Raw genomic sequence first — 134510 nt, 5'->3', positions numbered from 1 at the left:
TGCTGCAGCCAATACCCCAGAACAGGGAGAAGACAAAATGGGAGGTCTTAATGACTTCAGTGCACCAGAAGAAAAGGTTTCAGATAATATTTCCACTGCCTCAGAAGCCTCAGAGTCCACCAGCAGCAGTAAGCATCTCATTTCCTTGGAGGTTTGATGTAGAACAGCTTTTGGGAAAACTGCACACTGCATGGACCCCTCCAGCCAGAGACACAGCACAGCTTGGATTGCAGGGGGTTTAGGATTCATTTTAGGATTTTTAAGGAATTTTTAGGATTTTTTTATCTGTGCTGGCTAAACATAAAGTCTTGTTTAACAGCAGTTCATCTGTTATGCTGGGATTCATTTCCAGAATTATTTTCAATTATTTTTGTCCTATGGTTTATTTTCTAAGTGGATTTTTTTCCCTACTTTCACATTAATTTGTTTTAAGCTGGCTGATCCTATACTCTGCCATGCAATGATAGTAAAAAGGAAAAAAACAGCAAAAAACCATGAGGAAAAGCACAATTGTACTTTTACAGGGCATGTGATTTAAGTTTGAATGAGTTTGTGCAGATCCTAGAGCCATCATTGTGAAAAAGAGATTTTAGTCCTGATTTTCAAGGAGTTCTTGTGAGAATTGGAGATTTTGTTTCTTGTAAGGCAGCTGAAGGTTGCATCTGATATTTTAAAATCATAACTTCAGTTGAAATTAGGTGAACTACTGTGATATTTTTGGGTTGTGGGAAACAAAGAGTAGAGAGACAAAGGTTGGTTCTTTTTTTTTTTTTAAATTGAAATTTCCATTTAGTTCTGCATGACCAAAGCAGCTTCTCTAAGAATAAAATCATTTGCCTTTTCAAGGAAAAATAAACTAAAACATTATTTGATTTATCTTCAGTTCTGCATGTGAGTTTTTAAGGAGTTTGATATTCAAACATCCAGATAACAAAACACTCACCACATTTGCTCGTGCAAAGCTGGTTAGGTACTTTCAGAGCTGTGTTTGTGTAATCATGATGTAAAATAAATAAAATATAATATAAAATCATAAATCTCTTTCTGAGAGATAGCAGATTTATCCCTCTGGAGGTGAAGAGTTGCATGTTTCACTGCAGGAGGAAGGGCAGCAAACCTGATGCTTTCTAAAACAAGGATACCAGAGTGGAACTCACTCCTTGGTGGCTCATGGGCTCAGAAGTGAATGATTTGTGTTTTGTCTCCTGCTTTGTGCTCAGATACTCTGTACCCTGGCACGCCAGGCTCTGAGGTGAGCTTTGCAAGGCAGCACAACACTTCAGACAATAACAACCAGTGTTTCCTCGGGTCCAACGGGAGTGCTCTGCTGCAGCTGAACCCCCAGAAGCCAGGAGCCATTGACAACCAGCCCCTGGTGACCCAGGAGCCAGTCAAGGTAAAGCCATGGCCACAGAGCAAAAGCATATTTTAGCTCTCTTTTATCACAGCTTTTTTATATTGGTTATTTCAGAATTCTGAATATTAATTCTGAATCAATGCTGCTCTGTCATACAGCAAGATTGAGGTTTCTTGCTCTTGTTCTAAGAGAGGAAAATTGTGTTCTGCTTCTACAGCTACTCTTGTGTTTTGTGAGAAAAGAAACATTCAAAATATTCTTACAATTGGGAAGGTAGTTATGAAAAGACAGCTTGCAGCATGAAATGTAAAATACTTTGATAATCAAACACTTCAGCATTTCCATCTAAATATGAATTGACTGCTGCATAAGGAGACAGTAAAACCAAACTGATAGTTTTTGCAGTGTGAGTGCAAATAGAACATGAAACACAGAGCAGCAGCACAGTGCTGAGCAGAGGTGGATTTTTCTATTCAGAGTTATTTTTTGGACTAGGTAACACAAGACCAAAACACATGAATTTTATACTGCACAAGCTTTTGGAGAACCAGTAAATAATGAGACTTGAACGTTAATTACTGTTGGATTTAACCACCATCTCTCAGTGTGAAAAGCAGCTGCTAATTGTTACTTAGAAGTATTTTAATAATTAAAGAGTGTTCAGTGCTCATGAACCAAAATCATTGTGGCCATGTACTCATTTCTCCACTTGAGATGTGACAAAACCCCTTTTTTTTTGGAAGGCTGCATCATTAACCATGGAGGGTGGAAGGCTGAAGAGATCCCCACAGCTGGTGGAAGGCAAGGACTATGTCATGGTGCCAGAACCAGTCTGGAGAGCACTTTACCACTGGTATGGAGCAAACCTGTCCCTGCCCAGGCCGGTGAGTTTGATTTTAGACCCTTTCTAGCAGCCACATTTGTCCAGAGGTAACCTCCTACGGTCATCTCCCACTTCATCCTGTGTCTGGAAGAAGAAATTGGGGGAAAGCAGCCTCCAGGCTGGCCCTGGATGGAAAGTGTGGATGTTTAGAGGAGCTTTGCAGCACAATCCAGGGGCTCTGGCAGCAGGGCTTGCTAAAACACACAAACCTGAGGTCAGATGAAAAGGCTTGGCATCAAAACTCTCATCTTTAAGACTGAGATACAGTTAAAAAGCCATCAAATGAAAAGTGGGACACCTGCAGCTCTGAAAAGCTGTTCCTTCTCTCTGACAATTTTGTGAAGTGGGGGGAAGGCAGGAATTGCTCCTTTAGGTTCAGCATCACGAGCACAATGTGCAGGGTTTGGGGAAGAGCTCAAAAGCAGCGGGCAGGAGGTGAGGCCAGGACTCTCCTCTGTCAGGATGGCTGCTCAGGAGCCCCTGGAGCTGGAGCTGCAGGAGTCTGCTCACTTGGAAATGTTGGGAACTTTTTCTTCAATTTCTCTTGAGTGTATTTATTCCTCAGAGTGGTTGGTTTGTTCTGTGTCAGGTAGTCCCTTGTAGGAGATGCACTTAAAAAAAGGACATGAGGGGGTTTTTGTGCTGGTAGCAATAGATTTTTGGTGGTTGATGTCACAAACATTCAGTGTCACAGATGGGAGAGGATTATCTCTATATTTTTGACAATTTGGTCTGTTGGCTCTAGTGCAGACAATTATTTTACAGGGAAAAATCACTGGCTTCTTACCTCCTCCCACACATTCTCCATGGAAACAAACACCTTTCATGATCCAGAAAAGGCCACATCACTTTATACACAAAGTAATGTGCTTTTTTTCCCCTCAGAAAATGTCATCACCATTGTTTTTGTTGTAGCTGAAGTTGAATGCTGTGGCACTTCAGTGTGGTACGTTCCTTCTCACAGCTTGAGCCGTTTTCTTCTGCTTCACGTGGTCACAAAAAGACTGAACATTCCTTCCATTTCTGCTTGTATATTTGGACAGATCTAAGTGGCAAAATTCTTTGTAGAAAAAAAGCTGCAAAATATATTTTGGGGTAGTTTCAGCTTTTCCTGTCAACGCAGCAAAATGCAACAAAAGTAGGTTGCAGCCTGTTTGCACAATATGAAGGCTTTAAGTCAATCCTGTGGTTCACAAAGTTCAAATCAAATGTCTTCTCATGCATTTGTCAGTTCTTTCAACAGCTGTGAAACTTTTATGTGGAAGTATTATACAGCGAGTGGAATTAATGAGGTTCATTGTGGATTCACATATATTCCAGAAATTACAAAAATATTCTTTCTGTGGTGTGGTGCAGAGAGTGATGCTGCACTATATAAGGTGTTTGCTTTTGACAACCTGCAGCTAATAAGCTCCAAAAAGTGCTTAGGAATCAGGAAATTGTCATTCCTGGGGATATTTGCCTAAAACCCCACGAGAAGTTTGGATTTTTTTTGTCTCCTCATTAAAGAGTTTGGCTTTTTAATAATTTAATCACTTTTTTTAATGCTCGACTCACTCCAGCTCCTATTGCTATTCCCTCCACACTTGCGAGGTGAGTCTCTACAATGTTCCTCACGTGTTCTGCAGGTGATCAAGAACAGCAAGACCAACGTGCCAGAGCTGGAGCTGTTCCCTCGCTACCTGCTGTTCCTGCGGCAGCAGCCGGCCACGCGCACCCAGCAGTCCAACGTCTGGGTCAATATGGGTATGATGAGCCTCAGAATGTTCCCTCAGCATTTGCCCAGAGGTAACTTAAGAATGCAGCAAGAACCACCATCCCCTGTGCAGTTTCTAGGCCAGCCCAGGCTGGGGGAGCTTCCTGTGCTGTGCTGGTGCTCCAGCTCGATCGCCCTGCGGCACGACCGGCGCTCGGGAGCAGCCAGGGCTGCCTGCCCTCTGCTCCAGGGAAAGGCAGCAGGGAGCACTGGCAGGGCTGCCTGCCCTCTGCTCCAGGGAAAGGCAGCAGGGAGCACTGGCAGGGCTGCCTGCCCTCTGCTCCAGGAAAGGCAGCAGGGAGCACTGGCAGGGCTGCCTGCCCTCTGCTCCAGGAAAGGCAGCAGGGAGCACTGGCAGGGCTGCCTGCCCTCTGCTCCAGGGAAAGGCAGCAGGGAGCAGCCAGGGCTGCCTGCCCTCTGCTCCAGGGAAAGGCAGCAGGGAGCAGCCAGGGCTGCCTGCCCTCTGCTCCAGGGAAAGGCAGCAGGGAGCAGCCAGGGCTGCCTGCCCTCTGCTCCAGGAAAGGCAGCAGGGAGCCCTGGCAGGGCTGCCTGCCCTCTGCTCCAGGAAAGGCAGCAGGGAGTACTGACAGGGCTCCCCTGCCCTCTGCTCCAGGAAAGGCAGCAGGGAGTACTGACAGGGCTGCCTGCCCTCTGCTCCAGGAAAGGCAGCAGGGAGTACTGACAGGGCTCCCCTGCCCTCTGCTCCAGGAAAGGCAGCAGGGAGTACTGACAGGGCTCCCCTGCCCTCTGCTCCAGGAAAGGCAGCAGGGAGCACTGGCAGGGCTGCCTGCCCTCTGCTCCAGGGAAAGGCAGCAGGGAGCAGCCAGGGCTGCCTGCCCTCTGCTCCAGGGAAAGGCAGCAGGGAGCAGCCAGGGCTGCCTGCCCTCTGCTCCAGGAAAGGCAGCAGGGAGCAGCCAGGGCTGCCTGCCCTCTGCTCCAGGGAAAGACAGCAGGGAGCAGCCAGGGCTGCCTGCCCTCTGCTCCAGGGAAAGGCAGCAGGGAGCACTGACAGGGCTCCTCTGCTCCAGGGAAAGGCAGCAGGGAGCACTGACAGGGCTCCCCTGCCCTCTGCTCCAGGGAAAGGCAGCAGGGAGCAGCCAGGGCTGCCTGCCCTCTGCTCCAGGGAAAGGCAGCAGGGAGCACTGACAGGGCTCCTCTGCTCCAGGGAAAGGCAGCAGGGAGCACTGGCAGGGAAATCAGTTGATTCCCATGTTTATGGGTGAGTTGAGGGTGGGAAACGAGCACTGCAGAAGCTGAACTGATCAGGAGAGCCAGAGCTGGGCATTCCCATTTTGGGAGTGATTGCTGTAGCCATGGAATAGGTGCCCCTGTGCCTCTCTGATAGTTCAGTGGCACAATAAATTCAATTAATGCTCAGCCAACTGCTTCTGAGTTACTTGGGCAGCTGGGCTTTGATGCCCAAAATTATTTAATGCTCTTTAGAGAGCGATGAAAGGAATGGAATATGAAGACTATTATTTGATGTAGTTCAAAAAGACAATTAAATACAAAGTCTAAACACCCAGCTAAAATCTATTTGTCATAATTGTGGTGGTAATGCTCACCAAAAGATTGTCCAAGAGTAATCTTTAGGTTGTGGCTTCACATTTCAGCTGAAGTGCAGGATTTGCCTCACAGAGGCTGGAAGGAAGCCCTGCATTCACATTTGGACACTCATTTGCATGCACAGTAACAATGGGCTCACCTGATGCTGAAAACTCAGTCCTTCAGCCTTGCCAGTGTCAGGGTGTGGGGAAAACCCTGGTGCAGGTGCTCAGGTGTTCCAGCTTTGGTAGGATCTCCTCCCTCTGTGTAGTCAGCAGCTGCCAGTGCCATCGAGCTGTGCTGCACAAATGCCTCTGCCCAAATTCAGCTTTCCTGCCTGACCTAATCCAATGGAAACTGCTTTGTTGGACATCCTAAAATGCCCAAATTCCAATCAACAGAATCTTCTCACGTGCCAAATTTCATCTTGATTTGGAATTACTTTGCACTGCACTAATTTGATTGTCCAATCTGTTATTAATCTTGTGGAGTTCTCAAATGTGCTTTCTTGCTGTAATCTTACAACTAATCCTCTGATCCCTAATCTCAGAAAATGTTTTCTTTTTAAAAAACTGAGTACCTTGCTTGGTACACTGAAGGCAGATTGATGCTTTGCTGATTTATAAGGTATCATTTACTCTCTTGTCAAATTGCATGTGATAATGTAATACTGCACCTTTTCATGTTGTACTGTTTATTTTATTGTAAGCTTTTAACAGTGAAAATAGAATTGTGTCACTCCTCAGGCTACTTAAGTATTGCAGCTGCCCACTTTGGGTTGGGCTGGATAATAAAATATTTGTAAGCAGTGGGGAACTTCTGAATTTTAAACAAAAAAAAATCAAAAAGAAACCCCCTTTTTTAAAGTTGCCCTCACCTCTAGTGCAAATCTTTTATTTAAAGATGAGCTCCCATTAGAAAGAGCAACAATCTTGACCAATTAATCTGTTGTTGCAAGTGTGGGCTTGTTGAGAAATTTTGGTGGACTTCCCAGGTGTCTTCACAGAATGTTTTGAGGAATTTAGTTTTTAAGCAATTTAATTATTAAGAGTACTTCTGTTTTGAGCTGCCAGGCTGATTTCATGTGCCCAGATCAGCATTCATCCCACAGAAGAGCTGAGGCAAAGCCATGCCACTCCCAAAAATAGTCACAGTGGGTTTTGTACCTTATATTTTAATTACAACATTCCCTCAAAAAGGAAATCCTAACGAAGTTTTGAAGTCCTTTATTTTGATAATTCCCTTTGCCTCTCATACTGTCTTTGAGAGACAAAAAGAATTGTGAAAACTTGTAAAACTCCATTCAAGTTTTTTATTTTCTATGAAAAATACAGAGAAGCAATTTTCTAACAGGTTTTGCTAAGAAGGGAGGTATTTTATCTGCTTTGTGACAGCAAATTTGCTGTCCCAAAGGGTCAGTAACAACTGATTTCCACTAACTCCTAAACACAAGCACAAGAGTGCAACACTTTTTGCAGAGAATCTGTTCAGTGTATAATGATTGCTCTGACCCCTGGGTAAGTGCAGCCTCCTCTCCCGTTGTGTCCCTGTGAATGCAGGCAATGTCCCTTCCCCAAATGCTCCTCTGAAGAGGGTGCTGGCCTACACTGGCTGCTTCAGTCGCATGCAAACCATCAAGGAGATCCACGAGTACCTGTCGCAGCGGCTGCGCATAAAGGAGGAGGACATGCGCCTCTGGCTCTACAACAGCGAGGTAGCCCTGCTCCTTCTCCTGCCTTTTTTACTTGTTTTTTATATTCTGTGTGTCTGTTCCTCTCCAGAATCTATTCACTGCACATATCAGAGTGCTCAGAAAGATCCTTTACAGTTAAAGGCTCTTGCTGTTGGTTTTTCCGAGGTTTTTGTGCTTTAATTCCCCTTTGCGGTGAAAGGATCCTCAGAGTGTTGTACATGTAGAACTCTAATTCTGTGATTTATTTTCTTCTCTTTCATAAAGATTCTTTACAGTTAAAGGCTCTTGCTGTTGGTTTTTCAGAGGTTTTTGTGCTTTAATTCCCCCTTGAGGTGAAAGGATCCTGAGAGTGCAGAGGATCCTTTCAGTACATGAAGAGGATCCTCAGAACATGTAGAACTCCAATTCTGTGATTTGTTTTCTTCTTCTGCATAAAGATCCTTTACAGTTAAAGGCTCTTGCTGTTGGTTTTTCAGAGGTTTTTGTGCTTTAATTCCCCTTTGAGGTGAGAGGATCCTGAGAGTGCAGAGGATCCTTTCAGTACATGCAGAGGATCCTCAGTACATGTGCAGCTCTAATTCTCTGATGTGTTTTCTTCTTCTACATAAAGATCCTTTACAGTTAAAGATTCTTGCTGTTGGTTTTTCAGAGTTTTTGTGCTTTAATTCCCCTTTGAGGTGAAAGGATCCTGAGAGTGCAGAGGATCCTTTCAGTACATGTACAGCTCTAATTCTGTGATGTGTTTTCTTCTCCTGCAGAACTATCTCACTTTGCTGGATGATGAAGATCACAGACTGGAATACCTTAAAATCCAAGATGAGCAGCATTTAGTAATAGAAGGTATAAAAAGTATAATTGACTATTCTTCTAAAAATAGAGGTTTGCAGAGGGAACCTGTGGGGAGGTGGTGGCAAAGCTGATTTAGGAAAGTTTGTACTTTGCTCCTGTTTTGATGTCCAGGGGCATCTTTTGGATTTTGGATCTTTTGTTGGTTTGCAACAATACAAAATAATAGTGGTGGCTCATGAATTGATTTGTTCAGAGCTGGTGGGCCTTTATTGAGAATTAGAATAAGCACTGAAAAATTTGCTATTCAACAGCAAAAGCAATCCCAAGGCTGCTTCCTAAAGATGTTACTGGTGTGGTTGGAGGGGTGCCAGTGCTAGAATGAGTTCCAATAATGATTAGAAACATTGAAATGAAAACTAGCAAAAATAATAGCTAGAAGTAAGCACATTTCTAATCCCAAATATTAGAAAATTTTAATTAAACCTCTTCAGCTGTGTAAGCTCTCTGGAGTAAGTAACAACTTTTAAAAGCCCATTTTTGTGTCCTTTTCTAGTTCGAAACAAAGACATGAGCTGGCCAGAAGAGATGTCTTTTATAGCAAACAGCAGTAAAATAGACAGACACAAAGGTGAGTCTTTCACAGAGTCACTGCATTAGGATGAGAAGAAAAATCAAAAAAAAACAGTTGAAATGTTGAAACAATCCATTTAAACACAAGTCTGTTAACATTGGGTGGGGTCTTTTGTGCTGCTTTGCTTGGTTTTTGTAGTAACTTAAATGCTGGAAATGTGGGATTTTTTGTTTACTACCTTGGATTTTGTTAAAGCAAAGAAAAATTAAGATTTTAACAAACAAGCCCAGAATTTTCAGTACCATAATTACCTGTAAATATTCTGTATGGATTGCACTGCTGTCTGTGGTGGATCAGATCAAGAAAATACCTCAATTTCTGTGAGGCAGAGTTGAGAGAGCAGAAATTCCAAACATCTGCTGCATCCGTGTAGTTCATAATTGGGAGCAGGTTCCATTAAATTGGTCACTGTGAGAAGATGCTGCTACAACATTCTGAACTCTCTCATCTGCACAACTGCTACAATGATGTTTTTTTGCTCAGTTCCTACTGAGAAGGGTGCCACAGGCCTGAGCAACCTGGGCAACACGTGCTTCATGAACTCCAGCATCCAGTGTGTCAGCAACACACAGCCCCTGACCCGTTACTTCATCTCAGGGAGGCATCTCTACGAGCTGAACAGGTAATTCCTGGGGGAGAACAGTGCCATTTTGGGTGCTGGAACATTTATTCAGGGCTGTCTGCTGCTGAAATTCAGTGGGAAGGGATGATTTAAATTCAGTGTTACCAGCTCTGCAGCAGATACTACATTAGAGACATGAAATACAACCTCTTGTTGCTGGGAGCAGGAAGCTTTTCTGCTTCCTTCTTCATCTGCAGCCTTGAGCTGTGGTTGCATTTGAGTCTGGTGTTAATTCCTTTGTGATTTCTAGGACAAATCCCATAGGAATGAAAGGACACATGGCCAAGTGCTATGGGGATTTGGTGCAGGAGCTGTGGAGTGGCACCCAGAAGAACATAGCTCCCTTAAAGCTGAGGGTGAGTTATTCTGGGATGGAAAACAAGGAAAAAGCAGAAATTCTGTGCACCTTTTCCTGGTGTTACCTGTGTTGTAGCAGTTTGGAGACTCAGAGTTTTCCCTAGAAGGAGGCAGTGTTCATCAGACCTGGTGGGATTTGTGGTTGTAGGGCCAGAGGAGTTATGTGGTATGACACAAGCTGTGCCACCAGAAGTGGCTTTTGTGGCCCTTTTTAGGTACAAAAGGGGATGCATTTACCTGTAAATGAGCTTTTGTTCTGAAAGCAAAGGGGCTTGGCAATTGAATTTGTGTTCATTGACAGCACCTGTCTCATCTACAGTATTTTGATTTATTTTTACATTTTTTACATGATATTCAATAAGTTCCTGCTGTTTTTTTTTTTTAATAGTGGACAATAGCAAAATATGCTCCAAGATTTAATGGCTTTCAGCAGCAAGACTCACAGGAGCTGCTGGCTTTTCTCCTGGATGGGCTCCATGAGGACCTGAACAGGGTTCATGACAAGCCATACGTGGAGCTGAAGGACAGTGACGGCCGGCCAGACTGGGAGGTGGCAGCAGAGGTGGGCCTCACATCTTTGTGTGGTTTCTCTTTTCCCTACAGTACTGAGCTCAGAAATTATTAATGAGGCTGCCTTTGGCAACATTTTGGGATTCTGGCACATTTTGGATCGTGTCAGAGCTGTGATTTACAGAGATAATTTCACCTTTGAGCTGAAAATTAATTTTAATTGTTGGAATAAAATGATGATGATGATACTTGACAACAATTTTGAACAACTCAAAATTAGGGAGTATCAAAATATTTCAGCATGCCTGATGATCCCCTCAGAAATTTTAAATTGTGTCATACCTTGATTATTGTGTTGAGAACTTGTGCTGTGACTAAATAGTTCCTATGTATTAGAAAGTAGGAAATAACTTTTGTGGAAATACTTTGACTCCCATAGGCCAATGAAACTTTGGAGACCAGTTAAGTAGTTTCCAATTTCTAACTTGGTATTACATTTTTTGTGCTTCATTTCAGGCCTGGGAAAACCATCTGAGAAGAAACAGATCCATTGTTGTAGATTTATTTCATGGGCAGCTGAAGTCACAAGTGAAATGTAAAACTTGTGGGCATATAAGTGTTAGGTTTGACCCTTTTAATTTTTTATCCTTACCTTTGCCAATGGACAGCTACATGCACCTAGAAATTACAGGTGAGTGGTGTAAATGTGCCATTCCTCAAATAAAATCTGTGTAAGTGGAACAGCTGTAAACCATCAAATTTTATTTGTGTTATTTAGAATAATACAGTCATTTTAATATAAGAGTGCAAGAATTTTCATTGGAACACAGTTAAACCAAGATAAAAATTTTAGGAACAGGAAAGGATGGCCCATTTTTAGTCTTGTTTGAAGGATTTAATACAAAAACCTTTGAAAATGGAGATTTTGAGAACTTTCCTTCTGTTCCTTCTCTTGTGGAGGTTCTCCTAAATCTGCCCAGAGGAAAAACAGGGACTGGGGGGAAAATACACTGTGGGTCATTAACTGTGCTCTGAAGGAGCTGTGGATTGCAGGAAAAGGGGCAAAAGGAAAGATGGTAAAAAAGTGAAATAAATTTTGAAGCCATTTTCTACTGCCTATGCAGCCAGAGATTTCCTGACATTGTGACATCGCCTGCAGACCTTCAAAACTGACTGGGAAAATGAAATAAATCATCTGTTCAAGATGGGGAAAAAATATTTTCCAAGAAGTGGGGAGCTGTAATGTATTCTTGTCATTAAAGCCTGCCTGGGCTGCTGACCAGGGATTCTTTTCTCCTTTAAAGTCATTAAATTAGATGGTACCACTCCTGTTCGATATGGGCTGAGACTGAACATGGATGAGAAGTACACAGGCTTGAAAAAACAGCTGAGTGAGCTCTGTGGCCTCAAACCAGAGCAGATTCTGCTTGCAGAGGTGCACAGCTCCAATATAAAGGTAAAAAGAAAAAAAAAAGATTAATTATTGGTGCAACATGCTTTGGGTGGTTTTGTTGCTTCTTTGTTATTTTTAACATTTAAACTTTGCTTGCAAGAGCTGTGAAATAATTTAGCTAAAAGTATGGTAAAAAATCAGCTTAGTTATGGCTCTGTATGAACTTTTATTTCATTTTTAAACAGTATTATGGCTTGCTGTAAATAGATTTAAATTGATTGCTAATGATATTTTTAGGGAAAAAATCATCCTCAGGTAATAAATCTCAAATTAAGGTGCTGTGATGAGTCTAAACACTGTCAAGACATCAGGACCATAAGTAATGGCTGGCTTACAGTGTGTGTGGATATCTCCAGGGGGATTTTTTTGCTGTAGATTAAAAATTGTTGAAATGAGATGCTCTGGGTGTGATGGAGACCACTGATAACTCCTGCAGAGGCCTTGGGTCCTTTATTCCTCTGGAAAGGTGTGAGGAGGCAGGGGGTGGGAGGGAGGAGCTGATAACTGCAGCTTGCAGAAGAACAGAGCACATTTGGTGCCAGAGGAAGGTGTCCCAGTGCTGCTCTCCCTCCCTCCTGCAGAACTTCCCCCAGGACAACCAGAAGGTGCGGCTGTCCGTGAGCGGCTTCCTGTGCGCGTTTGAGATCCCCATCCCCGGCTCCCCCACGTCAGCATCCAGCCCCGTGCAGACAGGTGAGAGAAATCTGCTTTTCCTGCTCCTTTCCACTGCACCCTGCTGAGCCCAGGACTCAAGTTTGTCACTGAGTGAGGGTTACAGCAGGGACACGTGCGGGTTGTGCTCGGTGTCCGCACGGGATGGAAAGGACAAAAATCCTGATCAGCCGTGGGTGATTGATCATTTATTTGTCTGCCTGCAGAGACATCCACTGGGCCACCAGCCAACGGAGCCCCCACCATCCTGATGAACGGGGACGTGGCCAAGCCAAGCCTCATTCCCAACGGGATGCCAAACACGGTGGTGCCGTGTGGGACGGAGCGCAGCGCGCCCAGCTGGGCCCTCAACGGCCACGTGCCCTCGCTGTGTGACAGCCCCTGCACAGGCTACATCATTGCAGTGCACAGGAAGATGGTCAGTGGCCTTGCACACTTGGGGAGAAATGTGAAAAAAGCAGATTTTTTTTTAATGTCCGCATGGTAATTGTACAGGTTTATGTGTGATGTGGTCAGATAACCTCGCCATCATGTCATAAAATAGCAAAGTGTTTCAAGTCAGTGATCAAAATTGACAGTATTTAATATTGGAGTTAGTCATTTTAACACAATTATTGATTAATTTTAATTGTCGAGGTCTGAAATAAGTCACAAGGCCAGCAATTCAGGGGATTATTGCACTGTGAGTTAATGCACCTTCACATCTCCTCCTCTTTCTTCCACAGATGAGGACAGAGCTGTACTTCCTCTCATCTCAGAAGAATCGGCCCAGCCTCTTTGGGATGCCCTTGATTGTCCCCTGCACGGTTCACACACGGAAAAGGGACCTCTATGATGCTGTGTGGATCCAGGTCTCCAGGCTGGCCAGCCCCCTCCCTCCTCAGGAAGCCAGTAACCATGCCCAGGACTGGTGAGTGGGGCACCTCAGCCTTGCATCTGAGTTACAGTCCAGTGCCTTACACTTGTTTGCAAGATTTAAAATTGTGTTCATTTGGTTTCTCACAATAATGGCAGTAATTGAAATTAAATTCTTTTTGGTACAGTTAAATGTAGCTGCACTTAAATGTTGGCTTTGTTCTTATCCAGTGATTGATAATTATTTATATCTGATGAATTCAAGCCACGGAAAGGCAGCTTTTAATAGTAAATTGTAACCAAAATTATCATTTTGAGGGTTTTCTCTAAGTAATCATAACAAGCCCAGTGAAGGGAGGTAATTGCTGAGAGTGCTGCTGTTTGATGTTGTGTTCTCCTCTGTTTCAGTGATGACAGCATGGGGTACCAGTACCCCTTCACCCTCAGGGTAGTTCAGAAGGATGGAAATTCTTGTGCTTGGTGTCCATGGTACAGGTAAATTGTCCTTTTTTCCATTTACAGCAGGGAATCACTCCAGCAGAAAGGTAATTTATGGTAATGGGTCTGTGGTACATTTCAGACTTCAGAGGCAATATCAAACAAGAAGAATCTGGAATGTCATTTCACCAGAACTCTCTCCAGGCAGACTTGCACTGCAGCACCACTTTTATGACTTGCAGAGCTGAAAGTTCTGCTGCCACAGAAACTTGAAATTAGGAGACAGAAAAGAGATTATCCAAAACCTGTTAACCCCTTACAATATTCTGTGTCTGTGTGCAGCCTTGGATGTCCAAGGACTTGCATGGTTTGGGGGGATTCACACAAACCCAAATTTTTAGATGTAATTCATGTACCCCTGTGAGTTCCTTGCCATTTGAAGGGTAAGATCTAAAATGGGCAATGAGAAACTCACCCTCAAGAGTGCTTGGAATTTCCCATAAAGAGAGACTTGCTAATGAAAATTCCAGACCCTTGCTGGGAGGTATTCAGGCCACAAACTAATTTTTTTAAGTGTTTTATAGCTCTTAGAATTAGTTATCATGGTGAAAAGAACTTGTGGAGACAGAGCAGTGGAGTTTTTGGGGTCGTAGCTGGGTTTGATCAGCACTGGATCATAACAGAATGGAAGGGATTTCAAAGACCATGCCAACCTCCTTCCATGGGACACCTTCCAGTGGATCATGTGCAGGCAGATGGTGGAGCTCACCCAGCTGCTCCCCCTTCTCACTCTGGTAAAGTTTTGCATTAAAAACACAAATAACCTGGAGCATTGCTGCATAAAAATGTCTCACACTGGAGGCAAGACCTGCAGCTTGGAGGGTGCAAGGAGCCAAAACAAGGAGCAGAACTGAATGAATGTAGAAAAGATTGAACCCTGCACTGACCAAACCCAATCTTTGTGATTCAGGTTCTGCCGTGGCTGCAAGATTGAGTGCACAGAGGACAGGGCCTGCGTGGGCAGTGCCTGCATTGCTGTGGACTGGGACCCCACGGCGCTGCACCTGCGCTACCAGACCTCGCAGGAGCGGGTAAAACGCCAGCAGGAGCCCTGGGTGGCACCTCTGAACCACCCCCACTGCTGCCTCTTCAGTTGTGTGCTGCTGCTTTTGTCCCTTTTCTGTCAAACCAAAGGCAGCACTCGTGGGGCAGTGTGTTCTGATGAATCGATGTCTTGATGTTAGGCCTCTTATGTGGTCTGATGGAACCACAGCAGTGCATTTGCTGTCTGTTGTGAATTGCTTTTAAGCTAGTCCAAGATATATAATACATAATACATTACAAAATAATCTTAATTTGATAAATTTTCTGTATCTATAAACAGTTATGCATGTGAGTAAACCTATTTCCTCATTAAGCCAACAAAACACATCTCAAGGTGAGCCTGTAGATGGGTGAATCTGGAATAACTGTTCCAATTTGTGAGTTTTATCTATAAAGTTGTGCTTTATGGATAATTTATAAGCAGAGCCCAAGTTAAGAACAGTGAATTATTTTTATCTGCCTCTTCATAACTCAAATGAAATTCCTGCTCAAACTTACCACACCTCATTTTTATCTCTTAATTCTGAGCAACCCAGTGAAGTTATTTGTGATGCTGTGAGGAGAGCCCTCCTCTGAGCAGTGTGTGTTACATTTCCAAGTCAGAGACATTTCCTCTCCTCTTCAGATCGTGGAAGAACACGAAAGTGTTGAGCAAAGCCGCCGAGCCCAGGCAGAGCCCATCAACCTGGACAGCTGCCTGAGAGCCTTCACCAGCGAGGAGGAGCTGGGGGAGGACGAGATGTACTACTGCTCCAAGTGCAAGACCCACTGTCTGGCCACCAAAAAACTGGATCTTTGGAGACTTCCCCCTATTTTGGTAGGATCTTGTGTCATTTTTTCCCTCAGCACGTTGTTCCCAAATCTGCCAAGTCGCCGTGCTCTGAATAAGATGATTTTTGCTTTGTTCACACTCTGAGGTGGGGCACTGACTGAGTTTGCAGGCAAATAAAGCAAACCTCAACTCCTTTAGAGTGTTTTTAGCTGCTGCCTTGCAGGAAATGGTGGTGGTTTGTGCTCAGTGTCAGCTGCTCTGACACAGCCCATGCTCAGATGGTGACAAGATCTCTCTGGTTGTGGAACATCTGCAGTTCTTATTTTTCACATTTGGTAGCTTATTCAAAACAGACAGTGCTGATCACTGAATTGAAGCAACCTTGCCATCTTTCCACATGAAAATATTAGTTTCATGTTTTACCAGTTCGATCCCAAAATCTAAACTCAGAGCATTATTTTACTAGCATAGAATAAAATGTGTATGTTTTGGGAAAAACTCTCTTTGAGCAGTGAAATTACTCACTGGGATGTCATTGCCCCCCCTTTAATTATTTTCTCTACCATGTTTCTCCTTAGATCATTCACCTGAAAAGATTTCAGTTTGTTAACGGCCGCTGGATAAAATCTCAGAAAATTGTTAAATTTCCCAGAGAAAACTTTGACCCAAGTGCCTTTTTGGTACAAAGGGATCCGAGTCATTTCCAAAGGAAGCAGCTGACCCTGCAGGTTGAGAGCCTTCCTGAGGCACGGGCTGGCCAGGGGGACACCAGGAGAGCAGAAGTGCAGATCACTGGCACAGCAGGAGAAGGGGACACACTGAACAGGAGTCCATCCTCCCTAAACACTGCTGTCCTCAATAATGTCAAAGGTAGGGAGTGACTGGGGAAAATTCCACTCTCTGCTGGTGTTTGGAGGGGGAAAATGTTACGTACAAAATTTTAATGTTTGAGGGGTTTTTTTGCCAAAGCACTACACTTGGAAACATTCCTTATTGAAGCTTTAGTATAAAAATGAAAGAAAATTTAAGAAATTGCTCAGTAACAACAATTTAAGAAATTGCTGGTACTTGTGTAAGTGGGCTGGAATTAGTGAGGGATGTGCTTCTGCATAAAAGAATTAAATTTCAGTTTTTAGGTGTTGGATGTGTGTGCATAAAGGTGGAGTCTTCTTTCTATATATTACTCATGAGCTGCACTGAAACAGTGGGGTTTAATGTTTGGTTATTCAAAAAAATAATTTCAAAAAGAAAACTAGACTGTGTTTGTACTCATTTCAGTAATCTCTGTGCTTCCTGTCCTAGCATCTCCATCCTTGGGGAGGAAAAGTGGAACCAGCTGCCCCTCAAGTAAAAACAGCAGCCCCAACAGCAGCCCAAGGACTTTGGGGAGAGGCAAAGGGCGCCTGCGGCTGCCCCAGCTGGGGAAAAACAAACTGTCCAGCAGCAAGGAAAACCTGGCTGCCAGCAGGGAGAACGGTGCTGAGCACGAGCAGGGGGACGCTCTGACTAAAGGACAGGCTTTGGGGGGCAGCCAGAGCGAGCTGTACCCCGGGCAGGACAGCGAGGGGGCTCTGGCCAACGGGTTCCTGTGGGAGCAGAGCTCACTCAGCAACGGGCAGGGCGACAACCACAGCGAGGACGACACCGCCGACGACCAAAGAGACAGAGACGACGTCTGGGTCAACCCCATCTACAACCTATATGCAATCTCGGTAGGTGCTGCTCCTCCTTGGCACTCTGCTTTAACCAAATGCCTTCGCTGGGTTTGTGCCAGCACAGGGATCTGTAGGGAAGGAGGGCAAAGTCAGCACCATAAATTCGCTGTAAAACCGGGGATGAATTATGTGTCTGCTGATCTGCTCTGCTTGTGTGTGTAAAGCTAGCTCCAGCTGTCTAGATTGTTGTGATGACTCACTCACAGATAATGAACTTGGGAATCATTTATTGCATGTTTGATCCAGGATTTGTTTTCTTCTTCGTTTTCCTCAGTGCCATTCAGGAATTATGGGAGGGGGTCATTACGTCACTTATGCCAAAAACCCGAACAACAAGTGGTACTGCTACAATGACAGCAGCTGCAAGGTAAAGCACTTCTTTTCATCATTATTTCACATCATTATTCTAATTATAATTGCCTTGGTTGTCCAGAGCTAAAGAAATTTAGAGTCAGAAATTCTAGCTAAAGAAATTTCAGAATCACAGAATGGTTTGGGTTGGAAGGAACCTTAAAGTTCATCCCATTCCACTCCTCTGCCATGGGCAGGGACACCTTCCACTAACTCAAACATTTGTGGAGAGCTGCTGTTTGAAATCAGAAGCATCTCCAAAGCTGCACCAGATAAATATTAAAATTATTAGCTGAAATTGTACGTGAGGTTTTTTCCAAGGTAACATCTGTGCATCAGCTGCTCCCACAGTTAAGGGAAGATGCTTATTTTGTACAAAGATGGAAAAATGACTAAGAATGGAAAGCCAGGAATACATTTCCATGATGGCAGCAGTTTGTATTCAATTGGTGAATAACTCAGCTCTGACACTTCTAAGTATTTGCATTCATCACTATAAAATTGTCAGAGTTCCCAAGTAATCCATGGAGCGAGATAAGACAGAAAACAGGATTCCTTATGTTGCACCCAGTTAAAAATACACATTTTGGGGCAGCACTGTGTGTTTGTTTGAAGCACAGCAGTTATCCCATGGGGTTTTTCTGGCTGTTTCCCTGTGTCAGGAGTTGCACCCGGACGAGATCGACACGGACTCTGCCTACATTCTGTTCTACGAGCAGCAGGGGGTGGACTATGCCCAGTTCCTGCCCAAGATCGATGGCAAGAAGATGGCAGACACGAGCAGCATGGACGAGGACTTCGAGTCCGACTACAAGAAGTACTGCGTGCTGCAGTGACCTGAGGGAGAAACCCTGAGGGAGAAAGCCTGGCGTGTGCCCTGGGCAGGCCCTGCCTGAGGCAGAGAACAGCTCGTGGTTGTCGTTGTCCCCTGTGAGCTGAAAGCACAAAAAGAGCCCCTGGTTAAGCAGTTAATATCCAGTAGTATTGTTTTGTTCTGTTTTCTCACTACATGCTCGAAACGTTTCTGATGTTGGACATCTGAGACTGCCACTGGCCTTTAAATCCAATGGTTTGAGAAAAGCCAACTAGGACCAAATAAGAGCTAAATTAAACATCCAAATAAGAGCTAAACAGAGTAGTGTAGAGTTTACCAACTGTTCTAACACCCCCTGAGGCTCTCGTTAGGTTTAAGGTAACGGGGAAAAACAATTTATAATGTTGTCTTTGGACAACATGATATTGCTACCTCCTTTTTCCTGCAGTTTTATTGCATTTTATTGGCAAAACGGGGAAGGCAAGAGAAGGAAAAGTGCATAAATGGAAACAAATTATTGTCATGGGGAAGAGAAGTTTCCAGTTTTGCCACCACTAGTGTGTGTCAGTTGCTTTCTTTCTGTATGTTGGGAGCACAACCAAATCATCATTTGAGAAGAGATTAATTTCTACACTTGAATGGTTTATTATACTTGTGTTTTCTCCACGTGTTGGCTGTGCAGATCAACATGTTTCAGGAATGGCTTTTCTGCCTGAAGAGTGCTGGCTCAAACTTTTTTGAGCTGCCTCAAGAAGAAACTTCAGGTTGGAGAGAGTAGTTGTGATTACACTCACGGTGTCTTAAAATGTGCACATTGCACAGAAAGTTCCCAGCTTTTGGAAGGAGAGAGATGCTTGAGCTTATGTTTCATGACTGGTGTTGCTTTTGAAATTTGCACTTTTGAAAATGCATCTGATTCAGTTGAAACCCACTGTTTGTTTGGTTTTGTTGTTGTTGTTGTTGTAAGGGCTCTGGAGTGAATGGCTGAGTATCCACTGTGCATTTCCAAGGAAGAAGCTGTGGCTGTCAGGTAGCTGTGTAGCATTCATGGATGGAGGTTGTTTTTTTGAATTGGTTTCCTAGCTCAATTTCTTGTTTTCAAAGTTTGGTTGCCTTTTCAAATGATCTTCTTTTTGTTTGTTTCTTACACCAGGTTATGCAAATACTTGCAATTAAACCAGACTTGCTTTCCATGCCCTTGCAACATGCTCTGTAATTCAAGGGGCTTCTTGCATGAAGGGAAGTGTGACTGAGTCTTAGCAGAGACTGGAAAAAAAAAGAGTTGTTTTTGTTTTGAGCAGGCATTTCTTTAAACATTTTCAGTGTTAAATTGTTTGCATATCTGAATGAAGATAAAAATTTTCACTCTTTTGGCCTTTTGTTCTTCAGCTGAGCTTAAGCAGCTGATTAATTTTGTCACATCATCTTCCCAGTTCTCTAGATTTTTGTACCTTCACTAACAAAACTGTTACTCACGTGGTTCTCTGCGATTAATGTTTGGATTCATTTTGGGGTGTTTGACAAGAATGCCAAACCTTCAGCAGTTTCTCACTTCCAGGAGGATCTGGGGTTTGTCTGTTGAAGAAGTGATATCAGCTGCTCTGGCTGTCTGCTCAGGCAGAGCCCTCCCAGCCTTTGGAGGTTGTGCCTCTTTGGGGACAGCAGATCTGCTCCAGAATGAGTCTTGTCTTACCTGTCAGGTGTTGCTCCTTATCCTCTGTGGTCTTTTATCTTTAAAGTGGTCTGAACATTGAGCCTAAAGAAAAGCAAACATGACTAGTGAATTTCTAGGTTAGAAGCTTTTTCAACACCCACTTGTCTACTCCTCCCTCTGCAAACTCCATGAAAAGTGAAAAATTTTCAACTGATTTACTTTAAAATGTTTTATTTAAGCAGGTAGCACAATCTACTAATGTTATTTGATCTTCTGTGTTTGTTACATTGGTTGTAATTAATTTTTTAAATTAAATTAATTCAAGAATTAGTCGTAAATTTATTAAGTTAACTATTAACTACATTCACTTTGTAAATTATTGTATAAAACTTATTGACAATGCACTGACTTTAGAAAGATGTTAATGTACATAAATGCCTTGTAAATAAAATAGTGTTGATGTACTGGAATATGAGCTGTATTAAAACAAAGGTATTGGTAATTGTATATGGAGTGAACCTGTTTATCTGTAACTATATTATTCAAACAAATTAAATACTGTGGATGCAGATGAAGTGTCACTTCTTGTCAGATAATTTTTAATAACTGTTTTCCTGCTTTGAAGTGTCTGTGCTGCTTCTATGAAGCTCAAATGTCTTTGTCAATCCAAAAGCTGAAGCATGGGCGTGCATCCAGCAATTCTTTGCAGCTTCTTCATTGTTTACAAAAGGTAAGTTGGGTATTTTGTTGCTGATAATAACACCTATTACCTGAAACCAATCCGTGTCAGCAGTGAAGTGATCCCTCAGGTACGGGAAGGCTTTGCTCTGGTGTCTTGGACAGGAGCTGCAGGTACCTGATGTGCAGTCCTGCTGCCTGAGGTGTCCCTGCTGCAGCCAGGGCTGGAACTGGGGCTGCAGCCAGGGCTGGACACTTCCCCTGGGCAGACAGGGCTGGGAGAGCCCTGCTGCACTCCCAGCCCTGCTTTTCTCCAAGCAGGAAGTGGATCTGGTTGAGTTGGCAACCAGAGCAAAGTCTGCACAGAGCTGATGTCAGGAGCACTCATCACCTGGCTTCTTTAGCTGGAAATGAACCATTGTTCTTTTTTACAGCCCTTGAAGATGCTCGGTGGGTATTTAACCAAGGATTAGCACGCACCAGCATCCCCAGGGTGTCTCTGGAAGTGAAGCCATCTGTGGCTGGGATGGGGGTGTTGGTGCAGCACTGGGTGGTGACACTTTCCTGGTGATCAACTCTCAGAGCATTGGTCATTCGTGCTGGGTGTGCTCACCCCACGGCCTCACTGGGGTCACTTGGGCATTTTCAAGGTTGAAAATTTCATTTTAATATAAAGAATATGGGCTACAGTAGTGTCTGTCATGAATTTCCCGCTGTTACTTTGAGGTATTGGAAGGGGAATTTAAAAGGATGAAAAGCTCTAATTACTGAGGATGTTCATACATGCTGCTGTCAGTGGTAAAGCTTTTATTGATTCCATGCAGCAGGGGACACTGAAGAGATGAAGGTGTCACATCCCTGCCCACGGGCTGCTGCTGAATCCCTTTGGCTTCCCACATCAGAGCTGTGCAGGTCTCACAGGAGGGCTCAGAACTGAGCAGAGCCCCTTTGTGAGGTGGCAGCAGTGGCAAAGGGGCTCTGCTGGGCTGTCCCTGCTCCCTCTGTGTGTGTGCAGTGCAGGAAGCACCACTCCTGCTTCTGGGGTGGCTCAGGCAGACTTCTGCAAACCTGGCGTGGCTTTTGGTGCCTCTCCTGGGACGGGGGGAAGGACCCAGCAGGGACAGCACCTCTTGTGCCAAACCCTCTTATTCCCCCCAGGGAGAGGGGAGGGATGGATGCACCAGCCCTGCAGGGCCCTGCTGCCCGCAGGAGCGACCTCTGTCCCCTCCCTTCCCTGAATCCCAAACCCAAAGGCATTTTCCATCCTGATCCAAGTGCTGGATCTGTTCTGGAGCTGCTGTTCCAGCCGTGCCCCCTGTCCTCCCCTGGGCTGGCACAGGAGGCTCTATCCCTGCTTTTCCCTCTATCTAAATATCAAAATATCCCAGATTTATCTGTGATCATGTCCTGAGAACGTGCTGGGCTCCAGGCGCAGCCCCTGGCCCGGGGCCCGGAGCATCCACGTAGATATTAATTACATTAATTATACCTTTTGTTACCCTTTTTCCCTCAGGTCCAGTAAATTGAAGCAAGAAGTGAGTAAAATGCAGTCATCCATGCTTGCTGATTTATCGTTTCAGGAAAATAAAAAGCTGTCAGGAGCTGGGGAGATTGTGCCTTTTGTTTGGGACAAGCCTCTGGCTTCCTCGATCGTGTGTAAAAGATTTCCTGTTTGTGAAAATGAAAAGCAATGTTTGATAAGGTCCCTTCAGCAAAATCAGTCACAAAGGAGAAAACAGATTAAGGATGCTTCTAGGTTTGATAGAAATTAAATTTCTCTGGGAGTTATGAGCACAGAAAACCAATGAGGAAATCTTGTGGCAAAATACAGGTTTTATTTATATTTAGGGTCATCTCAGACACACCTGATGACTGAACCTCACCCCACTTTTACCAGTGCATTTAAAACTCGTGGTGAGGGCACAGAGATGTCCCCAGGTGGGTCACGAGCTGCTTTGGGTGGTCAAAGTTCATGCAATTCCCTCCCCTGCAAAAAAAAAGAAACAGCAGCAGATGCTTCAGAGCCTTTGTCAGAGTGTTTGTGAGAGCTGGCAATGCAGCACTCTCTGTACTCTGGTATTTTTTTATCTCAGCACTGCTGAAATTTTTTTCACCGTTAGGTTTTTATTGGGTGCAAAGTCCAAATGAAGTGGCTGAGAGAGCTGTGCTGTGTGATGACTTCTTTTGGATTTTGGAGATTCTGTCTGTAAACAGCTGTGAACATTCCCAGTGTTGTTTCTCAGCTCTGTGTGAGGTTCAGATCCTGTGGTTTTCCCTGATCCTGAACAGGGGAAGCACAGGGAGCTCCTGGGGCCCTTACCAAGGTATTATTTTGCATGGAACTATTGAATCCCAAGTATTTTCTGACTCTTCTCCAGCTTCTTATTGACTCAAACTACCTTGCAAATTACATTATATTTACACCATGAATTTGAGAGGTTTTGGTCAAACTGAGGTTGAAGAAAGGAACTAAACCAACAAATAAATGGGAAAGGTGTGGATTACATGTTATATTTGGAGTCGATGAAAAGGTTTGGGGCAACAGGTTTGGCTCAGTCTTTACATCCCACAGAAGTTTGGGATGTAAAGGAATTGCTGCATCTCAGGGTAATGTGGTTTAAAGTTTGCTGAAATGTGATGTAGAAAGCAGATTTTTAGGTTAAATCTCCTGAATGTTTAGCATGCAATGAAGTTGTGCCTTCACCTAACACAGCATTTTGTTGGGGACAATATTTGTGTCTTAAAAATAAACCTTGGCCTCCCGAGGAGAAGCTGCAGGAAAGCTGGAGTGTGGGTGTTGGTTGGGAGCTGGAGAACAACAAAGGGAAGCTGCTGCTGCTGCTGCTGCAGGGCCAGAAAAAGGATCCAACAGCAGCACTGGCAAATCAAAACCCTTACAAATGGTGTTTGTGCTGTGATGTTTGGAGTAGGGAGACAATGCAAGGAACAGGGTGATTACAGAGCTCAGCCCGGACATTGTGAGGCAGATCCCTCCTCCAGGGCTGGGGTGACAGGGTGACAGCTGTCCCCTGGTGCCTGGGAGGGCAGAGGGCCTGGGGCTTGTCCAGAGCAGCTGTGGGTCTCTGAAAGTGCCCAAGGCCAGGCTGGATGGGCTTGGAGCACCCTGGGGTGGTGGAAGGTGTCCCTGCCATGGGTGGGATGAGGATGTTTCATGCCCCTTCCAACCCAAACCATCCTGGGGTTCCAGGAGAGGGAGGAAAGGCTCAGCAATGGGGCAGGATGAACATACCCCAGTGCGATGCAGCCTCAGATATTTAGGAATTCTTGGCCATTAAATGTGGGCTGTGGTGATGTCCCTCAGCTCAGCATGTCAGGACACAGCTGGGGCACACCCCCAGCTCAGAGCAGCCCGGGGATCTGCAGAGATCAGGGCTGAATGGCTGCAGTTGGAGCTCTGGCATGATTTCAACCATGGCTCAGTGCTGGAGGTTTGTGTTGAGAGCCCTCAGCAAGCACGACAGAAAGGTGGATTTTTGTTCCGTGGTGTTTTCCTTCTGATATGGAATAAAACCCCTTTAAGTCAAAGGCACTCCTGTTGTACCCAAACTCTCCTTGAAGACCATTCCACACAGGAAGGCCGTGGTGCTGCACACTGGCTGTGAGCACACACTCATCCTTGGGACCTTGCTCAGGAGCTAACATGTTGGAAATGTTTGCTTGCCATGTGGCCGTGCCTTTTTATCTGCAGGTTTGATTATATAAATGTTCCTGTTTAAGAGACACACGCCAGGGAATAAATCTCTGGGCCCACAGACTCTTTGAGCACTGGCAGCCCCAGCATTTAACTGGTAACAAAGAGAGTTGGAGTGGAAGCTTTTTGATAAAGAGTTGGCAGCATATCAGAGGAGCAGCTTGGCCAAGAGATGTGAGCAAGGATGTCACACTGGGTGTTTAAAATTCTTACCTTTCCTTCCAATTCCTTTCTATTTTTTTTTTTCTCTAAATGATTATGAATGAATTATAAGAGAGGTGGTGATTGTTTTCAGGGTGTATGTGCTCAGATAGTGGCTCAGTTAAAAAAGACACTAATTTTGGATTTGAACATAATCCAGAGATCTGGCTGCTCTAACTGCAGTTTAAGTAGGGAGAACTAAGAGTGACCTGAAGAATGATCAGCTTTTAGCATGAAATCTCCTGTTTAACTGATTTAACTGGGCCCAAACCTCTGGCTATAATTTGAGTTTTTTTTAACATGAGAGTGGCAAGTGCTGCCACACAGCAAAAGCCAAGCTGAGTGTGAGGAAGGGTAGAGTTCAAATTAAAAAAATACACTAAGGGATGACTAAAGGGATAGAACACAGATGTGAATTTCCCTTCTGAATATCTTCCCCTGCCTTTGGCTGCTGGGCTTTGATGTTGCAGAGCACAAAGAGGCTCCTCCTGTACCTGAGCTCTGTGTTCCAGGCAGAGCCCAGCCAGGTTATAAATCTGTAACGTTGCACTTCACCTTTTGTGTCTTGCTTAATGACCTTTTAAAAATAAATGCAGGATGGCTGAGGGGAACAGGAGCAGTGGTGGAAAAGCTGACACGTCCGCAACCTGAGCTCTGATCCCTCTGATTGCTCCAACCCGTTAAACAAAACTTCTTTTGCTTTGTGCTTTAAAGAAAAAAAAGAAAAAAGAGGGAAAATGGGGACAGGGAAGGGTTTTCTTAGCTGGGTTCTCTGTCTTAAAATGCAGCTGGAATGTGCTTTACTGGGGGAAATGCTGCATGGAGTTACCTGCCTAAAGAACAAGGGTGCAGTCACCCAAATACCAAAATAGATTCTATCTGCTATTTCATTTTCATGGAAAGCTGCTGTTTTAAGGGGCTTTTGCCCCTTTGGAAGTGTCATCCTTCATTTCTCTTGCATGAAAATGACCATTTAAGATCCTCATCAGGCTCTTGTTCTGTTTCACACAGTACTAAATTTAATATGCACAGCCATAATATGAATAAATGTCTGATAACTCTTATTCAAATCCATGAAAATGTAAGTTATCCCTGAGGAATGTCTTTCCATAAAATGTCCTCCACTTGAATGAAAGGAAAACTGCAGTTTCCCACCATTTCAGACCGGGACAATAATTTATTTTGGTGATGATTATAGTGGATATTTTTGATTCATGTGTACAATAGTAAAACTGACACTATTTTCTTTTGTTTGTGTATTTTGCTTAAAATAAAAGATTACTCCAAAGGAAGGCATTTGAGGAAGACTGCTTGCAGAGAGGGGCCAGATTTATTTTGGCTGGCTGTGCTGTCCTGTCAGCTGGACAACAACCTGCACCATTCCCAGTCCTTCAACCCCTCTCAGCTGCCTTTGCCACAGTAATTTCCCTGCAGAATCCCTGCTGGAGCTCAGCTGGCTGATGATGACCAAAGCTGTACCAAAAACTTTCCAGCAATTTTACTGCTTAGGATTCCCTAAATCCTTTTAGAACACCAAAATCCCAGTGTGTTTTAGGCAGGTCACTCCTATTATCTTTAATTTCTGCAGTTGTGCTGTGCCTTGTGTCAGATTTTATTTCTTTTGTAGGGCCCTAATTGATTTTTTTCTTTCAGAATATTGCTGTTTTCACCTAATCGTTGCAGTTTTTCCCTGGCTGTGCATTCCAGCCTGTGCTGCATCCCTGGTTTGCTCCTACCAGCAGCTGATAAAGCTGAATTTTGCAGTCATTGGTGGGGATTCTTTTTTAAACAAAAGGGAAAAAAGGAGCAAGGGATGGGAGGAGAGGAAATTAATTTCGTTTTATATATCTTGCTGTTTTTCTGCAGTAAATGAACTGAGCTCTGAGGGGGTGCTGGATCCCTGTGTCCATGAGGGAACTCCTGTGTTTTCACCTCTGTCCCGAGGCCGAATCCTTGCTGAGCTCACTTAGGAGCACACGGGCAGGATTTTGGTGTTGGATAAACTTTACCTGAGGCATTTGCAAACTTTACCTCAGGCATTTGTAAACTTAACCTGCGGCATTTGGAGATCGCGGCCTGTGCACTGCCCGCGGTCCCGCCGGGCCCTCACGGCCACAGCCCCAAACAGCCCCGCGGCCGCAACGGGAATTGCACGGATTTTAAAGGGCGATCGGAACGTTTGTTCTTTAAGAGCTTTAATGCCCTTTTTTTTTTTTTTAGAATAAATCCATCGGGTTCCGTCACATGTGCGCTCCTATCTGTGGGATCATAAACCCCAACGTCCCGTTTATGGCCTGGCACTGCCACACGAACAAAGGGACAGCAGGAACCCGGCCCAGGGGGGTGAGGTGACACCAGAGCCCTTTTTGCAGTGCCCGATAAGGCACCGTGTTCCTGCCAATCAAAAAAAAAATTGTTTAAAAAAAGGGTTATAAAACTCTTGGAGGAAATGGAGCATTGGCAATTTTTCTGCTCCTAGCCTGCTCTGTGGGCTGAGCTCTCTCCATGCTCCTGGGACTGTCCCAGCTCCCAGTCCCCAAAATGTCTGAGAAATGCCAAGGATTTGGAGCCCTGGGATTCCCTGAGGAGGTGGGAATGAGAGCTGAATCCTCCTCTCCTCAGATGTGTTTGGCAGGAAGGGAATGTGGGGCATCGTCAGTCATGGAGGGTCTCAGCTTCACAGAGAAGCTTCAGCACCTCCACAGTTGATTTTTTGTCCTTATCATGCTTTTTTAAGACTTAAACTCCTTTTTTTTTCCTCAGGGAGGTGGCTGCTCTTTACCAGGATCATTCTTGTGTGTCCCAGTGGCTGCTGGGCTCCAGAACATGAGCCATTATGTTTTACTGCCTGTAAGAGAAGTATTTTGTGTAAAGCTGAGAGCTTTGTGTACCACAAACCCCAGTGGCTGGAGGCTTACAAAGATACTGCACTCTTGATAGGGATTGTCTATGATTTATTTGGAGTTTAATCTCGACATCAGCACAATCAGCAAAATGTTAAACTTCTCTGCCTTTCTTTCTCTCTCATAAATTCTTCATAACCACCCTCAATCTGAAAACTCATCCATCAAGATCTCTCAGTGCTGGGAACAAGGAGCAGCCCTGGTGGGGAGGGGAAGGGTGGTGGCGTTCTAAAGGTGATTCCACTTGATGGAAACCAATGTATTTTTGTGAAGCAATAAAAAAGGAAGGGCAGGGAAAAGTTTGAGTGGTTTGGAGTGGACTGTGGGGAAACAAAACTCATTAAAACAGTGTCATCTGTTTGGGTTTTCTTTTACATCAAACTGTGTTTGAGTGCTGGATGTCTGAATCACTTCAGAAGATATTAATAGGTAAAAGGTAATAAAATAACCCAAATTGATTACCATCTTATACCCTTTATGATATAACTTGAAATGCAAATTGCATTCAACTGCAAGAAGGGAAATAATGTGCCAAAGGCATTTCAATTAATTGCTGTAGTTAATTACACTCATAATTTTACTTGTGTGACTAATTATAATCAGCTTTTAATGGTGTATATGGATTTATTTCTGATACTAAAAGCCCCAAACAGCAGGTTATTTTTAGGAAATGCATTTAAACCTTGTGAATGAAAACTGCATGCTCCCATTCTCAGCAGTTGTCTTGGAGGAGCTGTGTCTGTTCAGGAGGAGTTTGGAGAAGATCAGGAGGGAAAAGTGTCCTGGTTGAGGCCACCGTGGCCCTGCTGTGCCTCCAGCTGGGGTTTCATTGCCTTTTCCACAGGTACACATAATTTCCCAGTAAATCCTACATTTCCTTTCTTTAAAAATCCAATTTACATATGAATTTCTCCCACACAAAGCATTTTCCACAGCCACCTCAGTTCCCAGGTAATTGTTTTTCTGTCATTGCACAGTTTTTAAATCCCATCTCATTTCAGTGCTTTGTGGAAGAAAATCACCAAGTCCACTTTAAACTCTATCAAAAAGAGCCTCCCATCTCCAAGAGTAATGATTTTTCATGGAATCATTTATAGAATAATAGAACCATTTAGGTTGGAAGAGATCTTTGAGATCCTTGAGTCCAGCTGGGATTTTTGGGGTGTTTCTCCTGTGCAATGGGATCATTGTTCCTGGAGCAGAGGGGCTTGATGTTACACCAGGTATTTATTAATTTATTAATCTCCACATTTATTAAACTCTAAAACCAGCCTGGGAAGTTTGATAGATCTCTCTGTAACCTTTTTTTTTCTTTTTGACCACAGGTGGATGAATGGATTTTTTACGTGGATTTGCTGTGTGACATCTTTTTAATGGGGATGGTGCTGGCGAGTGTTGTTTTCCCTGTGGAATCCACATCTGGCTGGACAAGGAAGGAAAGGACTGAGGAAAAACCTTTGTCCTTCTCTCCCAGCAGTCACAGAAAACTAATTTTGTCCAGGCAAGTTCATTTTGAGCTGGTGTTTTGTCACAGGAGGAGCTGATTGTAAGTGGAGTTGCCAAATTCGTCAGAATTCTTTGTGGATAATGTAAATACATTTCTAGTGAGTAATGATTTGGTTTCCTTGTCTCTCTGTGCTTCCTGAGAAAGATGTTTTGCTGAAAGCACATTGTATTAGGATTTTTTTTGTGCCTGCCCCTGCTGTCACCCCCTGCCCCTCTGATGACTGGGAAGGAGCAGTGCCTTCACCTCTCACACCTCTGAGCTGCTCTCAAACCAAGGTGCAGCCCAAAGGATTGCTTGTGGATGGGTTGTACAACCCCCTGTTTGTTTTATTTGTTTTAACTCCAATTTTAATTGCCAGCGTTGTTTCATTTTCCCCGGGACTGCAGCTTTCAGCCCCACAGCCATCAGCTCTGGCTCCAACATATGTGAAATGTATCAGTGCAGTTCTGTGCTAACCCCAATGGACATGGGAAAATAATGTTCTTGCTGGATCCTTCCAAAGGCTTCTGTTCCTCCCCCCACCCTTTCCTGTATCATGCCTTGGCTATTTGTCCTTCAGGGCTGACTGTCATTTCCTGGTGTCTTCACAATAAAAGAATTTCATGCCAAATGTGGCCAAGACAAAATTCCTGAAAACCAGCACCTCAGGTTACCTGTGGAACAGCAAATTGCTTTTCCATAACCATCCTCACAAAGCAAATCAGATATCCCACTCAAAACATTCTTGTCTTTTCCTAGGAAAAGGTTTTTTGGGGGGTTTTTGTTTGTTCCCTGCATTATCGCTGGTCCTGTCCTTGTCACCTCCTGCCCCAGAGCAGAACCTGGGTGCCAAGAGGGGCCCTGGGCAGAGCACAGCCTGGTCTCCATCCCTGTGACAGGAGCAGAGGGAGCATTTCCCTTTCCCTTACTGAGCACTGAGCCACTCAGTAAAAACACTGATCCTTGTCCAGGGAGATTTTATTCTCACTGGGCTTGGTGCTGAAGAGCTCTTACAGAAGACTCACCCTCTTTTCAGCAGAATTTCTTCTTCCTTGTAGTTCAGTTTTAATCTGTTTCATTGAGGCTGTGCCCTGTGATTTATCATTTATTATTAGCAGTAAATGACAGCTGAGCCAGATCCTGCAGGGTTTATTCCAACCAGCCCTTAGAGAGCTGCCTGTGAAATGAGAATTGAGGAAATAACCTGAAGGAGAGGGATGGTGCCTTTTGCACGCCTTGATGAGTGCAAAAGGCATTTCTCAGGTATCCCAAGGAGTGTTCCCATCACTGCTTCTAAAGCAGGAGTTCCCTGTCCTGGGAGCTGGGTGGGGTTGGGCACCAGCTCACCTGGGCAAGGTGCCAGGCTGCAGGAATCTGCTGAGTGCAGAGATCTCCCTGCGGAACAGAGCCCCCAACTCTGCTGACAGTGGAAACATCCCCAGGCACTGCACATCCCTGGCCCAAAAATGCAAACCCAGCCCTAACCCCAACCCTAAATATTGTGAAGAAAACAGGGGGGGAAAGTCACGTTCCTCTTCTGAGAGTTTATGGATTCCCCTTCAGCAAGGACGAAAGAAATAAAAACTCAGAACAATTCATATATAGGTCTGTTGTTCACCTTTAATATTTCATTTCAGTTGCATAAAAACACAGTTAAAGTATTAATCTTTCCTTTAAACTTAAATAGGTTCATTTGCTTTCCCATGTGGGTTTTTTTTTTTAAAGCTTTATTGATTGATTAATATGAAAATAATTTCCCTGCTTTTGGTGAGCTGTGATTGATCTCACTGCCAGGATTTTCCTGAAAATATATAAAGTCATCTCTGCAAACATTGCCCTTAAAGGAAAAAAAATACAAATCTGCTAATATGAAATCCTATTTTGCTGTGGCCAAAATCTAAAATCCTAAAAGAAGCTGTAACATGTTATATGGCACTAGCCAAAGAGAAATGTTATGTCCCTCTTCAGAGGGAGAACTAGAATAATACAAGGAAACCCCATTTCCCAATGTATTTTCTATAAGTAATTGGGTAAGATCTGAAGGAATTGGTTCAAACCACAGTCTTGGCAAAAACTATGACTCTTGACCACGTGTGACTATTGCAGGTATGCTACTATAAAAAATTATATATATAAAAGAAATATATATATATATATATGTAAGAAAGAGCCATTTCTTGAGCTGTCCTATTTTATAAGGCAAATAACAACTAGAAAGGATGATCAGAGTCTCCTGCTTCAGAAGCAGCCCTCCAAAGAGAGGGAATTTCCACAGATGTGCCTCTGGTCCGTGGGGATGAGCCTCCCTGCTGCTCCCAGCACATCACATCACACGGCATCCCAGAGAGGGATGAATAAATAACAGAGGAACCTGATAGCCCCAGCAGGAGACGGGGTGGAAGGAATCCAGTGTCCTTATCTGAAATTAGCTGAGATATTCTGAAGGAAGGAGGAGGATTTATGTGCTGGGTGAGTGCCCTTCCCTGGAGGGGATGAGCAGGTGCTGCTCCTGTGTGTGAGCATTTGATCTTTGCTCTGTGCTGTACCTTCAGGTAGGACAGAGTGGGGTTGTAGGAATTACTCCACATTTCAGTGCCACATTTGCAGAGCTGAATGTAAACGTGCTCCAAACCAACCCCTTCACAGGCACTTAAGAACAGATTCCTCTCCGAGGTTCTCTGTGCAGCTCCTTCCAGTGCTGCCTTAAAACTACAGCATAATCCAGACTAACGCTTTCTCTGAGTGTATTGGCTTTTAAAATGGAATTTTCATTGCTTTATCTCCCAGTTCCTTTGCGTTCTGGTGGTTTGGGTTTCACCAGAGCAGCACAGAAGCCCTTGGTTAATATCTGGAGGAGGACAAAGCTATTCTGCACTGGGACACAATTCATGAGAGGCTGAGACAAGGAACAGCAAAAATAACAAGAAATGAAGGCCCAGGACGCTGAGTGAGGCGGGGAAGGCTCAGTGGGACAGAGAGCTGAGGGTGCAGGTGAGGGCCAGGGCCAGCAGCAGCAGCTGCGCCGTGGGCAGGGCGGTGCCAGCCCCTGACCAGAGCACCGTGCGCGAGTTCAGGGGCTGCACCGGCCGGAAATTCTCCATCATGGGAGTGGAGTTCTTCCCATCAAAGTGCAGTGCTGCGAACTGGGACAGCTGCAAAACACAACAGCTTGTTAAATCTGCTTCCACAACTCTGGGAGCTGTCCTGTTGCCAAGGTCGGGTTTTGAACCTGAGGGTTTAATGGGTGCCTGAAACCTCGCAGGAAAGGCCCTGGCAGAGGCCACTGGACAGGTCACCGAGTGATGGCTCCTTCCAGCCCTGGCAATCACGGGCACTTCCTCTGAGTGGGGCCAAAAGCTCTGTGCAGCCCCAGGACTGGCTCCCCCAGAGCCCCTGACGCACGCGGCACCAGCCCCGGCCACCACCTCAGGGTGACACAGGCAGGAACAGCAGGAATTCTGTCCTTGGGCAGGCTCCTGGCTGCCCTGTGTGACCCTGGGCTGTGCTGGGACACTGACAGTGCTCAGGGCAGGAATTCTGTCCTTGGGCAGGCTCCTGGCTGCTCTGTGTGACCCTGGGCAGTGCTGGGGCACTGTGGCAGTGCTCAGGGCAGGAACAGCAGGAATTCTGTCCTTCTGTCCTTGGGCAGGCTCCTGGCTGCCCTGTGTGACCCTGGCTGTGCTGGGGCACTGTGACAGCACTCAGGGCAGGAATTCTGTCCTTGGGCAGGCTCCTGGCTGCCCTGTGTGACCCTGGGCTGTGCTGGGACACTGACAGTGCTCAGGGCAGGAATTCTGCCCTTGGGCAGGATCCTGGCTGCCCTGTGTGACCCTGGGCTCTGCTGGGGCACTGACAGCACTCAGGGCATGCTGTGAGTGAGGAGCTGAACTGGCTCTGGGCCAGGCTGTGTGATCTCTGCACAACCTGTGTTTCCCAAGCATTCTTAATTCCATCTCCTCTTCCTGCCTGCAGGTTGAAACTGGGCTGCTTGATGCTGGTGGGCCCAAGGTTTGGGGTTGGAATTATTGTCCTGACAATGGGGGAAAAGCCATGGAGCTGAGGAGGGACCACGTGGCAGCAGTGGAAGTGCTGCTGACGAAGCCCTGAGCTTGGGGGGGTTTCTTGGCTCTCTCCTCACGCCGTCATTTCCCCTTCCTGCCCCTTTCCTGCCATTTTCTGAGGGGTGATTTAACAGGGTCAGTCAGCTGGCAGCACGTTGAGGCTGCTGCCCAGTGAGGGTGTGTGGGGAGCCAGGCACTGAGGAGTCACCCTGCAGCCCAGGGACACCACAGAGCCTCCAGGCCGTGCCTCTGCCACTCACCTGGTGCTGGCTGAGCTCCACTGGCGTCTCAAAGACGGTCCAGATGACGTCCTGGTAGCAGTCAGGGGTGGTGAGGGACCCCTGGTAGCGATAGTACCTCCCAAGGTCTTCCTCAGCTGGGAGGAGAGAGCTCAGTGGCACAGGATCCACCGTTGCTGATTGCCCTGGAAAAACCACGGGGGGAAATCCCTTGTAATGCTTGTGGCTGCAGGTTTTGCCCACATTTTTCCTCATCCCACACAGCTTGTGGAACCCCTTACCTTTGTATTTAATATTCTTTAATTCATTCAGTAGAGTTTCGTAGTTTTCATTTTTTTTGTCAGCCTGAAAGGGAAATATTTTCATTCCACATCGTGTATTTCTCTACAAGTGGTTGCTTTTAATCAGTGAATAAAACAGAATAAAACAGAAAAGGGCCACAAGAAGAAATAACAGCAAGGAGGATGTAGAAAAAGGGAGAGGAACTCAGTGCTGGCAGAATGCCTGCAGAAGATAGGCAGGTTAAATCTTGGGCTACTGTAATGTTGACATAAACGTAAAATAGTGACATAAACACAAAATAGTGACATAAACAATCCCTCAGCCAAACTGCTGGCTGAGATTTGGGAGGGGCAGTTGAAAATTTCCCTGCCTACCTTTACAAAGAAGGCCAACACAGCCAAACCATCTTTAGTTTTCTTGGCTTCTGTCACATCTGAAACATCTTCTCTGATGTGGACGATGTGAAACTGGAACACAACAGCCAAGGACAATTATTTCCACCTCAGACCTCCCATGGGGAACTAGCCAAGAGATTTGTGAGCAGGATCTCAGAGTTGCAGAGTTCTGGAGTGAAAGCCATGCTCCCCTCAGCCCCACCTACCTCCATGGGGTATTTCTCTCCATCTATGCTGTGCTCGGAGCCAGGGATGTTTTGTTGCCCTCCCAGGACTCCCCAGTGAAAATGGAATTCTACTGCCTTGTATTTTCTCTCCAGGCCTCCTCCTCCGATTTTAGGGGATGCGTCTAGTGCCACTTTAACTGGGGAAAAAAAGCATAAATTGTTTTAAAGGAGAAGAGCAGGTCCTACATTAACAGTATGTGAGAGCAGAGATGTTCTTGAGATTCAAATTCATCTTCACGTTCTCACTTGGCTTTTCAGGCTGAGTGTTCCAGAAATTCTGCTCTGTAGAAACTGAACTTCTACAAAATCATGGCTGAGTTTTATTTGAGGTTAATTCTAACCATTATGACCTCTGGAGTCAGAGCTTCTTATACCTCTCAGAAGACCTTATATTCCTTCTTTTTTTTTCCTAAAACCAAACCTCTATCAAAGTAAATTTGATCCCAGTTTATTTGGGTTTTAACCATCATTTTAATCTCCTGTTTTCTGCACTCTAACATTTCCTTGGGCCAGGGTTTAAAGATATTCTGTTTTAGAGTAGTGCTGCAATTTAAGGCTAAATCATACATATTTGAGATATACTTTAAAATGTTGCTTTTTGTGACCCCCACATTATGCACAGCACTTCTCCTTGCATAGGAAAATTCTGGATTGCAGCCCCAGAGGAAAATTCTGGATTGCAGCCCCAGAGATTTCATTTCTGTTCTGAATTCCAAATGAACTTGGAGAGTGCATGAGTCATTTAGTTCCTTTGCTTTTTAATCCGTAAATGGATGAGTCAGATGTCTTTGTGGGCTCTGTTTATTTAGCTTAAGACCTTTGAGACAGCGACCTTTGCTATGTGCCCATCACGGGACATAATGAGGGTCTAATCTCACCTGCAGCCTCTAATTGCAGCTGTAATTTAAGCAATAACGTCCTCATTTAGTACGGGAATTGGCTGCCTTCAGAAGGAAGAGATTTTAAAAGCCCAGATTAAACCCTAATCCTTATGCATGGCTGGGGAAGATGAGGAGCAGTCCTTATAAATATTAATTTTGATGTAAAAGGGACTGTAATTGGACATTCCGGAATATCACCCTCTAATGGGAAAGTCATTAATCCATATATTAATGAGAAGTCAAAACATTCCTTTTTCTTGTGGTCTGCCACAATTTCTGGCTGTTAAAATCTCCCCAGCTGCCTTCCCACCTGTCCCTTTTAAATCAGGAAATATTTGCCACTTGCTCTTTCTGCTTTGAGGATTTGGCAGTTTAAACAACCCATCCAAGACTTTTAAAACACCTACAGGTAACTTTAAAAAAAAATTAGATTACAGGCTTATTTTTAAAGTCGAAATAATTGACCATAATTTTTTTGGAGCAGCATCCTCAGTATTGTGAAGGAAGGTGGAGGAAGAGGAACAGCTCTAAATTACTGTTAATTGATTCAAGGTTTACTGATTCACTAAGTAGCTGATCAACATCAGATAACTTCTGTGTGCAGAGAAAACAGGTCTGAATCTGAGAAGAATATAGCTCATTATTTAAAGAACTAATAACACCCAGCTCTGAGAATGACTTTCCCACAGCAGGTTTTCTCCAGCAGGATTCTTTGTGCAGAGGCAAGAGTTGGACAGGAGCAGCCCAGGAATGAAGTGGTTTCAGCAGAAAATGATCAAATTCTGCCCAAATTCTTGTCCTGCCCCCAGCTCTGGACTCTGCTTGGGTTAGGGGGGTTTTATTTAGAGCTTCTGTGACACCTCCAGCTCCGTTCCTGCTGGGGCGTTCAAGAACCACGTCCAACCCCAAAACTTCATCATTCCCACAAACTTCCCAAGAAAATTTTGACGCCAAAATCTTTCTGGGGGCTTCACTTCTGCAGCAGAGGGCTGGGATCCCATCTGTGCTCCTGGGGCCTGGAAGGAAATCCCAAATGCAGGCCAGGAGAGCTGGGCAGCACTTGCCTGTGTGGCCGTTGTTCTGCAGGTCCCACCTGGCAGAGCCCCTCACGCCGTACCCCTCAAAGCTCAGGGGCTGCAGGCTCCTGTCCAACCGCACATTTCGGGTGATGATGTTGACAGGGGACTGCCTCTCCCCTCTGCACGCCTCGTGCAGCTGGTGCCACTGGGCAGGACCTGCTCGGGAGGGAGAAAATGGGTTGGTTTTTTACCCTGTAGACAGCAAATCCTCGAGGAAACCAAAGCGCCCAACCAAAACGGGGCATTCGGGACATCACCCCAGCTTCTGGGGTGAGTTTTACTTTTGTGTATTTGATTTTTACATTTGTGTATTTGATTTTTACATTTCTGTATTTGATTTTTACATTTGCGCATTTACATTTTTACATTTGTGCATTTACATTTTACATTTATTTGTACATTTCTACATTATCCTTGGTCGACACAAAATGAGCAGTTACCACAAGCACCCAGGGCTTCAAAATTCCCTGTTTAGCACTGAAATGGTCACAAATATGTGACCACGAGGCACTAAAGGCCGAGTGCTGTGGATTTTTTGCATTATTTCTCTCAGCAGCCCTTTGCAGAGCAGGAGAATCACCAATGTGATTGGGAAAATAAATGGCTTGCAGTACCTTTACACTGGGGCAGCTCACACTTCTGGGACCGGTAGCACCAGTGGCCCACTAAAAAACAGGAAATAAAACAGGTGAATGAAAATCTGTACAAATAATGCCCCCCAAAAGCAGCAGGGCAATGGGTTGGCAGCTCTGCCCCCTCCAGATCCCCTCCTGATCTCTCATAAACCACTTTATAGCCATTAATGGCCCCCCAAGAACCTGTGCTGGCAGGAATCTTTAGATTCAGAATTCTGAATGGGCTGCAGTCCTAAAGAATTTGATTTTCAAACCTTGGCTTCCTCAGCTTTCTTGAGGCAGAAGTTCCACATTTGAATATATGCAGTGTTACAGCAAATTTCCTTTTATCAGCTCTGCACTTGCCAGCCTCTCACAGACCTGTAAATTCACTTATCTCAGCCTGTTCCAGGAACTCCTTTGAAGTTTACCTGGGGAAGAATTCTGGGAAATGAAGGATCTCACTTCCTGCAGCACCTGGGGATCTTTGCTCTAACTCAGCCGTGCTCCCCACAGGGATGGATGCAAAATTCTGCAGCAGAACATCTGAATTTTACTTTTTCATTGTCAAAAGAAACACAAAATTCAGAGGACAAGAGCTGATTTAATTTTATGTGTTTGTCTAGTTAGGACAGTAGGATTGTTTTGTTTATCCCAAGTTGCTTCAGTGTTTCTTTATTTATTCTAAACTTTAAATTGACTTTGACAGGGGTAGTTCTCTTTGGCTATTTAACTTCAGTCCATAACAATTCAAACCCTCTTATAATGATGATTGATACCACACCTTCTGTTTGCTTGTGATTAGTAAATTATAGGCATTTTAATAAATGGCTAATCAATTTTTAGGATAATTACGGAGGAGCCCTGTCACTTGACTGGTAATTACCTTAATTGGTAATTTATAACACACCTGCTGGAAGGCTTTTAACACCTTTATCTTGATATCAGTGGCATAACAATGCACCCATCCATTAAGGGTTTAGAAGTTATAAATAGAGAATTGTTGCAGAACCTGAGCAGCTGTGACACAGAGGGAGACCTCGTGGCAATTAATATAACCTTAAAAAATGACAGTTTCTGGTTTTCTTTCACAAAAACGAAATTTCTGCTGAAAACTACAAACAATGTTTCCTCACTTTGTAGCTTAGCAAGACTGGGAAGAAAAACAAACTTTGCTTTTTTTGTGTGGTAAGAACTGCAGGGATTTCTATGTTGTTACCCAAAAACTGGGTTTGACGAGGTTTTATCCTTTTGGCAGATTTTTAACACGCACAAAACTTCACTTTCCAGCACTGATTGTTGCTGTTTTCATCTTTCCAGGACTGTGGCACCGAGCTCTTCCTCATCCCCACAGGAAAGTTTCCAGCACAGGATGTCACAGTGCCTTAATCAATATTGTAATCAATGAATTAAAATGATTAATTTCCATTTGTTGCAGAATGGCAGCTGAGCTGATCTCCACGTGTGTTTTCACACGGATCAAAGGCTCCAGGTGTGGTTCTGGCAGCTGCTCTGGGGTCGGTGTGAACTTTTAACAATCCCAGCAGCCTGGGACTGGGAGTTTCTTGGCAATTTACACACGAAGGAACCTTCAGGTGTGAAAAAAACCCAGCAGGAATAACCTGGAAGGATTTGCTGCCAAATCTTTGGGATGGAAAGCAGAGGGGGAAGGTGAGAGCTCCAGGCTGGGAGTTCCAGGAGGTTTCACAGTGGAGTGGGAGCATGGCCTGGACATCAAAGCATTTCTGCAAATCCGATTTTCCAGGTGTGAGCCACAGCTGGGAGCCAGGACAGCAGCGTGGAGGCTGTGGGGATTTTAAACCTCTATGTGGAGATTTTAAACCTCTACCCTGGAACCACCAAATTCAAAGAGAGCCACAGGGGGAAGGGGAATTATCCCCAGATTGTGCTGGTCCTGAGCCAGGGGAATGGAAATGGGTTCTGTCCCACCCTTCCCAAACACAGAAATCTCAGAGTTTTTACCCCCTGAGTTTTTACCCCCTGAGTTTTTACCCCCTGAGGTGTCTGGCAAGTTGTGCCAAATAAACCTCTCAATATTCACCTCTCAATAAACTGACACTTGAGAACACCACAGATCCTCCAGCCTGGGCGTCAAAATGATGGGGAGAAAAAGTTGAATAAAATAAAATTTAATTTTGAAAACCCAGCCCTCAGTGGCTACAGCTGCCTCACATCCAGCACTCAGGAGTGTTTCATAATCATTATCTGATTTTTGCATCTTTCCACCAAATTCCCAATGTCTCTGAACAAGGTAAGAATTGTGTTTGCTACCAAGTGCTTACCACACTTGTGGGTGGATGATATCAGTGAAGTAGAAGAGCACATAAATCCAGCATTTCATAAGAGAAATGTCCTTGAAGCTGTTAAACCTTGAAGAACGAGCTAATTAAACATTACAGAATGCCTGAGCAAACAGTGGATTCATGTTTAGTGTGAATTAGGGCTGGTTTTTTTGGTTTGGTTTTTTTTTTTTTGATTGGCAGCAATGGAACATTGGGGAACAGGAGCCTTTGTGTGGCTGCTGCTCAGGCCCTGAGGAGGAAAATTTACATTTGGATTTGATGGGAGTGGGATGTGAGCCTCCCTCCCTGTAGGAACCTTGCATGACAATGGCTCTTTCTTCCCCTGAGCTTTGGGGAAGCTCCTTGTCACATCCAGGCAGCTCTCCCTGGTTTTAGGCAGGATTATGGCCTCAGGCACGTTGTCCAGGCCACTTGGAATTGTCCAGAGGCTCCTGCCACTTCCCTTGGAAGAGTTTTGCACAGTGCATTAGGCCACGCTGTCAGGAAATGTTTCCTATTTAATAGCTTACATTTTCCACTTCCTTATCTGCATCCCATCACTCCTAGAAATATCACCGAACCACCCTAAACAATTCTTTTCCCTCCCTGGTGTTTACAGCCTCCAAACAGTTCCCTCTTCATCTGCAGTTCCTGTCCTGGCTTCATTCATCTTTTGTCCCCTCTGACAGCGCTGCCTTCACCCTCCCACTGCCCCCTCTTCCAAATCTGCCTCTGAGCCCCATTTTTTATGGGGTCTGGGAGCCCTCAGGTCCCACCCTGCTCTGCTCTTCCCATCCAACCTCAGCTCCCACTCTCTCTTCCCTGCAGCTCATTTTATTGCTGGAAGAACACAGGTTTTCAGTGGTTTAGGGAGGGATTTTTTGTTTGTTTTTATGGTTGAGGTGCTGAAATCATTGCTGTGACATACATACCCTGCTCTGCTCTTCCCATCCAACCTCAGCTCCCACTCTCTCTTCCCTGCAGCTCATTTTATTGCTGGAAGAACACAGCAGAAAGTGAGGTTTTCAGTGGTTTAGGGAGGGATTTTTTGTTTGTTTTTATGGCTGAGGTGCTGAAATCATTGCTGTGACATACATACCCTGCTCTGCTCTTCCCATCCAACCTCAGCTCCCACTCTCTCTTCCCTGCAGCTCATTTTATTGCTGGAAGAACACAGGTTTTCAGTGGTTTAGGGAGGGATTTTTTGTTTGTTTTTATGGTTGAGGTGCTGAAATCATTGCTGTGACATACAGATATAAAAATATATAGACACAGATAAAGATGAAGATATAGATGAAGATATAGATATGCACACCTGGACTCACTGTATGATCAATTCCATCTCTCTCTTACATTTTATTATGGATTTATCCTTGATTTCAGTGGTTCTGCCCCATCCCACAGGTGTCACCTTGACTTTATTTGGTTTAGCTTAGGGTAGGGCTGGACAGGGCTGCCTCTTCCTCCACAGAGTTCAGCACAGTTAAATTTAGGGAGTCTCTCTTGGCACGTGAGCAGTCCCACTTATCTCTGGAATTTACAACTGGTTCCTGCCCAAGCTGCTTCTTGGCACGGGGGAGGCCGAAAAAACAATACAAATTACGTATTGTTTTCATTTCACTGCAAACATTTTCAATTGTTTTAGCTATCAAGCCTCGTTTGGAAGCTCGGGACAAAAAAATAAATTAAATCTTGGTGCAGTTGAGACCTCCCTGTCCTGCCCGGGGGGGTGGGAGGTGCTGCTGGCCGGGGGCCAGGCTGGAGCAGCCCTGCCAAGGTGCTGTTGTGAGATCTAGGAAAAGACCCTTTGGCTCTTTGGACCACGCTCAGATTGTCTGAATTCCATCAAAATTCCCAAATCTGCTCTGTCCCACTGTGCGCTGCTTGCTGCCCTACTTGGAGCTGCTGGGCTGAAAATGCCATTTAACCTGTGAGCCACTGAAACAGCCTGAACTGCCTCAACTCCTGCTTCTGAGACAGGGGCTGTGCTTCATTCACCTTCTGTTTTGCCCTTTTTATTATTATTATTATTATTATTATTATTATTATTATTATTATTATTATTGCATTTTTATTATTATTTTTGCAGGTTTTATTGTTATTTTTGTGGGTTTTATTATTATTTTTGCGGGTTTTATTATTATTTTTGCTTGTTTTATTATTATTTTTGCTTGTTTTATTAACAATATTGAGCCTCTGGGAGTGTCAATGACCTTTTTGCCCGGGACAACAGGAATGTCCTGTGTTGGTTTTTGATTCAAATCCCTCCTGTCTTTCACCTGAGTCCTCTGTTTGTCCCTTTGGCCTCCTGTCCCCCTTCCAGCCACCCTGCCTGGCCATTCCCTGCTCTCCTGGTGGTCCCAGTGCCCATCCCAGAGCCAGGGATGCCCCCAGAGCTCTCCCTGCTCTGCTGTCCTGGCTCCTCAAATCCATCCCCAAAATCTGCTCTCACCTCTGCATCCTTTTCTAGCAAAATGGCAAAAGCTGGGTTTGCATGGGATTTATTTTTAGGTTTGGCATGTGTTGGGCCCATCCTATTTTTAGCTGGCTTTGTGAAACTTTCTATTTTTAGTGCAAAAGACAAAACAAAAGCAATTGTTACTTAAGCCTGTCTTTCTAATTAATGGGATTGCTGAGCATATAGGCATGAGAATATTTCTGCCTCCTGAAGCATGACACATCCTCAGGAAGCCCCAGTCACCCCTCTGACAGACAAAACCAGTTCCAAAAGTTCACCTCGAGGTTTGAGAGCCTCTGCAAGCCCATTCACTGCTCCTCACTTTGAACCTGAATTTGATTTTCCCTGGGGACACACACACACCTTCATGCAGGCACAGTGCAGGGGGTGATGGGGAGCTGGCCCTGCAAATCAGCTTTATTGTGGAGGTGAAGCCTGGCGAGGCTGCACGTCTGATGTTTGTCATTGCACACATAAATCAAAGCTGCATGAGGCCTCTGGAACAGACACAAACTGCAGGGAAAATCCAAAGGGGCTCCGGGATTCTGGATATGAACAATTTAACATCTGCAAACGACTTCCTCTGTGTCAGAGAGCAGGGGAAGGTTTTCAGCTGGGACCTGTGATCCCCTGCTGCAGATAATGTGCCCTCAGAAATGTCCTGTGTCAAAGGCAGGAGCTGTAACAAAAAATGAGCATCCAGGGCTAAGGTGATTTCCTCCTGTGAGGGGTTTTGCTTTGCTTTCTGTCATAAAAATGCAACTCAGATTTGTTTATTTTGAAGTACTTTTAAAATTTAATTCAAACAAATCACTCGGTAGCTTTGCTGGCCTCTTGCAGCCTTTTATGCTGAGCTTTTGATGGCTGATCCTGTGGCTAAAAATATGACTAAAAATCTAATCACAGGCCATTGGATAGATGCTGGAACACAACAAAGCATCTCCTGCAATGCCACAGGCAGGGAAAGAGCCTGCACTGAGACAGACCCTGCACTTGGCAGCTTCTCTACGAGACCTCAAGGTTTCTGCTGTTTTTTTTCCAAAGTGCCAAAGGCTTTTCTGCTTCCAACATCCCAGTGGAAGAGCCAGGAGGATCCGTGGGGAAATCATGGATAAAACTGAGCGGGATCATCCTCATCCCTGGGGAAGGGGCAGCAGGGATGGAGACTCCAGAGGTGACCCAAACCCCTCACAAGGGTAATTCCATAATTCCTGTGGCTCCCTGCCTTTTCTCTCTGTTCCAGGTCTTACATTGCATTTATTATCCTTGCTTTAATCAGCTGAAAATGCAACTTTTCACCCCAGAGTGTGTCCAAGTTCACCAGCATCCCAACTTTGCCAGCTCTAAAATGGCTTTGGAGCCCAACCATAAAACTGTGTGCAGTTCCACTAGAACTGGAAAGGGAAGAAGTCACAGCATCTTTTTATTTCTTTTTTTTTTTTTTTTTTTTTTTACAATGCTGATGGAGCTCTCAGGGGTATTTTGTATATTTTGTACCTGAAAGGCCCTGAGGAAACCCCAGAGTGAGAATTGATGCCAATGTCCGCATGGTTATGTAAATTTAATGTTTGTGACGGGTAAAAGCATGTGAGCAGAAATATAGAAAATTAGAGGGATCTAATCTCATCTAAATGAGAGGAATGTCCTATCAGGCAGCAATCTTTTGGAGCAGCAGAGCATGGACTGTGGGAGATTTGTCTCCTCATGGCTGAGTCCTGCTCTGTGATAAAGCAAAAGGTTAAAACGTGCTGGGGTTCATTCCATTCCCCCTGAAGAAAATTAATTTTCAGTGACTTTGCTGTAACCCCCAGCCCAGAGCTGCTGGAGGGATGGACAGGGATGGATGGATGGATGGAGGGATGGATGGATGGATGGATGGATGGAGGGATGGATGGATGGATGGATGGATGGATGGATGGATGGATGGATGGATGATGGATGGATGATGGATGGATGGATGGATGGATGATGGATGGATGGATGGATGGATGGATGGATGGATGGATGGATGGATGGATGGATGATGGATGGATGGAGGGATGGAGGGATGGATGGATGGGTGGATGGATGATGGATGGATGGATGGATGGATGGTGGATGGATGGATGGATGGATGGATGGATGGATGGATGGATGGATGGAGGGATGGATGGATGGATGGATGATGGATGGATGGATGGATGGATGGATGATGGATGGAGGGAGGGATGGATGGATGGATGATGGATGGATGGATGATGGATGGATGGATGGATGGATGGATGGATGGATGGATGATGGAGGGATGGAGGGATGGATGATGGATGGATGATGGATGGATGGATGGATGATGGAGGGATGGAGGGATGGATGATGGATGGATGGATGGATGGATGGATGGATGGATGGATGGATGGATGGATGGATGGATGGATGGAGGGATGGATGGATGGACAGATGGAGGGATATCCCTCACTCTCACGAGGTTTGGAGCATTCCTGCTGGAAATTGCAGACACTTTGTCTCTCTTTTCCCCCAAAACAGAACCAGAGGGTCCCTGAGCTCTCAAAGGAACCAGACAAGAAACCCGAGGGGGATCAGAGCAGCTGTAAATGGAACACACTGAGACCTGGGTGAGGATGAGGTTTCACCCCTGGGCAGGTGCCTGCACCAGCCTGCCTCAGTTTCCCTCTCCTACAACAGGGATAATGCCCCTCCCTTCCTTAGGAAGCCCTCTAAGGCCTGTGAATGGTGATTTAGAGCCCCAGGTGCTCTGCTGTTCAGACAAGGCTGGCAGCAATTCCAGATTAGCAATCAGTCATTTCACTGTTTCAGTGAGGTGAGTTATCAGCTGCCCAGGTGGAGCTGGGCTCAACGAGCTGATCAGACCCAGGCTGGTTCTGACAAGTGGCAAGTCAGGAAGGAAAGGTTTATTCTTAAAAAAAAAAATATAGATAACAACAAGAAAGAATACAAGGAGGAATTTCAGCTGATTCTCAACAGTGGAGTTTCTGGAAATGTTAGCCTTTAACTTCATAGATTGTATCCTGTGGAGCTGCTGCCAGAGGAAAGTTTGGAGAAGAAGGTGCAGAGAGCAAATTTCTTGTGTATTAATGACTGTGTAATTTGGTCCACACTCAAGGAAAAACGTGCAAATAATCAGGGGGGCAAAAACTGCCAAATTATCATCTAAGCATTCCCCGTGTTACTTCCTTCTGATAGAGAGGTAAACCCTAATTATTAACACCAATCTAATCAAGTTACAAGGGTCTTCTAGATAGTCTTTAGGTTTGCCCAATAAAGCCCCTAATGGGGCAGTAAATTTGGCAAATAGTTGATAGCCAGGGGTCGATCAGAAGCCAACACGAGGGGCAGACTTTGGAAAAGAAAAGCTTTTTTTAGTGTTTGTGCTCACCTGGCCCAGGTGGGGCAGCCCCTGCAGGGAGAGCAGCCCTGCAGCAGAGGGAAAGGCTTGGAATTCCAGCTAAGAATGGGGGAAAGCCAAGCTGCTGAGGGACAGGGAATTCATTAGGAGCAGAGAAATAAACACAGGGAAGCCCTTGAGGACTTTTGGAGCAGCTCTGAACCTTGATCTGCTTTAACAGCATCTGCCTTGAGCAGATCTCAGGGCAGCACTTCCCCCTGCTCCTGCCGGGTCCCTTTTCTCCTGGCTGCACTCTGCTCTATTTTAGTGCAAACAATGGACCCTTGGTCACTTTGAAGAGCTGCAGTGTTTCATTTCGAGCCTCTGTGCTGGTATTTGCATAGGAAAAGGGATTTATTCAGGGCTGCTGATTGAACAGAAGCAGGGGGAAAAATACCTCCTGCATTTTTCAATACCAATTATAGATCACTATTTAATTGAGCCATCCTAAGTGCACAGTGTACTCATAGTGTCCAGGGAGCAAAAATAGATGGGGCTGCTGGGCTGATGCAGCAAAGACATATTGTTCTGTCTCCCTCAGCAGAATTTCATCTTGGATCATACACAGCAAAGCAAAGGGAGTAGAAATGTCAAACAAGAGATTTCTTTCAAGTTTCAAGGGATTTTAAAGATAAAGAAATTAAGTTTTGGTATTTTAAATACACATACATAATAAAATACAGAGATCAAGTCAAAGCTCATTGATTTTTCTTGGAGGAGGAAGGCAGATAGAATCTCTAAAGGTGAAAAGAAACCCCCAAAGCACTCATTCATTCACGAGAAAAGCATGTCCTTGATATTTTAACACAAAAAATAAAAGGCAGAGAAATAAATCAATCAATCATCCTTCATTTACCAGAGAGAAGAATCAGAGAGCCTGCACTGCATGTCCTGATAGTCAGAAACAACTCAGAAATAAGAGAAACCTTAAGGTGGGGTTAGAAAGAGCAGGGAAGGACTTACCTACTGCCTCTGTCTTGAGAATGTGCAGGCAGAGCACAGCAAGGAGCAGCAATTCCATTCTCCAGATTAAATAGGCTCCGTGTTGAAACCAGAATTGATTGGACTCCTCAGGATGTGATCACATTTCTGCTCTCAGTTTTATACTGGAGTAAGTAGTCCAGGACAGACCTGAAAGCCATAGCAGGAAGGTGAACTCCTCCCCTTTGTAATTTCTCCAGATTTGCCCTGCTCCTGATTTGCCTGAATTTATTCATTCTCCAAAGTGGATGGCAAAAGGAGTGAGGCTTTCTGGCACTGAGCAAGGAGCCTCAGTGAATGTCTGAGGTTTTGTAACCTGCACAGCTTCAGCAGCCAGAGTGAAATGCCACATTTTAATTTACTGGGAGTTTTTCCCCTGGCAGCCTCGTGACATTCAATTAATACGTGTGTTAATGTTTCCTTTAAAAAAAAACCCAGGGAGACAAATAAAACCCCAACTCCCCCTCACTTCTACCCCCCAGCTCTCCAAACAGGATTGGAGTTGATTTGTGGGACTGGAAAATGGGAATTCCATGTGCAGCAACAGGAAATGTTAATTAGGTGACATACAACACCTTACGTATGTAATTAAACAGCAACACATTTTTTTAATAATCCTTTTTCTCAGCTCTCTGCTTCTGCTTCTGTAGAATGATAAATTCACAGATTTTTCATTTTGGTCCCCTTTGTTTTCCCATCTAAATTATTTTTTAATTAAACACGATTCAGGGGCAACTCAGACTTTACATTCAGCAGAGAAAAGCAACACAGCTTTACTCCAGACACAGCATCACCTCTGGGATTTCTGGGGGTGGATTTTGATCCAGCTGAGGAATACAAATGAGGCAAACTCCTTCCCCAAAAGTCCGTGGGGGTGCAAGCCCAGAGCTGGGCTGGGAGGAAGAGCAGGATGGGCAGAGGGAAGGGATGTTCCCCAGCTGAGCTGAGCTTGCAGAGTCATCCAGCAGAGCTGAATTCCATGAAAAAGGAGCTGAGGAATCTCTCCCTGCCCTGCTGCTCTCCCAGAGGGGTGGCAGAGCTCAGGAGCAGCTCCTTTATTGATAAAAAAGGGGCTGTAAGAGCATTCCCACCGTGCAGATCTGCCGGGGAGGGTTTCCCCACCCCGCAAGTGGTGATGAGGTAAAGAATTCCTGCAGGGGAGAACAATGAGGGGCTGGTGGCTTTGTCCCTCCAGTCCCTGCGGGGCCAGGTGGATGCTGAGCACGCAGAGCAGCTCTGCAGCTCCAAGGGCATCCAAGAGACAATTCCCCTGGGCTCTGCTCCTTCCCTGGGCTGCTCCTCACCGGGGAGCTCAACCAACATCTCTGTGTGTTTTTCCTGCTCCATTTCCTTGAAGTCCTCTGTTCAGGACTGAAAAGCTGAGGGCTAGAAGTTTTGGTCTTGAAAATCAGGATTCTTGCTTTATTTATTTGTTTATTTTGTTTTGTTCTTTTGGGGTTTTTTTTCCCCTCTTCTTTTTGTTTCTAAACCTTCCAGCCTGTCATTATCAAAGTGGTAATAAACTGCACTGCAGTCAGGTTAATTAAACCTTCATTTGAGTTCAAAAGTGAAGGCACGCTCAGGCAAAGGCATTCCCTTTCCTTCTAAAGCCTGTCATCTAAATAAGCAGGGCTGGCATCATTTGATCTCCGTATTTTTATACTTTTTTCCTAAGGAAACTCCCCTGGCAGGTGCTTGGATATCAGTTCTTGATGGCATCGTTGCACTTCAGGGTAGCTCTGATTCCTTTTCAAAACCAAAACTGAGATGCCAGGATGCCATCAAGAACTGGGTGCATTTTACCCAAAGATTTTTGGACACTGAACCTGAAGATGTGAGAGCATCTTGGAGGAGGTGACACAAAGTTAAGCAGCTCTCTGAATTCCACGCTGGGTTTTGCTGACAGCTACACCGTAGGGAAGGACAGCTGGGAATATCAAATCCAGTAAAAACTGCATTTATTTTGTGGCCTGGAGAGCCACGGCAGCAAGGGCTGAGAGGGGGAGACTGGCTGGAGTCCAAACCCTGGTCAGAGAGGAGCTGACCCAGCAGGGATTGCCCTGCAGGGGACAGGGAAGCACTTCTGAGGGACTGGAAACCCAGATGGGTTTTTGGTGGGTGATTGGGAATCCCACCCTGCAGGGTGAGAAAACAGAGTGCTCCTCATTCAGCTGTGTGCTGTCATTTTATTCCTGAGAGCTCCCACGCCCCTGAAGAGGAAATCTGGAATTTCAGAGCTCTGGGTGAAGCAGAAACATTGCAGCTTCATCCTCCACGTGCAGAGTGGGCTGGCTCTGACTCCCCCCAGCGCTGCCCTGGGAATGCTGTCCCAGCACAAGGGATGGGATCTGTTCTGCCTCCCTCACACCCAGCTGATCCTGGAGAGGCTTTGCTTGCCACACACACCTGGCTCCAGGTGTTTGTCTCCCATCACCCCAAACCTGAGGCAAAAATCCCTCCAGGAGAGAGGCTGGAGAGGGGAGGAGCAGAGCTCTGTGTTTTCAAAACAGCTCCAAAAAATCTTGGACGGAGATCACACACCCCATTTGTGTCTCCCTCTCCAGAAAGGAAGGCTTTAATCTGCATTAATTGAAACATAAATTGGATAAATAGGCTCCTTATTTGTATCACTCCCTTTCCTGACTGCTTCTTCCTTGCAGGCCTCGTGATGGCCGTGGAGAGCGGGGCAGAGGGACACTGTGATCCCACAGCTCTGCTGAGGCTCGTGGCTCTGAAACCTGGATTTGTGGGATCCTGCTGAGCTGCTCAGGCCTCTTGGCCTTTTTTGACCCAGGTTTGGTGTCTGCAGCGTGGTGACAGTGCAGAGCTGAGTGCAGGGACAGCGGGGAGAAAGCAGAACCATCCCAGTTCCCAGGATTTGGGTCAGGAATGGGGAATGTGACAGGGCAGAAAGCAGGGCACTGAAACCCCTCATCCTTTTGGGGTTGTCCTGTGTGCACATGACCTCTGGCTCGTGCTGCATCTCCCCTTCTCCCTGAGCTGTGGCATTCCTGTTTCATCACAAGGATGCAGATTTTCTCTGGAATTCCAGGCCCAGTTCCAGTGCCAGCACAGAGGACACAGTGCCTCACCCCAGGGTGAGGGTGGGAGCTGTCCAAGGGTTCCTGGGCAGGGCTGGGCTCGGCTCCTGCATGAATTCCCTGTTTTGGGATCAGTTTTGGTGAGTCCCAGCTGGGGTCTCTCCTTCTGAGCCCTTTGGGTCCCACTGGGGGCTGAGAGCTGCAGCTGGGGGCAATTCTGGGGCTGAGAGCTCAGCTGGGTCAACTTGGGTTTTCCACACTTGAACCACCACTAAAAATCCAGCCTGAAGCCTCTGGTGCCTCTTTCTCTTCAGTGTGGTCAGTGGTTATTGCCTTCCCCACAGGCACAATCAACAGATAATTCCACAAAATGAGGCCATTTCTTACACATACATCAAAATAAATTGGGCATTCAGATAAAGACGTGTCAATACAATCACAGAACCAAAGGAAAAGCAATCACAGAACTGAAAAAAAAAAAGGGTTGCAGGAGGTGAAGTCTGGGTAAATATAAATCAAAGGCTGCCCACAGCAAGGTACAGACAGTGATTGAGGTGACAGCCCGAGATCCTGGAGATTAGATTGAGTTGCCTGGAATCCTGTGTCACCTTAAACAAACAATGGGATTGTTCTTTCCCCATTTATGGGATGCAGATAACAATTCCTCACAAGGGTATGCTGAGGTAAGCACAGGGAATGCTGCACAGTTCCTGGAATATGGCAGTAGGAAAACGCCCTTGGATTGAGGTTGTTCCATGAAGAGGTTGGGTTTTAAATTTAAAGTATTTTTTATTTGGTTTTGGGAGCCCCAGCTGCATCAGAGAGGGCTGGAATATACAAATCTGGGGGTTTCTGTGTGTTAAAGCCCACTAAAAAAGCAGCTTCCACACTATTGTCTCCCTTAATCCAGCAACATGATGGCAATTTGTATGCAATTCTATTAGGGAAATCAGATTACAAATCTTTTGTGGAGAGCTATTTATACCACTTGATATTACTTTAATTACATTCTGATCTCACAACGTTTAGCATTTTGGGCTCGAGCACCAAATTTTCAAATTAGAGCAACTTCAAGCAGCATTTTCAGGAATATCTAGAGCCCTTTGGAGCCCAAATTCACAGGTAAGTTATTTTTATCCACCAGGGTATTTTCAGAACCGTTTTGCTCTCTGGATGTTGTGTTCCTCACAGGTGTCCTGGGCCCACCTGGGCCGTGCTGCCACTGCTGCTGGGAGGGAAAGGATTTGCTGGCTGGCTCAGGGGTGACAGAAATAGTGGGGCCCTTGTTCAGCAGCAACCTCACACCCGAGCTGTGGCTGCCAGGGCTGCCCCGCGGGGATTACAAAGGGAGTTTTATCTGGGACACTGGGAGAGGAATCTTTTATAGGGTGTTAATACACCCCAGGCTTGACTGGTCAATCTCAGCCCTCATTTCTATGTTGTCATTCCCTTGTGACATTCTGAAATGCTTACTCCTTACTTAGACTTGTATAAAATATAATAATCATGCTTTAAAAGTATATTAATTAAAGTATTCCTGGTACTCAAAAATTGTGGGTGCTGACTGCACATTAAACTGAATATACCTTCATACACTTCAATGGGAAAAAAAAAAGCCCAAGAATTTTCCTTTTTAAACTCAAAATTATAGCCTAAATTTCTTACATTTTAAATTTGGCAGAGCTAACAGAGTTCACAGATTCCCACCTCTGGGGCTGGAATTGCTGCTATGATGATCAGTGCTGAATGTGGGAGCCCAAAAATTCAGCTGAGCTGCTTGGCAAGGCCGTGGTAGAAAATTGTGACAAATGAAGGTGAATCCTTCATCAAGGTAACAATAAAATAAGAATTGAATCAGAATAAATAACGTGGATAAATGGATAATTTGTGTGGATAATTGCCCTGCTCACCTGGACTGCTCAGCTGGTTAAAATCTCCCTGCTGCCTCTGTATTTTATTCCAGCAGTGCCCTCTGCTGAGAGCATGGAATGTGTGTCCCCAGAGCTTTTTTCCTCCCCCCAACTCTCAGGTATTTTCAATCTAAATTCTCAAAAACCATTTGCATTTAAAAAGATGGAGAAAGAAGAGCAACACTGGTGTTGGTACTGGTTTATTAATGACCAAGCCAGATGAAATAAACACAAAATACCCTGTAGGAAAGGCATGGTAGTGGTGTTGGCTGGGTTTTAGCTGTGTTATCCTGGAAGAATTCAGTGGGAAAAGGCATTTTCTGGGCTCTTGGGGTCCAGGCTGGAGACACAGCACTGATGTTTTGTTTCAGCTCCCTCAGCCCTCCAAACCCACAAAACTCTGCTCCCCCTTTCCTGGCTCTCTAGTCCTTTATGATCTACTTAATTTGCAAGTTAAATTGATTCACTTCACTCCATTTTGATAACATCCCTGAAGAATTTTAAGCTGCAGGCGTCACCACCCATCTGCCCAAGCCCTGGGCATGTTTTGCTCTTGTCAAAGGTTGCTTCCAGCAGCTCATCCGTGTGGGAAACGCGTTCTGCAGTTTGGGCTATCCTAGCAACTGCCAGGGATCGGCACAGCCCCCAGCTGGCAACCCAAATATTTAAAAACACGCCTGGTTAAAGTTTAACCCCCGTGACGATGATGATGTGGCAGCAGGAGCTGCGCGTCAGGAGAGGATCCGCGCCCGGGGATCGAGGTGGGAGCTCCTGGGGAGAATGGGATGAGCAGAGCTGGCCCCACGGAGCAGCTCCCACCATGAATGGCTTCCCAAACTGCTCTGCCAACCACACCAAGATCTGGAGTCACTACTTGGTGCTGGCCCTGGGCATCCCCCAGCTGACCATCAACGTCGTCTCCATCATCTTCAACTGCACCGCCATCTTCACCCGCCTGGCCACCAGGGACCTGCACAAGCCCATCTCCATCCTCTTCTGCAACCTGGCTGTCTCTGACCTCTTCACCAGCTTCTCCGGCTTCTGGATTTCCATGCTGTTCATCACCAACCCCGACATCACCATCTTTGGCTCCCAGGAAATGCTGGCTCCCTACTCCCTGTACACCACGTCCATCCTGTCCACCATCTACAACCTGGTGAGCATCGGCATCGAGCGCTACCTGGCCGTGGCCGAGAGCATGAGGACGAGGTTCAGGGTGGCCAGGAACCACTCCATCGCCGTGGTCTTCATCAACTGGGTCCTGGCTTTCTTCCTGGGCTGCCTGCCCCTGATGGGCTGGAACTGCCTGCACGCGGAGAGCAACGTCTCGGTGCTCTACAGCCCCTTCTGCGTCAACTACCTCGTCTTCATCGCCATGCCCAACGTGGCCGTGGCCTTCCTCGTGCCCCTCTTCACCTACCTGAGGATCATCATCATCCTGAGGAAGAGGAAGCTGAGGATGCAGGCGTGTGGCCAAGCCATGGACACCTACAAGTCGGCAGAGACGCAGGTGGCCAGGACCAGCATCTCCATCTGGCTGCTGGCCCTGGTGTCCTACGCGCCCTTCCTGGCCGGCGTCATCTTCGACGCGGCCAACCAGCGCTGCCACAGCGAGCTGTACCCCGGGGTGTACGTCTTCAGGAACTGCACGGCCATGCTGATCACCATCACCTGCCTGGGCAACCCTCTGCTCTACACGCTGAGGCTGAGGGCGCTGGGGGCGCGGCTGAAGGCGCTGCGGGGCCTGTGGGCGTCCCGCGTGCGGGCCTGCGCCATCGGCCACGTCTGAGCCCCGTGGGGCTCGTGTCCCCACTTGTGTGTGTTCCGTTCATGCTGGGTGTTCTGTGCCTTCACGGCTGGCTGTGGGAGCGAAATGGGGAGAAGGAGAAGCGCGGAGTTTGTTGGCAGGGATGGTATTCCCTCCTCTGAAAGCAGCGCTCCTCCATGTTCTGTGCTGTGAGGCACTGCCGGAGCAGAGCAGAGCAGAGCGCTCCTTTGCTTTGGAGTTAGTGTAGCTAGCTGAGGCAGGGTTTTCCCTGGACTGGTTTTTTTTTTCTTTCCCTTTTCTGGGAACTGTTGGGAGCTGTTCCAGACTGGGAGCCGGGGAGCACGGAGAGCTTGCACCTTGTGGCTGCTCTGGGCAGCGGCCATGCCCAGTGCTGAGGGGCTGACAACAGAGAGACCCCCTCAGGAGAGACTTTCTGAATCTGTCATCCCTAAAGAGCAGCCACTGAGTTTTGTCATCTGGTATTGTTCATTTTGTGTGTGCTGGGAGGTGCTTGGCCTGTTAAATAAACAGGTTTTTTCCACTTCTCTCTGAGGAAACCCTTCCCGAGCCGGCTGTGGGGAGGGGCCGTGTGGGTTTGCTTTCTGGGGGGGCCCTTTTGGATGTTTTCCCCAAAATTTCCCCCAAACCAGGACACAAAGCAGACACTGAGGGCCCAAACCCCGCGGGGATGAGGGCTGGGGGGATCTCGGGGGCCTGGTGGGATCTCGGGGGCCTGGTGGGACCTCAGGGCTCCTTCCCAGCCTCGGCAGCGCCATGGGCCCCTCACGGGGAGCAGAGGCAGCTCAGGTGGGGCATGGAGCCCCCAGCAGTGTCCTGGGTCCTTCATGAAGAAAAAATGGGGGATAGACCCTCCAGCAATGTCCCCAGGTCCTTCATGAGGAACAAAATGGGGCATAGAGCCCTCAGCACTGTCCTGGGTCCTTAATGAGGAACAAATGGGGGATAGAGCCCCCAGCAGTGTCCCCAGGTCCTTCATGAGGAACAAAATGGGGCATGGACCCCCCAGAAGTGTCCTGGGTCCTTAATGAGGAACAAATGGGGGATAGAGCCCTCAGCACTGTCCTGGGTCCTTCATGAGGAACAAAATGGGGCATAGAGCCCTCAGCACTGTCCTGGGTCCCTCATGGGGAACAAATGGGGCATGGACCCCACAGCAGTGTCCCCAGGTGGGGCATGGAGCCCTCAGCAGTGTCCTGGGTCCCCCATGGGGAACAAATGGGGGATGGAGCCCCCAGAAATGTCTCCAGGTCCCTCATGGGGAACAAATGGGGGATGGAGCCCTCAGCAGTGTCCCCAGGTGGGGCATGGAGCCCCCAGCAGTGTCCCCAGGTGGGGCATGGAGCCCCCAGCAGTGTCCCCAGGTCCCCCACGGGGAGCAGAAGCTCCGTTCCAGGTGGGGGAAGGACTCTCCCAGCACTGTCCCTGCCTCTTGGAATTCCAGGCTCTTTCTTGCTCCAAGGTCAGGGCGAATAAAACTCAGGAGACTTCTTTAGAAGCCTGGACTGGATAGGTTTTGTGGCACCAGCTCAGCTGCTGCCCTGTGGTATTTCATCAGCACACAGCAATAAAATTCCATGGAAATCCACAGAGTGATGATGCTCTCACACTCATCACACACAATCCCACCCACTTGGAGCTTCCAGGGACTTCTTTCCAGTTCCTTTGCTTTGTTGTTGTTTCCTCATGTTTGTATCTATCTATATTCCTCTCTAACTCCCTATATTTCTCTATTTATTCTATATATATTTATCTATTCATTATATAGATATATATTTATATTTTCTATTTCTCTATTTATTATATAGATATATATTTATATTTTCTATTTCTCTATTTATTATATAGATATATATTTATATTTTCTATTTATATTTTCTATTTCCATATTTTATATATCCCTATATCTATACCTCTCCTCCTATCTCGATATACACCTCTCTCTCCACTCCTCCTTCTTCCCCCGCCCACAGCGCTCTCTCTGTATGTATCTATATCCATATATCTCTCTATATTTATTTATTTATAGAAATATCTCTGAATATCTCCATAAAATTCCCCGTCTACGGCTGCGCTCGGCGGTGGATTAAACACGCCTGGCTGGCGGCGCTCGATTGGCATTCCTGGCCGGTAGAGCGGAAGCGGAAGCGGAAGCGGCGGCCATGCGGGCCCCGGGGCCGTGCGCGGAGTGCGGGGCGGCGGGCGCGGCCCGGTACCGCTGTCCGCGCTGTGCAGCCGCTTAGTGAGCGAGGGGCGGGCTGGGGGGAGCGGGGGGCGCGGGCCGGCGCCGCTCGGGGAGCGAGGGGCGGGCGGGGGGCGCGGCGGGCGGCACCGGGCTCGCTCCTCACGCCGTTCTCCCCGCAGCTGCTCCGTGCCGTGCTGCCGCAGCCACCGCGGTGAGTGCGGGCCGGGGGGGGCCGGCTGAGCGGGGCTGAGCGGGGCTAACGCGGCTGTGCCCGCAGAGCGCTGCGCGCCCGCTGCCCGGCGGGAGGAGGAGGAGGAGGAGGAGGAGGAGGAAGCCGGGCGGGGATCGCCCCCGGGCCCCGGCGCTCCGGAGGACATCCCGGGCGAGGAGGAGGAGCAGGACCGCGTCCCGCCGCAGAAACTGCAGCTGCTGGGTAAGGAATCCAAAAATCCTGCGCGGAGGTGGGAAAGGGAATAATGGGATTGGGTCTGGGAAACGTGAAAGGGATTGGGATGGGATTGGGAAATGTGAAAGGGATGGGATTGGGATTGGGAAATGTGAAAGGGATGGGATTGGGATTGGGAAATGTGAAAGGGATGGGATTGGGATTGGGAAATGTGAAAGGAATGGGATTGGGAAACGTGAAAGGGATGGGATTGGGATTGGGAAACGTGAATGGGATTGGGATTGGGATTGGGAAATGTGAAAGGGATGGGATGGGATTGCGTCTGGGAAACGTGAATAGGATGGGATTGGGAAACATGAATGGGATTGGGATTGGGATGGGATTGGGAAACGTGAATGGGATGGGATGGGATTGGGTCTGGGAAATATGAAAGGAATGGGATGGGATTGGGAAACGTGAAAGGAATGGGATGGGATTGGGTCTGGGAAACGTGGATGGGATGGGATGGGATTGGGATGGGATCAGGAAATATGAAAGGATTGGGATTGGGAAATGTTAAAGGAATGGGATGGGATTGGGAAATGTTAAAGGAATGGGATGGGATTGGGAAATGTTAAAGGAATGGGGTGGGATTGGGTCCAGGAAACATCACACGAATGCTGGGTGTGTTCTGACCGAAGTTCAGCTGTGTTGATCTCCTCTCAGCACCGTGGTAAATGCAGATTTTAGCACAATATTAAAGTAGAAGCCATGTGTAAGAGACTTTTGTAACCAGCCCAAAGAATGGCAGAGATAATGCAGAGATTGTTTGTGTTGTCCTCTCTGGATGGAGACAACAAAAACACTGAGGTGGCAAGAGAAGAATTCTTGACTCCTTGTCAGGAAGGCCCAGACCTTGAGGAACCCAGAAAATTGATTTACAAGATGGGGGCAGCTGAAATTGAGCAGAAACGCCCCGGTGTGAAAGGATTGTTTGAGATCCCTGAATGTACAACAGGCTGTTGCTTTAAGGGTTAATCCTCTGTTAGCAGGGGCTGCTTTGGGCAGAGTGGGACACCTGTAGTTCTTTGCTTGTTATTGTCTTTTATTGTCCAAATAATTCCTGTTGTCCAGATTCTTATTGTCCAAATAATTCTTATTGCCCAAATAATTCTTATTGTCCAAATAATTTTTACTGTCCAAATTTTAACTGTCCAAATTCTTACTGTCCTAATTTTTATTGTCCAAATTCTTACTGTCCAAATTTTTATTATCCTAATTCTTATTGTCCAAATTCCTATAGTCAGAATTCTTATTGTCCATATTCTTAATGTCCAAATTCCTATAGTCAAAATTCCTATTGTCCAAATTTATTGTCCAAATTCCTACTGTCCAAATTCTTATTGTCCAAATTTATTGTCCAAAATATTACTGTCAAAATTCCTATAGTCAAAATTCCGATTGTCCAAATTCTTACTGTCCTAATTTTTAGTGTCCAAATTTTTGTTGTCCTAATTCTTATTGTCCAAATTCCTACTGTCCATATTCCTATAGTCAAAATTCCTATTGTCCAAATTCTTATTGTCCAAATTCCTACTGTCCAAAATCTGCCAAATTCCTATTGTCCCAATTTTTATTGTCCTAATTTCCCTCACTATTTCCATTTCCCTTCCCACTACTACTGAACTTGTGAAATTCTAACCCGAGTTCCCCGGCCTGCGCTCCTCCCCGCGCTCTCCGGCCGTTCCCGTGCCCCCGGGCGGTTTTGCCGGCTCTGACTCCGTTGGTTTCCCCCTCCCTGGCGCAGGGGAGTCCGCGGAGCTGCGGGAGCTGCTGCGGAACCCGCACCTGCGGCAGCTGCTGCTGGGGCTGGAGCGCGCGCGGGACAGGAGCGCGCTGCTGCGGCGCCTGATGCGGGAGCCGCTCTTCGCCGAGTTCGCCGACTGCTGCCTGGCCATCGTGGAGCCCCCCGAGGAGAAGGAGAACGTGCTGCCCCACTGAGCTGCGGGGCCAGCGGGCTTTGCGTCCTTCGGCATCGAGGTTTTTGTTGTGTGGGCTTTGCCAGAGCTGCGCTCGGTCACTGTGCCCTCAGTGTCGGTGCTCTGAGCTCAGTCTGGAGCTGACAGTGCTCTGAGCTCAGCTGGCTGCTGGGACTCATTTCTGTATCCTTACCTGCATGGAAATTTGGGATTGGAGTGGGGGGTTGAACTGGACACTCTGTGGGTTTCTTTCTGTTCCTTCTGCAGCCACAGGAAATGTTACTTCACAGTGACAATATTAAATATATTCGCATTTATTTTAAGCCACGAGGACCCTGAAATGTTTTTGTTCACTCAAGGTTGTTGGGAAGGGTCAGACACCTTGACAAGGCATTGAGCAGTTTATTTTAAATGACATACACAGAGCAGCTGAACATTTTCAGGGCCACGAGCAGCCAAGGGAGGGTTCAGAGCACTCCTGGGCAGGGTGGAGCTGTCTGGGGAGCTCTGCACACACCTGGCAGCTGTGAGAGCCCACAGATTTGGGTTCTGTAGACAAAAGCAAGAGCCCAGCCTTGCTTTTCCCTGAGACATCTGCCCCTGTGCTGCAGCTGGCTGCTCCTCAGCCCCCAGGGCCACTCGTGGGCAGTCAGGAGGGCTGCAGGAATCAGGAATATTTATTGGCATTATTTGCAGTGCCAGCAGCTTTCAGTTCAAGTATTCATTGCTTCAAGCATCTGATCTGTTGGAATTGATTTGTTCCCATAGTGTTGATGTTTCCTGTAACGTGGGGGGGAGCAGGAGCTGCCCCCACCCCCAGTAAATTGAATTTAATGTTATTATAATGTGCATTATAAGGGTGTCCCATTCCCTCACGTTGGACGTACAAGGCAGCGCTGTGGAAGCTCTGAGGTAGCAGCAGAGGAGGACTGTGAGTGATTTGGAAGCAGCAGCTTGCAGAGAGCCCCCCTGGAGGCCAAGGCCAGGGCAGAGCTATGTGGGCAGCAGCTCCTGTCTGTCCAGCAGGATCTGGTTGAATCCCGTGATGGGAAACGCCTCCGAGTGGGGGCTGACGTTGGCAAAGTGCAGGGGGGACCTCCTGCAGTGGAACTTGACAGGGCCCTGCAGGGACAGGAGGGGAGAGTTCAGCCAGAGGTGCAGCTGATTCTGTTACTCACATTTAGCTCTGGGGTGTGTGAACCACGGGGGGACGAGGACAGAGAAACTCCTCCAGAGGAGTCCCCACAAATGGTCACTGGAGGAAATGGCAGCACTGTGAACTGGGCTGAGGTCAGCTCAGGCTCTGGAGGTTTCAGTGCTCAGCTCTGCACAGTCTGCAGCAGCTGTGGCAGCCCCTGCACACAGAATTTGATGCAAACACAAAAACGTTCCCTCCCCCCCAGACCCGAGGGTGGATGGAAGTGCAGTGTCTGAGGGAAGGCAGTGCCAGCCAGTGGGAAATGCCATGCCAGGCTGCAGCCAGGAGGGAGGGGGTACCTGTGGGAGGGCTCTGATGGAGGCGATGCCACAGCCCTGGTGGCCCCTGGGGCTCTCCTGCAGCCCCCCGAGGCAGCCCAGCAGCGCCAGCGCCCGCCGCGGCCCCGTGGCACTGCCAGGGGCAGCAGCCAGCACCAGCCCCAGGGGCCACAACTGCACTTGTGCCTGCAGAGGCCACGCTGTGCCCACAGAGCAGGCAGCCTTGGCCAGGGCAGCTCCAGGGGCTGGCAGCTCCTCTCCTCCTTCCCCCTCGTCCAGCTCTGCTGCTGCCAGCGCCGCCGCTTGCGCCTGGAAAACACAGTGACAATATTCTCACATGTCCTGGGCCAGCTCAGGGCTGCAAAGCTGAGTCTATAAAGAGGGAGCACAGCACACCCCAATTTCCATGCAGGTCAGGAATGAGTTTGTGCTGCAGGATGAGCCAGAAGCAGCTGTGCAGCACTGGCATTCCTGTTCAGCTGGAGAAGAGTTTTCTGGAGCACTGGCTTTGCAGTTCTCACAGTTGTTACTCTTTCCCAGACCCTGAGAAGCCTCAGGCTCCTCCTCAGTGCTGCCCTGTGCCCCAGACTCACCTTCCACCTCCTCCAGCCCTGCTGGATGACACGGGCAGCCCTGCACAGCCTCTGGAAGCGACTCTTGGCCAGCCAGGCACGAACAGCTGAGGAGTGGATGGGAGAAACCTGAGTGCAGAGAATCTCAGCAGCTCTAGCACACACTGGAGATGGCACCTAGCCACTCGTGCCACTGTAACCCCCCAGAGGGACTGGAGGTGTCCCTTGCTCTGTTACTTCAGCCCCACCCCACCAGTCACCTGCTTGGATGAGAGTTGCAGAGCGTTTCTCCTTTGCTGTTTTCTTCTCTTTAAATCTCCTCCAGCAGCACTGGATGCAAAATGCCTTCTCATTTAACACCTCTGCTCTCCTGGCTTCCAGGAGCTCCAGCTGCAGTGGGGAACAGGAGCCTGGAGTTAGGGATGGAATTGTGCTCTTCCCTCTTTTACAGCCTCTGGGTGTTTGCCAGGGGACCACAGCCTCATTCCAGTGTCCCATGGCTGCTGGATTAGCCTTGGGAAGTGACAGCACTCCACTTTTCAGACAACATGGAAATTAAAACAGAAATTATTGGAAAGGGAAGTGGAGCCTCCCAGAGTCCCAGCAGCAGCAGGTTCATACCCAGCTCCACTGGAGGGGCTGCTTCTAGGGCTGCATCCTTGGCAGAAGTGCCTTTGACTCCTTCCTCTCTTTCCCAAGGCCTGTTGGAGCAGCCACATCTGTCATGTGGAGCTGAGCAAAGCTGCCATCTTTACTGGGATTCTGACTCCTTGTCCAACACACAGAGCCATTACACAAAGTGCAGAGCTGGATTCTGATGGGTGCTTGATTGAGTTTAATAATTGGATGGAAACTGCCCAGTTCTGGCCACGCTGGCTTGGCAGGAGCCCTGCCTCTGCCTGTGCCAGAATGGCCCTGAGGCAGGAGCACTCAGAGGCCTCAGCCAAGGAACAGCACTCACCAGGGAGTTGGCCAGGAACACTTTGGTTTTGCCACAGTAGACTGAGGGGATTCCTGCTCCATCCCCTGCTGCCAGAGCAGGGCTTTGGCCCCTGACAGCATCCTGAAGGATCTCCAGCACAGCAGCACGTGGTGCTCTGCCATCACCCATCCCTGGAGTCTCACCTGCCAGTGAAACAGTGAGGAGAAGGCATCACAAAATTTGGAAATGGGGGCCAGGGCATTGTCTTTGCACTGAGATTTCTTGGCCACTTAGAGGGGAAACACCTGCAGCAAGAGGGGATGGCTGGGAGCACTTGATCTGGCTGTGTTAAGGCTAAAATGTGACAGCACAGACTCCACCAGGTGCCAGCAAGCAGGAAACCAGTGTGGGATGTTTAAACTGGGCTGTGGTGGGGTGCTGCCTTCTCATCTGTCATCACCTCTGTTCTCCACAGGTAAAATTGTCATTTCAGACTGAACCAGGCTCAGGTGTTCTCCCATTCCAAGCATCCCACATGGAAGCAGGAGAAAGCAGCAGCAATGCCATTAAGAACAGACTGAGCAGCTCAGTCCTAAGAAAATCCCATTAAACACTCAAAACTCAAAGCTGTGGGAGCAAAGAACAAAAGGCAGGGAATTGTAGCCTTAATGTACTGAAAAGTGCATGAAGGGGAAACAAATTCTACACAATTGTACAGCTGTCACAGGGCACTGGGAGCAGCTATGGGGTCCTGTACTGAGCAGGAATTTATGGCAGCAATTACAGGTTATTAAAGCCATTTCTGGGACACAGTGCACAATTTTATACATTACAAACAGGTCAGCCAGACAAATCTCTTTGGAAATAGAGATAGACTTAATTCAGACCTGGAACAAGAGGTTGTTGCAGGAGTTCCTGCATGCACAGGCTGCATGGGTTTTGCATCATTTCATCCTGGATACTGTTTGTTTTTCTGCTATAAATATTTCTAAGGAGATGAGAGCATTTTAAGGTCCTGAAAACAAATAGAAGCAATTCTTGCTTACAGGAAGACATCTGGTGGCTCTGATGATGTTCATGGGGCTGGGCTGATAAGGGAATCAAAAGCTTATCCCTGTGTTTGGGCAATTGTTTTGCTTTGTTTGCAGCTTATTACCCCCTCAAGATAAAAAGGACTAAAAACCCATCACAAAGAGGCTCTGCAGTTAATGGGTTTGTAATTGAGGGGGAAAGATCCACTCTGTAAGTAATTTTCCAGCCTGCACTTCCTTACTTCACCCCATTTCCACAGGGTGAACAGATTTCCACCAATTTTACCCATCTGAACAGGCTGGTCCTGCTTCCCACAGCTGCTGCTGGTTGAACTGACCCACTGGGTGAAAAAGGGGATTCACTGGGGGCACAGAAAGGGGCTGCAATAACCTTCAATATTTAATGTAAGCATCCCATCCCTTTCAGGAGCTCATAGCAAAGGCATTACCTGTGGGCTGGATTGTGTTTGTTAAAGTCCATCCTCACTCTTGCTTAGAAAAAGAGAAGTTTGCAAAAGGTGGAAGAAGCAGCAAAGTCCAGGTAAGCTGGAAGGTCAGTGATTCAGCAAGGAAACAAGGAGGGGGGAGAAAGAAAGGAAAGAAAAGGAAAATAAAGCAAAAGGTAAGTGGTTTTCAAGTCTACTAAAGAATCAACTCTAAATAAAATTATATTGGGTGAGGGGAACCCCAGACACCTCTGTAACTGATTGTTCCACCCAGGAGGAGCACAGAAAACCAGCAGTGAGGGGTAAGATTTGAAGTGTTAAGCAAATTAGAAACAGAGGTTGCTGATAGGTTAAAGAAATATTTTGAGAATGGTGCTGAATACAGTAATTACCTGATCTGTGTGACACCAAATGGGTGCAGTGACAATTGTACTTGATGGCAGAGGGATTACCTGAAGAAACTGACCTTTTTTCTCAGCAGGATGAGAGCTGCTTTTATCCCACACTCTTTTTTTAGTGGAGCCCCAGGATTTCCTCAGGAGTTCGTAGCGCTCAGTGAAACTTTGGAAAGGGATCCTGGGAGACAAAATGTGCAGTGAATTCCAGGCAAGAACCATTACTGAAGGGTAAATAACTCATCCTTTGAAGGGGAAAATTCCTGAATGGCTTTGTGGATCCAGTGCAGGATCTGAAATTCAGATTTCCCAGTAACAGTAGCAAAGCCAGGGCAGGAACTGTGCTTGGATATGCTGATGGTGCAAAATATTTGGGTTTCCTGCCTTATAAGCTCTGCTGAATAACTAAATGCCACTAATTGCTATAGAAATGGATTGTGCTGAAGAAGCTGGACTTACCTGACTGGGAAACCTGCTGCACTGATGGTGATGGCTTCCACTATTCCACAGGCCTGGAGCTGGCTGAGAACCTGAGGCACAAATTGAGATGGTTTAGGCAAAGCTGACTTTTGTGGAAGCTGCTCCTTGTGTGCCCTGTCCTGGGCATCCAAAGGCAGCAGGGTGTGAAAAACCAGTGCTGGTATTTCCAGGCTCAGTGCTGGTATTTCCAGGCTCAGCAGATTCCAGGGGTGTTTAAAGCCTGATTGCCCATCAGATGAGGTTCTCTAGTTACAGCTTTAGCATCTGCTGCTCTGCTCCCAAAGCTTCTCAGCTTCCTGGATCCAGGAGCAGCACAGTTTTGTTCTGAAGGTGTTTGTGAGCCCTGGGCTGCTCAGATCCCCTCCACCTGTTGTTTGAGGGGTGGGAGGGCAGCACCCCAAATCACCCCAGCAAGGTGCAGCTGGAAGAGCTGCTGTGCTAAGGAGCTGCTTTGGACAAGCACCTCAGTGACTCTGGAAGAGCTGTTTCAAAATGTGCTGTGGAAAGAGCTCCAGAAGTGACTGAAGGTCCTAAGAAAGCCAGGGCAAAGCCCTGGGGAAGGCTTTGGAAGAATTACCTCTTCTCTCCTGAAAGTCATGGTCTTGCAGTCAGCATTGGGCTTGATGCAGCGGATGTAATGGGGGGTGGTCCTGCTCAAAATCTCCATCAGATGTTCCAGGGAGCTCTGCAGGAGCAAACACAGGGATCATCAGGGCTCCTCCTCCTCAGGGATCTCCCATCCACCCCGTGAAGCTGCTCCTGGCAAGGGTGGCTTTAGAGACTCAGTGTCAGAGCACTTCCACAGGACAGCTTGAGCAGAAAATCCACTCTGGATGCATTTCATCAAATTGCTGATGGTAAATCCAGAAAATTTCCAAAATCCAGAAAAGTTCCAAAACAGCAGAAACCTGAAGAGGATGTACCTTGAACTTGGACACCACTGTAACAACAGCTGCTCTATTCTGGGTTTTGGTGTTATTTTGGCTCTTTTCTGTCACAGGAAATAATTTTTGAAGCAAAGGATCCTTTGAGTTCTGCAAAACGTGCACCAGCTCTGGTGGAACAGCATCCTGCAAACAGACATGACCTGTCAGTATGTGGACCTGGCAGGCACCTGCACCTCTGAAAATAACTATGAATTCCACATACAGAGATAGAAGAGTATTTCTGATGCCAAATTTGATGTGAGCACAGCTGCAGTTTCAAATCTGGTGATGTGCATTCATTCACAGTCAGATTTAGGAACAGAAAACAAAGTTTGGCTGAACATTCAGCAAATCCAGTCAAATGTACAACTGCTCCCATCACTGCTCTTGTTACACAGCCTCAGGGAGCTCCAGCTCTCAGGAGTGGTTTAATCAAAGAACAGACTGCAGCAGGCATTAGAAATATTCCTCTGAATTAAGAGATGGTTTTATTGCTAAATAAATAATAGCACTTGCCATAAGTGCTGGGGATGTCAGAGCTGAGAAGGGACCCTCCTCTCTGCAGACTATTTCACATTTCAGGTATTCCCTGATGGCCAAAATTTGAGTACTTTGAGCACTTTCAGCAGTCAGGCCCAGCTCTTGTTTCTCATAAATATTTTTGGGCACTAAGTGCTGTATTTGTAGTTATAAAAAGCCCTGATGCCATTAACAATTCTGCATGCCCCAGGAATGGAAGAAGCCCTGATTTGGTGATGGTTCCCTTCAACCCCAGCTCAAAGCTGTAACAAAGCATCTGCTCACTGGTGGTTCAGAGAATCACCCAGGACACCACCCAGCTTCACAAGGCCTGAAGGATTTCTTTGCAGCAAGTTATGTCCAGTACCCAGCACTGAATATATTTGTTTGACTTAAATCACTGTAGGTCTGTAAGATACTTTGAAGATTTTTTAAACAGCTCTTTCTGCAAACACCTACCTTATTTTTCTCCACCATTGCTGCCAGCTGATAGCAGACTTTGCCAGCATAATGTGAAATGATAAAGTTGGGCTTCTTACTGAACTTATCTCGACTTAAACACTGATTACTGGACAAGGCTTTCTCAATCCTGGTCTGGAACAGGTCAGTGTTGGAGGCTCTGTTCAGACGGCACTCCTGCAAAGGACACACAGTGCAGCATCTCTTATTTGTCCCAAAGAACTGACTCTAAAAGCTACAACATTTAACATTCAAATCACAGCAGTTTTACCTTTACAGCTGCTTTGAGTATGCAAGGCCTGAAATATTGGGAAGGAAGGGGGGAAAGAAGTCATTGAGGCTTCATATTTGAATCAGAACATCCAGGATCAGAGGGAAAAAGACAACTCAGAACAGGAGGAAGCAGTGGCATGATTTTGTGAAACTGAAGCACTGCAGAAATTTTATAGCTGACAGGTTTTCTATTAATTTACTGTTTGTGTTTTCTTTGGTGATGTGGGACAAAGGCAGGAACCTGGGCCCCAAAAATGAGGGGTTTATATCACACTTACCTCATTCAGCAAGGAAAAAATGCTGAGAGGATTTCCCTCTATCAGGTCAAGGCAGTTCTGGTTATCCTGGTAGTTTATGAATGACCACTGCAGGCCTTCAGCTGCATATTCTTCCTGCAGGAAGAGGGAAGGGGTTATTCTGCAGCAGAGGGCACCAGAGCTCAGAACTCTGTGCCTTGGGCAGCTGATCCAGGTCCTGTTTGAGGAGTTAATCCCAGCTCAGCTCCAGGTCAACACCAAGCTTGAGGAAAAAAAACCAACCCACATGAGGATGTTCTACCCCAGGTGGCTTTTGGGTGTGGACCAGAACCTGCTGGAACAATTTATCTGAGGATTTGGGAACCCCATGGATTTATCAGAGTGAGCTGCAAGGCTGCTTTAGAGAGCAAACAAAGGCCACAGTCACACAAAGCCTGTCCTGGCCGTGCTGAGATTTTCCCTGAAGGACAAGGAACAAGCAGAACTCCTTCCCTGGACTGGGACACAGCCCCAGCCCAACCTTGGTGTGCCAGGCTCTACTGACTGAGCCCCATTTAAAGCAAAGCCTGATGTGAAAGGAAGTGCAGGGAGATACTGGTTGGAATAATTGGTACAATATTTATGCTGAATTACAGGACAAACTGTCAGCAGTGTTTAACAAGCACAAGCTCTGGGCAGTTATTTGAAAAGCCTCCTGCCAAAAGCTTGCTCAGCACAGCCACTAATGGCATTTAAGTGGTTTGGGGGACAGCCAGATCCAGAGGTAAGAGGGCAGGCAGGGAGTGGGAGGGGTGCTATAAACAGAGGTCATGGAGCTGTTTCAAGCAAAGCAATTGTGTGCCTGAACTTGCTTTCCATCTTCCCTGACCATTAACCCCTGGCATGCTGACCAGGGCAGCAGGGGAAGCAGCCTGGCAATAGCAAAGCACAAATGGCAGTCAAAGAAGTACTTAACTCCTGAATAAATTGACAAAACCCTGCTGTGAGGCAGGAGGTGCCAGCACGCTGCTGGCATAAAGAAAATAATTTCCCTGATTCCAGTTAATGGCAAAGAGCATTTTGGTAATGGATCTGCAGTGGGGAGGGGCAGAGCAGCAGCCTGGCAGGGACTCTGCACCTTGCAGGGCACTCAGATGAGAGCTGGAATTAGCAGTGTGTGACCAGTGAGGGGCTGCACGGTGCAAAAAACCCTTCTCTGCTGTGAAAAAACAGCATTGGTGTCCCTCCTCACTCAAGGATAAAAGCTGGAGCACACTGGGCTTTGCTTTAAAGGCAGCAGCATGGCTGGGTTCAGGGAGCTGTGGCAGGAGGCCTCCACAGGTCCCACGTGCTCAGGGGTGGGTGACAGGGCTCTGGTGGGCTCTGAATCACACCAAGCTCAGCCCAGAAGCTCCACTCCTTAGGGACTTTATGCTTCATGGCTGTAAGCAGAAACTTCCATGAGAATCTCAACTCAGGCTGCACTTACCCCAAGAATTTACTCTCAAGTGCTCAGCTCTTTGAGGAGAAGCCAGCAGTGTGACAGGCAGAGATCCAGAGGGGCTGGGAACAGATTTCCAGTCCCCAAGGGACAAAGCTGGGTGATTCCCACTGCCCCACACTCTTTACCAAGCCACTGCTGCCTCCCACTGCTTCTGTGCCATTACTGACTGAAGGTTCCATCTGACCAGGGGCACAGCAGTGCCATTAAAGTGACAAAAAGATGCAGTTTTAAATCAGATACTGAAGATTTGATCTTCCATTTGGGGTATTACCTGCTGTGCCTTCAGGTAGTGAGCTACAAAGTGCTGCTGCAGTTTCTCATTGGCATAATTAATGCAGAGCTGCTCCAAGTTGTTCTCAGGGAAGGCTTCAAACCCATAAACATCCAACAAACCTGGAAGCAATGTGGGAGGACAGGGAGCTTTAGCTGAGGAGCAGCTTGGGGGGCTGCTGGCCCCTGAGCTAAACCAGGGTGGGATATCCATACCTATGAAACTGGTCCACACTGAGGGATCTGTGTAGATGTTTTCATTTATGACCAAAACCAGCCACTCAAACAACCTGCAGACAGCAACAGTGGGATTAGCTGGAAGCTGCTTGCTTGCAATAATCAGAATTGTTTCTTTTACTGCTGTTTCCATCAGTGTCACTTGGAAGGAAGAGGAATTTCTGATGTGCTGCCATGAAACAGCAGCAAGTAAATCCCTCTGGCCTCCCCAGTCCCTCCCAAAATCCACCTGGATTAGACCATCCTTACCTGGCATAGATGATTTTGGCCAGGCAGTCCCTCCTGGTCTCACACTCAGCTCTGGAGCACGGCTTCTTGAACACCTGCTGCTGTTTTCCAGCAGTGATTGTTCGAATCCTTAAAGACTCCAGGAGCTCCTCAGTGGGAATCTGGAGCAGATCCCCCGTGGCCTTCACAAACTCTTGTTCAGGAGAACAAACAGTGCAAGGTTACCTGGTGTGTTCATGCCTCTGAAAACAAGGAAGGTCTAGAGATTGTGTGGGAAAACGCCACTTCCATCAGCTCCACAACTGAAATGTGGATTTTGGATCTTCCTACCCAAACCTGGGGTTAAGTTTTGCAAAACCAGACTCTTCATTTGGATGCAGAGTGCCCCTAGAATTCTGGGTCCTCTCTTTAAAATGAATACCAGAAAAAGCTGAAGTATACCACACTGAAGTTGATTTTCTCTCTAGGTGTGTCTTTGCTACATTTTCACCTTTTTTGAGCAGGGACCTCAAAATCCAGACAGATAAATCAGTCATGACCAGGAAAAAAGCAGGGATTTGGGGATAGAAAGGAAGTGCAGAAGAATATTTGCTGACAAAGCATTTAAGATCTTTCTCAGCTGAGCTGCATTCAAAATTATTTGAATGTTAAGTAGCTTGAGCTCAGAGCACGTGAAATTATAGCAGGACTTTCACTATTCAGGGCAGTTATAGCTCTGAAGGAAATCCAGATCCTGAAGACAGGCAGAGCAACGTCTGCTTCTGCTGCAATTTAACAGATTTGCTGTCAGGTCTTTTGGTCTTTATCATGAAAACTTCCAAGCTTTCCTGTGAAAAGCCCTGCTCTCCCCCTGGGTCAGATTTCTGCCAGCCCTGTGATGGCAGAGTAAGATTACAAACAAGAGCCACATTCTGCCAATAATCCTCCTGAAATCACTGGCTAATGCTGCAGTTGCCCTGACCTGTCAGGGAAGGATATTATCTCTCAGGGCAGGGGAGCATTAGGTTTTTGTTTGGTCACAAAAACACACCTAAATTTTGGGCTCCTCACAGCCTTGATTGTCTCCTATCAGCAGGAGAGTTATTGCTCAAATTCTTTTCTTTAATAAGGAATTCTTTCTGAATTAAATGAATTTAAATTAAACAAATTTGATTTAGTAATTTAAAATGCAATAAATTCAATACTGTTTAAACAAATACATTAATTTTCAAAATTAAGTTATTAATAAAGTAATTAGACTTATTAGTAGTAAAAAGGAATTAATAATGAAAAGTAATAATAGTTAAAATTACTCAAGTGAAAATTTGGTAGATTTAATAAATTTTAAGAAATGTTAATAATGAAATAAATATAATAAGTAAATCTAAATTAACTCACTAAATAGAGGAAAGAATTCTCTCCATTCCTTCCTTTCTCTAATCCTTTCCCTTGGCCATCTGCACTGACCTACCAAGGCTCTGGAGCATGGCATGGTTGTTGCCTCACCTTTGGTTTTGTCTTCCAGTTCACAAGGCTGAGATTCATCCACTGGCTTGGAGAACTGAACATTCCCGAGGTGCAGAAGGCCTGATAACACCTGGAATGCAATCAGGGAGCTTTTCAGGACAGCTCTCCCCAAGGCAGGCCCCCTGAGCTCTCCTTTAGCCTGGAGCAGGCCACTCCTGCACATTGCTGCACAGAGGGCAGCAAACAGACCCCAGACCTCTGTGTGCTTCCCCAATGCTGCAGCTCCTGCAGGCAAACTGAAATTCAGAGGTGCACACTTTTAGCTCTGACCTGACCCTCAGCTGTGCAGCCTGGTGTGCAGCTGAGGGCCCTGCAGGGAGGAGCAGCAGCTCTGCACAGTGACAGGGATCCATCCCAGCAGCAATCCCACCCTGGGAACACATTCCCAACGTCCTCCTGCTGTCCCTGCTGTGGGGCTGACCTTGAAAATGTTGCTCTGCGTGGCACGGCCGATGCCCAGGTGGAACATTGCCTCTCTGGTCACCTCGAAGCAGTCCTCTGAAAAGCCAAACAGGGCTCTTGAAAAAGCCAAGCACACAAAGAGGGGCAAGCAGAACATCTCAGCACAGCCAATCCAGCTGGAATGGTCAGTGGGGAGCAGGGAAGCTGTTTGGGTAAATCCCACACTCAAACTGCAGAACCAACCCACTGTTTTTTTCTGTCAGATGAGGCACAAGCAAAGACAAGACAGTTTCTAAACAAAGCCACAGAGATGCAAATTTGCCAGGCCAGAACCAGCTGGTTTAAGCCAGGTGACTGATTTTAAGCTTTAAGACTTAATAGTGCCAAGTGAAACTTAGAAAGAATCCCATTAATGCAGGTGGCTTTGCAAAACATCTGCTGTTGGCTGCCCAGGGGATTGATTGAACAGGATGTCTTTTGCCGGCCTCCCTTTAAAGTTCCAGCCATTATTAATGGATTGATTAATTAGTTAGTGAAGGTAATCTTTACCCTCTAAGTTTCTTTCAGAATTTGGCAGCCAGCGGTACTCAGCCCCTTCTGGAAGGTTCCACTCCAGCCTCTCCTCTGCAGTAGCACCTTTTGTGATCTGGAGACAGAAAACAAGGTAAAAATTGAATTCTGCCTTTGGAGTTTACAGCTCCCAGACAGTGAAGAATAACATACTGGGAGGATGATTTAATTTGGAAGCCTGGCAGACAGGGAAACTGGTAACTATTAAAAGTTGCAACTGTGCTAAATCTGGTGATTCCATCCCTGCTGTGTGTCAGAAATACTCAGCAAAATTAACTGTAGGCAAACCTGATAAAAAATATGGAAGTTTCTTTCATTGGGAGCCTGATAGGCAACTCTTGTTTTCTCTAGAAGGAAAGTCTGGATGGAAGCACCAGTCAGATGATGGAATCTGGAGAGGGAAAAAGAGCAAAGATTTCAACAAAACCTCTTCACAGAATCCAAGAGGGGTTGTGTTGTTCTGAGACCAACTGACTGTAAATGCTTTACAGTTCACCTTCAGTTTTTTCATATTTTATTCAGAGTTCTTAACTACATCTCTATTTTCCATTGCTCTCTCTTAGAGATCAGGTAAGAGTTTGTAGGAAAAGAAAAAAATGAAAGGAAAATAATAACAGTTTAAGCTGCCAGCAAACTAAAATACACTCTAAAAGACATAAAATATTCTATGGCAGATTTCAGAAATAAACTTTAAAGGAACAAATGATAAAGATTTAAAGGACCAAGACAACAGGTGAGGTTTTACCCAGTAATTCTCACCTGTCTAGCTGGAGCTGGATGTATTTCCCAAACCTGCTGCTGTTGTTGTTCCGCAGGGTGCAGGCGTTCCCTGGGACAGACACAGACAATCAGAGTGCTCCCACTCTGCCATGCAGCACAGGAATACAGGTATTTATATAATAGGTGTTATATTTATATAATACAGGTATTTAGGGTGCTCTGTAAACAGCTCCAGTATTTGAAGAGTTTGTTTGTAAGGAGAGGAGCAAGAGATGGCTTAGACTCGTGTGGGAACAAAGGAAATTCCCACAGTGCCCATTGCTTCACTTTGCTGCTAAAAAAGCCACATTTACCAAATGCCTCCATGACAGGGTTGGAATCCAGCACTCTCTTCTCTATCCTTTCCACAGTTTCATTGCCTTTTGGGGAGATAACTGAGGCAGCAACAGAGGCATAGAACTTCATCAGGCAGCGAGAGGTCCAGGTCTGCAAGGGAGAGATGTGACAGTAGCTCTTTGTCTTTTAATATGCCATCAGTTCTGGCAGTGGAGCAGTGCTGCCTCCTGCAAACACGTGTGCAGGTGGAGGGGAGGCTAAGGAGAGGAACTGTGTCAGGTTCAGAGCTCTGGTTCAGTGCACTCTCTGTGCCACAGACACACATCTCAGTGCTGCTGCAGTGGGAGTGCTCCACCAAGGTGTCACCATCTGGAAGCTCAGCCAGAATGAACAGCTACTGCCTTGGGATGGAATGAATGTGAATGGATTTTGAGCCATTAACATTCAGCAAAGCAGCTTTAAAATACCCTCAGCATTGTCCCAGCAGGGATGGACCATCACAGGAGGGCCAGGGCAGGAGCTGAATCCACTGCTCTGAGTCTTTACAGAGGGTTTGCTGAGACTCACAGAGCTCCCTGACAGACCAGGCTGAGGCATGAACTCAGGTGCAATTCCTGCTGAATGATTCAAACCCAGCCCTCCAGAAATGACAGATGTCACCTGAAGAGCTGCTATATTAAGCAGAGTGTGTTTAACTGCAGCAATCACTTACTGCTTCACACACATTTCAAGAGAGTCGTGCTGGGCAGATTGGCTACGTGCTGTGTCAGAGGGATTTTAATTCATCTTTGCTCATTCACTGCACTACTCTGCACTACAAATCACTGGCAGAGCTCAAAACTTGAGAGCAATGTCACAGAAAAACATTTCCTTACCTTCCCAGCACCACTTTCTCCACTCACAATGATGGACTGGTTCACAGGGTCCATCTGCTTTTGGACATTCCTGTAGGTTTGCTCAGCCACTGCAAAGATGTGAGGCTTTAAATCCTGGCAGTGAAAGAGAATATTCACATTTAAGAGTACAATAACCACACAGTTCAACAGCAATGGATAGCAAGGGTCATGTCAAATTCACCTGAAAACAGCACTGCTCTTCTAACAGAACTAATATTCCACAAGAAATGGGGTTTATCCTGTGGGAGTATTTTCTCAGATAAATTTGGAGCAGTTTGACACCTGGGCTCTGCAGAAGGTCAGTGATCTCACACACAAGGGTTACCTGAGGACAAAGTGCAACGTGGTACTCCCTCATGAGCTCAGGTGAGTAGAGGCAGGAGAAAGGCTGGAAAGGATTTAAAGCCACCAGGCTGCAGCCAGCATTTGTATAGAACAGGTTGACTCTGTATCTTGCTTGAAGACATTTCAGAACTGAAAAGCAAAACCTTCTGTCAGCATCTTTTGCAAAGTGTGTTTGACCTGTGCTGTGCCTGTTGGTAACAAGAGTCTCAGGTGTGTTACCTACCAGGTTTAATAGAGAATGAGGTGATCAAGAGAGTGTAATATACAGAACTCCTGTGCTGATGGTGTTAATGCAGGGAGAGCAGCAGCTGCCACGTGTCAGTGGCCAGCAGGAAAAGGGATCCCTCAGACGCTCCCTGGCTGCTCACCTGTCCTGGTTGTCACTGGGTTCACCTTGGTGAGGTCATCAAAAAGATGCAGTTTCTCTTCATCACCAAGGAAGGCTCTAACTTCTTCTTCAAATGATTCACTGAGGTCATTCTGGATGAGAGAATCTTCCCTTTGGCCATTTTCCTGGAGGGGACATCACATCAGCACCAGTGAAAGGTGAAGAGCTGGACTTTCACCTCATCCCCTGCTCCAGCTCTTCTGCTGCTTCCATGTCACCAAATTTCAGTCTCAGCAGGAGCCAGACCTGAGGATGAGAGAGCTGCTCCTCCTCCTGCTCTGATGTTAGAAAAGGGTTCTGGCTGTGAGCAAAGGCACTCAGAGAACGTGGCCTTGGGCTCACACTGCAGCTCTGCACACACACACACACACCCACACCATGTTCCTGCAACTGGCTCATTTCTAAGCCTTGCATGTGATGCATTCAAGCCAAGCAGTGCCCTGGGCTCAGGGAGGCAGGAAGGGCTGGCTGCAGGTGCAGCTGGAAACCCCTGCAGGCCACAACAAATGCAGCTTTCCTAGCAGAGACTGTCATTTTCAGGGTGAAAGCTGCAGAGTGCACACATCACAGGAATGGTGCTGGGGGAAGAGCTGCCCTGCCCTAGCTGGAGTTTTGTCCCCTTTGAATGACCTAAAATATTCAAATCTCAGCCTCTGGGCTCCCATGTCCTTGACAACATTATTTGGAAGGACACACTTGTTGTATGTAATGGAAAACCAGCCAGAAGAGAGATTCCAGAACCTGTTTGCCATTTCTGGGGAAAGGAGAGGCTAGAAGAGCAAATGAAGAATGGAAAAGATGCCAGTCCTGATTTCTGCACTCTGTACACTCCTCTTGTTATCTCCTTCTCTTTGACAGAAAGCTCTCCAAACTATCCCTGCTCACCTGTATCACAAGCTAACCCATGGACAGCATCACCTTGTTTGTAAGAAAATGCCAAATTTAGTCAGCTGCATTCTCACAATGTGAGCTGAGCTCATTAATATAGGGGAAATGCACTGCAAACCCCACTTAGCACGTTCCTAAAAAAAAAAAAAAAAGCTACTCATTTAGGAGAATTTTTATCTTTTGCAGACAGCATAAATACTTCATTTCCACTGATACAGAATTTTACACAGCAAGGGGAAATAAAAAGCTTAGCAACGCAGTAAAGCCCTGCCATCCAAGTGATTTCTGTTATTCTCCTCTGAATGAGCTTTAAGCAGCTTGCTGCTGTCAGAGAACAGACACCACAATCAGGAAACACTGCACGGACTGAGGAGCTCCTGCCCATTCCCCTTTCTCCCCGTGCCCCTGTGTCACAGCAGGCAAGTTAAACCCACTGAGAGGCTGCAAGGCCTGAGGAAGGGCTTGGTTCTGCTGCCCTGCTCAGCCAAAAGTAAAAGAATATTTGACAGTAAATCCCAACTCTTGCGTCCATTCACCTTCCTGAGCAAACACCCTCAGGATGTGCTTGCTGCCTGCATGAGCACCTGCCCTGTCAGAGCCCAGGGCACAGCAAAAATCACTGCCTGGTGTCTCTAACACAGCCCAAACCCACAGCAAACAGGGCCAGTCAATTCATGAAGCAGGGGTGAATATTCATTAGAAGTTACCTAATCTTGGCTGTGTGGAAATAAGCCAAGAATTCTCTCCTGGCAGTAACATTTAATTAGCACACACAATTCCTGCTTTTCTTTTTACCTGCTTTGGCATCTTGTCCAGGCCTGTGGACGGGAACACTGGAGAGAGCCCTTACTTTAGGGTACTTCATTCAAATCACACTGGAGAGTGCTTAAATAAAGAAAATAGAAATGAATTTAGATAAAAATAACTCTGGGCATTCTCCAGAGGGTTCCACAAGCAAATCCCAAAGACTTCAGACAGAATTACAGATCTCAGAGGGCCCAAGTAACATGGGAGCTGGAAATCCTACCCAGAGTGATGGTCATGTGCTGCTGCCCCTGAAAATAAAGCTTTTTTGGAGGGAATTGTGTATCTTCCCTTCCATCAGGAATAAAATGCTTTGCTTCTCTTTAATAAATCAAGTTTTATTGGCAAGAAACTGCAACTACTTGCTCAGTTCCTCCTGTTTGGAAAAACTGGGCAGATCTGAGGGTCTGACAGTGGCAGAGCAGCCGGAGCTTTGGGAAGGGGAGTGACGGGGAGAAGTTTGTGTTGTCCCCTTCCTGTTTCCTCTGAAAATCTCCGGGAGCCAGCCCAAGGTGAGTCAGGCCCTTTGGATTTCTGTGATAAACGCTGAGTTTCCAGTCACACCGCCAGGAAGAATTCTGCCCTTCCTGCAGCTGAAGCTGCCTTTACTTCCACTCCTTTTCTATTCTAATTCCATTCTATTCCATTCTAATTCTAGTCTAATTTTGTTCTATTATACCCTAACTGTTTTAATTCCATTCTATTCTAATTCCATTCCCATTCAGCTCCTCTTCTTATTCCATTCCCCTTCCTCTTCCATTGTTATTCCCATCCCATCCTGAATTTCCTCCCTCACCCACGAAAACACCACTGGGGAGTCAGTTCGGAGTGCCGGGCGCGCTCCCATCCCCAAAGCCCTGCCCGATCCATCCCGGCGGAGCCTTTTGTGCGGGCAGATCCCGGGCCACACGGGGACCCAAAGGACACCGGGGACACGCGAGGGACACGCTGGGGACACACCGGGGACACGCGGGGGACACGGGCGGGCCCCGAGGGCGGCGGGCGCGGGGTGCCCTCAGGGCCGCGCGGCCCGGGGCTGAGGCGGCCCGGGGCTGAGGCGGCCCGGGCCGGGCAGGGCGGGCTCGGGACTTACCGCGGGCGGCAGCGGGGCCGCAGCGGGGCCGGGGCCGGCGGCGGAGCGGGGCGGGCGGGCCGGGGAGGCGGAACCGGGGCGGGGCTCGGGCGCTGCGGAAGCGGCGAAAGTGCGGGCGGGGAACGCGGGACGGCTTTACCGGGCCCGGCTTCACCCGGACACGCTTCACCCCGGCCCCGCTTTACTGGGAACGGCTTCATCCGGGCCCGGCTTCACTCCGGGCCGGCTTTACCGGGAACGGCTTCATCCGGACCCGCCTCGCTCCGGCCCGGCTTTACCGGGACCGGCCTCACCCCAGCCTCGCTTCACCCAGGCCCGGCTTCATCCGGACCGGCTTCACCGGGCCCGGCTTCACCCCGGCCCCGTTTTGCCCCGGCTTCACCCCGGCCCCTTTTTGCCCCGGCTTTACCCCGGCCCCGCTTTGCCGGGCCCGGCTTCACCCCCGCCCTCACGGCCCGGCCGGGCCCCGCTGCTCGGGCCCCGCAGCGCCATCCGTGCCCCCGCTCCCGGTAAGCTCCCTCTCCCGAGCACAACCCCTGATTAATTCACGCTTTTCCCATCCCGCGGGGTTCTGCTGCTGTAAAAAGGCACCCCGGGGGATGCGGCTGCTGGTTGTACTCACCAGGCAGCACAATGTTCCGTAGGATCACGTTTTTACGTATCTGTGCCATTTGGACCATAGAGGATGTGGCAAAGTATGTTCTACAGAGCAGTAAGATTATTCACGATGTGAATATTCAGTGGAGTATTTGATGTTTTAGACATCTCCCTTCAAAACGTACAAAGCGTCTTGTTGGAATGCAGCAGGATGTAAAATGCTGGAGCTTCCTCAAGCCTGTGCCTGTCCTTGGCTTCCCAGGTCAGCTCCAGTGCTGCTCTGTGTTCTTTGAATTGAAAAGCAACTCAGTAACTTCTGAACTCAACGTTGTTTTAATGAACTGATTCATTTTTAAGGAGTTCTGAGACCCGTTTTACAAAGCTACCTCAAGTTCACGTATTGTGTTTTCAGAGGAGGAAAGAAGAATGTCCCAAAAACAGCTGAAAGAAGCCTTTATCAGCAATCTGAACGGAACGAGTTTGCTGGAAATTACCGCAGGCTTGTCCCTGCCTCCGCTGTGCCTGCTCTGCAGAGGGCTCCTCCTGATCCTGTACTACCTGCACCACGGAAAACCTGTAAGCTCAAGGACATACAGCCTGCTGCTGGACTTTCTGGTGCTGGTGTCTCCTCTCCTGTTCTCCTGCACCGTCTTGTCTCCAATCCTCTATTTCATACCAGCTATCCTTGCTGCCTTCTGTGCCGGAATATTTTCCAAAATATACAGCCAGACAAGACGGGAGGCCAGAGCGCCCTTTGGGCAAATTGTAAAAGAATTCCAGAAGGCCTGCTTGGACCCCGAGTGCATTCCAGCAATAACTGTGTTCCGTGTTTATGTCAACGTGCTGACATCCATCAGCATTCTGGCCGTGGATTTCCCGCAGTATCCCCGGCGATTCGCCAAGGCCGAGACCTACGGCACCGGAGCCATGGATTTCGGGGTGGGAGCCTTCATCTTTGGAAATGCTCTCGTTTGCCCTGAGGTTCGGCAGAAGGCTCACGGGACACAGCCCAGGTTCTCCAGCCTGGCCAGGCAGGTGTTTTCCGTGTGGCCGCTGGTTTCCCTCGGCGCTGGGCGGCTGCTGAGCGTCAAATCCATCGAGTACCACGAGCACACCTCGGAGTACGGCGTGCACTGGAACTTCTTCTTCACCTTGGCGCTGGTGAGGCTCGCAGCCTCTCTGCTTTTAGCCGTATTCCCCAAGCACAAGGCTTGGCTCGTGGCTCTGGCTGTGGCTGTGCCTTACCAGCTCCTCCTCAGCACTACCTCTCTGAAGGCGTTCATCCTGCACGGCAGCGACGGCCGGGGCTCCCGGCTCGGCTTCCTCGATGCCAACCGGGAAGGGCTGTTCTCCCTCTTTGGCTACCTGGCCATCTACCTGGCGAGCGTGCAGGTGGGGCTGTGGCTGCTGCAGCGCAGGAGCTCGGTGAGGGGCTGGCTGGGAGCCCTCGGGGGGCTGGCCCTGGCCGTCGTGGTGCTCCCGGTGTTGCTGCAGCTGTGCCAGGCGTGCACGGAGCCCGTGTCCCGCCGCGTGGCCAACCTGCCCTTCTGCGCCTGGGTGCTCTCCCACTGCCTGCTGCTGCTGGGCTTCTTTGTGCTCGCTGACCTCGCCCTGCTGTTCACAAAGCTGCTGGTCAAGGGGTCCAGCGTGCCCTGCTGCTGGAAGGTTGTGCAGCCCCCTGATTCCGGGAAAAAGCACGGAATGGAGGCCGAGCCGGTGGGGAGGCAAGACAAGCTGTCACAGCTGTGCCTGATTAGTGCTATTAACAAAAATCAATTACTGTTCTTCTTGCTAGCGAATGTTATGACTGGTGCTGTGAACATCCTGATAGACACAATCCACAGCAAGGCTGCCTTTGCGTTATGCGTACTGCACTTGTACATGTTTTTAAACTGTTTAATTATGTATGTATTGCATGCCAGAAATATAGTATTAAAGTTTTGGTGATTCCACTTTGGCTGAGTGGACTAGCTGGACTTTGTTTGCTGTAGTTGAATGATGGTATTTAATGGAAAAATTAGTATTTTTCCTGGATGTGTTGCAATAATTTATAATTTAGCAGAGCTTTTTATTATTTAGTGTTGATTACTCTTTAATGGTTCATTTTACCAAACTATGCAGTTGATGATCTTACCTGTTGGGAGTTGTTGCACATTATCTGAAAACTTAGGTTTGGAGATTGCTGAATATTCCTGCTGCTCCTGAGAGTAAATTGTATTTACAGTTAGTGAACTGTTCTCATACCCAAGGAATTAGATAACAAGGCAAAGCAGAAACCAGATGAAAAGTAAGATGAGGAGTAATTATATGGAGAGAGAGGCCTAGCTGTGTCAAGATTTACCTAGTTAAGGCCCTTGCATAAATAATAGATAAGAATAATTCTTTATATAAAATGTATTGAATAAGTGGATACTTGAAAATGTTTTGGCCCCAGTCCTGCAGAGACTTATGCATATGCTTGACTTTGATGGTAGTAATTGTGGAATGTTAATCATACACTGAAACCTAAATTAGCCTTTGAATTAAAGCTAAATTTTACTTCCATCCCCACTGATGAATATAAATGAAGACCTGAGATAAAGTGTGATGCTCTGAAGGATAAACTCAACTGCAGATGAATTCATAAAGCAGTTGGAGGTTGTGGTGCAGATAAAAAGAGCAACACTTCATAAGAAAATACAAAGATACCAAACAAATTCAGCTCCAACCTGCAGACCAGCACACTGAATACTGTATTTTGCAGCTGTCTCCAAGGGGGGACATTTGGTATCAATTTTTATTAGCAAGCAAACAGGGTGCAGATGAAAAGAAGTGCAGTGCACTGGGTTGGGGTTCTGGTAATGGCTTGAGCAGGGAACTGCTCAGTTTCTCAGTCTTCCTTGCAAGGCCAGAGCAGAACACCCTCTGTGCTCCCTTTCCTGACTGTGACTGTTCTTCCTGACCTCATAAAGTCGTTGGGAAGAGAAATACACTTTAAGATTGTGAGGAATTCAATAATGGGATATAAATACTTCAGGGGTAGAATACCAATGGTAGTTGATGATAGATGTCCAATGTCAGTGGAGTTACAGCAGTACACATGGGCCATATTTCATATTTCTCCTTGTCTATCATAAGTGATGAATCATCAAACCTTTGGAGAGTAAGCCTCTAAATCAGATTCCTTAAGACAGACATGCTGTGGAAGAGTCATACATTTATTAAGTTCTCCAAGCCCCTGGCCAGCAAAAAGGTAAAATCTGAGGATTACAGGCTGTGGCCACGCTGAGTTCATGCTTGATTCCAACTTAAAGCCATGTAGTCTTGAGGATTAAAGCCTGTATTATCCTGGGGACAGATGTAAGAACTGGCAACAACCTCTTAGAAACAGTTGTCAGTTTACAGCAGAGTTTTCTGGTAACTGGTGGATGTGTTTATTTTAAAAGACTTCCTAGACTTGCCTAGGGAAGAAAGGTCTCCCTCGTGAACCAACCGGCACTACTCATTTATGCAAAATCACTCATGGATATTTATTTTTGAAATATTTAAAGCCCAGGACCTGCAGCGAGTTGTGCCTGTGAGCACAAGCCTGTCGGTGTGATTCAGAACGAGCTGGGTGTGACAGGCAGAGCTGTGTCTGGGCAAGCACAGGGCACCCAGGTGCCAACTGCACTGGCTGAAGCCGGGAGGACGTGGGAGGGCTGGTGGTGCCAGTTCCAGGGCTGCAGCTGTGCTTGCCACAAGAGCAGCCAGCCCAGGGGATCACCTGAGTGACAACAGCCCTCTCAGCAAGGCCAGCTTCTCATCCTGAGACTTCTCCTGCTTCTGAAGGCCTGAGGAGTGAGTGAGAGGTTGTAGCCAGGTGGATTTGGGCTCTGCTCCCAGCAGCAAGTGACACAAAGAGAGGACATGGCCTCAAGCTGCACCAGGGGAGGTGCAGGTTGGACATCAGGAGGGATTTCTCCATGGGAAGTGTGGTCAGGCACTGGAAGGTGTCCAGGGAATGTGGCACTCAGTGCTCTGGGCTGGTTCACAAAGTGTGGATCAGTCACAGGTTTGGCTTGGTGGTCTCAGAGGTCTCCTCCAACCTAAATGATTCTGGGATTCTTGGGCTGTTCACCAGTGAATTACTGAGAGACAATTCTCATTGCCTGTTGTCCATAACAAACGCAGAGAACTCTGCCCTGAATGCTGAGTGTTCAGCCCGTGAACACAAGATAATTGCCCAGGCCTCTGAAAGAACCCAGAGATGCAAGCGAGCATCCTTTGATCACAGGAGGAGCAAACAGCTCTGGGTTTGAAAAGATGTGGAAAGTGAACACCAGGACACTGCTGCTCTCCACACACCTCCACAGCTGAAGGAACAGAACTCTGCATTTCACTTCACTCTGGGCTCTGTTTAGACAAAGAACCCTTTGTACAGATTAAAGGTGGATTTTTTAAAATCAGAAACTTTTAGTTAGTTGTTAGAGAATGAGTAAAAATTTAAGATACTTCAAGTAGGGAGACATGATGGTTCAAGCATCATGTGTCACCTACTTCAGCAATAGTAAAGCAGAGGAAAACAGAAATTGTTTTGCCTTTGCTGCCATAATTCCACCAAATGACCTTTCTGTAGGGCTGCAGGGCAGAAAAATGCTGGGATATGGTTGGAGAGTAGAGCTGATTACATTTCTCCTTAACTTTTTATTAAACATCACTAACTCCTTAACACACCTCATTGTTTTTAAGGATCAGCTCCAGCTGCAGTGGTGTCTCTTTTGAAGTCAGAAGTTGCCCCCAAGATTCCAGGCAGTATCCTATTTCAAAGCCACGCTGTCCCAGAGAACAGGTATTTCTTCCAGGCAAAGAGGGCCATGCAAATGAGCACAGGAAGGGGCTGGCTGCCTTTCCACCGCCTTGGAGATAACAAAACAAGCCACGTGTTCCAGAGACTTAAAAAAATTACAAATCAATGGATAAAAATAACGTAATGGTGCTTTTTGTATCAATGTGCGCTCCAAGAATACAGAACCTGGGACAATGCTGCTGTTGTGGGAGGGAGGAGTGACACAGGCAAGCACATCCCTGCAAAGACCTAAATTCATCGCGGTTCAGAGTGCTGTGGTGTGAGAAACTCTCCCTCGAAACAAACCCCAGCTTTCTGCTGCACAAAGCCATGATCACACCGGCTGCTGTTCCCGTTACAGCTGCTGCACGAGGAGCTCCAATAAATTAACTCCTCCACTAAACACCGTTTACATGCAGACACAAGAAAGAATCCTGCTCCTTTATTACCTCCCCTGCGTTTTCTTGTGAGGGCTTCAGCGCCTGTACCCATACACAACAAGAATGAACAGGTCAGCTGTATATTATTCAGTAGTTCAAGAAAGACTCTGGCTTCGTTGTTGTTTTTTTTTTTTTTTTTTTTTAATTTTTTTGGGGGCTGTTTAATGTAGGCAGCCACAGGATTCCGGGCTGGCTGCAGGCGCCAAGCAGAGCTGTTAAATCCTGCCCGGCCTGGCCCGGCACCAGCGCTGAGGGCTCAGCTGCGTTTGATGCCGGGCAGCGTCTGAGGCGGAGAATTTAGCGAGCCCCAAGGACACCGAGCCCAGGACACCCCAAAACCTCCTCCTCCTCCTCCCCGTGCCTCAGAGCGTCGAGCTCAGCGCCTTTTTATCAGCCCGCGCTCCCGGCGGGGCCGTTCGCCCCCGCGCCAACGCCCGGCCCGGCCCCGCTCGTTGTAACCCCCAACGCCACCGGCTCCCGGCCCAACCGCCGGCCCCGGGGCCGTTCCTGGCACCGCCGGGGGCCGTTCCCGACCCCCGCGGGCACAGCCCCGCGTCCCTGCCGGCCGCCCGGAGCGGCCGCTGCGCCCCGCGGCCTCGAGGCCCGGCCGGTGCCCGGGGCGGGCCCGGGCGGTGCCCGCGGCTCTCGCGAGAGCGGGGCGGAGCGGCCCCGGGGCGGGCAGGGAGGAGGCGGCTCCGGGACCCGCGGTGCCGCCCGCCTGTCACAGCGCCCGGGCCGCCCAGCGCCGCCAGCAGCCGGTAAGGGCCCGCCGGCCGCGGGGCAGCGGCTGCCGCTGGGGGCGAGGGTAGGGGAGGCAGCATGGGGTGCCCCCCGGCCAGCGCAGCCCCGCGTGGGGAGCCGGGCGAGGCCGCGCGGCGGCGGGAGGAAGGGGTGGGTCTGCCGGGGCAGCCGGGCTGCAGCCCGCGGGGAGGCGGCGGGGCGGGCGCTGGGGCCGCGCCGCGGGGAGCCCGCGGCAGCGCCGGGCGGGCGGGCGGCGGCTCGCCCCGAGCGGGGCCGGGGGCGGCGGAGGAGCCGCAGAGCCGCGCCGGGCTGGGCGGGTCCCGGCGGCCGCGCTGGGCCGGTGGCGGGCGGGCGGGCGGGGGGTGGCGGCTCCATTTTCCCCCGCGGGCTCCATCTCCCTTCCCAGAGCTCCATCCCCGCCCGGGGCTCGGTCTCCCCGCTCGCATCCCCGTCTCCCCGGGGCTCTCCGTGCCGCCGCGCTCCCCCCGCCCGTGTGCTGCCGCATTCCCGGCCCGCTGCCGGCCCGCGCGGGTCCCTCCCGGCGGGGTGGGTGGGCCGGGCTCGGCGTGGTGAATCAGGCGATGGGGAGCGCAGGCTGGGTGCCGGCTGCTGGTGAAAGTGTGGCGGGGAAGCGCGGCGGGTGTTTACCTCCGGCCGGGGCCGCCCGCAGGCTGGAGCGGGGAGGAAGCGACAGCGGCGGCAGCAGCAGCAGCGATGGCGCGGCTGGTGGCGGTGTGCCGGGACGGCGAGGAGGAGTTCCCCTTCGAGAAGAGGCAGATCCCGCTCTACATCGATGACACCCTCACGGTGAGCGAGCCCGGCCCGCCGTGCCCGCCGCGTGTTGCAATGGCCGGGCCGGGCCTTTCCTCCTGGCCGGGCCTTTCCTCCTCGGGCTCCTGCGGCGGTAATCTCTGGGACTTTGCAACACTTAACAGAGCTGAATGTGGCAACTTTTTTTTTTTTTTTTTTTAAATCCGAAAGCGGGCGAAGCGCATTAATGAGGGAGTTATGGCAGGAGTTGTGCCGGAGCCACGCTCGGTGCTCAAGGGTGGAGCAAAGCCATTTTTCTGCCGGGAACGAAGGGAGCCATGTTAACGTTAAACCCGGCTTAAAACCCGGCCTGCTTGTTCCCGTCTGGAGCAGGCAAGGAAGGGCTGAAGGCGTTTTGGAGGGCTTTGGCGTGAAGTCGGGGTTATCGAGCCTGCAGAAATGTAACGAATCGGAGAGTTCCCGTTTCAGGGTGTTGCTGGGAGCTGGGAAACGTGGTTTGGCCGTTTCCAGAAGATTCAGTGGAAAAACCGGCTAAATGCAGCTTGGAGGTTCTCGGGCCCTTCTCCTCGTGAGTTTAGAGGAAGGTTCAAAAATTGCATTGCAGGAGAACAGAAAAATTGCATTGTAGGAGAGCATGGAGCAAATGGAAAAAAATTCCCTAACTAGCCAGTTGCTCTTTGTTTTAATTCTTAAAGCAGGAAAATGCTTTGAAAATAATATTGCTCTTAGTGTAATTTGGTATCTTAATGAGTCATATTTGATTTGTCTTGATAGTGGGACAGAAACTGTTGTTACTTAAGTGATGTGAAATGGTGGTGATTTAAATTCCTAATCTAATGTTTAGGATGGAAGAATCCCTGAGTTTTATCAGCTAAGGAAGGTGTCCCTGCACATGGCAGGGGGGTGGAACTGGGTGATCTTCAAGGTCCCTTCCAACCCAAACTGTTCTTCCACCTTCCAGAACAAAAGTGTTGGATGTCCTCAGACAGGCCCACCTGGTTTTGCTGCATTTGAAGGAAGTCCTATTGCTGTATTTTAGTTTTGATCAATTTGAATGGTGGCATATTATTAATTTACTAAATCACTGGTTTTGGCTTCTCTCTGGTTAGCTGTGTTCAGGTATTAGGCAAAGTTTCTCCTCAAGGTGTCCAAAGCAGTGTCTGCCTCTCCTAGGGGGCTGATGGCCTGGAAAACCCAGCACTGTGCAGGAATAGTGCAAGTTTGAGTTTTTTGGTGTCTTGGCCACACCTTGAAAGTTGTTTTGCCCATTCATTTTCCATGTGGTTTCAAGCTCTTGGATTTCTCTCTCTTTTTTTTTTTTTTTAATTTTTTTTAATCCTTCCTGGGCTCCTCATAAAAATTACCCATTAGTTTGTGTCACGTAGACTTGCCATGCTCTTGTTACTTTTGTTGTGTGTAATAGGTTGTGAGTGAAAACTCAGCTCTACCAGGTGGATGACTTCAGCAGACCTAAAATGCCATTTGTGGTTTAGTCCCAGAATTTAATACCAGGCCCAAACTGTGTGTAATTGCACTGTGTTGTTGCTGCCTTTCTGCTTTTTGCACCATCCTCATGATGGAAAGGGTCCTCTAGCTGTGAATCAGTTTTATATCCATCTATAGAAAAGGCATTTATGCAACTGCAAGTCATCCTCACCATGGAGAAATCTTGTGTCCATTTTTTTTTGGTCATTTTGTTTCTGTTGTTACAGAGTGTTTGGATTTCTAGGTGGTTTCTGGAGGCTTTTATTTAAAAAATTCTGCAGCAGCAAGTGAATGAACTCTGAGCTTCCTTGTCTGTCATCTATAATTTATTTTTTAAATACTTAATGAGAGCTATTACAAGACATGCAGCTGTCTTTGAAACAGAATTTTACATCTGCAGCACTGTCTTTAAAAACTAATGGTGGTTATTGATAGTGACTGGCTTCTGCTACCTCTTTAAAAACTCAAATTTTAAAAATAGTGGGAGCAGTCAGCTGAAAGAGTTAATCTGTGCATTAAATGTGGAATCAGTGATTAGTGATTGCAAATGAGGAGTGAATGGCCCATGTGCTCCTGGGCTGGAATGTTGCTTTGTAGTAGCCCAGGAAGCAGCTCCGGTGCTGGAGATGCTGCTGCCCTGCGTGGATTCTTCACCACCTCACTTCCCTGTTCCTCCTGGCTCAGGCAGAAATTAAAGGAGGTTTCAGTATTGAGCCCTTTTCATTTCTTAAGCAGCTTTTATGGTTTCTAGAAGGCATTCCATTTGATGTGGTATTACAGGATTTTTTTTTTCCCTTCCAGTTCAGGGTGTGATGGTGGTTGATGTTTAACCACTTAATAAAATCTCATCAGACACATGAATTAATTTAGTCTTTGATTCTTTTGCTCTGTCGTACAGAATACCTCAGGGTGTTGTCTGATAGTGGGAGATGAAGGTGAGGGGGGAGAAATAGGCAGATTTATCTCTTGTCTCTGTTATTAGCTGATAGAGCTTTTACTTTTGCTTGTAGCTCCTGGCCCACAGAAACACCACATTAGTGATGTAAAAAAACGTGTAAATCTGCATCAAAAACCGGTGTGGATGGATGAGGGCTGAGGAGGGCTGCAGAGGGAGCTGGGGTTAGGATTGGCACTGCCCTGCACACAGATAAGGCAGCTGTGCCAACCTCAGATTGGGGCAGCAAAACAGTGCCTTGTTCTCAGAGAAATGGTGTTTGTTTTGGAGTAGTGCCTGCAGAAGTGAGTGTGTGAGTTCTCTGGAGGTAGAGTTGGTAATTAGGCAGGCAGCAGGGAATTCTGCCTTCCCTAGACAGCTGAGGGGAGGTGGAAGGAGGAAAAGGGGTGAATCAGACAGTTCTATTTGGTGTTCATTTGCATTGGGGTTATTAACCACGGTTCTTATTTTGCCTTTCAATTTTAAAGTGAACTTTCAGTATTCATATTGACAAAGTCACCGTTTCTCAGTGATGAAGTGTTTCTTTGGACAGAGAACTCAGCCAGGCTTTACACATTTTTCTAGTTGCTTTCATTTTATTCCATGGTTGCACAGTTGGATTTTTGACTGAAAGTTACTTTCCTGATTTCTGCCTCCTCCCAAGAAATCGCCCTCTTTGTTTCTCAGTAATTTGATAAGAAATGTTATTAATTACTTACAAGTAATCACATTGTTCTGTAGGCTTAACATTTTGCTTTGAGCCTTTTGAGAGTTGCAGCTGCAATCACACAAAGCAAACTATGCCTTGGAGTACCTTGTTGGGTTAATATGGTTTGAAATCAGCCTTTGGAGGAGTCGACTCTGTCATTAAACTGTTGTGACTGTTTCCTCAGAGCTTTATAAATTGAGTTAAGCTGTTGGGTCCATTTGGATCTCAGTGTGTTGAAGTTTTTTGGGGTTTTTTTAACTGAAGCAGAGTCTCAAGTCATGCAGATAATGATATAAACACGGATGGTCCATTTAGCAACTTTTGCTTTCTAACAGCTATTTAAGAGTTGCCATTTATAAACTGCCTCTAGAACATTATATTAATGAAGCATTTATTACTTTGCTGAAACATTCACTATCTGAAACAGTTATTTTATCCCTTCCCAAGCTCCAGTAATTATGTGAAAAGAATGAGCATTTAACATAATCTCAGTCTTATTTCCCCCAAGAAAGTAAAGCAGCTAATGCTCTGTGTTTTTTGTTTGTTTGTTTTGTCTGAAAGCTCCTCTTTAAATTGTTTTTCCTGTCTTGTATAGATGGTGATGGAATTTCCTGATAATGTGCTGAACCTCGATGGGCATCAGAATAACAGTACCCAGTTGAAACAGTTCATCCAGGTAAATCATGTTTCCTAAGAAGTGAGATTTTGGCTTTCTTCAGGTGTGTGGTTTTTGCTTCTCCAGGAGGTTGTGACTCCTGGAATGCCTCAGACACGTCAGCACCTGGGAGCAGTCACACGTTGGTACCAAAGTGCACTGGGCTCAGTTGTGCTCTGGATTCCTCAGCATTTATTGCACGTTGTCTTGTCAGGAGGCAATTGCTGCATGTCTGGGAGCTCAGAACTCACAGTGGGAGCTGCAGCTTTAAATGCATCCTGATTTTTATTTTTCTGAGCAGTTTTGAACCTCCCTTTCAAGTGGATTGCTCCAGGTTGGGTTCTTATGATTAGTGCCCATACTGGGATAGAATTTATGTGCCAATTTGTAGATTTTATAGAGACAAGTAGTGAGAATTGGTTTTGTGGCACCCCAGAAACCTTAATCCTAGAAACTGATGTGCCAAATTCTGGCAAACAACTGCAGCACTGTGACACCTGTAGCAGCTGCAGAGTGGTGCCCCTTGGTGTCCAGAGGAGCAGAGGTTGCTGCTCTGCAGTTGCATGGTTGCCTCTCTCAGGGCTGACAGCAGCAGTGCAGACATGTGCTGCATGCCAAGTGCAGCTGGGTTGTGAAAATAGCTCGTTCCTGCTTTGCTGTGGCTCCTGCAATTAATTGCAGGAAACAGGGTTATTGCAGAGTGATAGTGCTTGGCAGTGATTTAATGGGCCTTCCTCTAAGAGCACAAACCTTAAATGTTACCTGATGGCACCTCTGCTTTCCTTGTTGCATAGAAGGAGCTGAGAGCACTTTCTGTTTTCACTGGATGGGAGTTCTGCTGTATTGTGTGGCCTTTTCTTCCTTTCCCCAGAAGTTGTGGCAATTCCTTTGTGCCTGGGGAGTGTTTGGGTGGTGTGATGTGACAATAACACAGAAAATTCTCTGGTGGTGTGACATTCCCTGTGCAGATACAGCCCAAGTGTGGGTTTGTGTGTTGGGGTGTGAGGAAGGGATTCTGCTCTGCACAGCTCTGCTGGTGGCACTCCAGTGGTGCTGGAAGCCAAGGCAGTAATTCAGCAGTGAGGACTGGAAGGGAATGTGCTTTTTGTGGGGACGTGTGCCTGGATGTGTTTGACACAGGGGCCAGGAGACACATCTACAATTGTTTATTGACGTAAGCAATATTAGAAGGTGTTCTCATTAATGTTCTATTAATAGCACACATTGGATGTTCACTACTGAAGTCAAAGGCTTCCCCCTGAGTAGTAATGTGTGCTTTCTTTAATTCCAGCTAGTAGGATTGTAACGGGAAATGGCATATAGCCTTCCAGGAAAAACACTGCTAAATTGTCATGGTCTGAGCAGAACGAGTTGGTTGTAAATGAGATTTCCATAAATGCCAAGGAGCCTTTGTGAATTTCCTTTCCATGTGCCAAAGACAAAAGGAGTGTGAGTAGAAGTTGAAAACTTGCAGTTGGTGTGTGTGAGACCTTTTCCTACAGCATCTGTGCTGAGGTGGAGACAAAGAATTTCCCAGCTGGGACAGGATGGTTATTGTGGGACCATCCCATTCGTGGGACGGTTATCCTGAAGCAGCATTTGCAGTGAAAGGAGGCAACAAAGAGGTGAAAAAACCAGAGAATAAGCACGGAATGATTTGGTTTTTGTGGTGTTTCTGCAGAGACACAGCATGCTGAAGCAGCAGGACCTGAACATTGCCATGATGGTGACGTCGCGGGAGGTGCTGAGCGCGCTGTCGCAGCTGGTGCCGTGCGTGGGCTGCCGGCGCAGCGTGGAGCGCCTCTTCTCCCAGCTGGTGGAGTCAGGGAACCCTGCCCTGGAGCCCCTCACCGTGGGGCCCAAGGGGGTGCTCTCAGTCACCCGCAGCTGCATGACTGATGCCAAGAAGCTTTACACGCTCTTCTACGTGCATGGGTCAGTGTCTGCGAGCCGCTCGCGCCGTCCGCGCTCTCTGCGTTGCCTTCCTGGTGATGCTGAGTTGTCACAGCACGTTGTCCTCTTCAGCATCCATAATTACAGCTCCTTGTTGACTAAACTGGGGGAAAAGTAAACCTAATCTTTGATGGCACCAGTTGCAGTGCCATGATTGCAGTTGAAGATGGCAATATTTAATGTTGGGTCCTTAATCTGATGCGGGCGCTGCGGGGTTTTTGTGATCTCTGGAAGAAGAGTGTCTGATAGCACCAGTTGCAGTGCCATGATTGCAGTTGAAGATGGCAATATTTAACGTTGGGTCCTAAATCTGATGCGGGCGCTGCGGGGTTTTCGTGGTCTCTGGAAGAAGAGTGTTTGCCTCACTGTGTAAAAAAATAAAATAAAAGTGTTAATTTTTTCCACCAAAGTTTGCTGCACTTGGGTGGAAAGGTAACACTGAGAAAGTGAAACCTTCTGGGCTTGGTGAGCACAATAAATAGCCCAGTGCCATTAGTTCCTGAGCTGTCAGCAGAGCAAACAGGGAGTGCTCAGCACAGTGTGTCTTGGCCTTCCAGTTGGCTTCAGCTTGTTCTTCTTGCTCCAGTTAGCAGGAAAAGTAGGGAAGGTTAGTGCAGAGTTGAGGAAATTGAGGTAGTGTAACCTGATCCAGTGGTTTTCAGAATACAAAGTTCCTCACTTTTTTTTTTTTCCATAGGTCCAAACTGAATGACATGATTGATGCAATTCCCAAAAGTAAGAAGAACAAGAGGTGTCAGCTACACTCCCTGGACACACACAAACCAAAACCTTTGGGGTAAGTTTGTGTTTAACATGTACAATTGAAATATTTCAAGGAAGCAGAGTATTGAGACTAATTTATTTTTAAGCATTGAGATCAATTTTTATGCTCTAATCTGCTTGCCAGAGTAGCAGTTGGATTGTAGCAGACCTAAATAGTTGTTGGGGAGAGGAAGAGAAGCACCAGGAGTTTTGGGGATGCTCAGAGCATGGATGGCTTCTGCACTGTGATACAAAAAATGCTCTAGAAAGACAAACTGGTTTTTGTGCTCTAGACCAAAATGGTTCCTCAGCAGATTTTCTCACATTGAGGTCAAAGGGTACAAGCTAAATAAATATTCATCATTTTGCTAGGGATTATTAAAAATGTCTTGCACAACTGTTAACCGAGGGCTTTATTGTGGTTGGATGCAGGGTTAAAACTGGAACTCCATAAAATGCATTTGCTCCAAAGTGACAGCATGTTTTGAATACACCACTGAACAATATGAATATATGCCTCTGTCTTGAAGCTGAAATGATTTATTCCAGCTGGTTAAGCAGAAGAACACTCCCTGTAAATCTCCTGTGGATTTTGGGGAGGCTTCTTGTTTGTGGGGTGGCTCCTTTTTTTTTTTTTTTTTTTAATAATATGAGGACCAATAAATTAGTCTCCTGGGCTTAATTGGAGTGTCTGGACCTTTTTTACTCAGCTGTGTTGTGCTGCTGCTTAAGCCTCCAACCTGTGGAAGCTTGCTCATGGTTTCCAGTTACAGGACATGTATTTTTCTATGCAGATTGGAGTCTCTCTGGGTTTAGTTAAATCCCCTGGGATACCAGGCATGTGGAATTTGACACTCGATTTTTGCTTGTGCTGCTTGAGGATACTGGGAACTAATCATTATCTTCTATTATATTTTGGTTCTAGGCATTTCACAAAATTAGTTTAAAGCTTGTGTTACACAAGATCCTGAGAGTATAGGGGTATATGTATATCTGCTCTATAGTTCTTTTTTAAATAAAGCAAATTTATAGCATCGTGAAAGTGGGTTTTGGGTTTTTTTTTATATTTAGTAAGCTTAATCTTTTCTGTGTGAGAACAGATGCTGTGGAACCTGCAGTTAGCATTTGGGCAAGGTAGAACAATTCTGAAGCTGAATGAATAGAGAGGAGAATGCTGCTTTTATTTCCTCAATTCATGCTGGAATAAACTCCCTCTGGATGTTGGCAGGTTAATAGGGAATATGAGGAAGAGCAATAGTTTATACTCTGCAGGTAAAACTTTGGGGTTATCAGAGAGCATGGCCTGTGGACAAGCAGTGCAATTTGCTAAAGAAGCAGGACTTGCATTCTCTCCTCTGCTAAAACCCAGAGTGTATCAGCATTGATATAAATTCAAATAAATGTGGACACAGACAGCTCTGGCTGGGCTGTGGAGGCACCCAGCTGTCACAGAGCAAACTTCATTTACCAACACAGACTCCACATCTTCACAAGAAACTCCTTCAGATGAGTTGCATCTGTTGGGCATTTCCTCCACACAAAAAAGGCTTTGAGCTGGAGCTGTGTGTTTAATTAGAGAGTTATGTAAGCAGCTAATGCCACTCGAGGGTTCTTGGTGTCCTCAGTCTGTGCCTGGCTTTTGGCTCCTCAGCTCTGTTTGGGGCTCAGGAGCATTTGAAACTCTGCTAAACACAAGCCCTATGACCTGGCAAACTGGGTGATGGCACCCTGAGCTCCTCTAATTAGGAAACAGGGCTGCTGCTTCCCATTTTCCTGCTCTGTTGTGTCCATAAGACAGAAATGACCATTCTGACAAAGTGTCAAGTGTAGAGAAGCCTGTAAGTAACCATGACTTGTTATTTAAAGTCCCTTTTTCTGCTCACTTTTAGCACATCCAAATGTGAGTTGTGAATTCATTTTGGTATTCTAACAGATTTTTGAAATTTGAGGTAGGATGTTTTATGGTGAAAGTTGTTTGGGTTTTTTTGTTTTGCTTTTTTCTTTTGTTATTTTACCAAATTGTCTTCAGCTGACAAGTATTAAAACTCTAATGGTTTATACTTTAAGCAGTATTCTGAAAATCACAACTGGTTTGCAGCTGTAACATTAGAAAGTCATGGTGAGTCTGGGCTATAAACACGGACAGCAAAATTTGCATCTCAGTTCTGACCCAAACTTTCATAGATGTTAAGGCTTAACCTATAAAGAATTCAAATTAAATTAAGGAACAGAGCAGCATTTTCCATAGGATTTGTTTAGGAAGAATAACTAGCTGATAATATATATGTTATAGGTCTGAAAAATGTTTGGTAATACTATGTGACAGTGAAAGGAGCAGTAACAGACTCAGTTCAAAGAAAATAAGAGCAGTTAAGAAAAGTAGAGAAGACAGGAAGAGGAAAGAGAACAAGTGTAGCATCATTTTCTGCTATGGACCTTCCCAGGGAGCAGTCAGGTAAAGAATGAGGCTCTGCTGGGCTGCTTTTCTGCCCCCCAGCAGGATGAGGAGGAGTTTGGTGTCATTTCCACGCAGGGGTTGCTGGATGGACGTGTGGGAGCTGATGTCCCAGGAGTGCAGGGATGAAGTGGTGCTGATCGACTCCAGCTGCCTCCTAGAAACCTTGGAGACCTACCTACGAAAACACAGGTATGTGAGGGCAGCACAGCACTCCTTCCCTGGGGGAAGTGCTTGGCTTTTGGCAGCTCAAAATGTCCAAAATGCAGAGGGCTTTTCTCGTGAAGCTGAAGTTGTCAGCTTGGTGGTGATGGGGGACTTTGCCATGCAGTTGATGTGACAAAGATGGTGGAGTATTCTTTGTGTCTAATGAAGGGGAAGATGTGGAGACCTCTGATGAGCTGCTTGTCTTAATTTTTTTTTGGCTAGGATTAAATGATGATTTGCAATTTAATGTTTAGAAGCTGTGTGTTTTCATTCACTATCTGTACTCTTGGGCTGTGCCCGTTTTCAGGTAGTATGTGCCATTTCAGAGTCCTGTGAACTGCTCTAGTGCAAGCAGATTTCAGGCTTGGTGTTGCCTTTAAAGCACTGTTTTAAACCACTTGTTTATGCCTGGTGCTGTTAAATCTCTCTTGCAGGGCAGAAATAAACCATTAAATTATAGTTGCATGTGCACAGGACCTGCCGTGCTGATTGAAAAGTTTTAATTTCCAGCAGTCTCAAGGTTCTGATATCAACTGTGGGGGCACAGATGGGCGCGGGGGTGGTGGTGCTGTGGAAATAACACTTTGGAAACAAAATAACTTTAATCTCCTGTGACATTAAACACTGCCTTGGCTGCCTTCCTGGTGCTAACCTGCAATAATACTGCTGTTTTCTCTCCTTCCACCGCAGAAAGCAGACAGGTATCGTAGGTCTAACAGCAAAATATGTTTGATTTAGTGCTGTCAAATGGCTGGAGACACTAGGAAAGGGAAAAACACCATCTAGAGCTGGCATGGGGAGCCAGATTTGAGCTGAAATATGAGCAGCTTGTCTGACTTGCATTTTTAGAGTCATCCAGCAAGATATCTTGTAGCCTCTTGAAGGTTACTCCTCTTATGACACAGAATGAGCTTAATTTGCTTGTATTTTAATTATAAGTGTACTCCTGTCACACGTGAGCTGTCACGTGTTTAAAATGAATATGTTGTGTTATAAATAACCCTCGTTTGGCCATCAGCACAGCAATCTAATAATTCAAAATATGTTTGTAGTGGAAACAAGGATCACTCTTGTACAGAAGGCACCAGAGGATACTTTGCCTTGTTTCTTATCACTCACTTGAGTACACTTGAAAGAATTGCTAGAAGGTGATGTGGTATGTGTTACTTGAGAGAGGGATTTTGCCCTGGTTTGCAGTGCTTGCTCACTGCTGAGATTTCTGATTTTTGAGTTGAATTCTGTGTGGGAATTCCTTCAAATCAAGGATTCGCTGTGTGGGCTGTGCTCCATGGGTCAGAGGACAGAAGTTTGATATCCAGGTTAATCATGTCGAATAGATGTGATAATTCTGGTCAGTTTGGGTGGATAATAGCCAGAACACTACAATAATTACATTTTTGAAGCAGCACAACCCTCCCACTCCCCATTTCAACCACATCACCACGCACCCAACGCATTCGGGCGAACCCCACCTCATTCTCTGCTCCCCCCAGATTCTGCACCGACTGCAAGAACAAAGTGCTGCGTGCCTACAACATCCTGATCGGGGAGCTGGACTGCAGCAAGGAGAAGGGCTACTGTGCTGCCCTGTACGAGGGGCTGCGCTGCTGCCCCCACGAGCGCCACATCCACGTGTGCTGCGAGACCGACTTCATCGCGCACCTCTTGGGCCGCGCCGAGCCCGAGTTCGCAGGAGGGTATGAGTATGTAATTGGCTAGAGTGGGCTATCTAGCGCTTTGCTTCTTTATTTGACCCTTCAATGTCTTTGCCCAAAGTGGCTTTTTTTTTGCCTCTTTGCCGTGTGATGAACTCGTGGTTGTGGATATCTGTACTGGTGTAGGCTCGGAGAGAGCGCTTTGGAAGGTTTGCGGCTGCGCTTCGGAAGGAAGAAGTGACCAAAATGTTGTTTGCTCCCTGGAGCTGCCTGCTTGTCCACTGAGGTGTTCAAATATGCGAAATAGAAAGAGAGCCTTGGTTGAGTTTTGCCAAATGCCAAGTGTTCGAGTTAGTTTTGTTGCCATTTGTGTATTTCTGAACCTTTTTTAAAGCCATCCAGTGAAAAGTTCTGAGCTCAGTATTGGAGAATCATAGAATGAGTTGGAAGTGACGTTAAAGATCATCTAGTTCCAGCCTCAGTACTTTTAAAGCTCAGTCATAACTGTTTAATGAGGAGGGTAAATCCTTTCACAGTAGTTTTCCCTTAACAGATTGATAGATAATAGGTGAACAGATAAATACTGAAATGTTTTTACTCTGCACGGTAAGTAATGTACAAAATTCTCTGTGTGTTTATTCAGCTTGAGCTAACTGATGGTGAAATAATTGCTGTGAATTCCAGCAAATTTTAGGACCCAAAAGAAAGCACCTCTGGCATATTAAACTCTTGATCACTCCCAGGAGGGGCAGGATATGGCACCTGGAGCCAGAGGTGGCATAGTGAGAAGGCAGAGTACTGCTTCCCAGTGGTGGCTTTGACCTGTTCCTTTCTATTTTGCATCTGCATGCAGCACAGCAGAGCCCTGCCAGGCTGCTCCTGCAAACACAGCTGTGCCTGCAGAGAACACAGCAGCCCTGCTTTGATCCCTGGGTTGGCTTCCAGCTGCTCTGACAGTGCTCTGCTTCCCTTTCCCCCAGGCGGAGAGAGAGGCACGCCAAGACAATAGACATAGCCCAGGAGGAGGTGCTCACCTGCCTGGGCATCCACCTCTACGAGAGGTTGCACCGGATCTGGCAGAAGCTGCGGGCTGAGGAGCAGACGTGGCAGATGCTCTTTTACCTGGGGGTCGATGCTTTACGCAAGAGCTTTGAGGTAAAAACGTCGAGTTTTGTCCAACTTGTGTCTGAGTTGCTGGGCCTGTAATTCATTTTCTGCTTTTCAGGGCTGGAAGGAGTGTCAAGGGTGTTGCAGTCAATCCCTTGTTGAGTTGTGTGACATCCATGCACAGCTGGAGTGTGTTCCCATGTGGAATAAACTGGAATATAAAAGTTTGAGGCTTGCTTTTACTTTCAAGCTGCCCATTCCACTACACTGAACCTTCTCTGTTATTAATTCTGGTTTTCTACCTGGTTGCATTTAAAGTAGCTCAGGCTATAACAGTTTTTGATTGGTTTATGAGTAACAATGGAGAATGTGGTGTTGAATTACAAAAGTGATTGCAAACTCTTGTGTTCAGCTTGTTCTGAATGCACTCTGATCCTGTGGGATCCTGAGCTTCTGACAGTTCTTCTAACATATACCAATACTTAATATTAATTACCAGTTGATATGACATGGATATATTTTTTATGTTCATCTTCCATTCATAACTGTTCTCTCTAAAACACCAGAGAATGAGAAGGAAAATCAGTTTGGGAAAGATCATAGTGGAACCTTGAGCTGGTTAGTGCTTGGAGTTTTTTTACTCCCACAGGATCAGAAATCACAGATCCAACAATGCATTAAAATCTGCAAGTCTTCACTGAAAAATGTGAATCTGGGCCATAGGTGCAAGCCAGAGCTCCCCCACACATGAGTTTCCAGCAATCTAAACCAAGTGGCTGCTTCTTGGTGGGCATTTTTCTCCTGTGGCCAGTAGTGGTGCTACTGGGATTTCATTCCTGGCTGTTTCCCTCCTCCTCTTTTATAAATGAAAAAGCTTGAACTGTGATGACTTCTGTAACTGGATCTAACCTCTTGTAAACAGATGGCTGTGGAAAAAGTGCAGGGCATTAGTCGATTGGAGCAGCTCTGTGAAGAGTTTTCAGAAGAAGAGAGAGTGAGAGAGCTTAAACAAGAGAAGAAACGCCAAAAGCGGAAGAACAGAAGGAAAAATAAATGTGTGTGTGAGATCCCTGCTCCTCTGCAGGCAGCAGAAGAGAAGGAAATCAATCAGGCAAAGGTAAACGGGTAGCTGGGGCTTTTTGGAGCTTCATTCATCACCTCACTGTTCCTTGGTAGAATTCTTGAGGGATTTTCTTGTATTTTGGTCCCTGATGGAATTCAGTGCTGTTTCAGATGAGCAGAGTCTTTGTAAAGTAGTTACCTAGGACTCCTCAGCTTGGGGTTTTTTTTAAATCATAAATCTGAGGTTCAGGTTATGCCAGTCACTCAGAACCTGGGGATTCAAATGCTGCTTGTAGACCATGACCACTGGATTTTTGGAGAGGGGGAATCTTGAAGTACAATTATTCTTCAGGATCTCTCTCTGACCTTAATGGGCTGTGGCTGTGGGTCAAGGTAAATTGGTTGGGGTTTTATTTAGTTGTGTTGTACTTGTGAAGAATTCTAAGCAATGCTGTTATCAGTCAGTGTCAGCTGGCTTTTCTCATGGAAAGAGTATCCTTTACAAAAGTACTGGCTGAGCTGCTTTCAGTGCCTGCAGTGTTTTTTGTTTCTGTTTGAAGGAGAACTCAAACTTCACGGAAAGCAGCTGCAAAGCCTGTGGTAGCACCGAAGAAGCCAACAACTGTGTAGAAGTAATTGTTACTAATGAAAGCACTTCTTGCACTTGTCCTAGTAGTGGTACCCTATTAGGCTCACCTAAAATCAAGAAAGGTATGTTAAATATCAGCATTTTTCATTTTTAAAAAGCATTTTGCCATTTATGGGGTGAACAGTGGTCACCTGTGTTTAAAAAGGAGTCCCTGCCCGTGGCAGGGAAGTGGAATGAGGTGATTTTTAAGGACACTTCCAACCCAAACCTGTCTGGGGTTCTCTGAATTCTCTCTTGTTAGAGGTGTAACTAAAGAATGTGCAGCAGTTCCTACAGATGGCAGTAATTTTGGCCTCTGTCTCAGGTTTATCTCCACACTGTACTGGCAGCGACTGTGGCTATTCCTCGAGCATGGAGGGCAGCGAAACAGGGTCCCGGGAGGGCTCGGACGTGGCCTGCACTGAGGGCATCTGCAACCATGATGAAAATGGTAGGTTTGGGGAGAAGATAATGATGCTTTAATATCCCCAGAGCTGCAGCATCTCAAAAGAAGCTTGGCTGTGTTTTGCAGGGGACGATGCCTGCGTCCATCGCTGCGACGACAAGGAGGAGGATGGAGACAGCTGTGTGGAGTGCTGGGCTAATGCAGAGGAGAGTAACACAAAAGGCAAAAACAAAAAGAAGAAAAAGAAAAGTAAAGCTTTGAAGTGTGAGAATGACCACGTAAGGAACATGGCTCTGCCAGATGCTTCTCTAAGTGCTTACATTTGAAAGTAGTTACAGAAGGATTTTAAATTCCGATTGAGACTTTGCTGAAAATGGGACAGCAGGGATCTCCTGTTCCCTTGTCATCCCAAGTTTTGGAATTGAGGTCCTTCCTCTAGGTTAGGTTGTGGTGGAGTCTCTTCTGTGTTCCTAAGCATGTGCACTTCTACTCCCTCTCAGTGAATGTGCCACCCCAGCTCCCCCGGCACATGTTTAAATATAAATATCTACCCTCGCTCACCTTTGAACCTTCCTCTTTTCCCTCTGTTCCATCTCAAACTCGAGTATTCCACACGAAACACTGCTGGCAGTTGATTGCAGGCTCTTTTCCATTTCAGATTCAGAAGCTTGGGAGCTGTCTGGCAGATGCAGGTAGCAGAGAGACCTCAGGAAATCTCACGCACACAGAGTTTCACCGCGACAAGACCAAAGACACACACGCTGAGAGCTGCTGTAGTGCAGACAAAAGTGGCCAGCAGTTGCCTTGGTTTGAGCATATGAAAAATGTGTCACAGTTTGCAGAACCTACAGAAATGTCACTTGTCCCTGATACTGGAAAAGGTGCCAAAAGCTTAGTGGAACTCCTTGTAAGTAACCGCTGCATTTGAGTTTTGGGTTGTGGCATTTAATTTTTGGGGCTGAGAACTCAACTCCCAGTGAGGAATTGAGTCCCAGTGTTCAGTTCCTTGTGCACGTTCCCTGAGAAGTTTGTAATTGAATGCTTTGCAGAGGAGGAGAAATGGTGGCTGGAATGCAGTGACAGAACTTGTGTTGCAAGTGCTCATTGTCAAGGATTGCATTATTCTGTAACATGAAGTGGGCATTATTGCTGCCTTCAGGCCTCAAATGTGGCTTCCTACTGCAGGCTCCTTGGGCAGCTTTCATTTCTCTCCTTTCCTTTCCTTCTCCTTCCATTTATTTATTTACTTTGCTCTCTTTCCCTGCTTTTTCCTTTCCTTTCTTTTTTCATCTTCCCACCCCTCAATTTTCTGTCTTGCCGCCCTCCTTTTTTTCCCTTTTTCTTTCCTCACCTTTCCCCCAAAACCCTCTAATAAAATCCATCCTCTTCCCGTGGCAATGTGCTAAGACTGAAGCAGATTTGGATCCATTTAATGACTGAATTGGCTGCTTCTCACCCCAAACCAGAGCCCTGTGTGGATCATCCAGCTGGGTTTGGGCTGGGGTGGGATGTGCTGCACAGGAGGGCAGTGCTGGAGCTCTGACATCCCCGTTCTCATTGCAGGATGAGTCAGAGTGCACTTCTGACGAGGAACTGTTCATCTCCCAGGATGAAATCCAATCCTTCATGGCAAACAACAAGTCTTTCTACAGCAACAGGGAGCAGTACCGGCAGCACCTGAAGGAGAAGTTCAACAAGTACTGTCGCCTCAACGACCACAAGGGGCCCGTCTGCAACAGCTGGCTGGCCACAGCTGGAGCCAACTGAGCCCGGTCCCACCCTGTCTGTCACTGAAACTCGAGATGACTACTGCGCCTTCTCCTTCCAAACTTAATTTAGTGACTTACGGCAAAATTTTATCTTAAATTAATGTGATTCTTTTTTTTTTCTTGGTTTTTCTTTTTTTTTTCAGGGGGAGGCTGGTGGAGGTGATTTCCTTAATTTTGTTCTTTCTCCAGGCTTGTATCTTTAGTTGAGTAGCTGTGCAAGCCTCTCTTCTAATTTAAGCCATCTCTTTTCATTCAATGTTTCTCTTCCTGTGAGACTTACAAAAAGCAAACTAGTGGCAAAGTAATGTTGTACCTATAATTCTGTACAGAATGACAAGGAGCTGAATATAAGATTTTACAAAGTAGACATCCATTTGCAAAATGTTTTGGATGTAATATGTTAAAGCGCAATGTGCAAAAATTTAAATAAAGAATATTTATTAATATGCATAGTAAAGGTGAGTGTCTATGTTTGTACTCTGAGAGCTTGATTCCTGTGGGTGGAGGTGGGGGTAAGGTGAGGGAAGCTGGTCTGGGAAAGGACAGATCCTTGAAATGATCTGTGCTCAGATCATTTGAAGTGATCATCCTTGAAATGATCCTTGAAAGGCTCTGTGCCCCTCCAGGGCTGTGGTTTGGGGCTGTGCAGTTGCTGCCAGCCCAGCAGGGACTGTGAGGGCCTGGCTGTGTTGGTGGCACGGTCCCAACCTGGCACTGCTCGGGGTCAGGTGCCTGTTGTGCTTCCAGGAGCTGGGATAAGGGACGGCCATGGCTCTGCTCTGGGAATCCTGGCCTGAGGCCGTGCCCAAGGGCAGCACGCTTTGGGGAGGGGGTTGGATTTAGAGGGTGCAGCTTGGGCTGTTTTGGGGGCATTGTTCAATCCCCCACCCTTTTCTTCCATCAATTCAATACTTATCCTTCTTCTGTTCCAATTAATTTCCTCACACATTTCTGAGAATTATTTGTGCACCCTTAACCCTGGGGGAGGGTGATAACACTCCTCACCTTTTCTCTCCTGTCCTGGTTTAGGGCAAGTTTGGGAGATAACCCCCAGAGGGGCTTCTCTACAAAAGCAGATTCAATTGCCCCTCCAACCGGTTCGGGAGAAAATATCTCCTTGGAGAAAAAGTGGAAAAAACCTGTTTATTAAACAACAGAACCCAAACAATATTAAACAATAAAACTTCTCACTGCTCCAAAAAAAAAAAGCAAACTCAGAACAGTCCCCTCCCTGGGTTGCAGCTCGGCTCACTCAGTCTCTGATCAGTCCCTGGTGTTGGAAACACCACGGCCCAGGCCACAGGTGGAGCTGCCGGGGCTCTGCTGGGTGTTCAGTCCAGAGCAGGCTTGAACAGGTCCAAGAAAAAGGAAAAAATCACAGTCCAGGGAACTTCTTTGCCTCAGCTAGCTAAAACTAACTAAAAGCAAGAAAAAGGGAAAAAAGGAGCTCTGTCCGGCTGTCTGTCCATCCGCAGACAACACAGTCCAGGAGCAGGAATGTGGAGGACTGAGAGCAGTCTGAAAACAAACTGCGCTCTTCTTCCCTCCCCTCCTCACTGTCTGGAAGAGAGTCTTAAAGGTGTAAAACTTATTATTCAGTATAAACACAACAAGACGATTGGGGATGAAAGCATCACAGAGTCAGCCCAGGACATCTCCCCACACCCATTTCACCCTTCACCAACCCTGCCTGCCTGCTGCATCCCTGCTCCGCGGGGGAACGAAAACCCCAAAAAACCGCGCTCCAGGGGCGTGTCCCCCAAGGGCGTGGCCATAGGGCGTGGCCACAGGGCGTGGCCACAGGGCGTGGCCACAGGGCGTGGCCACAGGGCGTGGCCACAGGGCGTGGCCACAGGGCGTGGCATGGGCGTGGCGGGGGCGTGTCCGGCGGGCGGGCGGCGCTTTGTGCGCGGCGCTGGCGGCGCCGGGGCCATGGAGCGCTGGAGCGGCCGCGTCGCGCTGGTCACCGGCGCCTCGGTGGGCATCGGCGCGGCCGTGGCGCGGGCGCTGGTGCAGCACGGCATGAAGGTGGTGGGATGCGCCCGCAGCGTCGACAAGATCGAGGTACCGGCGCTGGCGGCGGCGGGGCGGGGGCCGCTTCCCCGCGGGGCCCGGCCGGGCACCGACACCGCTCGGGGGATGCCCGGCCCCGGCTGCTCCTGGCTACACAGCCCCTGGAGCGGGGGGGAGGTGTCCGAGCAAGGAGCGGGGTCAGTTTGGGGATTTTTTTTATTTATTTATTTTTTATTTATTTATTTTTTTTTGAGCTGCTGCTTACCGAGGTTAAAAATAGCATCTCCCCGGGGCTGCTCGGGAGGCAGGGTGTTGCTGGCGATTGGTGTTAAAACAGGCTTGGGTCCTGCCGGGAGCATCTCCAGAGCCCCGGCAGAAACCTGACCGAGTGGTTGTTTCTCCCGCATCAGCCGGTGAACGTGTCCCGCTCCTGGTGGCGCTGGGTTGGGAATAAAGATGCTTCAAAGAAGTGTTTTCCTGCCCTCCTTGCTGTGCGTCGGTCAGCTGTGCCTCGCAGCGGCTTATTTGCCATTTAGGAAGTTTCCTCTGAGGGTGGGAATAAGTTTTAGTCATCTCAAATATTGCCCTGCTGGGTGTTTGGAGCTGAAGGAGACCTGTGCAATATGCAGGGTTGTGTGTCCCTAGCCGAGGTGGTAAGGGCTCTGCATGGGGAATAAATGCTCCAAAATTCATGGAAACCAAGCCGTGACATCGGTGGCGTTGCAAAGAGGGATTTAGTGAAGAAATGCTCAGAAAAAGCCGAACTTTTCCCCTTTTTCATTGCGTGTCACGGAGGCTCTGCTTGCAGAGAGGAGAGAGCACCAGCGTGACTTGGTGAGCTGTCCTTGGGGCTGCTGCTGATTTTGGACGTGCCAGGGTTTTGGTGCTGGCTTTGCAGGGAAAGCTGAGCCCCCCAAAGCCTTTCCCACGTGCAGCTGGGGGGCTGGCTGTGCTGGAGCCTCGGGGTGCCTGGCAGAGGATGCTGCAGAGGATGTTGTCGCTTCCCATTCCCCTGCAGAAAGTTATTTCCAATCCTGCTGTTCCCAGCAGCGCCCTTATCTCAGATTTTCTTCTGGAATCTTTTCATTTGGGAAAGAAATCAGTTGCAACTTGTGTTTTCCTTCGGCGTTCACGTGGGTTTCCTTCCTTTCCGAGCCTTTCCTGGCCAAAACACGGCGTGGGTTTAAAAACCAGCAGTGCTGCAAGGCTGCACATTTCAAATCAAAACACAAGGGCTTTGTGTTTTGATTTGAATGTGCACCAGGGCACTCCTGTATTGATGATTGATTGATTGATTGATTGATCGGGTGTGCAGGTGTCCTGTGCTGTCTCAGACACGTGTCCCCACAGCAGCTGATGTTTGTCCCCATTCCCTCCCTCCTCTCTGGGACCCGAGTGTGCCTGCAGTGCTGTCACTTGTCTTGGTGGGTGTCTGGACTGTGTTTTGCTGCGCTGCTATTCTGGGTTTATTTATTGTCCAGCATGTTTCCTTAACGAGGGAGAAAATCCCAGCGGGGCAGGGAAGGTGCTGGAGCGTGGGGGGATCCAGGGTCACTGTGGGAACAGCTCTGTCACCTCCTGGCTGCCAGGGATGCTGTGGGAACTTTGTACCCAATGCTGCTGTGCTTCAGAGCAGGGCTGTTCATGGAGCTTCCCTCCAGGAGATTCACCTTGAGGCTTTTCCTTTAAAAAAAAGAAAATAGGAAAATATCCAGACTTGGAAGTGTTGAGCTGGGGGTTTGATTGGAGGGGATTTGAGGGATGCTTTGAGGGCTGGAACACGGGGATGGAGGAGGAAAGAAGCGGAATGGTGATGCCAGAACATCACAGCCATAGTTAATAGAATTATGGAGTCCCAGGTGGTTTGGGACCTTATAAACCATCCCATTCCAGCCCCCATGGGCAGGGACACCTTCCTCTATTCCAGGGGCTCCAAGGAGGCTTGGCATGGAAAGAGGGCACACAGCAGGCTGTAAAACCTGGAATACAGAGCTCACAAAAACCACATTTCATTAAAGTTCATGAAGGTCGCTGGTTTTAAGGTGAAATGGCTGGGACCCCTGTGTGAGGTGGTTTGTAACCTCCAGCTAACTGAAAGAGCAGGTTGTCTAGTGGGGATTCAGCTCGGGCAATAAATGCTATGTCAAGATTTCTTAATCTCTTGGAAAATCAGATAAGGGCTGGAGGCGAGATAACGAAGGATTTGCAAAGTTGTGTGTTTGGCATTAAACCCGTGTCACAACTCCAGTGGTCTTTATTTGGCTTTTGAAATAAAAATGTTAATGGCTCACAAAAAAAGCCCCAAAAATTAGAACTGCAGAAGGATCTTTTTTTTTCCTTCCAGTGGCTCCACTGTCCACGTTTCCCTCTCTGCCCAAGCATTCCCTGCTCCCCACTCCTGCTGCTGCAGACTCTTCACGCGGGTCATCAGGCAGCAGCTTTAACAGTCAGACATCGAGGAATAAAAATATAATTAAACTGGCTGTATTTTCCTTCTGCATGCCAGGAGGTAATTCAGGTTGAAGGCTTGTTTTAAATGCAGAGCCTGGAGGTACTAACAGCTGTCAAGGACTTCTTGGCGTGTGCTCAGAGAGCGCTTGCTGCTCTCCAGACACCGCCACGCGTTCCAAGTCAGGAGCTTTCATGAAGCAGCCAAGTGTTTTTAGCAGCTTGGAAGAGGTTTTTTTTTTGGGGGAATGCTCCTTGGGAGATGATCACCCTCACAGGGACCCCCTTGCTGCTCCTGGGGTCTCCAGGGTGCTGGGATTTGCAGCCACAGCCGCTCTGGTGCTCCTCAGCTTCCCCCTGCTGCTCCTCGTGTTTTCCAGGAATTTGTGTTTGCTGTCTGGCTTCTTGCAGCAGCACAAAAAAAAGGGGGGAATTTGCACATGCATGGGACAAAGTGTTCCTGCCCTCCCAGCTGGCAAAGCCCTCCCTGGTCTTTTATTCAGTGAGATGTGTGAGTTTTATTTTGCAGGGTTTTTCCCCAGGGTGGGGAAGAACTGGGAGGGTTTTTCTGGCTCAGGAGGGACTCTGCAGCTTTTCTCTTGCAGCACAGGAAGGCAGGAGACAGGGAGCTGTTTCCAAGGGGTTTGCAGTGATGCTGGTACTATGCTTCTTTTGTAATTAAAATGGATTTATTTTCTGTTCCTAGAGAAGGGCAGCAGTGCTGGCAGGTGCTCTCCCTCCATCCGTGGTGGCAGAGCCCTGGAGCTGCAGCGTGCCTGGGGCTGTCACTGCTGGGAGATGCTCCAGGTGGGACACTCCACCTGCTCCAGGTCACTGGAAACCTTCCAGCAGCTTGGTTGCCTTGCTCTGCTGTGACCAGGGACACCATGGATGCCGTGTTCCAAAAGAAATCCATTTTTTCCCCCTGCCTTTGTTGGCGTGCTGAGAGCAGAGCCGTGCAGGAAGCAATAAATGTGACTTAAGAGACAAGGTTTAACCAATTAATTCCAATGCATTTGTGACAGGTATTGATCAAAGGTAACATTTATAACCAGGCCCTGCTTTGTCAAGGTTAGATCTTGCTCGGGAAACAGCCTTTGATAAGCTGAGCAATTGATTGCAGGTTGGAGCAGCCCCGGCTCTGAGGAGGCTCTTGGGAGGAGGAGGAAGGAGCTGAGTCTTCCTCGTGGGTCTGAGCATCCATTTTTGGGCCCTCTGGTGACTTCCATGAACCCTGAGGTGCAAGGCAGGCTCTTGGAGGGTAATTAACAGCTGATTGCTGAGTGTGGTGTTTAATTCCCTGCAGATGGTTGAGAGGTCAGCTGGTTCCATTTTGGCATTTTGTCTGTCTGTCCCTGCTGGGTCTGTCCCTCTGCCCAGCAGCTGGGATGGGCTTCCTGGGCTGTTCCCACAGGTTTCCCCAGTCCTGGGGCAGGATAATCCCGAGGCCTGTGGAGTGAGTGACCTTGGGAGTCTCCTTGGCCCCTGGCAGGGATTGTCCTGTGTTTGGCCAAGGCTTTGCCTTGGATGGTGGGCGCTCAAGGCCTCTCGAGTGCTTTTATTGCCACTTGTCCCTGACCAGATCCTGTCCTGATAAACAGCTGAGATCCCGTAATTGCTGTCAGAGTGGGGGCAACAAATACTGCTCTGTCCTCACCGTGTTCCTCAGCCTGAAACTCAGGGGGTTTAAAGCAGGTTGGATTCCTCCTCTTTCTCCCCCAAAATGTCCTTTAAGGATGTCACTTTGCAGCAACCCCCTTCTCTGCTGCTCTGCTGTTCCCTGGGGTTTGCAGTAGAGCAGACACCTGAGCTGGGTGTCTGTGGGTTCCTGGGGATCTGCAGTGATCCCAGAACCAGCAGTGATCCCAATCCCAACAGGCTCTGTGTTTCTGGGTTTAGGGCAGGCAGGCTCTGTGTTTCTGGGTTTAGGGCAGGCAGGGCTCAGGCAGGCTCTGTGTTTCTGGGTTTAGGGCTGGGTTTAGGGCAGGCAGGCTCTGTGTTTCTGGGTTTAGGGCTGGGTTTAGGGCAGGCAGGGCTCAGGCAGGCTCTGTGTTTCTGGGTTTAGGGCTGGGTTTAGGGCAGGCAGGGCTCAGGCAGGCTCTGTGTTTCTGGGTTTAGGGCAGGCAGGGCTCAGGCAGGCTCTGTGTTTCTGGGTTTAGGACAGGCAGGCTCTGTGTTTCTGGGTTTAGGGCAGGCAGGGCTCAGGCAGGCTCTGTGTTTCTGGGTTTAGGGCAGGCAGGGCTCAGGCAGGCTCTGTGTTTCTGGGTTTAGGACAGGCAGGGCAGGCAGGCACAGACATTGCTCTAATGAGCTGTCACAGTGACAGCAGTGTCTCCTCCTCCCCACGCCAGCCTGGAGCAAGGAGTGAAAAGCTGAAAGTGCCTTGATGTGATGCCTGGAGGTGGCAGGGACCTGCAGGGCCTTTGGCTCCTGTGTGACAGTGGAAACTGAAATTGGACTGAGCTGGGAAGGGCATACCTGGGATGTTTAACTGCTGGGAGCTGCAGGGAGAGGGGGAGGCTTGGAAAGGCTCAGGAGCAGGCTGGCAGGACAGCTCCCAGCTCTGGCTCAGCCAGACCTGGCTTAGCTGAGCCTGGCTGCAGTGCCTGGGGAGAAATGGGGAGTGATATTTATCCTTGGATCATATGGGACTCAGCTGTGAGTGTGATTCTCTCCATGTGACAGTGGGGACACAGCTCTGAATCTGGCTCATGGTCACAGAGCATGGTGGAAATAAATAAGTAAATAAATAAATAAACATCACCCTGGTGCTTTATTCACTGTACCTCTCTATTATGCCATTGTACTGTTATTAAATCTTGATTAAAAGCAGCTTCAGACTTGCCAGTCAGTGGAATGAAAGGGTCTGTAAGCCCCCAGATTTCTTTCACAGCTGTGGTGCTGTTGCAATTTTTCTCCTTCATTTCCTGTAGATAGCCAAAGTAATTGGGATGACTTTGGTGCTTTTCCAGTTTCTTGGTGCAGTTCTGTGCTCAAGCAGAGCTCAGTCAGTAGGACACAAGTAGCTGTGATGAATGGCAGGTTAGATTAAACATCACCCAATGGCTTCTTGTGGCTTTAATCTCTGAGCTAAATGTGTCTGAAGTCAATGGGAGGGGTTGCCAAATAAACCCTTGACTCTTTCCTTCCCTTTCCCTCCTCTTTAGAGTCCCTTAACATTTTTATATCAATTAATTCCGTAAAACCATTTCACCAGGACTGAATGTGGTGCAGGGCACCGTGCCCCATGTGCACAAGGAGCATTAACCCTTTCAGGGGAGGTTTCTGAACTCAGCAAACCCATCCCATAACTGTGAGGCAGCCTTTCAGACTGGGTAACATCCATTTCCGAGCATCCAGAGATACTGGGGTGCTTCAGAGATGCTGAAGTGTCCCAGGCCAGGCTGGGCAGGGCTTGGAGCAGCCTGGGAGGGTGGAAGGTGTCTCTGCCATGGCAGGGGGTGGGCCTGAATGATCTTTAAGGTCCCTTCCAACCCAAACAGTTCTTATTTCAGATTTCCATCTCCAGCTGCTGGAATTCACTGGCCTTGTCTGTGTTGCTGTTGCATTACCTGGTCACTCTCAATTTGTTGATGAAATCTGAAAAACCAGCTTTTTTTTTTCCTCTTTTTTTCTTTCCTCCTTGTGCTCAAAGTGGAATGAGCATCACTTGAGCGACTTAATGAAAAAAAAACCTCTGTGAGCTCTGTAGCTCAGAGTTGCTTTTCAAAAGTCTCTGGCAAACTTGCCTGCAGTTGATGTTTCTTTGAAGGGCCTGTGATGACTCTTTATCTGTAGATGGTTGAAGCACGCTCAGCCCTGCCTGGATGGCAGCACTTGCTTTTCAAAGAGAATTTGTTAGCACAAGTGCAGCCCCAGAGATGAAAGGATCTGTGTTGGAGGCAGCCAGGCACCCGAGAGGGAAAGAAAGCTTTTGAGAGAGATTTGCTTTCCCTGGTCAGTTGTGGCAGAGAAGCTTTTCTCCCAGGTGAAAATCCTTTTTGCTGGTGTGGCTGGGGGCAGAGGATGGGCAGCTCCAGCTTGGAGGGACCACAGTGAGGCATCTGCTACAGCCTGCCAGCTCCAGCAGGCTCATCCCAGGGCAAATCACACCCCCTTGTCTCCTCTGCTCCTCCTTCTGGGTCTCCACTGAGAGCTGCACTGAGCAGGGAGAGCTGGAAGTGGCAGCTGGACATGGAAACCCGGCCCTGTGTCCCTCTGGGCTGTCACTGAGCTGCCCTGTCCTTTCCTGTCCATGTTGATGGGCCATTCTTCTCTCCAGCCAGCTCTCCTGGCACAGGTCCTGCTCTGGGGGATTCCTCCCAACCCCTTGTGCTCGTGTTTCTCATTTTTGGACATCTTTGGCATTGCTTGATTCTCACTCTCCCACCAGTTCCTGGTCCTTTTGCCCCTTTTTCCCTCCTGTATCTTTGCAGGAACAAGGCCCCATCCCTGGAGCAGTTCAGAACCTTCCAGCAGCCCTTCCTACTGCTGTGAATTCCCTAAATGCTGCTCTTGCAGATTCCCCCCACTTTGGCTGTTTTTTCAAGCGTGTGCTCCGATGGTGAAAAGGAAAATATTCTGCCACTCCTATCAGCACATCATCCACAAGGCTGCCTGCATGGCAAAGTGCAGGCAGCCCCGGGAGGGCACAGGGGGGTGGGATTCAGTGCCAGGGGCACCTTTGATGAGGCAGAGATGCTGGCCCAGCCCGAGCAGGGCTCTCTGGGGATGCTGCTGCCAGGGATCGATCTCCGGCTCGACTCAGCACATCCCTCCTCTCCTGGTGCTGTGAGAGCAATAACAATAATAATAATAATAATAATAATAATAATAATAATAATTCTTGTGTTCTGCAGGGCCTTCCCTGAGCTGGGGAGCAGCTCCTGGGCTGCTTCTGGCTTGTGGTCCCTGAAAGCTGCTGGGGTCTGGGGACGGTAAAGCAGCAAAGCTGCAGCTGCCTGCTCAGGGCCTTGGTCCGGCTCTGTGGTGGGCTCAGCTACGGGGAAAGGCTGAAAATCATTTACCAAACAGCCCCAGGATGCTTCAGTTACCAAACAGCCCCAGGATGGTCCAAGTGAACGTGTTTGGGGTGCAGGGAGGGGCTGGTGCTTGTCCCCCTGCAGGGCAGGAGCTCGGAGCTGCCTCCATGAGATTCCTGCACTGCACCTCGCTCCTGCCTTAGGAAAGGCTGGGAATGGCAGTGCCTGGAATGCAGGGAGGGAGTGGGAAGCTGCCCTGGCAGGAGCAGGGCTTTATTGCATTTCCTGCACCCGCTGAAATGTCACTGTGCGCTGCAGGCCGCGCGTCCCGGAGATCTGGTGGACATTTGCAGCCAGAGCCCATCTCCCCTCAGGAGCCAGACATCATGTGGCTCCTGCCTGGCCCTGGGAGCTGTCCCTGTCGCTGTCACTGCTGTCACACGTCGGGGAGGAGATGCTGCTTCTCATTAGTGTCAGGGTAAAGGGCGTCCTGGGAGATGTGCTCCCGGCCTTCCCTTGGCCTGCATCACCCAGCCTGACAAAGGCTGGGATGTTTGGGCTCATCCTTGGTCTGGCTAACGAGGAGCTGCCAGGCACGTCCTCTGCCAGTGTGGCACACTCAGCCTGCTGTCAGGGCAGCGCTGCTTTGTGTTTTCCAGTGCTGCTCACCTGAGCGGGGCTGCCCAGGGTGATGCACGAGCACTGAGCCTGGCCTCAGCTCAGGAACCGAGAGGCTGAAGCTTCTCCTGGATGTTGATATCTCCTTTTCCTTAATTAGCATCACAGTGATTCTCCCTCCCCAGTGCCTGCTTTTCAGGCTGTGTTAGCCCTGAGGTGTGTTTTTCAGGAAGTGGCTGGATAAGCTGCTCTGTGGGGAGAGGGGGCTGATGGCTCTTTCCATCCTTCCTGCTGTCTGTTTTTCCCCCTCTCTGCTGTCTGTTTTTCCCCTTCCTCCTAGCTATTTTTCCTCCTCCTGCTGGCTGTTTTTCCCCCTCTCTGCTGGTTATTTTCCCCCCTTCCTCCTGGCTATTTTTTCCCCTCCTGCTGCCTGTTTTCCTCCTTCCTGCTGGCTATTTTTGCCCCTTTCCTGCTGTCTGTTTTCCCCCTCTCTGCTGGCTGTTTTCCCCTTCCCGCTGTCTGTTTTGCCCCTTTCCTGCTGTCTAGTTTTTCCCCTTCCTGCTGGCTGTTTTCCCCCCTTCCTGCTGTCTATTTTTCGCCCTCTCTGCTGTCTGTTTTTCCCCCTCTCTGCTGGCAGTTTTTTCCCCTTGCTGTCTATTTTTCCCCTTCCCGCTGTCTGTTTTTCCCCCTTCCTGCTGTCTGTTTTTCCCCCTTCCTCCTGGCTATTTTTCCTCCTCCTGCTGGCTGTTTTTCCCCCTCTCTGCTGTCTACTTTCCCCCTTCCTGCTGGCTATTTTTCCCCTTCCCTGCTGGCTATTTCCCCCCTTCCTGCTGTCTGTTTTTCCCCTTCCTTCTGTCTATTTTTTCTCCTTCTTGCTGTCTATTTTTCCCCTTCCTGCTGTCTATTTTTTCTCCTTCTTGCTGTCTATTTTCCCCCTTCCTGCTGTCTATTTTTCCCCTTCCTGCTGTCTATTTTTCCCCTTCCTGCTGTCTATTTTTCCCCTTCCTGCTGGCTGTTTTCCCCCTTCCTCCTGGCCATTTCCCCCCTCCTGATGGCTGTTTCCCCTCCTGATGGCTGTCTCCCCCCTGCCTGTCTCCCCAGAAGCTGGCAGCTGAGTGCCAGAGCGCTGGCTACCCGGGCACGCTGATCCCCTACAAGTGTGACCTGTCCAACGAGGAGGAGATCCTGTCCATGTTCTCGGCCATCAGGACCCTGCACCAGGGTGTGGATGTCTGCATCAACAACGCGGGGCTGGCCCGGCCCGAGCCCCTGCTCTCGGGGAGGACGGAGGGCTGGAGGACCATGATCGATGTGAGTATCCCTGGGCCACCTTTCTGTCTCTTCTGGCCACCATCTGCTCCTGCCAGAGCTGGGAGCTGCTCTGGCAAAGCCCACTTGTGCTGCCTGGGGAGTGGAAGGACATCCTGCCCTGCTGAGCCCTCACCTTGGAGTCACAGCAGCATTTTTCCTTTAGCTCACTGGCTTTCTGAAGGGTGAAGAACCTCCCTTTTTCTTTTTTTCTTTTTTTTTCCTTCAGCTCACTGGCTTTCTGATGGGTGAAGAGCCTCCCTTTTTCTTTTTTTTTCTTTTTTTCCCCTTCAATAAAGCAGGAAATCTAATGCCAGGCGCTGGGTTTTGCAGCTAATCCTGTTAGTTGTGGCAGTGGTTTGTAGAAATGGGCAGATTCTTTTTGGCTTAAAAAGCTGTAATGCTTTTTGTCTTTACAGCTTAATTTTCTGCCCCTAATCTGGTTAGGGCTGGATGTGAATGAGAGTATTTCATGGGCAGAAATGGGAGTTGTGCACATGGCCCATCCCATTTACAACTTCTCCCTGGGTCCTCCTCTCCTGAGGTGCTGCTGGGCATCTCCTGTGGCTTCACCATTTTTTGTCATTGTGTGGGGGCCCTTTTCTGCACAGCTGTGGGACCTCGGGATGCTTTGGGTGTCCCTGCAATGTCTCTGGCCAGTGAGGTGCTGACCCAGGAGCTTTCCATGAGGTGATTTCCCCTCCTGTGCCACCTTCTCTTGTGCATGGAAACGTTTTCCTCGCAGGAGCAGGGGTGGAGCTCATGGCTGGCAGCAACCCTTGTGGCACCTCCAGCAGCTCTGGGAGCTTGTCCTGCTGAAGGGAAGGACATGTCTGAAAAGCTGTTTGGAGGCTCAGGGCCACTGTGTCCAGCAGTGGGGTCAGCTGGGACGTGCCAGCTCCCCTGGCTGTTCCTGTGCTCTGATGAAACAGAGGAGCACTCTGAGCCTTCAGACTCCTGCTGCCAGCCAGGAGCTGCCATATCCTGCCTAATTAAGCTCTTGTCAGGATTTTGGCCTGGCTGCTGTGGCTGCAGGCAGGGTGAGCTGAGCCCAGCTCTGTGTGCCCAGCCTGGCTCACCCCGTTGCCATGGAGGATTTAAAGAAAATGAGCTGAAGGGTAGCTGGGGCTGAGCTGCTGCCCAGCAGGGCACTGCCCGGCCCTGGCTGGCTCTGAGCCAGGCCCTGGGGGTCACCTGGGCCTTGGCAGCTCCCTGTCCTGGTCCCTGGGTCTGTGTCCTGTGGATCCCTCAGGGATGCTGCGTGCCCCTCGTGCTGCTTTGTTTTTGTCAGGTGGGCAGGCCTGGGGGCACTTGTGGCTTTTCCCAGCTCCCCCAGTCCATATTCCCTTCTCCTGCTCAGCTGGAAGTGCTCCCATTATCTCACCTTCCACCACTTTTAAGGAGGAAGATTTTGGGCTGGGATTGTCCTGTGTGAGACACCGCAGTGTTGGTGTTCACAGTGGCTCCAAATTTGGGGGCCTGTGGGGTGCCCCTGCTTGTGGGGGCTGCTTTGGGTGGGGAGGAGAGGCAGGGTGGTGACCCCACAAGGGCAGGGTTAGGGAAGCAGGCTGGGGGAATGTTTTATTGTATGGCTGTCTCTGCTCTCACTGAAATGCCTGAGACACCCCAGCTTTCCCCCTGGGCTGGCAGATATTTCCCCCTCAGCATCCATCCTTGGCTCCTGGTTTCTGTGTTAATGGAACAGCCCTGAAACACAGAGGCAAAGCCTGGGATGCTCCAGAGCCCAAAGCTTCACCCAGCCTGGCAGGGGTGGGCTTTGCTTTTCATGCTGCTGCTGAGGGACAGGAACAGCTCAGTGGAGTTTTCCCTTTGTTCTGTGCCCCTGGCTCTGTCCCCTGGCTCTGTCCCCTGGCAGTGTCCCCTGGCAGTGTCCCCTGCTCTGTCCCTGTCTGCAGGCGCCGTGGCAGGGCTGGGGGGCTCTGCAGGGCCAGCCCCCCCTGCCAGGGCACCCCAATTCCCCCTGCCAGCCCTGGCCAGGCCCCTTTCCCTCTCAGGGACTGCTGCCAGCCCCTTCCACGGGCCACTGGGCTCTGCAGAGCTGTGTGGCAGCAGGGAGCCTTCTTCCCAGGCTTGCCTGGAGTGCTGGGAGATGCTGTGGGACAGTTCCAGGGCTGCAGGATGGGAAAAGTTTCCAAACAGCCATCCACCCATCGATTTAGGAGGCATTAGAGCCTTAAATTAAAGGCTTTTTTTTTTCCTTTTTGGTAAATTGATTTTTGCTTCCATGCATTTTTTATGAGCTTTGAGGCTCTATGTCCTTCCAGATTCCCCTCTCAGTATCCTCCTCCTTGCTATGCACCTAACAGTCAAAACCATGTTATGATTTACTTATTCCTGTCCTTTTCTAATGCTCTGGTTCTTCATTGTCTGGTGTTTATTCCCAGGGTGGGAGCTGCTTCTCCCCAGGCTGTTTGGAATGAGGGATGTGCTGTGGGTGCAGGAGGGAAAGTGTCACCCCAGGCAGGTTCTGAGCCCATCCTGCCTTGGTTCCCAGCTTCCCCCATTTTCTCACTGGTTTCTGAGGCTGAGCAAAGTCCTGACGTGCAGGAGGAGCTGGGGCTGCTGCTGTGCACACCCTGAGCCCCTGGGGCTGCAGCAGCTCCTTCAGGTCTTACCCGCTGACCTTTCCAGCCAGGAATTCAAGCTGAACTTCCCATTTTCCCTGCTCAGGGCACCGAGGGCAGCAGCACACATCCCCTCACTCCTCTGCACAGGGAATGGGTTTGATTCTTGGCATTGTTCACTGAGGAGCCAGGCTCTGTTCTGCTTGCTTGCCCAAACCATCTGTGCAGGGCTCTGTCTGCTGTGAGCTGTGCTTCCATCTGTGCTCTGGAGCTGGGGCACTGCTTTGGCTGCCTCGGAAAGGCTGATTCTGGGAAAGGGGAATGCTGAGCACTTCTAGGAACAGGATCTGCTGTGTTCTCTGATCTGGCAGGTGGAGCTGCTTAATTGCTGGGGGATGTGGCACCGTGGTGGCTGTCACAGAGCCCAGGTGTGCTGGCCACCCCTGCCAAGAAACCTTTGAGCCTGTGTTCCCTAAAACAGGAATGAGGCAGAAAAATGCCTCCTGTGGGTCTTTTTAACAGCACCCTCGGGGTCACACAGACTTGCTGATTTTCCTCAGGTTCCTCAGTGCCTGTTCCACGTTTTGCAATGGGATTTCACCCCAAAAACCAGTCTGTGCTGGTGGGAAAAGGCCATCCCAGCTCAGCTGCCTCCCAGCCAGTTGTTTTGTTGTACCGTGGGCTTTTATCACAGGGCTCTGGGCTTGCCCATGTGGCTGTTGACTGGGACCTGGCTTTGCCAGGAGCTGGCAGAATGTTGTCACTGTGCCCAGGCCGGGGATGGGGCTGCTCTGTGAGTCACTTTGGGGTGATGTTACCCTCTAGTGGCCTTTGGGGAGGCAGCTGGGAGTGGCTGCTCCAAAAGGAGGAGGGAGGCAGGGGTTTGTTGGGCACGGAGGGTTAGACACATCCCAAAGCCCTGGCTCCTGCCCTCCCTGACCACCCTGGGGTGGAATGCCCAGTTCTGCCTGCTCTGGGCTTCACCCCAGTGCTGAGGGGCCCCTGAGTTCCTTCCCTGCTCCTTCTCTTCCTGGCACAGCCCAGGTGGATTCCCAGGTTAAAGATTTATCTCTGCAGCCCCAGGTGTGATGTGAGGAACCCAGCAGTGACTCTGCCTGACCAAAGGGCACTGGGTGGGGGTGAGGGCTCCACTTGTGCTGCCTGGGGACTGCCAGGGTCAGATTAAACCCTCTTTATCTCTGGCCAAGACAAACCCCGTGCTGGCCTCTGGCAGTGAATGGGGAATAAGAACCAGACAAAAGCAGTGACAAAGATCTGACCCCACTCCTCTTTGTGCTGCTCAGTAATTGCATCTCCCAGCTTTCCAAACCCCTCTCCTGCCTGTCCTTTTGTGCCAGCAAGTCCCAGTTATTCTGCCCCATTCTTGTTCTTTGTTTTCCCAGTGATGATCCCCATCCCTCTCCCCTCTCCATCCCTCACTGTCCTGCTCCTGCTGCTCCACCTGCCTTCAGATTCATCAGAAAATCACTTCTTCCTGGAGACTGCACCCTCTGCAGCGTGCTCAGACCCTTCTGGGCTGCTCATTCAGCTGGCAAAGTGACACAGTGTTAGACAGGACCTGCCAGGGGATGCTCACAGCCTTTCTGGAGGCCTTCAGCAAAACCCCTTCCAAATCTCAGCCACTGAGCACTGCTGCTGAGATTGCTGCTCATCAGTCCCTCTGGGCCCTGTGTGTCCCAGCTGGGAGAATTTCCCTCTCTTTGCCTCCCCAGCAGCTTTGGCTCTGTGTTTGTGCTCAGCACAGGCTGGAGGCAGCAGTGCATGAATGCTTGTGGAGGTGACAGGACCGAGTTTAACCAAGCCAGGGCACACGGGGAAGTGCTGGGAGTGCCTGGAATTCCCTGCATCCTGAAGGACTGGCTAAATTGCCACTCAGGGCTGAGGCAGTGCCAGCAGGCAGTGCCAGCTTGGTGCCTTCCACACCCCCAGGCTGAGCTGCCCTGTGGCACCAGGTGAGCTTTGCTTCCCGTGCCTGGGAGCTCCTGTGGTGCCTGCTGCGAGCTGCTGGCTCTCTGACAGGCAGGATCTGGGGATTTCCTCGTTAACGAGCTGACCTAATTACCTGCTGTTAGAGCCCTGCCAGCTGCCCAAGGCCCGGAGGTGCTGGGCAGAACCGCTGTGGGGAGGGGCTCTGCCCTCCCTTCCTTGGGTTTTACCCTCACAGCTGCCCCTAAAACAACCAGGTCCATTTATTTCTGCTCCCTCGGGGTGCCTGTGCCCCCCCTGCCCCCGTGCCCCCCAGCTCAGCTCTGGGCTGTGAGGATGAGCAATTCCCTCCTTGGGTTTTCCTGGGGATTGCCCGGGGACAGGGATGGAGCTGATATCCCAGATTTTGGGCACACAGGGGGTGCCAGGCAGGGCTGCTGGCCTTCACTTCTTCTTTTCTCCCCGCTCAGGTCAATGTGATGGCCGTGAGCATCTGCACCAGGGAGGCCTATCAGTCCATGAAGGAGAGGAACATCGACGATGGGCACATCATTAACATCAACAGGTGAACAAAGGGGGCTGTGGGATCAGCCTCGGGGCCCTCCTGCTCTTCCCTGCAGCACGGACAGGATTTCAGCTCTGGCTGGGGTCAGCTTGGGGGATTTCTCCTCCTCCCTGCCTTCCAGGAAGGGTTTCACAACTGGAACTTCAAGCTTGCTGTGGTGCTGGTGGGGTTTCCTAAGGATTGTGGTGGTTGATGCTTCAAACTTAATCTTTGCTGGTCTAAAGCGAGGAAGACCAAACCAGGGAGATAATGGGACCCCGAACCAGGGAGAAAAGGATACCTCAAACCAGGGAGCAAAGGATCTACCAGACCAGGGAGATAAGGGTACCCCAAACCAGGGAGAAAAGGATTTCCCAAACCAGGGAGTAAAGGATATTTCAAACCAGGGAGTAAAGGATCCCCAAACCAGGGAGAAAAGGATCCCCAGACCATGGAGCAAAGGGTACCCCAAACCAGGGAGCAAAGGATACCCAAATGAGGGAGATAAGAGTACCCCAAACCAGGGAGCAAAGGATCCCAAAACCAGGGAGAAAAGGACACCCAGGGAGAAAAGGGTACCCCAAACCAGGGGGAAAAGGATGTCTCAAATCAAGGAACAAAGGATCCCCCAAACCAGGGAGCAAAGGATACCCAGACCATGGAGAAAAGGGTACCCCAAACCAGGGAGCAAAGGATCCCCAAACCAGGGAGCAAAGGATCCCCAAACCAGGGAGCAAAGGATCCCAAACCAGGGAGCCAAGGGTGGTTCCAAGCCCTGCTGGTGGGGCAGGGCTGTTGTTTGGTTTCTGGAGCTGCTCAGGGAGGTTTGGCCGTGTCAGAGGAGCCCGCGGTGGTGTCTGTCCCTCTGCAGCCCCGTGCCAGCCCTGGTGGGTTTACTGCAGTGCCCTGAGCGTGCCCAGGGTCCCTCCCAGCTCCGCTGTGCTCTGTCCCCAGCATGAACGGGCACAGCGTGGTGCCCCAGTCCGTGGTGCACTTCTACAGTGCCACCAAGTACGCGGTGACGGCGCTGACCGAGGGGCTGCGGCAGGAGCTGCGCGAGGCCAGGACCCACATCCGAGCCACGGTGAGTGCCAGGGCTGCTGCCCTGCTGCCAGCGCCCGGGCACAGCCCTGCCCTCTGCCCAGCAGCCGGGGGGATGCAGAAATGGGGCTCAGCACGCTGGGAATGGTCAGGGAATGCTGCGGTGTGCTGCCCCAGCTGGGGCACGGAGCGTCTGGGAAGGGATTTTTGGGGTGCACAGAGTGGGGAGTTGCTTGTTGGGGGGTCACATCAATCAGCTGGGCTGTTGGTGCTCAGCCAGAGCTTTTCCATGGGTTTTCTTTGCTTCTCTGCACCTCTGGGCTGTGAGGAGGGAGGTACCCACCAGAGGTGCCTGCCACAACAATCAGTAAGGCAAGGTCTGCTCACTTCACCTGGTCCCTTGAAAATGGGTGGGGAAGGAGAATAACAGAAAAACGAAATGTAATTTTTAAAATTCTTTTTTACTGAAGGGGAATTACAAATCCTATTAGGATGTGCTCTGCTTTTTCCCAGTGTATATCTCCAGGACTGGTGGAAACAGGATTTGCTTTTAAACTTCATGACAACGACCCCGAGAGAGCTGCTGCAACCTATGAGAGCATTCGGGTAGGACTTGGGGGAGAGGAAGCAGAGGGAAGTGGCTCTGATTATAACTGAACAGTCTTTCTCCTGGCTGATGGTTCCAGAGAGTGCCCAGTGCTCTCCAGTCTCAGCCCTCAAACCTCAGATTTTCCACTGGTATTTACACACAGTGTAGGTTTGCATTTGGGTTCAGTTTCCAGCTCCTATTTTTCCTTTTATTTTGATGCTCCTGTAAATAAGTGTCAGTCAGCTTTGCCATTTTGCAGGCTGTGACTTCTTCACTGCAGGGAAGATGGGACAAGCAGAGATGCCAGCAGAAGGAGCAGTGCTGTCTTAGGTAGCAAGGGATTTCCTGTGGGAATCCCTGGCAAGGATGGCACTGCCTGACCTGGCAGAATCCCTGTGCCAGCAGTGAGATTATCCACAACCAAGGGATTATCAGCACCAGACACATCCTGTGTTACATTTTTTGGCTATTTCCTGCTTGCTTGCACCTCCAGTGACCCTCAGAGCCCATCAAGGATGGGCAGGAGAGGAGGGGTCTCCTGGGGAGCTTTGTGGGTGCCCTGTGACCGAGACCCCCTTGCTGTCATTGCAGTGTCTCAAGGCTGAAGACATGGCCAATGCTGTCATCTATGTCCTCAGTGCCCCTCCTCACGTGCAGGTAGGCTGGGGCTGGGGCTGGGGGCTGCCCTGGCCTGGCTGATCTGCTGCTGGATCAGCTGGAGCTTAGGGAGCCTGTGCTGGGGATTAGCAGGGATCACGTTTGTTTACACTTCCAGCTCTGGGATGGCACTGCTGGGGCTCTGGGATGGCACTGCTGGGGCTCTGGGATTGCTCTGGGATGGCACTGCTGGGGCTCTGGGATGGCACTGCTGGGGCTCTGGGATGGCACTGCTGGGGCTCTGGGATGGCACTACTGGGGCCCTGGCATTGCCCTGGCATCCCATTCTGGGATGGGCTCTCCACATCCCTGTGGATCCAGCAAAGGCTGAGCTGGCTCTGATTCTTCCCCCAGAGGGTGCTGGGGCACTGCCCAGGCTCCCCAGGGAATGGGCACATTCCCAAGGCTGCCACAGCTCCAGGAGTGTTTGGACAATGCTCTCAGGGTGGGATTTTGGGGTGCCTGTGCAGTGCCAGGAGTGGGACTGGATGATCCTTGTAGGTCCTTTCAAAAGTTCCTTTCCAACGTGGGCTATTCTGTGCTTCCACAGTCCCAAAAAAGGACAGTGCTAGGCAGGGGGATGTGAGGATAGGGGCACACTCTGCCCTTTTTTGGGTGGTGCCACCTGAGATCTGCTGGGAGCCTTGGCTTCTGCCAGCTGCCAGATGAAGTGTTGGACCTGCTGCCCCCAGTGTGAGATGCCAGAGGGCCTCTCCTCCTGAGAAACCAGGAATTCTTGGCCAGCTCTGGGCTGGAGGCAGGAGGAGGAGCAGAGCTCCTGCTGGGAGAGCAGACTTTGCTCAGAGAGCTTCCTCAGTGTCTCGGGTGGACTCTGCTCCCTGGAGCAGGACGTGTCCCTGACACTGCATCCCTGGGGATAACTGGCTTTTTTTTGGCTTAAAAAGATCCAAAACCTGCCTGTGGCAGCTCTGTGAGCCGGACCAAACTGCAGCCTTGAGCCCTGGGTTTGAAACCAGCTTCATCTGCACCTTTCCTGTGTTTATCTGAGCTTCTGCTGCCTGCTGAAGGCAGAGGTGCCTTCAGCTCTGCTTCCCTCCCAGGTCACAGGCTGCTGCAGCAGAGGAGTGCCCAGTGCAGAATTCCAGTGCAGAATTCCAGTGCAGAATTCCAGTGCAGGGCTCCAGTGCAGGGCTCCAGTGCAGGATTCCAGTGCAGAATTCCAGTGCAGGATTCCAGTGCAGGGCTCCAGTGCAGAATTCCAGTGCAGAATTCCAGTGCAGAATTCCAGTGCAGGGCTCCAGTGCAGGGCTCCAGTGCAGAATTCCAGTGCAGAATTCCAGTGCAGAATTCCAGTGCAGAATTCCAGTGCAGGGCTCCAGTGCAGGGCTCCAGTGCAGAATTCCAGTGCAGGGCTCCAGTGCAGCATTCCTGTTCCACTCCCTGCTGGTCTCTTGCAGATTGGGGATATACAGATGAGGCCCACGGAGCAGATCTCCTAGCAGGGCAGGAGGATGAGGAGGACCACGAGCAGCACCGTGCCCACTCCACCTGGAGCCCTCTGGCAGCCCAGGCTCCCCTCAGCTGGCTGGCAACGTTTTAATCAAGTACCAAGGATCATGCTTGAAGAATTATTTTTCTCTCCCTCTCTCTGAGCTGGTGCTGGTGCTGAGCCAGTTTGAAAAAAAGAAAAAAAATAACCACAAACTCGTAGTGGGTCTCTTTCTCCCCCACTCCTTTCTGAAACTGCTTAAGAGTAAAAATGTATTTGAAAATAATGCAGGGAAGTGGTTTGTGGAAGATTGTTTGTCTCCAGGCTGGTTTATTCTTCATTTTGCTTTCTTTTCAAGGTTTGTTTGATCTGAGTTGCTGATGCTGTGTGTGGACCCGGGTGAAGTGGCACAAGATGTTTGCCAGCTTTAGTGTGCTTAGGGTTTGAGACTTTCAGTGGACGTCCTACATGACCCCATCTAATCCTCTGAGTTTATTTCATCAGGTTGATTACTGATGGTGGTGATGCATGTGATATTTTCCATTTCTTTTGTACTCCACTGCCCTCACCCCAGTGTACAACCTCCCCCAGCCCTCCTTTCCCCTTCACACGACTCATGCCTGCCGAGTTTGAGGAAGTGTAAATGTGTGTGCTTGATATTTCTCTTTTTTTCTAGGTAGGTAAATAGTTGGAGGAAGAGCACCTGTCCCCGTGCAGGTTAGGATGATAACCTAAGTGGCATAGTTACAGTAAGAGTGAGTTGTTTGGCATTTTTAATAAAAACTAAACGTGTGCTGTCTTGTGCCCACCTCTATCCTCGGTATCATGTCCCAGCACTCTCGATGTTCTGTTTGTGATGTTTGCATGCATTGACACTTTTCTGGAAACGTGGATTGCTCTGGTGCTGTTGCAATGCTGGTGCTGAGGAGCTGGGAATGGTGGAAGTTTATTTTAATGTAGAGACACAAACTCAGAGAGAGAGAGAGAGAGAGAGATGGAGTGGAACGAGCCGTGCCGAAGGTGTCAGAACAAGGAGAGAGATTTGCAGGGGCATTTTGGCCACAGAAAGCAGCAGGTGAAGGGTCTGGCTGAGATCTCGTGTTGGTGCAGCCCCAGTGCTTGGCTCTGGGTTTGCTCTGAGTTGAGGGAGAAGAGAACTGGCCCTGAAGCAGAGCTGGAGTTGTCTGGAGACCCTCTGCAGGGAGCTCCGTGTGTGTCCAGCTCTCCCTGGAGCTCTTGGACACGTTGCCTTAGGATTGCAGACCCTGTCCAGCTCCTGCTGGGCTCCAGGAGGTCAGGGATGGTCGGAGCAGAGGATGGAGAGCCTGGGAAACTGGGGTTGGATTGCTTGGCTTACACCAGGAGAGCCCTGGGAGTTCATCTGTGTTAGCCCTGCACGAGGGAGACCAGAGCTGGGCCACCAAGACACGAGTTCAGCTCCCTGCACAGCCTTGGGCAAGTCACTTTACCTCTCTGCCTCAGTTTCCCCGTCTGGAAAATGGGGATAATACCACTCACCTACCTCACAGGGGTGTTGTGAGGACTCACAAGCTTTTGTAAAGCACTTTGACAGGCGCTGTGTAAGTGCTGAGTGTTGATATTGAAGTATTGTTATGAATTAAACCTTGTGATACCTAGAATTCCTTGTGCCAAAGGGGAGCAGCTGTAGGAGGATACAAGGAGAAAAATGGCAAAATGTTCCTTTCATGATGGCAAAAAACAAAAGGCAATTTGCCCCTTTTTTTTCCTCTTTATTAACACATGGTGTGTTCTGTCCATTCCTCACCTGTCACCAGTTTCTACTGACAAGTGCACCTGGATTTGGCTTTTAATTTTGTTGTGAGTGACATCCCTGCCCCTGGGGAAGCCTTGCACTGCCCTGCTCCAGGCTGGTGCCTTTGTGTGGATTCCCAGCAGTGCCCTGGGCAGTGTGTGCCATCCTTAGAAGGTGTTTGAACTACTAAAGAGGCTGAAAAAAAGAAAAAAATTGAGAAATTAGGAACTTCTGAGCAGAAAAAAACCGAGCAGGGATGTGGGCAGCAGTGGTGAAACATGGAATTGTGGCAGCAACTGCGTGCAAAGTTCAGCAGATGTTGAAATGTGTGGCTGAGGATGGAGTTTACATCTCCCTGTGCTGTAAAAGGAGGATTTGGAGAGAATTGCTCAAGACACAGAACCTTGACAAAGGGTTTGTCCAGGGTGTTGCTCCCTGCAAACACAACCTGGCAGCCCTGCAGCCCTGGAAGTTTTGTTTTATTTTTCCCCCAAGAACATTTGCAAGTCTCTGCAGTCACCTCGAGACGACGTGCAGTGTATTTTTCAATTTTAAATGTGGTTTTAGGGGGCATCCTTGCTGCCTGTTAACCTCCCCCAGAGGGAGGGCTCCTGGGGTGGCCTTGGTGGCACCTCCTGGGGTGGCCTTGGTGGCACCTCCTGCCACCTTCCTGGGGTGACACGGGACCCCACTCCGAGGCAGCGAAACCCCTCGAACACCAGGGTCAGTGAACTGTGTAATTTATCAGTAGCTTCCTATTGTGAACTGTAAAATAAAGAATAAAAAGAGAGGCACACTGTGGCTCGTCTGTGTTATTTTCGTGTTAAAACTGAACAGCTTTTTTTTGGCTGTTCACACCCAAAGTTTTGTTTGGGGAACGATCCAAACGGAATCCTTCAGTTTGGGGTCTTTATGAGGAAAAACAGTTTCTTTCCAGAGCTGGACAGCATCCAGTTGTCTCGGGGGTAACCTGTGGAGGGCTGGGGTAACCTGTGGAGGTCTGTCCGGGGACAGCTCTGGGATGCTCCGTTCCCTGGCTGTTCCCGGTACCCGGGGGTCACTGGGGTTCCCCGTTCCCGTGGGTCTGTCCAGGGACTCTGGGGTTCCCCTTTCCCATTCCCGGGGTCTGTCCAGGGCTTTGGGGTTCTCTATTCCTGGTGTCCGGGTTCCCCATTCCCGGGATCTGGGTCCGGGATGCTCCGTCCAGGATGCTCCTGGTGTCTGGGGGCTCTGGGATGCTCCATTCCCGGTACCCGGGGTCACTGGGGTTCCCCGTTCCCGTTCCCCGTGGTCTGTCCGGGGCTCTGGGATGCTCCGTTCTCTGGCTATTCCCGGTACCCGGGGTCACTGGGATGCTCCGTTCCCTGGCTACTCCCGGTACCCGGGGTCACTGGGGTTCCCCGTTCCTGTTCCCGGTACCCGGGGTCACTGGGATGCTCCGTTCCCTGGCTACTCCCGGTACCCGGGGTCACTGGGGTTCCCCGTTCCTGTTCCCGGTACCCGGGGTCACTGGGATGCTCCGTTCCCTGGCTACTCCCGGTACCCGGGGTCACTGGGGTTCCCCGTTCCTGTTCCCGGTACCCGGGGTCACTGGGATGCTCCGTTCCCTGGCTACTCCCGGTACCCGGGGTCACTGGGGTTCCCCGTTCCCGGTGCCCCCGCCCGCCGCCAGGGGGCGCTGCCGCGCGGAGCGTGCCGGAACCGGAGCGGGGCCCGCGCGCGCTCCCGCGGCTCCGGTGCCCCTCCGGGATCCCCGCCGGGCCCCGCTGGGCTCGGTGTCCCCCCACCCCCGGGCATGCAGCGGGCGCTGCTGCCCCGCCTGTGCCAGCGGGCCCTGCGGCTGTGCCGGGGCGGGCTCCGGTTCCGCTGCTCCCGCGGGGCCGAGCAGGGAGCGCCCCGCGGCCGCGATCCGCCCGCGTCCCTCCCGCCGAGCGCGGGGGCCGAGCGGGGGTCGCGCACCGGGCGGGAGCTGCGGCGGGCACAGCAGGACTCGCCCCGGGCCGGCGGGGGGAAGGGGCTGGAGCGGAAGGCGCTGTCCCTGGAGAGGACCAAGGGCTCCGAGATCCTGTTCGGGGTGGCCCCGTGCGGGCTGGCGCTGGCCCGGGCGCGCAGGGCGCTGTTCCGGCTCTTCCTGAAGGAGCCGCGCGGCGGCCCCGGGCGGCCCGTGAGGGCCGAGCTCGCCCTGCAGGCCGCGGCCCGCGGCGTGCCCGTGCTGCACGTCCCGGGCCGGGCGCTGGACGCGCTGTGCCGGGGCCGGCCCCACCAGGGCGTGTGCCTGGAGGCCGCCCCGCTGCCCTTCCGCAGCCTGCGGCACGCCGAGGAGCCGGGCCGCGGAGAGAGCGCGGGCCGGCAGCGGCTGTGGCTGGTGCTGGAGCGCATCCAGGATCCCATGAACATGGGGGCCCTGCTGCGCTCCGCGTACTTCCTGGGGGTGCACAGGGTGCTGGCCACCCGCAGCAACAGGTACGGGCCACAGGGACAGCTACGAGCCACAGGGATGGGCTACAGGGACAGGGACGAGCCACAGGGACAGGGATGGAGCACAGGGACAGGGATGGGGCACAGGGATGGGTCACAGGGACAGGGACGGGCCACAGGGCTGGGCCACAGGGACAGGGATGGGGCACAGGGACAGGGACGAGCCACAGGGACAGGGATGGGGCACAGGGACAGGGACGAGCCACAGGGACAGGGATGGGGCACAGGGACAGGGATGGGGCACAGGGACAGGGATGGGGCACAGGGGCAGGGATGAGGCACAGGGACAGGGACGGGCCACAGGGACAGGGATGGGGCACAGGGACAGGGACGAGCCACAGGGACAGGGATGGGGCACAGGGACAGGGACGGGCCACAGAGATGGGCCACAGGGACAGGGATGGGCTACAGGGACAGGGACGAGCCACAGGGACGGGACACAGGGATGGGCCACAGGGACAGGTACAAGCCACAAGGATGGACCACAGCCACAGGGACAGGGACGAGCCCCAGGGATGGGCCACAGCCACAGGACGGGCTCCTCCAGCCCCCCTTTTCCTCCCAGACACGTTTCCAGCCTGCATCACTCAGTTGTTGTTTAGGGAGATTTCTGGGACTGATCTCTAGAGCAGGGTTTGGATGGTGCTGCCCCACAGCAGGCTGTGGGATCCCAGGCACTCCCTGGATTCTCCGTGTTTAACCTATTCTGTGTGTCTGTCTCCTGTGACCTGTTTCCTGGGTTAATTCCTGAGCCCTTCTGTTCTCCACAGGAAAACATGTAGTGAGCGGGATCTAAAAATTCAGCTGCATTTCCCCTCGTGTGATGCTTTTCCATTCTTTTCCCCTTGCAGCTGCCCCTTGACTCCCACAGTGAGCAAAGCCAGCTCTGGAGCCATGGAGGTCCTCGATGTGTACAGCACAGATGACCTGCAGGGCTTTCTGAAGGTACAGTGAGCCACTTTCACTTTTTTCCTTTTTTTTTCCAGAAAACTCAAACGCCGCAGGGGAGGCACAGGGGGAGCCCTGAGCTATTTGCAGTGTCTGTGCTGGGACACCCCCAGCCCCATTCCGTCGGGTGGGGGGAGAGGGTGGATGTTTTTTCTGGGAGCTGGTGGGACCAGGATAATCCTGTGGCTCTGGGGATGCCGGGGTTTGTCTCCCTTCTCCTCGGGATGTGTGGCAGAGCAGCATCCCGGGGCCCAGGCACACGATGGCAGCATTGGGCAGCCTTTGGAGCAGGGAGGAGAGGAGGAACCACGGCGGGGGGGAGCTGCTGGGAATCTTTTTTCCCTATGCAGTGAGGTGTGAGAGGGAACCCTTTGCAGGTAAAAATTTTAGGGATGCCAAAAAAACCTCCCTAGACAGCTTAACTGAAAATGTTTAAAAAAAGAGTTTTTGCTTACATGATTTTTAATCTTGAGTATTTGGCAATTCTGGATTTCTTTCCTTTTCTAGGCTAAAAGTGCAGAAGGCTGGGAAGTGGTGGGAACAGCCAGCAGGCCTGAGGATGTGGAAGGTGTTCCTGTCATCAGCTGCTCGGAATTCCGGTGGGACAAACCCCTTATTCTAGTGATAGGTACTGCCATTTCCAGGGCTGTGGCCTGGGATTGTTGCGGGTCTGGGAAAGAAAAGCTGAGGGGGAATCATGGAATGGTGTGGCTGTGGATGAAGCAGGGTCTGGAGGAGCAGGGGGAGCTGAGGGGGCTCCCAGCAGGAACAGCTTGAGGATGCACTCAGAGTTCTGCAGCTGTGGAGGTCTGGGGGGCAGTTTTGGTGCCAGGGTGGTGTTTGCTTTGTGTTCTGTGTTTTGATGTGTGCTGGAGCCCCAGATGTGGATTTTTGGTGGTGAGCCCCAAGCTGAGGTGTTTGCTCTTCCTGCACAGAGCTGCTCGGGGGGAGCTGTGCCACGCTTCCCCTTAAAAACCAGGAATGTCTGGTCAGGGCAGAACCAGCAGGGAATGTTGCTGGGCATGGTCTGGAGGCAAAGCTGGGCTTTGCAGGCAGCCCTGAGAGCAGCCAGGGCACACCTGGGAGAGGGCAGAGCTGCTGGCTGTGGAGCAGCAGCAGAGGAATCTCCTCCCTGGTGGCTGCCACTTCCCTGAGCACCTGAACTGGGCAATTCCTGCAGGGAATTCTGCCCACTCTCACCTTTTGTGGGCACAGTCTGGGCTTGTGCAGCCTCCCAGAAGGTGAAGGGAAGGGGAGTAGCAGCTTTGTGGCAGCTGGAGAGAGAAATTCCCCCAGGAATGAAGCTCCAGGCACCTGTGTGTGGCCGTGCCATGTCCCCCACTCCATGTCACCTGGCACAGGGGCTGGCTGGAGCTTTTACACTTGGAAGTGGAGTCCTGCTGGCCACGAGCCAGGGAGGGGCTGTAATCCTGCCCCGTGCTGGGGCTGGCTTGGCTCGGAGGAGATTCCTTTAATTAAAATGTTTATTGAACTCCTGGAAACACTGACAAGACAACGCTGCAAATCTGGCATCTCTACAAGATGTGTGGAGCTGTATTCCAGGGGGAGCAGGGAGGCTGGCAGCTCTGCTGATTGCCCACAAAGAAATGCATCCCACAAACGGCGACAGCAGCCGGAGAGAGGCAGGGGCTGCGAGCGGCAGCAGCGCCGTTACCTTGAGTTATGAGAGATTTCTCCAGGAAAAAGTCCAAATATCCTTTTGTCAGGGGAGATTGGAGGCTGATTGGTAGATGCATGAGGAGAGCTCCCGGACCTTGCAGCAGTAATGATTTCAACTCTCTGCTGAGCACTAACTCTTGGCTGAAAAGAAAATTGAACATTACGGGCGTCTGATGCTGGGCTTGTTGGGAGAAACGTCCTGGATGTGAATATGGAGCATTCCTGCAGCTGCAGGGAGCAGCAGAGATAATTCAGCCTGGGATTGAGCTCCCTGGCACCACACAGATTGTCTTGTAAGTTAAGCATTTGCAGGCTCCAGTTCCCCCTCCTGGCATCCTCGCTGGCTTGGCAGAGAGTGATTTGGACAGTCCAGCTTAATGTTGTCTGCACTGGAGTCATTGCTGGAGGCGACAGACAGCTCAGACTGGGAGCCTGGTGCACACAGGAGCAGATTGGGAGCACTTAGATGGCTGAGTAAGAAGAGTTTCTGGGTAATTTGTTCTTCTTAGACCTTCAGTCTTTAGCTCGGGGTTTAAGGCTCTTCACAGAGCTGGTGGTTTTATGGAGATGCTCCTTTTGCATGTTTTTCTGCTGCTGGATCTGAATTTCCTGCACTGGAAGCTGAAGTTGTGAGTGGTGTTAATTGTAAATGGGGCAGGAAATATGTTTTGTCATTTCTCCAAGCTCTGGTCTTGGAGCTCTGTCAGTGAGGGACGAAGCTGAGAGGTGGAAGTTAAAGATCTGAAGTGGGAAGTGTTTTGTTCACCAGTCTAAACGAGGATTTAATCTGATTCAGTCAATACTCCCTCCCTTGTGTCACACTGCAAGTCTTTTTGCCCTGAATTTATTGTTCCTAATTATTTTAAGCAGCCATAAAAAGCTTTGTAAAAGCTGGAGGCAAAATCAGTGCCTTTATTGGGAATTGTAAGACCCTTATCAGGGGCAGGAGAGGATTTCTCCAGGAGCCATTGCTGCTGTCCCAGCTGGAGAGCCCTGTGGCAGTGTGGTTTGAGAGGCTCAGGAGGCAAATACCAGTGCAAGGTGTAAAACCTTTCCAGGATACCATTTCTGGGTTTTCTAAGCATCCCTGCAGTGGTGGTGGGGACACAGGCAGGGCCGTGGGAGCCTGGCTTTGATTGCTGCTGTCAGCCTGTGAGCTGGGATAACTCCCCCAGGCCTTGTGTGCACTGCTGCCTTGCAGCAGGAGGCAAGGATTGGTCAGCATGGGGCTCCTGAAGGCTCACTGAGCCCAGCCCAAGGGCTTTGGCCATGGCTGGTTTCATCTGGGAAGGTGATGCAGGATGCATTACCCAAAGCATCCTCTTCCTTACCCAAAGTGCAGCCCAGTAAAACGTGAGGGGGAAAAAACCCACCAGGGAATGATGGCAGTTCCCATCCCTGTGTGGTCAGAGGGATCAGGGTGCCCTGGCAGTGCCATCCCATGCTGGTGTGGGGCTCAGCCAGGTCAGGGCATGGCTGTTGGAGGGGTGCCACATGCTGGGCCTGTTTGCCAGAGGTGTTTGGGATGAGCTGGCCATCCTTGCAGCCCTGGAGCTGCCTGTGCTGCTCTAAATACCAAGAATAAAGAATTCTTTGGGGAGCCAGGCTGGCTGGGAGGTCCAGGGCCCTCTGCATTTTCACCTGTCTGCACACAGCATTGTTTAAAGCCTCTCCCTTTCCATTTCCCTTTGTGACAGTGTGAGTCAAACAACTACTAATGACCTGGGATAGATTTCAACTCTGTTTCACCAGTGTATCAGCCCAAACATATCAGGGCTGCTGCCTGCTTTAACAACTAATCAATTGAAGCCTCTGGTTGAACTGTCTGCATGCACAAGCTGCACCCAGCCCGTGGGGTGTGTGTGTGTGCTGGGGAGGCTGGAGCTGTCCCTGGGAGGCTGGAGCTGTCCCTGGGAAGGCTGGAGCTGTCCCTGGGAGGGCTGGAGCTGGCCCTGGGGAGGCTGGAGCTGTCCCTGGGGAGGCTGGAGCTGGCCCTGGGAGGGCTGGAGCTGTCCCTGGGAGGCTGGAGCTGTCCCTGGGAGGCTGGAGCTGTCCCTGGGAGGGCTGGAGCTGGCCCTGGGGAGGCTGGAGCTGTCCCTGGGGAGGCTGGAGCTGTCCCTGGGAGGGCTGGAGCTGTCCCTGGGAGGCTGGAGCTGTCCCTGGGAGGGCTGGAGCTGGCCCTGGGGAGGCTGGAGCTGTCCCTGGGGAGGATGGAGCTGTCCCTGGGAAGGCTGGAGCTGTCCCTGGGGAGGCTGGAGCTGTCCCTGGGAGGGCTGGAGCTGTCCCTGGGGAGGCTGGAGCTGTCCCTGGGAGGGCTGGAGCTGGCCCTGGGGAGGCTGGAGCTGTCCCTGGGGAGGCTGGAGCTGTCCCTGGGGAGGCTGGAGCTGTCCCTGGGAGGGCTGGAGCTGGCCCTGGGGAGGCTGGAGCTGTCCCTGGGAGGGCTGGAGCTGTCCCTGGGAAGGCTGGAGCTGTCCCTGGGAGGGCTGGAGCTGTCCCTGGGAAGGCTGGAGCTGTCCCTGGGAGGGCTGGAGCTGTCCCTGGGGAGGCTGGAGCTGTCCCTGGGGAGGCTGGAGCTGTCCCTGGGAGGGCTGGAGCTGTCCCTGGGGAGGCTGGAGCTGTCCCTGGGGAGGCTGGAGCTGTCCCTGGGAGGGCTGGAGCTGTCTCTGGGAGGGCTGGAGCTGTCCCTGGGGAGGCTGGAGCTGTCCCTGGGGAGGCTGGAGCTGGCCCTGGGAGGGCTGGAGCTGGCCCTGGGAAGGCTGGAGCTGTCCCTGGGAGGGCTGGAGCTGTCCCTGGGGAGGCTGGAGCTGTCCCTGGGGAGGCTGGAGCTGGCCCTGGGAGGGCTGGAGCTGGCCCTGGGGAGGCTGGAGCTGTCCCTGGCAGCAGGATGTGGGGTTTGCTGGAGCAGAGCTGGCTGTGGCCCCTTGCCTGCCCTGTCCCCGTGCCAGCAGCCTGTGCCCACGGGAGCTCTCTGCTGGCACAGTGGCTGCTCCCTGTGGGATCTCTGTGCAGCTATGTTGCATGGATATTCCTCAAACCCACTTCAGGTGCTGGGGAGCAGATCCAGGGAGGGCAGGGAGGAAGGTGCCAGGCTCCCCTCGGGGGCTCAGTTGCTGTGTGGGAGCTGGTGAGGTGGCTGAGCTTGGGGGGAGAGTGTCACAGAGACAGAGCACAAACAACTGCACTGAGCAGGGGGAAAGGCAGTGCTGGGAGCTGAGCTGAGCAGTGTCTCTGTCCTGCAGGCAGTGAAGGGGAGGGCCTTTCCCTGGAGACTCAGCTGCAGTGCCAGAGGATGTTGGCCATCCCCCCTGGCAGGGCGCTGCACCCCGGCATCGACTCCCTCAACGTCTCTGTGGCTGCAGGTGAGAGCAGTTCTGAGCACCAGGCACCAAACCCCAGCTTCTGCATTTCACAATCAAACATCCAGGCCCACTGAACGATTTTCTTGTGGTTTGGAAAAAGATAAAATCCCTTACTATTTATTTATGTTTGCTTTCCTACAGGTATCCTCCTGCACTCCATCTGCAGCCAGAAACGGAGGCAAGGAGATTGAAATCCTCTTGGTGTGGTGGAGGAAGCTGCTCAGTGTGGACATGGAAATGCTCTTCCCACGGTCTCCACCATCACCGAGTTCCAGGGAGTGCCCCAGAGGCCTGAGCTGCATTTTGGCTGCTGCAGAAACCACCAGATCCCTGATTAACACCAAAGGCAGACACTGATGTTGTGGGTGACACCTGGGAGGAGCAGCTGTGGGAGGCAGGCAGGTCTGGGAGCAGCAGTTTGGGCAGGAGAACACCCAGGGATGGCTGCCAGCACTTGTGCACTGGGGACTTCTGCATCACTTGAATTATGGGGACAATCTGGGCTGTGGGTGGAAGTGCCACTGGAAGTGCCTTGTGCTCTCCCCCTGGGCAGCAGCTGCTGAGTGCCAGCTGTGCCTGGGAACCACTGAGCTGGTTTTTCTGTGTTTGCTTACAAACCAGGTGTGCAGCCCTGCCAAGGGCTGGCAAACATCTGGAGTGGGGGGAAATGGAGCCAGTGGAAATAAAACTTTTGTAAAGATTGGTTGTAGGCTCAAATTAATCCATTTTGTGTCCTATAAATGCAGAGTGTGATTAGTGCTTCAGGTGGGAGGAGGGATCTAGAGCTGGTTTCCTTCTGGGGAAGTTTCCTTTCCAAGCTGGGCTGATCCTACTGGAGGCTGAGGTGCCCCAGGACCACTGTCCTGCTGGTGGCACTGGGCTGGCTTCATTTGCAGCTATCCTGCTTGAAAAACCAGGCTGGCTAAATTATTGAGAGCCAAAAGAATGTTATCACTTAGCACCTTAATTATTTTATTTAGCTACCGTGGCCCTTTGCATAGGATTCCTCATTAACGCTTAATTTACAGTGCCCTTTAGGGATAATTTCAAACAATTCCGTTCAGTCTGCCCCCTCCCCACTTCCAAATGAATAAGTAAATCACTCTGAGTGACTAATTAGGACTTTCCTTTGAGCTAAATGAAGTCTGTAAACCCTGCTCTGTGGCTGTGTTCCCTGTGTGTCCCGGGGAGGGTCTGGCTGGTGGCACTGGGGACACTCCAGGTGCCTGGCATGGGGGACAGGAGCTCCTGAAGGGTGTCCAGGCTCCCTTCTGTGGCTGTGGTGGAGAGCAGGGTGCCTGGGGTGGGGACACGTCCCCTGAGCTGTGTCCTGAGGAGAAGGACAAACCCCAAATCCCTCTGCAGTGACACCATCACACAAACAGGGCTGTGTGACCCAAATCCACAGGGAGCCGGAGAACCCTGAGCTGTGCCTTGAGTGCATTTTGGGGGCTGAATCTGCCCTTTTTTCTGGCTTAAAGCAGAGAGGAAAAGGCTGCAGGCCCCGAGGCAGCCCTGTGCAGCTGCTCTGCAGCCGAGGGTGCCCCAGCAGAGGGTGCCCGTGGCTCAGGTTTGCTCGTTTTCCAGAGGAAAGATTCCAGGATTCAGTACTTGGCTAACTGAATCCTTCCTCTGGAGCAGCAGGGATCAGGGTAAAGCCATTTCTTCATCCTTCACCTACAGCTAAGTACATTTATTTCCCAACTCATAGGAGCTGCTGTTTCTCCCTTTTTGTTTCTATTTTTTTGAGTTTGTCTCAGCACTGGGGAGCCCTTCCTGGCTCTGTGCCTGGCAAAGCTGGGCTCTGTCGGGCTGTGCTGGGCCATCTGCTCAGCCCCTCTGAGGAGGAGGCAGCTGAGGAGCCCTGCAGCAGCTCCTTTCCCTCTGGAAGGCTCCCAAAAAGCTTTGGAACCTCCGTGTCCCCTGGAGTGGGAGGAGAAGCTCCTGCTTGGCCATCACTCCAGCAGCCCTCTCCACTCTGCTGTGACTTCCCCACTCCTGTATCCATGGAGCACCTGGATTTGGCACTGGAGCATCAGACAAGGCTTTTTGGGAGCTGCTTGAGCTTGAGTTTTAGGATTTCAGTGCATAACTGGGGCTGCATCTGCGACTTTGCTGCTTGTAGGGCACTGAATCCCACTCTGGATGGCTCTGCTGTTCCCTCTGATCCCATTTCCCTCTCTGGTAAGTTTAGCCCTGTTTTTTTCCACGGGGATCCACCTGCAGTGACTTTTGGATGGAGCTGATGCTTGGTGCTCCTGCCCCAGCCCCATCCTGGGGCTCTGAGGAGCATGGGGACCTCTGCACTCTCCCACCTTTGCTGCTGGAGCTTTGTGCTGTGCCATTTGCCCCCGATCTAATAAATGCAATCCATTAATTGGATCATTGCCTGCTTCTCCAGTTAATTTCCTGGATATTTTTAAATGTTAAAATGTAGTTTTTATAGTCTTTCATTATTTTTAGCCTTAAGCTCGACTATAATTGTCCCTGTAATGTAACTGTAAAAAACTCCCAGCTTTATATCATAGAGGGGGACATTAATTGTCATTTTTTGTGTACATCAGCAAGATCAAAACACGTTTTCTGATTACTTCTGTTTGTACATAGAGTCTCTTTGATATTTAGATATGAATAAAGTGTGTGTGTGTAATTTGAAAGTCAATGCTTCCCTCCCTGCTGCTTGTCATGGATTCCTTTCAGAGGCTTATTTACCAAATTGATTTTAAAATTTACTAATTGCCCTTCCAGAATGATTTCTCAATAATCAAAGTGTCTCTAAGCACAGTGGCAAAATATTTGTCCTCCTTGATTCACAAGATGAGTTTGGCGCTGCCTTATCTTCAGCCAGGGGAAAACACCAATCCTCCCAACTCCCCAAATCCACCCCGGGGAGCTCTGGCTGGGAGAGCAGCTCAGCTCCTGGCCCACATTTCCCTCCTGTGCTCAGGGTATCCCCAGCACTGGAGAAATCCCATTGCACCCAGTCCAGCAACTGGAGAGATCCCATTGCACCCAGTCCAACAAATGGAAAAATCCTATTGCACCCAATCCAACCACTGGAGAGATCCCATGGCACCCAGTCCAGCAACTGAGCAATCCCATTGCACCCAATCCACTGCTGGCCCCCAGTGACATTTTGGAGGCTGGAATGGCTCTGGGACAGGGAACACCTTTCCCTCTGCAAAGGCCAGCCCGGTGGCAGGGGAAGGGAGCAGCCTGGGAATGCTGCTGGGGCTGGGAATGGGAATGCTGCTGGGACTGGAGCTGAGGCTGGGATTGCTGCTGGAGCTGGGATTGGGAATGCTGCTGGGGCTGGGAATGGGAATGGTGTTGGGATTGGGAATGCTGCTGGAACTGGGAATGGTGCTGGGGCTGGGATTGGGAATGCTGCTGGAGCTGGGATTGGGAATGCTGCTGGGACTGGAGCTGGAGCTGGAATTGTTGCTGGAGCTGGGATTGGGAATGGTGCTGGGGCTGGGATTGGGAATGCTGCTGGAGCTGGAATTGGGAATGCTGTTGGGGCTGGGATTGGGAATGCTGCTGGAACTGGGATTGGGAATGCTGCTGGAGCTGGAATTGGGAATGCTGCTGGAGCTGGAATTGGGAATGCTGTTGGGGCTGGGATTGGGAATGCTGCTGGAACTGGGATTGGGAATGCTGCTGGAGCTGGAATTGGGAATGCTTCAGGAGCTGGGAATGCTGCTGGAGCTGGGATTGGGAATGCTGCTGGGGCTGGGATTGGGAATGCTGCTGGGGCTGGGATTGCTGCTGGAGCTGGGATTGGGAATGCTGCTGGAGCTGGAATTGGGAATGCTGCTGGAGCTGGGATTGGGAATGCTGCTGGGGCTGGGATTGGGAATGCTGCTGGGGCTGGGATTGCTGCCCACGGGGCACCTCCGGAACGCGCAGCCCCGATCCCGGTTTGTAAATGTAATCAACCTTGAGGTCTTGTTACTTCCACAGGTGCAATTAACATCACCATCTGCTAATCCGTGATTAACGATGTTTACAAATATGCTACAACATGGTGAAATGGGCTGCCGCTCTTTGGGGCTTTTTTCCCTTTCTATTTTTTCCCTCCCTGCTCCAGCACAGGAGCTGTGCAGGGGAGGGATTGCCCCATGGAATGCTCCCCCCACCCCACCATTAATTCACAGGCATTTTGCATTTTCCTTGTTTAAAAGTGCTGTTAAAACTCCAAACCAGCTGCAGGAATGACGGGTTCAAATCAGAAGGTCAGTGCTGCTCAATGGGATTTAATTGCACGGGGGTTGAGGTACAAACTGATGAATCTGAATAATAAAACTTTGTGGGGAGCAACATATGGTGCAGTTTAAAGTAAATTTTTATCGATCATCCCACAACTGATGTGTTAATGGGATGGCAGCCTTTGCTTTGGGTTTGATATCGACGTGGAGTTTTAATAATGTCACACAGGAATATTGTGGAGGGGTTTATAGTTTAAAATAATAAAAAAAGAAAGAGTGTTTTCTATTAACTGCCTTCTTTTCTAGGAGAGAGGAATACATTACAAGGCTGCCGTGTGTCCTCCAGATCTAGGTTACATGTAATTGCTCAGTAATTGGTAGAACCATGTAAAAGCCATGGTATTTGCCAGTAAACCCTCCTAAGTTACCATGAAATTGAAGTGTGATATTTATTCTCTACAAAACTGGCTGCCCAAATGCTGTGTGGGATCTGCTGGCCAGTGCAGAGGAGTTCCTGCAGGAGGGAGGATCCTTGAACCTCCTTGGCCTCATCCTCAGGGTTATCCACAGAATCTGGAGTGGTTTGGGTGGGAAGGGACCTCGGAGATCATCTCATCCACCCTGTGCCATGGGCACCTCCCACTGCCCCAGGCTGCTCCTCCAGGGATCCAGGAGCAGCCACGGCTGCTCTGGGCACCTGTGCCAGGCTCACCACCCTCACAGGGGAGGATTTATTCCCCATATCCCATGTCTAAATGACAGCTATTAATAATCTAATATATATAGATTAGAAATAATAATCATCTAATAACTCTAATTATTACAGCTGTGTCAAGGCCCAGCTCAACACGATGGAAGTTCTCATGTTTTCAGTGGGCAAGGAGCAGTAATTGCACTAATGATGTTTTTTGGAGCCTTTGGAGATTAAATATTTCTCAGTGCACTGGGGGTACCTCTGGGTCACCTGAATTTTACCTTTTGTTAAGCAGGACATCCAGAACTGTTCCCAGCTGGGCAATTTCCATGATTTAACCACGACTGATCTGGAGAGCTCCAGCCCTGGGGCCTCCTCAGGAATTTTCCCCCGCCAGGTCAGTGATGGCTCCTTGGCACTTGGAGCGGAGCAGCAGTGAGTGCCTCGCCCCCGATCAGGAGTTTTACACTTTAAAACTCTAACAAAGTGCTGGGAATTGCTGGGAAGTTGAAGCTGGTCAGGTTTAGGAGCTGAGCAGGGATGTGCTCTGGGTGCACCCCCTCCCCAGCCAGGGCACACTTATGGCAAGGTTTGGGATTCCCGAGGGAGTCACAGCAGGGACAGCCTCACTTTTCCACAGGGATCATTCCTGGCACCCCAGCTCCATCCCAGGGCAGCATTTTGGGGTGAACTGAGCAGTTTTCATCCCTGCCTGCTGAGGATGGAGCAGGTTGGTGCCACAAACCCACCTCGGGGTGGGCACCTGAGGGAGTGGGGAATGGATGGAGAAAAGGGGGATGCAGGGGTGCCTGGATTCCCTGGCACTATAAGGAGGTGTTGGTGCTGCCTCCCAGCTTTGCCAGCCCTCATTAGCACCTCCCAGCCAGGCACAGCTCGTTCCAAGTGCATCCCAAGCTTCTGCTGCAGATTGCATCTGTGCCTAATATGCATTTTTATATAAA

General features: G+C 49.0%; 9 protein-coding genes and 3 long non-coding RNA genes across 28 annotated transcripts in view; 10 read left to right on the top strand and 2 right to left on the bottom strand.

Moving 5' to 3' along the window:
* The window catches only part of USP32 (ubiquitin specific peptidase 32), a 64858-nt gene extending 44306 nt beyond the window's left edge, over positions 1 to 20552 (top strand). For 3 of the 4 annotated variants that reach the window (XM_064394382.1, XM_064394384.1, XM_064394383.1), the window contains exons 13-34: positions 1 to 128; positions 1221 to 1396; positions 2101 to 2241; positions 3869 to 3986; positions 7101 to 7255; positions 7993 to 8074; positions 8577 to 8651; positions 9138 to 9276; positions 9527 to 9632; positions 10022 to 10195; positions 10660 to 10834; positions 11448 to 11599; positions 12178 to 12289; positions 12475 to 12686; positions 12994 to 13178; positions 13532 to 13618; positions 14532 to 14652; positions 15291 to 15482; positions 16016 to 16307; positions 16740 to 17149; positions 17427 to 17519; positions 18166 to 20552. The exon at positions 1 to 128 is cut by the window's left edge and continues 65 nt beyond it. In XM_064394382.1, coding sequence (XP_064250452.1) covers positions 1 to 128; positions 1221 to 1396; positions 2101 to 2241; positions 3869 to 3986; positions 7101 to 7255; positions 7993 to 8074; positions 8577 to 8651; positions 9138 to 9276; positions 9527 to 9632; positions 10022 to 10195; positions 10660 to 10834; positions 11448 to 11599; positions 12178 to 12289; positions 12475 to 12686; positions 12994 to 13178; positions 13532 to 13618; positions 14532 to 14652; positions 15291 to 15482; positions 16016 to 16307; positions 16740 to 17149; positions 17427 to 17519; positions 18166 to 18339 — 3499 coding nt within the window. In that variant the 3' untranslated portion in view covers positions 18340 to 20552. The remainder of the gene's footprint in view (positions 129 to 1220; positions 1397 to 2100; positions 2242 to 3868; positions 3987 to 7100; positions 7256 to 7992; positions 8075 to 8576; positions 8652 to 9137; positions 9277 to 9526; positions 9633 to 10021; positions 10196 to 10659; positions 10835 to 11447; positions 11600 to 12177; positions 12290 to 12474; positions 12687 to 12993; positions 13179 to 13531; positions 13619 to 14531; positions 14653 to 15290; positions 15483 to 16015; positions 16308 to 16739; positions 17150 to 17426; positions 17520 to 18165) is intronic. The other variant, XM_064394385.1, reaches the window with a different exon arrangement.
* A 6197-nt stretch (positions 20553 to 26749) lies between these two features.
* Positions 26750 to 29080, top strand: LOC135283730 (uncharacterized). 2 transcript variants are annotated; one of them, XR_010349381.1, is made up of 5 exons: positions 26750 to 26905; positions 27326 to 27412; positions 28185 to 28309; positions 28467 to 28688; positions 28791 to 29080. It is a non-coding gene; the product is annotated as an uncharacterized LOC135283730 (long non-coding RNA). The 2 variants fall into 2 exon arrangements; XR_010349380.1 differs by having other exon boundaries at positions 28182 to 28309.
* A 1473-nt stretch (positions 29081 to 30553) lies between these two features.
* On the bottom strand, positions 30554 to 46126 carry CA4 (carbonic anhydrase 4). Its single transcript, XM_064394556.1, has 8 exons — positions 45857 to 46126; positions 36730 to 36780; positions 36101 to 36271; positions 34135 to 34292; positions 33908 to 34000; positions 33533 to 33596; positions 33273 to 33436; positions 30554 to 32103 (listed from the first exon to the last, which is right to left on the bottom strand). Exons 1-8 carry the CDS (start codon positions 45912 to 45914, stop codon positions 31915 to 31917), a joined length of 948 nt encoding a protein of 315 aa, XP_064250626.1. The 5' UTR covers positions 45915 to 46126; the 3' UTR covers positions 30554 to 31914.
* On the top strand, positions 36544 to 39578 carry LOC135283601 (uncharacterized). Its single transcript, XR_010349305.1, has 2 exons — positions 36544 to 37917; positions 38050 to 39578. It is a non-coding gene; the product is annotated as an uncharacterized LOC135283601 (long non-coding RNA).
* Positions 46127 to 49124: 2998 nt separating the features above from the next.
* Positions 49125 to 53287, top strand: LOC135283791 (lysophosphatidic acid receptor 1-like). Of its 3 annotated transcripts, XM_064394892.1 has the most exons (3): positions 49125 to 49598; positions 49945 to 50037; positions 50597 to 53287. In XM_064394892.1, exon 3 carries the CDS (start codon positions 51529 to 51531, stop codon positions 52612 to 52614), a length of 1086 nt encoding a protein of 361 aa, XP_064250962.1. In that variant the 5' UTR covers positions 49125 to 49598; positions 49945 to 50037; positions 50597 to 51528; the 3' UTR covers positions 52615 to 53287. The 3 variants fall into 3 exon arrangements, with proteins under 3 accessions (XP_064250962.1, XP_064250965.1, XP_064250963.1); XM_064394895.1 differs by lacking the exon at positions 49945 to 50037; XM_064394893.1 differs by lacking the exon at positions 49125 to 49598 and having other exon boundaries at positions 49616 to 50037.
* Positions 53288 to 54727: 1440 nt separating this feature from the next.
* On the top strand, positions 54728 to 57483 carry ZNHIT3 (zinc finger HIT-type containing 3). Its single transcript, XM_064394896.1, has 4 exons — positions 54728 to 54853; positions 54976 to 55007; positions 55074 to 55229; positions 56989 to 57483. Exons 1-4 carry the CDS (start codon positions 54774 to 54776, stop codon positions 57180 to 57182), a joined length of 462 nt encoding a protein of 153 aa, XP_064250966.1. The 5' UTR covers positions 54728 to 54773; the 3' UTR covers positions 57183 to 57483.
* Positions 57440 to 75844, bottom strand: MYO19 (myosin XIX). 6 transcript variants are annotated; one of them, XM_064394884.1, is made up of 25 exons: positions 75083 to 75145; positions 73981 to 74070; positions 72278 to 72422; positions 71890 to 72038; positions 71544 to 71657; positions 70686 to 70818; positions 70372 to 70441; positions 69901 to 70003; positions 69592 to 69688; positions 69062 to 69138; positions 68620 to 68710; positions 67156 to 67327; positions 66886 to 66959; positions 66671 to 66792; positions 64938 to 65051; positions 64387 to 64563; positions 63406 to 63552; positions 63060 to 63167; positions 62462 to 62532; positions 62074 to 62183; positions 60170 to 60333; positions 59469 to 59598; positions 59230 to 59315; positions 58658 to 58945; positions 57440 to 58282 (listed from the first exon to the last, which is right to left on the bottom strand). In XM_064394884.1, the coding sequence occupies exons 2-25, from the start codon at positions 73990 to 73992 to the stop codon at positions 58154 to 58156; spliced, it is 2883 nt and encodes a 960-aa protein (XP_064250954.1). In that variant the 5' UTR covers positions 73993 to 74070; positions 75083 to 75145; the 3' UTR covers positions 57440 to 58153. The 6 variants fall into 6 exon arrangements, 5 of the variants coding, with proteins under 5 accessions (XP_064250954.1, XP_064250952.1, XP_064250951.1 ...); XM_064394882.1 differs by lacking the exon at positions 75083 to 75145 and adding an exon at positions 75705 to 75844 and having other exon boundaries at positions 57440 to 58945; XM_064394881.1 differs by having other exon boundaries at positions 57440 to 58945.
* On the top strand, positions 69083 to 71895 carry LOC135283793 (uncharacterized). Its single transcript, XR_010349429.1, has 3 exons — positions 69083 to 69706; positions 70428 to 70500; positions 70743 to 71895. It is a non-coding gene; the product is annotated as an uncharacterized LOC135283793 (long non-coding RNA).
* Positions 75305 to 77631, top strand: PIGW (phosphatidylinositol glycan anchor biosynthesis class W). The gene is made up of 3 exons (XM_064394891.1): positions 75305 to 75591; positions 75844 to 75941; positions 76092 to 77631. The coding sequence occupies exons 2-3, from the start codon at positions 75881 to 75883 to the stop codon at positions 77624 to 77626; spliced, it is 1596 nt and encodes a 531-aa protein (XP_064250961.1). The 5' UTR covers positions 75305 to 75591; positions 75844 to 75880; the 3' UTR covers positions 77627 to 77631.
* A 3912-nt stretch (positions 77632 to 81543) lies between these two features.
* On the top strand, positions 81544 to 98682 carry GGNBP2 (gametogenetin binding protein 2). Of its 5 annotated transcripts, none has more exons than XM_064394887.1 (15): positions 81545 to 81684; positions 82338 to 82474; positions 86162 to 86242; positions 87903 to 88156; positions 88872 to 88970; positions 91230 to 91391; positions 91470 to 91583; positions 93092 to 93295; positions 94234 to 94408; positions 95283 to 95477; positions 95983 to 96133; positions 96376 to 96501; positions 96583 to 96734; positions 97115 to 97363; positions 98020 to 98682. In XM_064394887.1, the coding sequence occupies exons 2-15, from the start codon at positions 82382 to 82384 to the stop codon at positions 98221 to 98223; spliced, it is 2259 nt and encodes a 752-aa protein (XP_064250957.1). In that variant the 5' UTR covers positions 81545 to 81684; positions 82338 to 82381; the 3' UTR covers positions 98224 to 98682. The 5 variants fall into 5 exon arrangements, with proteins under 5 accessions (XP_064250959.1, XP_064250957.1, XP_064250956.1 ...); XM_064394886.1 differs by having other exon boundaries at positions 93092 to 93301; XM_064394889.1 differs by lacking the exon at positions 91230 to 91391 and having other exon boundaries at positions 81544 to 81684; positions 93092 to 93301.
* Positions 98683 to 100106: 1424 nt separating this feature from the next.
* DHRS11 (dehydrogenase/reductase 11) lies at positions 100107 to 120975 on the top strand. Of its 2 annotated transcripts, none has more exons than XM_064394547.1 (7): positions 100107 to 100289; positions 109391 to 109597; positions 114597 to 114691; positions 115625 to 115754; positions 116225 to 116317; positions 116892 to 116957; positions 118376 to 120975. In XM_064394547.1, exons 1-7 carry the CDS (start codon positions 100158 to 100160, stop codon positions 118415 to 118417), a joined length of 765 nt encoding a protein of 254 aa, XP_064250617.1. In that variant the 5' UTR covers positions 100107 to 100157; the 3' UTR covers positions 118418 to 120975. The 2 variants fall into 2 exon arrangements, with proteins under 2 accessions (XP_064250617.1, XP_064250616.1); XM_064394546.1 differs by having other exon boundaries at positions 109388 to 109597.
* Positions 120976 to 121900: 925 nt separating this feature from the next.
* Positions 121901 to 129351, top strand: MRM1 (mitochondrial rRNA methyltransferase 1). The gene is made up of 5 exons (XM_064394651.1): positions 121901 to 122644; positions 123511 to 123604; positions 124115 to 124235; positions 128527 to 128646; positions 128788 to 129351. The coding sequence occupies exons 1-5, from the start codon at positions 121977 to 121979 to the stop codon at positions 128835 to 128837; spliced, it is 1053 nt and encodes a 350-aa protein (XP_064250721.1). The 5' UTR covers positions 121901 to 121976; the 3' UTR covers positions 128838 to 129351.
* Positions 129352 to 134510: the final 5159 nt, after the last annotated feature.

Source organism: Passer domesticus, chromosome 19 (assembly GCF_036417665.1).
Source record: "Passer domesticus isolate bPasDom1 chromosome 19, bPasDom1.hap1, whole genome shotgun sequence".
Classification (NCBI taxonomy): Eukaryota; Metazoa; Chordata; class Aves; order Passeriformes; family Passeridae; genus Passer; species Passer domesticus.
This window is presented reverse-complemented; position numbering and strand designations above follow the sequence as displayed.

What these genes read in the sequence shown, in the direction of transcription:
- CA4 (XM_064394556.1), bottom strand. Translation starts at nt 45,914, where the DNA reads ATGGAATTGCTGCTCCTTGCTGTGCTCTGCCTGCACATTCTCAAGACA. An exon ending in GCAGAACAACGGCCACACAG is followed by an intron (nt 34,293 to 36,100) that starts GCAAGTGCTGCC and finishes TTTTTTCCCCAG; the next exon opens with TTAAAGTGGCACTAGACGCA. An exon ending in TGTTGGCCTTCTTTGTAAAG is followed by an intron (nt 33,597 to 33,907) that starts GTAGGCAGGGAA and finishes TTTCCCTTTCAG; the next exon opens with GCTGACAAAAAAAATGAAAA.
- LOC135283791 (XM_064394895.1), top strand. Translation starts at nt 51,529, where the DNA reads ATGATGATGTGGCAGCAGGAGCTGCGCGTCAGGAGAGGATCCGCGCCC.
- ZNHIT3 (XM_064394896.1), top strand. Translation starts at nt 54,774, where the DNA reads ATGCGGGCCCCGGGGCCGTGCGCGGAGTGCGGGGCGGCGGGCGCGGCC. An exon ending in GTGCTGCCGCAGCCACCGCG is followed by an intron (nt 55,008 to 55,073) that starts GTGAGTGCGGGC and finishes CTGTGCCCGCAG; the next exon opens with AGCGCTGCGCGCCCGCTGCC. An exon ending in GCAGAAACTGCAGCTGCTGG is followed by an intron (nt 55,230 to 56,988) that starts GTAAGGAATCCA and finishes TCCCTGGCGCAG; the next exon opens with GGGAGTCCGCGGAGCTGCGG.
- MYO19 (XM_064394882.1), bottom strand. An exon ending in ACGTTGCACTTTGTCCTCAG is followed by an intron (nt 71,658 to 71,889) that starts GTAACCCTTGTG and finishes TTTCACTGCCAG; the next exon opens with GATTTAAAGCCTCACATCTT. An exon ending in ACTGGAAGACAAAACCAAAG is followed by an intron (nt 67,328 to 68,619) that starts GTGAGGCAACAA and finishes CTCCTGAACAAG; the next exon opens with AGTTTGTGAAGGCCACGGGG.
- PIGW (XM_064394891.1), top strand. Translation starts at nt 75,881, where the DNA reads ATGCAGCAGGATGTAAAATGCTGGAGCTTCCTCAAGCCTGTGCCTGTC. An exon ending in GCCTGTCCTTGGCTTCCCAG is followed by an intron (nt 75,942 to 76,091) that starts GTCAGCTCCAGT and finishes TTGTGTTTTCAG; the next exon opens with AGGAGGAAAGAAGAATGTCC.
- GGNBP2 (XM_064394886.1), top strand. Translation starts at nt 82,382, where the DNA reads ATGGCGCGGCTGGTGGCGGTGTGCCGGGACGGCGAGGAGGAGTTCCCC. An exon ending in AGGAAATCAATCAGGCAAAG is followed by an intron (nt 95,478 to 95,982) that starts GTAAACGGGTAG and finishes TTCTGTTTGAAG; the next exon opens with GAGAACTCAAACTTCACGGA. An exon ending in CTGCAACCATGATGAAAATG is followed by an intron (nt 96,502 to 96,582) that starts GTAGGTTTGGGG and finishes TGTGTTTTGCAG; the next exon opens with GGGACGATGCCTGCGTCCAT.
- DHRS11 (XM_064394546.1), top strand. Translation starts at nt 100,158, where the DNA reads ATGGAGCGCTGGAGCGGCCGCGTCGCGCTGGTCACCGGCGCCTCGGTG. An exon ending in GCTGGAGGACCATGATCGAT is followed by an intron (nt 109,598 to 114,596) that starts GTGAGTATCCCT and finishes CTCCCCGCTCAG; the next exon opens with GTCAATGTGATGGCCGTGAG. An exon ending in CACATCATTAACATCAACAG is followed by an intron (nt 114,692 to 115,624) that starts GTGAACAAAGGG and finishes CTCTGTCCCCAG; the next exon opens with CATGAACGGGCACAGCGTGG.
- MRM1 (XM_064394651.1), top strand. Translation starts at nt 121,977, where the DNA reads ATGCAGCGGGCGCTGCTGCCCCGCCTGTGCCAGCGGGCCCTGCGGCTG. An exon ending in ACCTGCAGGGCTTTCTGAAG is followed by an intron (nt 123,605 to 124,114) that starts GTACAGTGAGCC and finishes TTCCTTTTCTAG; the next exon opens with GCTAAAAGTGCAGAAGGCTG. An exon ending in ACCCCTTATTCTAGTGATAG is followed by an intron (nt 124,236 to 128,526) that starts GTACTGCCATTT and finishes TCTGTCCTGCAG; the next exon opens with GCAGTGAAGGGGAGGGCCTT.